Source organism: Chaetodon trifascialis, chromosome 8 (genome assembly GCF_039877785.1).
Source record: "Chaetodon trifascialis isolate fChaTrf1 chromosome 8, fChaTrf1.hap1, whole genome shotgun sequence".
Lineage (NCBI taxonomy): Eukaryota > Metazoa > Chordata > Actinopteri > Chaetodontiformes > Chaetodontidae > Chaetodon > Chaetodon trifascialis.
Genome location: NC_092063.1, coordinates 2,687,995 through 2,822,500, shown reverse-complemented (window position 1 = coordinate 2,822,500; position 134,506 = coordinate 2,687,995). Strand labels below are relative to the sequence as shown.

The following is a 134,506-nucleotide window of genomic DNA, read 5'->3' as shown; positions in this document are numbered from 1 at the left end:
TTTCTCTGTATGTTCTGCATAACTGCATATATATACTGTATAAAGTGGAAACAGAAAAATCTTGCTGTCTGACTGAAATGATGATGGACGCGTGTTTTCAGTCCTTTTCTGGTGTTTTGTTGTTTTGAAAGTCTCACATGTAGACGACACACACAGTGTGCTGACCCTTTACATGGATCATGGATTTATTTATGGATCATAGAGGGGAGCAATGGCCGCACACACACACACACACACACACACACACACACACGCACACGCACACGCACTCACCGTGATCATATACTCCTGCATCAGCAGCAGGGCGGGGTTACTGTCTCCTCCGTCGCTGACTGAAGCCAGACTGCGGTGGGAGTCCTGCAGTGAGACAGACGAGCTCTCACTATATGTCTCGCTGTAGTAGAGCTCAAAGGCATCCTGGGAACCATCACTGAGAGAGAGACAGAGGGACAGAGAGACAGAGTGTTAGTATCACCTAACATGGACAGACTAATGGATGGAGGGATGGATCAGCAGGTTTATAGTAGCAACTAGCCAACAGCTGCCGATCAAATGTCAATCACTCAATTAGTTGTCTCTGTAGCCACAGTAGCCTTAAAAGTATTAGTATTACTCTTTCTATGATTTTTCTCACTGTTTCTAAAAGTCATTGTCACTAAATGATCAATCATACAGGATTCCATCAGGGGCCAAAACAGTCCTCTGGGCTTTTATTTTGAAGTGGCACATACATTCTTCCAAGCTTTCACAATAAAATCAACCACAAAGTCTCTGCTTTACTTAAAATGCATTCTGTGTTTGGACATTATGACCAAACCCATATCGAGAGCAGCTGGTAATGAGATGATTTTATGCAGCAAAAGTCAGAAAAGAAATGTTTCTGAAGTTTTATGAACTGATCATTTATCTAGACATGTTAAGTGTTAAAGCCTCAGTCAGGGACAAATGTCACTCACTATGAGCTGCAGCAGCTAAACTCTGGATCATAACTGTAGGACATGTCAGATAGACAGCTGTCACCTGCAGACAGACAGACAGACAGACAGACAGACAGACAGACAGACAGACAGACAGACAGACAGACAGACAGACAGAGCATTAAATGTGTAATTTACTGTTCATATCATCACAGGTTAGTCTAAGTCTGAAGTCTTAGTGCAGGATTCATTCAAACTAATATAAATACAAAAGTGTTGGACAGAACAAACTTGCACAAAATTTTTTGCTGTTTTTGCTGTAAATACTGTTTATATACTTAGTTATATTGTATTTTTATTATATTATTATGATATTATATACTATGTATTATATATTATAATACATATTACAGTATATAACTATATTTAGTTTTATTTAATTATATGTTTATTTTTATTCCTGTTTATATTTTTTGTTACTTTTTCTAAATCATTGTGTATACATCCTGTGTTTTATTGTTACTGCAACAAAGTAATTTCCCAAATTGGGATCAATAAAGAAACCGTCTAAGTCTAAACAACACAGCTGATTTACTGTCTGTATTCTTATCAGTAGTGGAGCTAAAAATGTAAAGTTTTTCCTGAGGGTGGTGATAGAAGAAAGTTCACACGGTCATTCAAATCTATGGGATTCATGTGTGTCGTTTGCTGCCAGTATGAAATCTGTAAGCTAGCAGGACCAAAAGCAACAGGAAAACCACATAAAGTTCAATCAGACTGTCTGAAACATAATATTGTAGATGAAAATTTCAAAATAAGAGCTGATTTTTTGTTGTTAGACATACAGAAAGCCCGTGTGTCACTCACTCCTCTGCAGCCAAAAGCGGTCCGGCATGGAGTGGTGAAACCCCGCTCTGTCGACACACTCGATGGTCTGATGGCCGTAAATGATCTGGAACATCTGACAGATCAGAGAACAGTACTCCTCTGCAGCATCCTGCATGAACACACACATCATCACGCTGCATTAGTGATCGCATCAATAATATCTGTGACCTCCTCTGACATCACGGCTTGTTGACTTCCAGCAGGGAGAGGAAACACTATCTTATTACAAGTTCGACTGTGTGAGCAGCGTCACTGTTGGCGTCTTGCTCACGGGCACGTAGACAGTAATAAGTGTGAGGATTCGAACCGCTAACCACCTAAAGCCAAGCCAGCAGTCTGTTGTTGTGATGAAACACGACTGGAGTCTGCGAGCTTCATCTGAGCCAGTTAAACAATGACACACTAATGCTGCCAATCCAAACAAATTATTGCTCCAAGGACAAGAATAACAATGGCTGAGGATCACACACACACACACACACACACACACACACACACACACACACACACACACACACGAAATGACAAAGCTACTCTGCTGTAAATGTGATGTAATGCTTCTGGTTATGCAACAATGCAGAGTCTCAGTACGAGTGAGTGTGTGTGTGTGTGTGTGTGTGTGTGTGTGTGTGTGTGTGTGTGTGTGTGCGTGTGTGTGTGCGCGTAGATGAATGAGCATCATCAGTATTGCCCTACTTTCCGCAGCTCCAACACGAGAGCCAAATGATTAGTGAACCCCAATGAAAGCGCTTTTTCACTGGCTCATTGTGCGTCACTGTTGTTTTCTTTCTGGAGTCTGAACATCCGACTGGCCTGAATGTCCACAGTGATATTTGCAAGTTATCAACTCTGAGCACACACACACCATCAAGTTCTGTGTTTTCAGTCTCTAGCAGCACAGATCCAGGGATGGTGATTTTGTTTGGTCCAACATTTTAGTGCAGAATGAAAGACTGTATCTCAGCTGTAATGACTGTGGCGATCCTTGTCATGTAGCACCACCAAGAGGTCAAAATCTGTCTGACAGCAAAACAAAAACATCTGCAAATTGGTTAAAAGTAAAGGTTCAATAAGTTTATTTGCTTTCTTCTTAGAGTATCAGTCTCATGTCTGTCAGGCGGCAAAAGGCTCCAGGTTGTAAGGATACAGCCTCAGTTCATGTGGCGATCACTCTACCAGGTGAGCTAGCTGAGCGCCCTGCTAAGCTAGGCTAACTGCTCACTGGAACACATATTTCTGTGTAATGTTCACACAGATTCCAGAAAAGAGTGTTCCAAACACTTTGACAGTGAGTATTTTGTGTGACATTAAGAGTCTCATAAGACACGCCTGACCGTTACATTGTTACATTACGCTACATTGTGCTATGTTACACTGAAATAAAATGAAATGGATTTGATCCGAGTACCTTCCCCATTCCCCTGGAAATTAAAAACATAATATGACGTGCTTTAAATGACAAACTTAAAGAAAAGCATGATTGTGGTATTGGGGTCATGGACCAGAAAAGTTTCCAAAAGCCTGAACTGGAGCGGTGAAGTCGGGTGTAGGGTCAGTTTGTGGTGCAGATCATGTGACCCACCCTGTTCTCCACAGCCAGTATGACCAGGTTGCAGTAGGCGTCGGGGCAGGGCGTTGGCTCCAGCGGGTTGTGGTTCCTCCTCTCCCAGCTGCCGTAGCTCTTCCCCCGCTCCCAGCTTCCTGTGCAGGCCTGCCGCCGCTCCCAGCTCCCCCCGCCGCCTCCTCCTCCTGCGCTGCCTCCTCCCCTCCTCTCCCAGCTTCCGCCTCCTCCACCACCTCCTCCACCGTGCCTCCGCTCCCAGCTCCCTCCGCCTCCTCCTGCTCCCACCCCCCAGCTCCCGCTCATGGGCCTCGCTCTGCGGTTCTCCCAGCTCCCTCCTGTTTTGCGTGTTTGCTGCCTCCTCTCCCAGCTCCCTCCAACTCTCTTCCTCTCCAGACTCCCCCCTCCTCCTCTCTCTCCTCCTCCTCGCTCCACATTCTGGTTTTTGTCGTGGTTACTCCTGGACAGCGAGGGCCTCCAGTCGACCCCACAGATGGTGTGCCGTCGCTCCATTGTGCCCCCTGCAGGTCGAGGGTCAGCATTGCAGCTCATGGTTTGACGTCGGCCATCGATGCCCGTTGGCTTTTTCCTGTCCAGGCTGTCGTCCCCTGCAACCACCGTATCCACGTTCAGACCTGTGGGATGAGTTTTTAAGAAAATGTTGGACTGTTGAGAAGTACTGATGAGGCAGACTGTCCAGCTGTAGTTCTAGGGTGGAAAGCTTGAGAGACATAGCTACAATAACTATGGAGGGTGGGCCTTAGCTAACGGGTAATTTAAGTTGTTTAAGTTACTTGGGACAATTTTTTGGACATTTGTTGGACACTGATATATTACAGACATTTTCTCCATATTTTTGGACATTTTTTGGACATTTAGCTCACCTAATATTTTCCAGTCTACTGTGTCAGAGTCATGCGCCCTGCGAGGCTGAAATAGAAAAGTGCCAAAAAACTGCAGCTCCTCAAAAGGCCACTTGAGGCTGACTCCAAAGGGAAGTCAATTCCCATAGACCTCCATATTAAAATGCCCAACTTAACAGCAGAAATAAACACATTTTTATATCAGTCACTTGTTTAAATTACATTGAGGCTTTAAGTTCTGCATAATTATATGCATGGCCTCTTTGAGTGACAGCTAGCTGCTAAGTTCCAGCTTTATTCGTCCCACCTCAGCTCCACCCGAGCACCACCTCTGTCCATTTTCGGATTAACCAGGAGTTTGGTGGCGTCCGGCCTGTTCAACAGAGTCACTGAGCTCCATAATGGCTCTTCAGAAACCTGTGGGTGACGTCACAGAGACGATGTCCATGTTTTATACAGGCGAGCAGGTGAGCCCTCACCTGTTTTGAGGACCAGCAGGTGCAGTGCGTCGTCTCTCAGGTAGGAGGCAGCGGCGATCTCGTGTGTGGGAATCCTCATCAGCAGCTTCTCGTTGTCTCTCCAGGTCAGCAGCAGACAGCGAGCAGACAGACTCAGAATACAGTCCTGGTCCACGCTGGTCTTCAGTGGCAGCACCTTCAGCTGCTACTGACCAGCACAGACACATGTGATCAGAGGTTATTGATTAATGAGTCCAACAAATGAAAGACTATGAACACTGACTGTCTCATTGGAGATTTAATGGTTAATGATGAAAGCTAAATTATTAACATAGAGATAAGTGTTTGCTTAGAGAGTTTAATCAATAATATATTACTGTTTCCCAACTTTGGTGGTGATCAGATACTGAAAGATTTTTGATTATCAATCCTGCCTGTGAATAGTCATAGACTGGGTATTGATTACTGTGAGCAACAGTGAGTAATATAAAAACTATAGATGAATAAGCACCAAGATAATTAGTTGCTATACCTTAATAAGGTATTGATTATCAAGGCCAACAGTGAAGGTATACAAAGGTTTACTAATTATGGCAATGATTGATCAGGAATAGACTAGATATGTTATTGATTACTAGTTACATACCAACCCTGGATTAGATCATTTCTAGACAATTAAAGAGGCAGTAAATACATTATTGGTTATTGATTACTAACCCTGGCTGTGTCCAGTAGTTGCAGCAGCTCGTCTCTGCTGGAGGGGTTCAGTGACACCGACACCCAGGTCAGGTGACCAAGGAACTAAGATGAGAGGTCAAAGGTCAAGCAACTGGTCATGTTGTCATGAGGTCAGTGGTGAGCAGATGTTCTGTTGTTCTGTATCTCAGGTTCTACCTTGACCTCCTTCTCCACGTAGTCAAAAATGAGTCTCTCCGGGTGGATGAGGTAGTCCGGGGGGTAGAGAGGGACGGTGTGCAGCGGGCGGCGGTAAACGCTGCCTCGATCCACCATCCGGCGACCAGACTTTGACCAGACCAGTCGCTTAATGGGAGAGACAAAACCCTGGAGAGAAGAGAAAGAGGAGAATGCAGTTACTGTCTGATGGCCACAGCAACATATCTTATGTGTCATGACCGCCTACTCTGTATATTCATGGTCCTGAGAGGATGAAGTCTAATGATTCTGGTGATGCAGCGACCTTCCCTCTAGCGCCACCGTGAGGCCAAACTTTACACACAAGAAATCTCATCTCTCAACATTGTAAGTAAATATTCTCAGCACGCTCCTGCTCCCCAGAGGATGAATCCTGTTGATTTTAAACACCGCATGACCTTCTCTCCAGCACTACCCATTGGGCAAACTTTAAATTTTAACCTCCAGCTCTGGAAAGTCTCTGAGAATGACTAAATCATCAGCATGTTTGTTTATTTTGTGCCAGCTCCCACTGACCACCTCAGTATTCAGGCCGTCTCTGCTCTCTGGTCGGGTGTTTTGGGTCTGAATCTGAACCAGAATTTGACAGAAGACTGTTAATGTGTGTTTACATACATGCCTCAGTATGAGTGTGTATTAATGCAGTACATCCCCTTGGCTGTTCCAGGCGTGACTGACAGGTGAGGAGTGATCTCTGACAGCTCCCTGCTGAGACTCACTGACAGCCCAATACACACCGTCAGACACACACACCAGCACATTAATATACTGTGGCTTGAAGGCATAAAAGGAGTAGACACACACACACGCGCAGAAAATGAAATTAGCTTGTTTAAGAATCAGAAACCCGTCTTGTCTCTCTGAATAATAACAAGGACAGATCTCCGTATCAGAATGAGGCCGATTTCTGATGAACATCTCTGCAGTCAGCTGAATTTAATGCTAAGGACAAAGACAGGATGGTTATAATGGGTTTTGTTCTTCCTCTTGTTCCAGCGTTCCTTTGAGGGGACACAAAGAGCAAAATAATTGGATTTTTTTAATGAATGTACTTAATGTAACAACCTGCACAGGTCAAAGCAAGGTGCTACGGAGCTAATTAATACTTTTTTTGCTGTTTGTCTTTTTCTTCAAATTCTCCCGTCTTAAGAAATATTTCCTCTTTTCTCGAGCTGTCTTAGTTTTAGAGGTTAGAGGGCCAGCTGTCTGGAAGCTGCTTCTTGTTACTGAGATGTTAAATCAACAGGTGCTTGTGGTTGTTTTCCACAGGAGCCACAGTTTCAAGGCCCGATCATGCCACAGTGCTTTACAGACGAGTTTATCCCTGTGTCCGAAAATGCATCTTGTGAGTTAACAGCTAACAGGCTAGCATGCCAGGAGCATACTAGCCTAGCAGGTCACAATTGCTCTCAGAGCTTGTTTTTGTTTTCTCCGTACTGTGACGTTCACCGTCTCAAAGAACTAATGAGAAGGGGAAAACTCTCTCTGAGGTCTACGAGCTAGCTAGATCGCAAACTGATGGTTGTTTAGTTAGTTAGCTGATAAGAATCATCATTAACAGACAATAAATTAAGTTTATTCGAAAGTAGTATAAAACTACGGTACTCCCAGGACTGCCTACAAACCACTTGTGAAGCATTACTCTGCAGGAGGAGGATCAGTACAACTGGATGGTCAGAACTGTCAAGAGACAGTTTTCTATTGGTGAGCAGAGTCCACTTCATCAGCTCCAGTGAAGTGATTGGTCACATTGAAAAAACTGATTTTGCTTCATTATTTAACCAAGGAGCCACTGTATGACATTAACCACGTTCATTTGGTTTGTCTTTAGAAACTGAGACAAGATCTATGGCTCTCGAATCCAAAGTACTGAAGTCCCAGTTTCATGTTGGATGATGACATAAAGACAAAATCTGATTTTCTTGAACCAAATGAAACGTGGAAACAGAAGCCACTGTACCTTCTTGGATTTCTTGGGTTCGTAGTCCATTGTGGTTTAGTCTCCCTCCGTCCTGGTCCTGTTGTGGGTCAGCTGAGTCCTGGTCCTGGTCCTGGTCCCACTCGTCCTGAACGTTTCTGTGTTTCAGTTTGTCTCTTGTTGTCTTTGTGTCTGTCTCTCAGTTGTTCTTTCCATCGTTCCTTCGTCTGTCTCTGATCGAGTTATTTTAGCGTCTGTCTCGGCTGCTTCATTCTTGTTCTTTCTCTTTCTGCGCTAATTGTTCTTTTGAGACCCCTCCTGGACACACACACACACACACACACACACACACACACACACACACACACACACACACACACACACACACACACACACACACACACACACACAGAAGAGAGCAGGAAGCAGAGGAAGCCCACTTCCTGTCCGAGAGGAAACTCCACCAGAGGCTGATAAGGCCTATTCTCTCTGATTACACACAAACGCACACGCACAAAATCAACCTTTAATTAAACCAGTTTAAGTGATTTACACACACATACACACACGTAACATGACTTTTTACAACCTCAGGTTTGTGGTTTCTCAACAAAACTGAACTTCTGAAGCTCGTCAATAATCAGCACGCATCGTTCACATTGTTTATTCATATATTTTAACCCTCTTCAAACTCGTCGTTGGTGCTCTTGTTGCGTCACCCAAAAACACCTGAAGCATCTAGTTCACCTGCCTCTGCAAATCTTATTTAATTTAACCCCAGCTGGTCCACAGCACTGCAGTCAAGAAATAAATCTAGACCATGTACGAGTCCAGTTTTAACCTCTCTCGAGTGGATCCAGGTCACCTTAGGGGCTCTTTTAAGCATTTAATGAGCAGGCTGTAAAAGGAGCCACTGCCCACCAGGAGGTGCCTCAGGTCGTCAGGGCCTCCAGCTGCTCCAGGGTGAAGGTGGAAGGTGATGGAGCTTTGGCTGTTCTTCTTGGGTTTCTCTTGATTTCCGTGACTCCGTTTGTGAGGTCTGCTTGTTTTATATGGCCGTCTTTCTCCCTCTTCGCTCTCTCTTCTTTTTGTGATGCGCTTTTTTAGATAATTTGAAAAAGGTTACATGAATAAAGTCTGCTTGCCTGTTTAAGTTGCGATCACAGCTTCATTGTCTATGAAAGGGATGATTAATGCACTGTGGAGTGTTGGTTATCTCTCTCATTTACTCCTCAAAGATCAAACTGTAAGCATTGTTTACTCAGTGTGACAGCACAGAGGGTGAAGCCGCTTCATGAGAGTCTGGATTTCATAAGAACAATGAATTTGTGCCATTTACTGCTCCTCTGCTGCCTTTCGTGGTTCTGTTGCCAAGTGTGACTCAGCGTTAACTTTCACAGCACTTTTTAAATTTAGCTGCGAGTCTGTTAATGCAAGCCTTTAATTAACTACAGTGACTCCACACAATACACTCACGTTAAATGCTTTTTCTTTAGCGTCGATCACATTTGAGGTGATGAAGTCTCCAGCTTGGAGAAAAGATCCTCTAAAGGTCCTGCAGACATGTTTTCATTAAGCTTCTTAATATCATGAAGACACGTTTCAGTCAAAATCTGGTGACACTTGTGAGGTCGTTTGCTAATGTTTCCAGCACAGCCAATCAAATGTGACCAAACTACACCCACACAGTCAAAGCACAATGAGCACTGAAGTGTTTAAATGTATTTTTTAATCAAGCTTTAATATCGTTGCTTATTTAGTATGTAACATTAAATATTATTAAGAAACATTTAATATTTCCCTGTAGACATCATGCAGCTTCAGTGAAGAGCAGGAAGACGCAGGCTGCAGCGAGCATATCTGCTAACGTCAGTGCTGATTAAAAACATAAAGATGCTTGTGGGTAAAATTAAAGAGGAAAATTAAGGCAATAATTTACAACAATCTTATCCTGTCAGTTTTCAGGGAATTGAATTAAAAGGTGGAAAGCAGTTGTGCTGCTCTCTTGTCTGAAAATGTTATTCTTCAGTTACGTCAGTGCAGGTGAGTTTTCTAAAACAGAAATTAATTCACTCTTTGTGGGATTAAACAGTCACAGCGGGACGTGACGTCTTCAGCTGCAGTGAGACGGTTTGACCACAGAGAGGCAGCGCTGTGACGAAGACCAACTGGAGGAGGGAGGAGGAGGAGGAGAGGAAGGACGGAAAGACATTTTATTCTCAGCAGGACACCGATGGAGGCAGAGGAGACGACATCAAACCTGTGACCTTTCTGACACGCGCACACACATGCACGCTGCGTAAGCATGTTACTTGGTTACATGCAGACAGATATAGGACTTGGGTGCATGATGTGAACAGACAGACAGACAGACAGACAGACAGACAGACAGACACACACATCACACACACCTATCGTCAGGGTAACCACTCCATGGTGACCACAGGGCTAACGGCTTAACGATCACCCAGTTACCTAGGCAACGGGAGACAAAGATGGGGCATTTATCTAAGTGTTTTTTTTTTCTTGTCCCAATCTCTCTCTCTCTGTCTGTCTCTCTCTCTCTGTCGTCATGTCTCTTTCCTCCTCTCCCTCCTCTCCCTCCCTCCTCTCCCTCCCTCACTCTAAACCCTGAGAAACTTGGCCGGGGGCTTAACTGTGCCAAAATGAACAGAGGATAAATTCTTTCTGCACCAAACCAACATTTTCACCGACTGATGAACTCTCAGTGACAGATCAAACAAAATCAAAACGTCACTTTCTCAAGAAAATGACTCACTGGACTGAAGACAATTCAAATAATTGAAGATTAAGTGAAAAGCAGCTAAACATCTTTTTAGGGTTTTTTTTCTGGCTCTTTAGTTTTCTCTTACGTTTCAGGACTGTGGTCTTTGAGTCCAAAGCAAATGACACAGAGCATGAAGTTCATTTCTGTTGGATGGAGTTTAATCTGGTTACACACAAACACACATAAACATGTACTCACCTGGTCCTGATGTTCTCTTTCTCTTTGACACACGCACGCACGCACGCACGCACGCACGCACGCACGCACGCACGCACGCACGCACGCACACACGCATGCACGCACGCACGCACGCACGCTTCACAGTCACTCTGAATAAATGCACATATACTTTATTCACATGTACTCACCTGCTCTTGAAGTTCTCTTTCTCTTTGACACACACACACACACACACACACACACATACATACATCAATCATGCTTGTGTGAACTTCAAAGTATGTCAAACCTTGATATGTTTTGGTGCTGCATCAACTCTATATCTCTGAAAGTGAGTGTGTGTGTGTGTGTGTGTGTGTGTGTGTGTGTGTGTGTGTGTATGTGTGTGCATGAATGTGTGTTGGGTGAATTATGTGTGAATTTATGCATGTACATCTGTGTGTGTGTGTGTGTGTGTGTGTGTGTGTGTGTGTGTGTGTGTGTGTGTATCAACGATATCAAAGAAGCAGCATCCTTAAAAGACCCACGCTTCAAAATCGCACATGAGGAAGGAGGTCTGATGCAAGAGGAGAGGGGGAAAAAGGAGGAAAATAAGCATGAAGGAGAAAATCGGTGGAAGAGGATGGAGGGAAGGAAAAAGGAGGAAAGAGGCACGGACAAAAATGAGGATGAGGAGAAGAAGGAAGTCTAGCTCAAAGGAAAAGTTGAGGACTAGAAGAAAGAAGAGAAGGGTAGAAAGGAGGGAGCGAGGGAGGAAATCAGAAAGGTGGCATGGAGAAGAAGAGGAGAAAGGCAGAAGAAATGATGGAATGGATGAAGTGGAAGGAAATAAATCAGACAGGAAGTATGGACGAAAGTAAAGGAGAAGAGGGGGTGGAACAAGCAAAGAGTACAGAGAAAGACAAACGAGACAAATAAATCAACAATAACAAAGAAAAGAAGGAAGGAACAGGACAGAAAGACCGGTGAAGAAAAAGACAAAAACGGAGCAGTTTGGACCTGAGGACAACGAGAGGAGCAGCAGTGATCGTTGTTTGGTCGCTGGATCTCCAGAGACGCCGACCAAATAAACAACAAATCCTCAGGATGGAGGGATGCTGATGCGAGGGAGAGATGGAGAGATCAAAGGATGCTGGTTGGAGGGAGAGATTTTTGTTGTTGCCTCGAGAGGAAAGAGCGAGCAGAGCTGAGAGGAAACGAGAGAAACGGGCCGTGAAGATTCAGGGGATGGGGGTCGGTGGAGCTTCAGGTTCACACCTGGAGACGGTACAGTCCAAACATACAGAGCAACCACAGCCAATCAGAGGGCTCCAGATCCTGTTCCACTGGAGCCAATGATGGACAGACGCTGAGTCATTTAAATACACTAAAATTAATTTGCGATTCCGGAACAATATAAATTCAGTGTTTGAGTTAGTCTGCAGTGTTTTTTGTGGCTGTAACAAAGCAACTGAGGCTCATGGGTAATGTAGTATTTAGAGCCATTTGACATGAACTGACAGCTTGAATCATTAGGAAGGAATAGTGGTTCATTTTTGAAGAATACTCATCGCTACAGCTGAATGTGATTGGCTAAGATACCTGTCAATCAAGCCAACAGACCCCTTGAATACATTACACTTCAAGCCCGATAATATCCAAAATAATTACTCACTAATGAAGCAAAATCTTTTCAGAAATCAAACCAAGTAAATGTATTACATTTGAAAATGTTCCTTTGCTGTGAACACATTACTAAAAGTGGATATATTAAAATAATAACAACATAAATGCTGTATACACTTGTAATTTTACGGTCAATGTGGCCCAAATCATACAATCATATTTTTGATTTGATGGGAACATGCGATTAATTTGGCAAAATATTCGTACTTCCACCTTTTTCCTCAACACGTCATCAAACCGAAACGACTGAATAAATCGACTGCCAATGAATCCCAAAACAACATGTAAGACCACCGGAGGGAACCAGGTGTAAAGCACCTTTGTCCTCACATTGTTAGCGTTGTCTAGCTTAAGGCAACAAAGCTACGGAGATCACGGTTTGGGTTAAAAACGTTATTTGTATGTATGTTAAAATAAGTTGACTGACAGATCTCAGCCTGCAGAGTCAAAGTCCTGCACGTTGAACACCTGACCACCTCCCTCCCTCAATTAAACACAGCTGGGAAAACATATGTGGCACATTATTGACATTCTGTATATGACAAGAGTTTGTAGGAGAGAGGTTTGACCACTCAGTGGTTCAGGAAGTTTTCATGTTTGCGTGTAAGTAAAAGCTGTGTAAAAGCCCACAATAAGCTCAAATTTTACATTACTGAGTTTGTGTGTAAAAATGCAGTCAGTAAAGTAACTACAGCTGTCAAATATCCATGTAATGAAGCAAAAAGTACAATATTTCTTAAAGCTACATAGATTGGAAGTACAAGTACCTTCTGCACATGAGTACAACATGTGAGTACAAAGTACCTTTGCTGGGTAGAAGAAAACACAGGCGCAGCAGCTTATTTTCGACGGCTGTTCAGCCATGTTTACTACAGTATTGTTGCCATCTACAGTTATCAGCACAGCTTGTTGAGTTCTTTTTTAACAGCGTCATAGATATTTTCACCACTGGTTTATTTTTCTGCTCGTTCACTCAGAGGATGTTTAAGCAGCATTATCAAAAAAACTTAGAGCACATCCTTACATACGTACTGTACATACGATACATACATACAAACCAAAGCACACATACTCATACACACACGTCCTAGTATAGCGCCACGCTGGTATATACAGATATATAGAATGAGTAAAAAAAAATCTATTTTCACTTTTTACATCTTAATATAAGAGTCATACCAAAGACATGGCCACCGAGTGAGTAAACAATAGATAAATAGATATAAAACAAATACAAAAATAAACATAAATACTTGCATCAATTAATAAAAGATGATATGAGTTTTTAAACTCACCGTTTACTTTTTAACATGATTTGTTCAAGTCGATATATATTCAGCGCACCACTTTTTACTGTTATTTTACCTCAACGACAAAGGACTGGTTCATTACCCGATCAGAGAAAGCGAAGCCTCGCCCTCGGCCCGCGATTGGGTGGTCGATGCGTTATCTGTACATTAGCCTATCGTGTTTGACGTGACATAATCGTTTTTCAGCACCATTAACATCGCAGTGACTGTCACCACTGTACCAACATCCACACGCTCAGGTAGGACACAACACTGTCAGGATAAGAAAGCCACGTTTTTCTTTTTTTGCCAATATTAATTTGAAAATTCTCTTCCTGATTGATGATTTTTCTGTTTATAACCACCGGAGTTAAAATGACACGATAGCTTCCCTGCAGAGGAGACACACGTATGTCCAAAGTGAGCTTATATGGATATTTTTGCCCTTGGTGTCTTCATTAGAAATACGACCACAAACCTTGTGAGGTCAGAGTAATTATACACGAGCTTTTAACAGTACATGCGTGTACGTGATGGCCACCCCGTGTATCCGGTGATCCTCCAGAGATTGTTCATCAGAGAATAACGCAACCCATTTGCAAGATGTAATCGGACACGTGACAGTATGGGAAGTAAAGCATGACTATTCTGCGCTTAATCCAGCCTCGTTCTGACAGTCTACTTTTTAACCCCGGCAGACACAAAGTATCGCAACTGCTTATCTACGTCTTAAAGAGCAAGTACACACTAAAAACTGCTCTTTGTGTTATGCTTTTCTCGTCGTCCTAAAGTGCACAAGGCCGGAAATGCGTCTCCTGGAGTCCCTTCAGCTCCTCAGAGTATACACATGCATCATCAGCGTAAAGATGATTATCTGGATACTGCGACAACAAACACGTTTCTGTCGGCCGCGGGCGGCAGCGGGAGGGAAACGTTTGAATTCTGAAGACTTAACGACTCAAAAACAGTAAACAGCACAGCGCTCCAGTCGACGGGAAATGTTTTCCTCCTGTTGTCCATGAGGGTGGAGACGGTGAGCATGATCAACGGCTTCCTCTGGATGAAACACTGGCTGTTAAGTCGACACATATTCTCAGTTTTTACACTATAAACATTTTGATGGTGATTTTTGATGTGGATGGAACGGTCTGCGTCAGCTTTAAAAGAACTGGAAGGGAAGTGCTGAAAGATGGCGCTTATCCTGCTTTGCAAACAAATAGAGCAATTTATATGAGTTTTACTGTGCCATAGCCTTTAGTTTTTTGTGCTCGTGTAAGTCAACCATGAACTGGTGACCCCCTGAACATCGGCCTTTTCTAAATGCTTGCTGGGATGAAAGCTGCTAAGGTTAAAGAAGCAGTTTTAAGGGTGTCCTGGTAGCTGAGCTAGGCTAGCTAAGGCTGAGTCCTTTCAGCCGCAGACTGGGTTTGGTTCGATTCGGCCCACTCCATTTGCTGCATGCATCCCTCCTTTCCTGTCTCTCCTCAGCTGTTACTGTCCAATAAAGGCCAAAAAAAAAAAAAAAAAATCTAAAACAACAAAAAACAAACAGTTTAAGTATATCACGATCTTGGAGCCTTCATCACTGCACAGTATCTCAAATACATCTTCAAACGTGGCGATGAACATGCGTTTCGGGATGAGTCAGGATCACATGGGAATGTAATGTTTTTCTTAGAGTGCATCGCTAAAAACGCTAACACCTGCTGCCTTTATCTAAAACAATCACAACACTGGTCTAAATGTTCCTGGGATTGACTTTAAGAAGTCCTACTTCATAACGAATCAGATCACCTTAAATGCACAGACTAACCCTAAAGGCTTTGAAAGAAAAAAGGTGTCTTTGAAACGGACTTCAAAGACAGACTGCTGAAGAGAAATCTGTTGTGTAATATGAGAGAGGACAGAAGTTAGCTTTGATGCTAGTGTGTTTTTCATTTTTTTACTGTTCTTCTTTCAGGTACTGTTGCTGATCACGCCGGACTGTCTCAGCATTTATGCTAATTGATAGTAGCACTCATTCACACCTGGGAGCTGCTGCGTTTAAACTTCGACCTCTGAAGCTGCTCACTGATCAGCTCCGCTGAATTTGTTCCTGTTGTGGCTCCTCGTTTCGGGGCATCACAACAGTTTAAAGGAGCAAAGTGGATTTCTCACCAGCTCTGACCCTTTCATTTTTTCTACTGATGATGCCACTTATCTGTCCAAAGCTGAATCGGCACATATCTACTCGGAATCAAAGGCCTGTACATGGTTTCATTTTGTAAACAACGCCGCCTTTCAAAGAGTCCAAACCCTCCAACACCCGCCAACATCCTGTATGTAACACGAAACTGAAGCTATTGCTAAATAGCCAGTCTGCAAAAACATCATGGTCCTTTGCATCTTTGAGCATTTGTTACCAACTTGCTTTTGCTTTGCATGTATTGTTACATGTACGAACCACTTACTGGATGTTTTCTCGTGTTTTCAAACTCATTCTGGGACGCTTTGAGGTCTGCTGACATGATTAAAAGACATTTCCCATCAGCGAGCACCAAACACTGGAAAATGTTTTCATAGGATGATGAGGTTGCTCATGATGCCCTTCATACCCCTGCGTGGTATGCATTCCAAGAAAAGTGGACAACATTTAGACTCTTACGAGTAACTGAGGCTTCTTCACTCAAAAGTCATTCATCACCTAACTACAGCTTATTATAATAGCTTATATCTGACTTCTTGTATTTGATCGACTGTACATCACAGGCCTGTTTGTGGTGAGTTACAGCATGCCGCATGGTGGTAGCCATCGCAGAAGTCGTCCACCTTACATCCTTACATCCAGTCCTGATTGGTTTTTCCTTTCTCAGGTTGGCGGTGACAGTGCAGCTGGGATGTAAACAGCGGGACTTTTGTTATGGCTGCTTTTGTATCACACGTGGATGGGTGACTGCCATCACTTGTATCTCAGGCCTACGTTTCATAAACCATCTGGACTTCAACTGTGAGACTTGAGAGCCTACATTTCATGGGTTCTTGTGTTCTCATGAGACTGGAGCCCAAAATATGAGACTGCTTTCTCCTTAGACACGAGGGACAGAATGCTTAAAGGACAGTTACCAAAGTTTGTGAGGGACATGCGACCTTTTGGGGGTATGGCGATGTCAAATCATCTCTCTTTCCCAGCTAAAACAAAACCAGTTACTGTGGGTATACTCTGCAAAGTCACTTACAATATGAACCATACTCAGTTAGTTAATGAATTAGTGATTTGGAGGCAAAGGGAAATATAGACATTTTGGTTAAAACTGGACTAAATGTAGCTGAAAAGTGAGACAACTAAAATTATTGTTAAATTCACTTTTTTTTTTCATCCTGTAGTTTTATCCTGGCTCACTTACACATATGCTTTAAACAACATATCTAAGATTTCTAAACAGAGCGAGACATCACTTTTCAACCAAATTTAAGCTAATTTTAATCTAGATGTGCAGGTGTCTTTTGACCTGCAAATCACTAAAGCAATAGTTATTAGATGGTGAGTCCTTATCTTTTTTCAGCATCTAATTTGCTACCAAACCAAAATGATTGCATGTCCTGTGCAGACTCTGGCAACCAGTCTGTTAACGTTTCCGTGTAAGTCTCTGTTGCGTCTCCGGGGTCCGAGGCTCAAGCTCATGCAGCAGACTGTTTCTCAATTATCTCAAACTCTGCAACTTCATTGCTCTCAAATCCTTTTACTTCTTGTTCTAACCGTGCAGGATGAAACTAAATCTGAAACACTCCTTGGTCCCAGGATGAGAGATTAAATTTCTCATCTCAAAGCTTTTAGAAAAGATGAAGATTATCCCAGTTCAGTGGTACTCCATTTGCTTCCCATGGCTCATTCATGCTACTTACTCCCGGACAGCGGCCTAAGGGGAGAGCCTTGGTCCTAGATTGCGCTTTACATTTTACAATCAAGTTTTGACAACCTTGATTTCTTAAAGGAGGTGTCTGACACTCCGTGTCTCCTTTCCATGCTTCTCCTGGCGTAGGTAGTCCTGGGATGAGAACTGATCTCAGGCTGAGCCTTGGTCCCAGACTGCACTTTTAAGTTTAAGAGCCCCTGTTGGCTTAGACAGTCGTCTCATATTCTAATACCTCTTTGCTGCCCATCATGCTACTCCTGTACTGTATCCTGGGGCTGACGGCCGATGTGGTCTCCAGAAGCAGAATGGTCTTGCGGAGACGCCGATCGATAAAGTGTGCATCCCAGGCCGGGTATCGCTTCCTTGGGAGGTCAATCCGGATCACGGGGCCCTCTTGTGCACGGGACGAGGAGGAGGTCCTGTGAAGGAGTGCAGGAGAGGAAGAAGGGGAGGGACGCACCTGGAAGACAGGCAGGCAACTGTCCCTGTCCCTGTCTCTGTCTCGCTCCCCAGGAACTGGCTCTCCCGTGTCTTTAGTCCTGGGGAGAGTCCTTGGAGGGCTGGTAATGACCATGTCTGTTTGGGACCCTTGGGATGGGGTGAGACAAGCATCAATCACTCCTGCCACCCCTCCTGCACCCACCACGCCCTCGTCCACACACCCTCCCCACTGCGAGCCGAGAACGGGCCCGTCAGGGTGCAGCCAGCAGTAGTACACCAGCATGAAGAAGGTTCCCAGGGCAAAGCTGCAGGCTACCAGGCAGACCACCACCAGGGCGTAGGAATCGGAGGTGTGCGGGCCACGGTAGGTGTACCAGGCGGCGGTCAGCGCCACATTCTCAGCCAGCGTCACAGAGTAGTAGACAGTCATACGGAAGCGGCTGGGGCCCTCCTTGACATTGAACCAGCAGAAGATGTAGATGATGCCCACCACCATGTTGTAGATGATTTCCTCCCACTTGGACATGCAGAAGTCGGTCTCACCTTGGATGATCCAGAAGGTCATGACACACCTGAAAGACAGTAATAAATACTGTTTGTAAGAGTACAACACCTGAATTCTGTGATGACCAGTAACAACGTGGAATAAGGTGGACGACTTTAAAAGGACTTGACAATAATGACTGATGACTGACTGATTTCTTTGTAGTAACACCGACATGCATTTTATTATTTCTGCACCATTACTACCGCCATCATTACTACAGCTAAAACTTCTAGTACTGTAAATACAACATACAGTAAAACACCTCTGGACAATGACGCCACCACAATGACAAAGGTAAGAAAAGACACCTCCACAATTACAGTGAGATTACCATGAAACGATATTATGAGTAATGTCATTCAATGCATGTCTGGTGCTTTGAATCAATAATCTGGATATAAAAGGATACATTCATAACACTTTGCACAAGACATTGATATTGAGTCTCTGCTCAGAGAAGACAACACTCTTTCAGCAGCATTTTCATAAATCTATAAATAATCACAATGAATGGGGAGGAAATGTATAAATTAGCTACTACTAAGTGTTCCTCCTCGAGGGAAAGAACCTGCAAAATGCAGAGAGAGCTGTTTTGTTTTAACCCCAGTGTTGAGATTTAATGCAGTTAATGAGTGAGAATGAGCTGATTAAAAGGCTCATGGTTACAGAGGGTATATTTACAATGCTCATTTACCATTTACTACAGAAAGCCATTTACTGAGATACATTGCTGTTTATAGTATAATGCAGGAAAATACATTGTGTAACTTTCTTAAGGCTGTAATTTCAGAGACAACTGAATAATTTATCATCTGTTTCTGTGGGGAAACCTGCTGTTCAGCTACAAGATGACTGATTTGTTTTAATGTTAATGCAGCCAGGCGACGGTTGGATGATAAATCTACACTTGAACTACACATTCAAAGAATATTCTGATTACTAGAGCTGAAAGGACCTGGAGCTTTATCCTGATAACTATTGAAAAGCACATCCTAACTTTCTACACTGTCATTCTCTCTTTGAACCCGGACTCTTCAGGTCACATGTGGCGCACCAGTGGCTGACGATGAATATGCCGAAGTAGAGCTGGAAGACGGAGGCGAAGAGGGCAAAGGCCACGGTCCTCGCCCCGATGGTGAAGAAGTGCCACAGCATCTGGGTGATCACGGCCTTGTAGGACATGGGCAGCTTGTCGTCGCGGGAGTCCCGCAGAACCTTCTGGTAGGAGGCAATCATCCAGGCCAGAGAGACCAGGGAGGCAGAGGCCGAGAGACCTGGAGAGACAGATGGAGAGAGAGAGAGAAAATGAGTGGCTGGGAGGGAACTGACACAAACAGAAAGAGAATAATGAAGGCAGAAGGGAAGAAATGAAAGAAAGAAACTGAGATAACTGGCATAAGTCAGCTCAAGCTCATTTTATTTATACAGCACCAAAGTTATCTCATAACACTTTTCATATAGAGGAGGTCTCGACCGCACTCTTTAATTTACAGAGACCCGACGACTGCCCTGTGAGCAAGCACTTGGCGACGGCAGTGATGAAAAGCTTCCTTTTAACAGACAGAAGCCTTGAACAGAACCAGGCTCTGGGTGGGCGGCCATCTGCCTCGACCGGTTGGATTTAGAGAGAGAGGGAGATAAAGAAAGAGAGATGATGATGGTGATGATATTAATAGAAATGTGACTAATAAGAAAAATATTACAGGATAGTATATGTATATAATAATAATAAAAACAATAAGAATAATATGTTGATATATAATATATTCATATGTGACAGTATGTATATAATAACAATCTGCTGTTATAATAATAAAAACTGTAGAAATATCACTGATAATAATAACAGTAATAGTGAGCATCAAGCAGGACCATGACAGTCGGTGCAACCATGATCCAGCATCCATGTGCAGCCTCAAACCAGGAACCTGCAAGACGAAAGAACACAAGGACTCTGGGGATGAAGCCAAGTTAGTGTTAAAGGGATATGAACGAGCACCGATGGAGAAGGAGAGGAGGACAGAGGGGCTCGGTGCATCATGGGATGTCCCCCATCAGTCTAAGCCTAGAGCAGCATAACTAGGGGCTGGTCCAAATCAAGCCTGAGCCAGCCCGAACTGCAAGCTTTATCAAGAAGGAAAGCTTTAAGCCTAGTCTTAAACGTCGGGAAGGAGGTCTGGACCCCAGCCTCAAGTGGAAGGTGGTTCCACAGCAGAGGAGCTTCACAGCTGAGGGCTTCAGGAAGCACAAGTAAGCCTGCATTAGATCTAACAAGAGCTAACTTGTTTGAGACATGTGTGCATATAAACTTACTTTTTGAGAAGAGGCTTAATCACCGATACTTTAAAGACTCTGTTACATAGCCTGTTGATAAAGGCAGGTCAAGCATATCCAGTAAAGAAGTGCCAATTAAAAGTAAAGCTTCTTCACGCGGGGATGGGGTCTAAGAGACAGGCTGATGCTTTAGATGAAGAAATCCATGAAATCAGCTGGTGAAGGCTGATGGGAGGAAAGCACTCTAAATATATACCAGGTTTAACAGCTGTTTCTAAGGTTCCTGTGTTTGAAGACAAATTGGTACCAGCTGAAGGCAGGAGGTGATGAATTTTTTCTCTAATAATTAGAATTTTATCATTAAAGAAGCTTGTGAAGTCATTTCTACTGAGTGCTATAGGAATACATGGTTCAGTGGAGCTATGGCTCTCTGTCAGCCCGGCTGCAGAGCTGAAAACAAACCTTCTTATTTTCCTCTATTAACGATGAGTAATAGCATGCCGGGCATTGCACAGGGCCTTCCTATATGTTTTAATATCATGTACGATTTCATATCTCTATCAAAACAGAGTTCCTCCATGCTTGTGGAACACTTTCCTTTCACGGTGTTTTAATTTGCAGGTTTGGGGAAGTGAACTTCCTTTGTTTCATCATCTTCTTTTTCAGAGGGGCAATAGAGTCGAGTGTCATACGCAGTGAACCTGCAGCACCAGATGAGCCACCTGAAGTTAGCATAGGAGTCCTCTGTCAAACTGAGACGTGGCATTCAATTAAATGTAAATGGAATCACCTCCATAAATTTAGCTGCAGCACTATGAGACAGACTTGGTGTAGGAAGTTTTGCCTAATGGCAGGAAGTCTGCTAATTGAAACTGAAACATTATTAAATGATTGTCTGATAAAAGAGGATTCTGTGAAGAGACTATTAAATGTTCAATTTTGTTGGCATATGTCAGAACAAGGTCGAGGGTGTGTTTAAAACAGTGAGCGGAGGTTCATGTACACTCTGACAGAAGTCTAATAATGAGATAAATGCAGCACTAAGGCTGTCATTATCGACATTACAATCATTACTTTATCTGCTTTAAGGACTAAACTTGATAAAAACTCAGAGAATTCAGATAAGAATTCAGAACCTGGACCAGGACAGCGGTACTCTATAAGAAAAGCACCTGACCCGAGGTCGACTCACGAGCTCTTCATGGACCATGACAACTGACCGAACCGATAGAACTGAACTGACATGTGTGTGTATGCTCTCATACTTGTATCTGTGCGAGGACGTAAGGTTTTTAGGCCTTGACAGAGAGAAGAGGAGTAGGTTGACCTTGACTTATGATTTCCTTTTTGTCCTTCTGTTATGTTTCAGTGCAGCTAATAGATGCCGTAACGTCTCAGAATCCTTTAATGACTAATGAATGGAAGCTGAAATGCTAATTCAGCATGTTGAAGTGACCTACCAGTGTTAAATGCCGAGCATGACCGCTAGTTATTGAACATCACCAGCAAAACAAACCATGTCCTCTTCCAAGTTTTTTTTTCTCGTAGCTCATTCAAATAGACCAGAACCAGTTTTGACTGAAGTCAAACGACCATTAGCTCGCACTGTGAGGCCCGCCACGAGCTGCCCTGAGCGCAGTTTAACACATTAAACATTTGTGTGTGCTAATCATGCAGTCTTGTCTCAAATTAGCCATGAGTCACGCTGAGAAGGCATTAAAATTTGAGCAGAGAAAGAGCTGCGCCGACTTTTTAAGAGCTTAACATGACTTACAATGACGGCAGGAAGGGACTTTGGTGCATTACAGGAAATAACTTTTTCTTACTGGCAGCTGCAAATAGTTTGTAGCAGTCTCCCAAATGGAAATCAGTGGCTATGGTTAATTTCAAAAAAGCAAGTGATTCCAGTGGTCCTCCTGGGGGCAACCAGTGACCCTTCAGATGCTGACCTGCGCTCTATCCTAATACTGATTTAAGTGCAGCATTTGACATGATGGACCACTGCACTCCTATTGACAGCTGTGTCAGGCTGTCGACATCCTCGAAGCCCCAGACGTTAGCCCCTTAAGCAAAATAGTTACACTGCCACACTTTGCCAAAAGTATAATTTCCCCTCCAAAATCTTGCCTCCATTATGAGCATGTGGGCGAACAGCGATGGATTATCCTGGAGGAAAAGTTTGAGCAGCTTCTCTGAATGTTTTCATACCTACAACATCGTTTAAAGTCAGACCAGTGATATCAGAAGCTTCCTGGAAACCACAGCAGCAAGACGAGGAACGGACCCAAAACAAGGGGGATTATGGGTAGAAAGAGACAGATGCAGTTTGCTGTGTTTGGCAAGCCCAGCAAATCCCAGCATTTGGAGGAACTGGAACCAGCAAATGTTTGGGATTTGTACTTAACAGATGACTTGAGCGATTAATTGGCAGCACTGATAGTTGCTTGGTTTGATTGATTGGCTGACGGACTGATCAATGCGATGTGGGCTGTGTGGGAGAGTCTGTATTGTATAAGTGCCCAGATATAAAAACATGAATGCCTATGAACAGACGGTCGCTTGCCAGAACTGACAGACATGTGTGTGTATGCTCTCATACTTGTATCTGTGTGAGGACGTAAGGTTTTTAGGCCTTGACAGAGAGAAGAGGAGTAAGGACGTTTTATCTGGACGTTTTATCTGGTCTTCTGTTTGAGATTCACAACATGGTTGAAGGGTTAACGTTAGCATTATGTTTAGGTTAAGGCATTGCTAGGCCACGCCGAGCCGAGCCGATATGGTCTCCCTTCATAGAGTCTGATGGTGGACTGGCTGAAATGGTGCATGAATGTAACGTGATATCATATTTTATATTTCTGCAACAACATGCCCACAGCAGCAGAGTGTGGCCCTCCAACAGGTTAAAACTACATATAACTGCGTATGGAAGAGTACAATCTGATCTGAAAGATTACAATAGACACCTCATAGGCACTGCAGAGCAACATGTGGCCGTTTTCACATTTCACATTAAAATAAATCAATCAAATTAATGTGTATCCATGATCTTGCAGTTAAAACGATAGTCAGTGGTTGATTCAGTGGCAGTTAATATTCCCTCCACCTGCAAACCCTGCATAACCAACAAAGCAGCCCACTTTAAATCTCCTCAGAAAACATGGCTCGCAGGCACCTAAATCTGTTTACACAGTCACACGGTGGGGACTCGGCCTCCTTCTGGGAGAAAAAATGCAAGTCCCCAAAATGTAGATGATTCAATTTTAGTGTGAAGACTTGAAGACTAAGATTAGGAGGTCAAAGTTCAGGTCAGGAGGTCAAAGTTAGGGTCAGGCAAGTAGTGGTTATTGTTACAGTGAGTCTCCAGGAAGTGAATGTAATTTCAATGCAATGTCCTCTCAAGTGATGGAAATACAATTGTGGTCTGTGTGTGTGTGTGTGTGTGTGTGTGTGTGTGTGTGTGTGTGTGTGTGTGTGTGTGTGTGAGAGAGAGAGAGAGTGTGTGAAAGAGAGAGAGAGAGAGAGAGAGTGTGTGAAAGAGAGAGAGAGAGAGAGAGAGAGTGTGTTTTGTTTTATTCATCAAAGGCCAATCTGCTTCTTGTAAGAGGTGCATGAATAAAGCATAGAGTCTCCTACTGATATCTGCCCTACACACACACACACACACACACACACACACACACACACACACACACACACACACACACACACACACACACACACACACACACACACACACACACACACAATGACTGTCTGATAATGTTTATTAAGCCTGGGTGACTCTGAGGAAATAACATCGCTGCTCAGTCGTTCATTAAACCTTCTCGCTCTCTGTGTAGAAACCTTTGTAACAATCAGAATTTACGATGATAAAATCTCATAAAACAAAGTCCAATAAAAGAGACAAACAGCAGTTTTCTTTACGGATAATTCAGTCAATTTACTACTTTGGTCTTATTTTTTCTAATTTTCATTATTTATAACAACGCTGTCCTCAGAAAAGTTTACTGTTTAGTTGTGCAAACATGGCGACATCACTGAAGAGAAATCCCACAGCTTCACCTTTGACCTTCTGTGTCTGCTGCAGTTGTGTTCACACAGTTATCCAGGCCAGATGAGTAGTATTAGTATTAGTGATACTGTGTTATGAATTTCAACAATTACGCTGATGAGACCAGTTTTACTAAATCAATCAAAGGCCACGTGACCATCAAAGCGGCGTGTCACGCTCTGCACAGTGAAGCATCTCGCTCACCCTGCAGAGGGAGGACGGTGTTTCCGTGGATCATGATGCTCAGCTGGAGGACCAGCTGCGGGGCGGACTTCAGGAAGGCCTCCAGGAGGCGGAGCATGGTGATGTCAGCGCTCTCAAACATCAGCCGCCAGTGGAAGTGGCGGCGAGGCCCGTTGCTGTGCCAACGGCTCTGGGCGCCCAGGTAGAGGGCGTGGATGTACCTGAGGGCGAGAAACAGAGATGGGTTTAGAGGCGTGATGCTTAATCGTCTGCGTTTTCAGATGATCTTTTTCCAGGATATTTCCTGCACATTGTTCTTTGCTGCAAACAGTGTTTTTGTTTAACTTTCTGTTGCTGAGCATTGTTTTGATCGATCAGATCAAATTCAGGAACAAAATGTACAAATATTACATTATATGCACACATAAAGGCTGACAATCTGCAACAGGTGGCAACCATGTTCGGAAAACAAGTTGATTACAGGTGCAAACAACGAGGGTGACAGTTAATAAACGCTCAGACGTACTTCTTTGGCACCATCCAAATATAATGGAGGTGAACAGAATTTGTTTTGCACAGTAAGAATCTCAGATAAGCAGATAAATCAAACTGAAGCTGTCTGTCGTTTGGTTGAAGTGGCCCTTTAAAAGAACGACAAAGTCTAGAGCTGAACTGTAAAGAAAGACGTTTTTCATGTGAGAATGCAACAATTTTCCTGCAAAATATATCATTTTCTAGGATGTTAAAGAATGTATTTTTCTCTTTGGGCTCCTCATTTCCCAGAAACGTCGCATGTTAACACTTCCATAAAAAAAATAGTGTATTTTATTGCACATATTCAACAGTAAAACAAGCAGCAGCGCAGCAGGAGGCTTTTTGTTCACACTGAGGTGTTTGGATACGATGATGGCGGCGCAGGTGTACCAACAATGTTAAAAATGCTCAGTTTTACTTGTGTATTTTAAAGCAGCATTTTCATTTCAGGAATTCATCTGGCGTAAACACAAACAGGTACAAAAGTACAAAAACATAAGTGACATCTTCCAGGAGAAAACGCTGCTCTCCTGGGAGGAAAAGACTCCACAGACACCACGTTGAGTGTTCCTCCAGGGAAACGCCGTCACCCTGTCACTGTTCACCTCCGATGTGCTTTTATTTTGTTGTGATGTGCTTTTATTTTGCTGTTTTTTTTGTATGTGTCAGTGATGGTGTTGGTCGCCAGGCTGCAGCGGGTCAACTGCTACACGATGGAGAGTTTTTATGACAAATATTGATGTGAGGCGAGGAGGGGCAGGGCTGCTCTTTCACCTGCCGGTGCAGCGTGAGCTCTGCATTCAGACGACAGCGCTGTCAGAGAGCAACGAGCCCGGAGCTGGTCTGAAAACACAAGGTACGTTTCTGGAAAACAGCAGAGTCACATGGCAGGAGTTGTGTTACGCTGACGGTGAACAAGCGAACCGTCGCGTGAAGCAGATTTGTGATCAGTCGTTCCTCATGTTAGAAACGTTTCCACAAAGTAAGAGCAACATGCAGCATCATGAGTGAAAAAACCTTTACTATGTTCATGCATTCAGGTGGCTGGTCTGGTTAAATGGAAGTATATCTGCTTCCTTTGACTAGTGGTTCCCAACCTGGGTGTTTGGACCCCACAAGGAGTCCCCGAGGGGCCACAGGTTTCCTGCAAAAACACCACACTGGTGCTTGTAACTCAGTTCTTAAAACAAATAAAAAACAATCAGTGCAGTGAGAATATTTCTACTTTATTTCAGTGTAAATCAGGTTGCTTCAGGTGTTTTCCAGTTATCTGTATCATGTCCTTGAAACAAGCTCATTTCTCTGGAAAACGATGGAGCTGTTTAACAACAATGATTCAAGAGACCTGCAAGAAAACCACAGAATTTTTTCCATCTTTTTTCATATATATATTTCATATATATATATATTTTATTATTATTTTTTTTCTTGTCAAGTGCTGAAGTCAGGATTGTCAAAAATCCTTCAAATGAAACAATCTGAGAAGGAGAATGGCTCGTAACCACGGAGGTAATCTGTGATGAGTAGGCGTCGCCTCATTTCAGGGGGTCACACCTCAGACGGATGACTTAAAAATGTGGCTGAAATGCATCTGGTGTTAGCGTGTCTGGGAGGACAGATGCATCATGGGAGGAGAGGAAGGCAGACGGCTGCAGTCGTACGGCGGGACAGACAGGTTGTGAGGAGAAATGAAGCTTGCTAGAGGAAAAGTGAGATGACACTCACTTCCTGCGCTTCTGCATCCCCAAGCAGATTTTAAATAGAGGAATAAAAATAACCCACAACTCACACACACACGCACACACACACACACGCACACACACGCACACACATACACACACACACACGTCAGCATATATGACGATGTTCAAGCCTGCAAAATACACATGTGCATATAGTTGATGCACACACTCCACACACAACAATCCTGCACATTCTCTCCCTCTCTCTCTCTCTCTCTCTCACACACACACACACACACACACACACACACACACACACACACACACACACACACACACACACACACAGTGACAGACAGGCAGGAAGGCCAACGAGGCAGCCTGGAAATCTGTAGCTCTGCAAATAATTTGCTGTCCAAGCACTGCCGGCGCTCCTCCATTCAATCCCTACGTCTCTCTGTCTCTCTGTCTCTCTCTGTGTGTCTCCACCTCTCTGCTCGTCCCTCTCTGTTTTTTGTCTTTCACTCTTTTACATCTAATCTCTACATGTATACGTCCTTTCTCACAGTCTCTCCGCTTTCTGCGGTTGTTCTTTATTTTATTTTTTTTAAGGAAATGTTGGGTCAGTGTTTCCACCACATTGAAATAACGCTTTAAGGGATGACGGACAGACGTTCACGTTAACTTTAAGATAAATTTTACTCCCGTAATTTCACATGTGGCGCCATCATCTGGTCAAAGTTTGCTTTTGTTTAAGACCAAATACCTGCAGAACTAATGACATTCCCATCAGCCTCAGCTGTACCTTCTGTGCTAACATGCTAACAGGTGAAAGTAAGGTGGTGAGAACGTCCTCGTCTTAGCATTCACCGTGAGCATCGCAGTGTGCTAATGTTAGCATTTAGCTCAAAGCTTCACTTTGTACAGCCTCACAGAGCTGCTAGCATGGCTGACGCCTGGCTCCTGTTTCTTTGCCTCATCCTCATCCTCATCCTCATCCTCATCCTCATCCTCATCCTCATCCTCATCCTCATCCTCACCTCTTTTCTGTTTCTGGTCTTCCTGAAACTCTGGACCCTGGTTGACCTTTCTCCTTTTTAACAATCACATCTGTGTGTTACCCTTCACCCTTCTTTCTGTATCCTCGTTTCTTTCAGTTCTCACTATTTATCTGTTTTCTCTCACTTTTCATCTTTCTTACTTGTCCCGTATCTCTTTCATCCTCGACCTCTCTCTCAGTGTCTTTTCTCTCCATTTATCTTCATCGCTCTTTTTTGTCTCTTTTTCTGCCTCCCTCGCTTCGCTTGTTATCTCTCATTTTTGTTTCTCTCTCAATCCAATTTCATGCGGCTATTGTCTCTCTCTCTCTCATTTCTTTCTTTCTCTGTCTCTCTCCATCCAATTTATTTTGTTCTTCCCTCAGGCCTTCTCTCTGCCTCGAGCTTCCAATCTATCAAATCTATATGAATCCTCTCCTCCTCCTCCTCCTCCTACCTCCATCACTCCTCCCCTGTATTCTTTCTGCTCCTCTTCATCCTCTTCCCTCTCTCCTCCCACTGGTCCTCCTCTCCCTTCCTCTCCTCTCGGCCAAAAACTCGACTATCTACAAGGCCACACTTGGACCGCTGAGACCCTGAGCGTTTGTGAAAAGAGCTTGTGTGTGTGTGTGCGTGCATGCGTGCATGTGTGTGTGTGTGTGTGTGTAGTCTTAGAGAATTGCTGCCAAGTGTGATGGTGAGCCAACAATGAACCCAAGGAGAGAGACTCGCACACGGAGAAATTAAACTGTTACACACACTTCGTTTAAGCCTCCTTTAAATGAATATTACAGGTCAGCGGAGGAGACGCAGCGACCGGCAGCAAAGAGGAGGCCGAGGTTTTAATTTAAGAGTCACCAGAAGCAGCAGCAGCGCGTTTAACACGAGTGCAGGCCAATTAAGACGCCGCTGCGATTATCGTGGCCCCAAAATGAAACAGGGCTATTTCAGAGAAGCAGGGGAGGAACGTGACCGAGTTCAGTTACTCAAGTACTTCAGAGCAAATGCAGCTTCACACAGAGGGAGCGCTGTTCACTCCACTACAATTACCTGACAGCTTCAGTTACCTCACATGACGCGCAGCTGGTTTGTTTATTCGATTAATTGATTCACAGATAATTAATTTATCTGGAAAGGAAATCTGACTGCTCCACAGTACAAGGACATTTCAGACATCGTCCCAAACAGTCGTCTGTAGGCCAACCTTTCACATATAAATATAACCAAAGATGAAGTCGTCCTCCAGCTGTAAGTGTTCAAAAGTTACTCTGCTGTTGTGACTGCTCACAGACTGAGATCAGAATGATGTTTCTGTTTTTACACTTGTGATCATTATTCTAATAATTATCATCACTGCTATGGCATCAATTCACAGGCTGCAAATTTCACATCATTACGGCTCATTGGCTTGAAATAGATCATCAGACGCACATTCAGGACACAGCGAGAGGCAATAAACAAAGGTCAGCAAACAGATTTTAGAGTCAGCAGTAATGAATGGTTTGTTTACCTGAAGGAACAAATGAGACTAATAATAACGATGATGGGAATGGAAGTGGATGTTTTAACGTTAAATCACTCAATCATTTCCGAGTGATTGATTTTATATCTCCTGCTCTCAAGACTAATGACATCTCTGTGTGTTTTCTGATGTCATAACTCAACGTGTCATCCGCAGTGACATCACTGATGTGAAGTCAGACCATTATTGTAAATCCTCCATCAACGAGCGAGAGCGGGGGAGGGGGGAGAGAGGGCAAAACAAGTGTTTATTAATAACTCGACCCTGCAGTTGATCAAAGGCTCGACTGGAGTCCTGACCCGCCCCCTCGTCAGTCTCCACAGCGATAAATTGGTACCAGCATCAGGCCTTTAACGAGCCGCTGATCTATTAGCTTGACTCACACTGCAATATATCCTGCAAGTCTTTCAGTCTATAACAGAGAGAGGGAGAGAGAGAGAGAGAGAGACAGATAGAGAGGGAGGGAGAGAGAGAGCTCTTTAACCTTCATCACTCGTCTAAAGAGACTCTCAATCTGCCCATTATCACGCCAGCAATCAGTGGCATTTATTCCCTCTGTGTGTGTGTACATACGTACATGTACACACTCCGTGATCAAATGTCTCTTACGAAACACGCAGCGCCCGTCCTCACTTCTGATTGGCTGAGGCACATTGGGAGCTGTTCCGCAGTGTGCGTTTGGCCACGTTCCCCGCCGTTTGACTTCCTTCCTTCAGAGCGTGGCCTCACACCGGCGGCTCGCTCTGGTTTGCATCGTGCTACGTTCAGGCTCCTGCACCTGAAGTTACGCCGAAGTTTTGTGAGATTACTGTTTAAATATTACATGCACACAAATTACATTCTGTGCGGTACGAGGTGAAAACATTATAAAACGTTAGGATGAGGGTCGAGGGCTGAAGGGAAGGCAGAATGTAGGAAGGAGGGATGAAGGGTAGGTGGGTTGAGAATAGAGGGATGAAGGGAGGGAGGTGGGAGGGACTACCTGTACGCAATACAGGTAGACCCTCACACAACCTCAGTTCAAATAACTCAAACTATCCCTTTAACCCCCTACATTAAATGATCTCTGCTAATGTCCCAAATCATAGATCTTAAGTGGCCAATCAGGATGCAGCTCGGAGGTGGGGGGCTGAGAATTCAGGGGTGCATGCTGGGCGGTTTCTGCCAGTCAAAGCGATCATTGACGAGTGGTGGAAAGGAGCAGTTGGACCATGATGATGCACTATACTTCTGTCAGATGACAAGAAGGCCGAGCATTTAGCAGATGTCTTTTTCAGAAGCGCTAAATATAAGAAACAAAAAAGAGCAGTGGAGTCGCTAAATTTCCAACTTCACAAGCATCCAGTGCCAAAGACACAAAACAGGATACAAAACAGCAGAAGAGAAAGACTGATCCAAAGCCTGCCATGAGGTGAGCGCACGTCAGGTAAGTTCAGGCCTCTTCGTACAGTTTGAACCTGAGGATAAAAATGTGTCTTATTAACAATAAAATTACTTATTAAAGGATGTATTTTAAGTATTTCAAATACACAAATACAAGCTCTTAAAGCATTGTGTGACACGGTAAGTCTTATTTTTTACACCCAGCAAAATACAAATTAGAAAATACTCATAAGTAATTACATGTATGACCACGTTTAATTGAAATCCTGCCCATCTCTGCCTGTACTGTGTATACTGGTAAGTGTAAAGCGTGTAACGTAGTGTTGGGACGCACTCTTGTAGGGAGTACTCGTGCACGCTGAACAGCAGAGCTGATGATCTCCACGTATGCATGAAGTGTAAATGAAGAGCAAATCTGAGCTAGAGAAACAGTTTATGTTCATTTAAGTTGCACTTTGTGTCCCCTGTGCGTCTCCTGCGCTCTGAACACACCAACAGAGGTTGACAACAACAGAGGTTAATTTACGACGTGTTAATTAGTGTTTCTTGAACTTGCTCGCAGCATCACGTTGTTGTCGTTGTCGTTTATTTATTTTTACTGATGAACTGTCAGACAGCGCTGTGTGTAAACGGGGAATGTTTTAAAATGCAGTGGTGATACGGAGCGGCGCAGGCATACGTTACCGTGTCAGCATCGTGGCAGAGCACGAGCAGTTTCCCCCCAGCAGAGATGAAAAGCACCCCGCAGTGGGTGGATGGAGGTTAGAACAGTCAACCTCCTGCTAGTCTGTGAATAATGCAGCTGTCAAAAAGCTCAAAATTAAACACATTGAATACACACAGGACAGCCCTGGGCTCTGCAGCGCGCGCGCACACACACACACACACACACACACACTGGCAGATATCTCTGTACACTGCATACACACAGCAGAAAGCACACATTGTTTACATGCAGGCAGACACACACACGGCCAACTATAATCCGACACAGGCACATTTACACGTGGAGTAAACACACGCATACAGCATTAAAAAATGTGTTTTAATTAATTTCATATTCAAACTTTATTTTCCAAAATTAGGATCAGGATTTTATGCATCTCTAATTTTAATGTTCATTAATTTAATGGCCTTATCAACTGCTGCTCGTTACACTGTAGGAATATTAGAATATCTGTGTAATTTGAGTCCTACGGGGGAAAGATCAGCACTCACTTGACATAATTTAACGCATCAACGTTAGTTTACGGGTCTGCTACTGTGAACAAAAATTTTTTTAATGCGTTGAGCCTTTTTGTGTCTCAGAGATGTAGCTGTGTGACATAAGTGATGTAACTTGAGGCAACTCGAGGCTACATTAGCTCCTGCTAGCATACCACACCCGAATCTCTGACAGGGCTGTCGGCAGGTGATTTTGATTTTGTCATAGTGGGTAAGGAAGTAAGGTGACATCCCTGATTCTGCCGCATCATTTTTATTTGTTTGGAAAAATGCTTTTTGGAGTACTCAGCAATCCTGTAATTACCACTAGTGGCCACAGAGGTCACTGTTGTGCAACAGATGGCTACAGATGCAACATGAGGTCAGAAAGTGCTGCTGATGTGGACCTGAGGAACCTGAGGAAGAGCAGACAAAAAACATCACCTCCTCACAGGGTCTGACAGGTCCTGGAGGGTCTCAGCTACATTTTGCATCAATATCAAGAGTTCAGACTGATGTGGAGCCAGAGAGGACTACATAAACTGATAAATATCCAGATCAGAGGGTCCTCTGGTCTTTCAGGGATTTAGATCTGCACATAGATCTGTATACAGAGTCTGTGGAATGAGTGAGGCCGAGCCACTAACACCGAGTGAGTGTTTGTATGGAAGCCCACACAGAGCAGAAATAATGTCTCCTCTCTGTCTGCGTCGAGCTCAGCTGTCAACACCGACCTACTTAGACCGCCACACTGAGAAACCCAGCACCGAGAGAGGAGGATGGGAGATTACGGGAGAGCGTAAGGGAAGGAGGGAAAGAAAATGAGAGGAAAAGGAAGAGAATGCCGAGGGAAAGAAAAACAGAGACAGGAGGAGAATAAGAATCAAGCCGGGAAAGAAAAGGAAGAGGAAGATGATGTGTGAGTACGACGGGAGGAGAGAAAGAGGAAAGAGACGAAAGACGGAAAAATGGAGACGGAGAAGATGAGGAAGAGTGAAAGAGACAGCGAGGAAGGACATGATGTTTGTGTGTATTTGAATGTGTGTGTATTGTGCACGCGTGTGTGTATGTGTGTGTGCGCGCACGACAGAGGTGAACGACCATTGATCGTTGCTGCCAAAGCTGCCGAGCCGCTGATCAGATAAGATCACGGCAAGCGCCGGAGTGTTTAATTGGGAATTTTGTGTGTGTGTGTGTGTGTGCGTGCGTGTGCGTGTGCGTGTGCGTGTGTGAAGCGGATGATGTTATCACTTAACTCAAGGGCTCAAGTTTGATCTTTTATCTCTCTCTCTCTCTTTCACACATCCGTCATTCAGAAGCTGCAAAACTCCGAGGCATCGCTCTGCTGGGTAACGACCTCAAGGAGAAAACGAGGAGGAGACGGGAGCAGAGAGGAGGAGACAGACACATAAAGGTGACGGGTAGAGTAATCACAGGAGGTTAACGGGGAGGAAAGAAACAAGAGTGTGGGAAGAGGGAAATAACTAGGATTACCGCTAAACCAGTCAAGCTGCAGTTTACTTGCATGTGTGTGCAGACTGATATAAAATACATGTAGTGAAGTACTTATTAAGCATACTGAGTGTATTTTTCTCACTGTTTCGACATGTGTGATTCCCGTGAATACTGTCCTGTTAGAAACACGCCGTCTTCACTTAGAGACTGTTTTTCCAGAGGACTGATAGAGAGCTTCATCACATGGAGCAACGACAGTCACCTGAAGATCAAAATCAGCTCGACCAATCACAAAGCTTCAAATATGGACGCCGCTGCAGAGAAGCTACAAATAGTAGCGTGGTGTGGTAGTGTGGACGCTTCACACACAAGTTCAAGCCGACAGCACAGAAGATCTGAAGATTAGAGTCACAAATTCAGAATCTGAGCAGAGGTGAAATATGGTCTCAGTCTGTCCTTCAGGTCCTGAGGTTTGGTGCTGAATAATGGACAGAAAAGAGTTCCTGATGTGAGTGGAGCTGACCTTTGACCTTTTGGATATAAAATGTCATCACTTCAGCGTTTTAATCCTGAATCCTTTGTGCGATATCTTCTTAAAAACAGCACATGAAGCAGTGAGTTGTGGTGAAAAATGTGTTTTGTGAGGTGACCTTTGACCTCTGACTATCAAAATCAAATCAGTTCATCCTTGAGTCAAAATGAGCGTCTGAGCCAAATTTGAAGAAATTCCCTCAAAGAGTTCTTGAGATATCACAGCCAGCGTGGAGGCGTGAAAAGGAGAAGAGAAGAGGAGGAGAGAGGAGGTGAAATGAGAGAAGAGGAAGGGGGGGGGGAGGAGATACCGAGAAAGAATCATTAAAAAGGACAAAAAGAGAGAAAAGTTAAGGGAAAGAAAAGAAAAGATAAAAAGAAAAGGAGGTAGTGAAAGGTAGGAAGAAAGGAGAGGAAAGAAGGACGGAAATAAAAAGGGACAAAACGAAAAAGAATAGGAAAAGAAAGAAATGGGAAAGGAATGTTGAAAGTTTAAAGAAAAGGAAACAAAAAGGAAGAAATGATTCCTGGAATGAAAGGCAAAACTGAAGAGTTAAGAAAGGAAAAGCCTGGAAAGAGAGAGCAAGAAAGAAAAGATGAGGTCAGAAAGAAGGATGAAGAGGCAAAGTGAGGAGGTTAGGGCAAGAAAAAAGATAAAGAAAGAGGTGAGGAGGTGATAAAGAGGGGTGAAGATGAGCTGAAGGGAGAGAAGGAGAGGAAGGAGGGAGAGGAGATTTATGGCGTGAAGAAAAGGTAATGAAGGGAGAGAAGAAAAGGTAATGGAGGGAGAGAGAAAGGAGGAATGGAGGAGGAGATGATCGGTGAGCTGCTGCCTTCACTGATCAATCACTGTTTATGGAACAATCAGAGAGAGAGAGGGAGGGAAAAGAGAGAGAGAGAGAGGGAGAGAGAGAGAGAGAGAGAGAGAGAGAGGGAGAGGAGGAGGGAGGACGGATGAGAGGAGCAGATATTTATTTCACAGAGGGACGAATAAATGACAAAGGAGCAGCGAAAGAGAGAGAGACGGACGCTGGGAGGCAAATTCTTCATCTCTCCCTTTTTACAGTTTGCTTCTTTCCGTCTCTTTCCCTCCTCTTCGTCGTGTACTCTCTCTTCTGATTGGCTGTTCCGTCTTCCTGAGCGCGATTCAGGTCGGTCTGGTGTTGCGTTCAATGTCGGCTGTTTCCCCTGAAAAATGAGCGCCGATCACAGCTTTGCAGATTTAAATAAGTGACTGATGGAGCTCTGCAGGCTGATGGGGACCGATTTAAAGAGACATCGACATGTCCCTGGACGACAGTGGACTGTCCTCAGTGAACTTGACAAAGGTTATCTAAGCCACGAACTCCAGGAAAGGACAGTTTATGAAATGTTTATGGACTGGGACACATGGTGGTCCCTTGATTCCTGCGTACAGGCAGAAGTTAAAGCTCTCTAATCTGCAGCAGGATGAGCTCGCAGAGGCTGGGGGTCCCACATCAGCTTCTGTGAGGGCTGCCGTGCACCATCACACACCGGGTGAGTTACAACAACACCACCCGCACAGCTACAGCTGGAAGAGGACGAAGCGTTCAGGAGTGGGGACGGGGACGCGATTAAAGAGGCGAATTAGAGGGGTAACAAGGCTAAACGGCTTTCGCTGAGGAGCTTCAACACCCGTTCTGTCTGGAGGGGCTTCAGGTGGATCAGCTGTGAACCAAAAGCACTCGGTGAGATGAAGTCGCTGCCCGGTTCACGCCTGCCGTTAACAGGAGTTAATGAGCTGAGTGATCTCGGTGTGAGAGCACCGCCGCACACGCTGATGCAGGTGCAAGCAGGCTCAGTATCATCCCGGCTCACCTGACTTCCTGTCTGACCCTCAGCGCCCGCTCCCCTCCAGGCTGCACGCTTTCCCTTCTGCACCTGTACACCACCCGCTCCACCTCCAGCCATCAGTCCGTCAAGCTCCTGAAGCTGGCGGATGACACCACCCTCATCGGCCTCACCTCTGGATGAGGAGTCCCTCTACAGGTGGGCGACTGACCGCCTGGTGAGCCGACGCAGACGGAGGAGACGGTTGTGGATTTCAGAGAGAGCCGCCCACCTCCATCACCCTGATGTGCACCGTCATCATCCATCAGCTGCTGAGGAGCTGCTTCCTGCTGCAGCCAAAGTCAGTGATGGTTCACTTCTGCACCACCTCTGAGTCCGTCCTCGCCTCCTCCATCACCGCCTGCTGCTGAGGACTCCAGGACTCAGAGGCGAGCAGGAAAGACTGTGGCTGACTCCTCCAACCTGGACCAACTACACCCTGCAGTCCATAAAGACTGAAACACCACGGGACCAGAAGACCAGAGACCCCCACAGACCCCACGTTACTCTAACACTGAGTCTTGACGTGTTACATGAACATAAATCTGATTTTATTTATGCATGTTGCTTTTTCCATTTAAAAAACAGATTTTACACTTTTATTTTCTTTTATTTCTCAGATGATGACTTTGATGATTCGTGGCTTGTGCAGCACTTGTTCCAGTAATTTTGGGCACTTTAAGCAGACATTTGCGAACATGAACATGATGCCAGGCTGATTATTATTATAATTATAATTTTATTTTGGATCTTTTTTTATTGTTTATTTGTTCTTTTTCTACCTCTCCTTTTCATTCTTGCTGTTGTAAATTTCCCCCACGTGGGATCAATGACATCAGGAATTTTTCTTTTCTTTCTTTGTTTCTTTCTGTTCAACAAGGTGATTCTGAGATGGCCTCAGGGGAATAAGGCACTCCTCTCCTCCTCTCTCTCCTCCTCCTCCTCCTCTTCCTCGCTGCGTCTCCACAGATTTTGAAGGTCATTACTTTCAGAACATTTAATCACAGTAGGAAGTTGAGTTTCTGCTCGGCCTCCTGTGGCTGAGGGTCAGTCTGAGAAATTTCAGAAGTCGTTGTCGGTTTACAGGAGTTGGAATAACCGCTGCTCCCGTTCCGCTCGCCGGCCTTCCTCTGCAGCTCGCCGAGCGGAGCAAGGCACCGGCGCCGCTCAGGCTGACGCTTCGACTCCTGCTGCAGCTCCACAAGGTTGATTAAAAACACCTTTTTTCTTTTTAATTGCGTTTATCAAAATGCTGATTGTACAAACCGCCTCACATGAAACGAGCAGGAATGGAACAAAAGGAATTAAATTCATCTCACAAGGGCCCGAAAGAATTAAAAAGATAAAACATTAAGAGGGAGGGGAAAGAAAGCATGAAAGACAAATTACTGAAAAGGCCGTTTTGTTTTTTTAAAGTGTGTTTTATGAAAAGATTTTAAATCCTGATGCTTTCCAAACCGAAGCGTCAATGCTGAAACTGTTGTGTACGTTTATATAATCCGTACTTGCTCTAATCGTATTAATACTCTATTTTTTTTGGCTCTATCCCAATTTTTCCTGTGGCCCAATTTCCCCCAAACAAAACAAACACACACACACTGATAATCACTAAACTTCCATGAAGAAAATTCACCAGAAAGCACCTAAACTCAGAATCAGTCATTTGTGATGCATCTTGCTCGCCTGCGTCCGTTTTGTCGAATGCTGGCGGTATTGAGACGTTTCCAGCGGCTGCGGTGGAGATTAGTGACGGCAGAAAATGTTTCAGCGAACTAAAAAACAGGCTTTTGTCAGCCGCTAAATAAAAGAGTGAAAGCTGCTTATTTTTCCACAGGCAGAAAACTGAAAACACCAAATTCAAGCGTCCTCTCAGGACATGGTGGAGATGCATTCTGGGAGATGAAATGATTAAAAAGCTTTTCAGGTTGTTGAGTCTAATTTTCTGTTTGGCCACAAGTGATAAATGGACTCCTCTTACTGTCAGTCCTGCGCCGGCACAGTCGACAGCGCAGGCACTTATGAGTGAAGTTGTGTTTTTCTCTGCAGGACTTTCATTAAGCTGCAGCTTCTGAAGGTCAGCGGTTTTGGTCTGAGATCTTGTCCACTGCGAGCGATGCGTCTGTCTCAGCTTCATTTCAGTTAAGTTTACATTTTTCATGGCAGTCAGATCTTATTATTCCTGTAAGTCATCTAAGAGCAATCTGTGCAGCTGCATCGCTGTCACGCACGCTGTTGTCTACGGCAGTGTTTCCCAACCTTTTTGAGCCACGGCACATATTTTCCATGAGAAAAACCACAGGGCACACCACCAAACAATACTGTCACAAACAGGATATTTAGTGAAATATAATGAAACTCTATCTATTCTAACTCAATTTACTGACTGGGTGTGAGACCTGGGCTTGTTTAGTTAAACACAAAGCTGATATTCTTGCAGGAATTGCAGAAAGACACACAGGAAGATTTCACCTGATTGGTGCTCTAAGCCAGCGGCCCGCAACCTTTTTTGCGCCACAGACCGGTTTCACGTAAAACAATAATTTGCTGGAGTGACATAGAAACAAATAAAAACAAATGATCAAAAATACAACTCAGTATTACTCTGGATGTAGTTGTAATCAGTGGGAGCCCTGCGCTTGTTTCTCTTCAGCCAGCCTTCACTGCCTCTTGGCGAGCCTGTCGCCACATGTTGCGCAGAGCGGGCTCGGTGTGTGAGGATCACCTGAGGCGATGAACCCGTATTTTAAGCAGGGCTGCTGATATTGTCTCTTAAATGCAGCTTTCTTTTTCTTGGAAGTTGCAGGCTCTTCTTCTTCCGCCTCATCATTTGGCCTTTTCCCCTTCTGAACAAGTTCTCCAAAGACGTTTGTTTTTTACTCATTTTGCTTGTGGGCTTACTTTTTCACTACCGTATCATGTGACCGAGACGAGCGGTTTGACATGTACAGAGGCACAGGCGGACGCACCTGATTTTCAAAATAAAACTTCTGATAATCAATAAAATATTTTTTGTTCAGTCTCTGTGTGGCCCGGCACCAAATGGCCCACGGACTGGTTCTGGTCTGTGTCCTGGTGGTTGGGGGCTGCTGCTCTAAGCCTCAGAGCACCAATCAGGTGAAACTGGGTAATCTTCCACGGCACACCTGATGATTTCACATCATCACAGTGTTTGGGAAACACTGGTGTGCGGTACCAACAACTCAAGTGACACAGGAACAGCTGACCTTTAGCTGAAGCCAATAAGCAACAGCCTGAAAAACATGTCTGATTTGGACAAGTCCTCTTCTTTGAAACGTGCACAGTTTCTTTGAGGGGGGCCTCTTTATTCCAAAAGTTAACACTGTTTCCAACTGGTAGTCTCACTTAAACAACAATCACTGGTATCAGGCTGTGGAGGGCGACTAGTACGTCCAGCTGATTATGACACGTTCAGAATCTTTTTAAAAAACATTTTCGATGCCATAGCTTATTATTTCACAGCGACAGTTTGTATTTATTACGAGTGGCACACGCGGCTCATCTCATTATGTATATTTTCTCTATTGATCAAGTGGATCAATACATCAATTCATTACAAAAAAGCAATTTAAATGCCTGTTAATTCATTTGTTTGATCTGACTGGATCCTTACTCCTTAAATTGATTGCAGGGTGAGGGAGAGGCAGAGCGAGTACTGGGTGAGCTACACTGACTTTTAACAGGAGAGAGAGCGAGCTGTTCACTCATGACCTTTACTGTCTGTGAAGGTCATCTGAAGTCAGTCAGGCCAGGCAGCAGTATTTAGCTCTAGCTCCCGTATTGTCTACATTTCCTACACGTTTCGATGGGAAAAGCGTTTGCAGGTATATAAAAAAGCAATGATATGCTTTCCTAAACACGCTGCTTCGACAAAGCTGGAAAATGTTGTGTTACTGTATTCAACATGAGACAGAGGGCGAAATATCCTTTAACTACAGGTGAAGTTTAAAACTCTCACAGACACATTTACTGCTTGTTTTCTCTTTTCATACTCACGGTAAAGTATGCCATAGACAGCACGAGAGAAACGGGCTCAGAAACGGCAAAGCAACATTGGCCGGCTGTGACCGGACGAGACCTCAGCCAAATAAGAGCGGCGCCCACCCCTGACGCCGCGCCTGACTCACTGAATTTCACCGGCTTTAGTTTCCACGGAGCAGCACCTAGTGGCCATTAGCGGAACTGCAGCCAAAGACGCTTCAGCACTGGTGTCGACATTCATCTGTGGTGGTCACTGCACATCGTGAGGACCCCCTGACTTCACGTCCTGACATTCACGTCATGCAGTTTGTTGCTATCAGAGCAGTTACGCTAAACAAACAGCTGACGAGCTAAAAATGATTCAGGTTGAAGCAGTTTGTCTGCAGAGGTGACGCACACAAGCAGCTCAGACAGGAGGAATAAAAACAGTGGGTTGTTCACCGATCACAATCCGTCGTCTGTGTGTGTGTGTGTGTGTGTGTGTGCGTGTGTGCGTGTGTGTGCGTGTGTGCGAGTGTGTGTGGTGTCTAGGACTTGCAGTCCAATATAGCTTTTCCCAACATGCCGCTACCATGGTTACGCAGGGATATGAGGCGCCACGGAAACAAACTGTGAGACGTTTCAGCACGCTCGCTGCTGATCACCTGGCACACACACACACACACACACACACACACACACACACACACACACACACATGCACAAACACACATACTGTATATGTATATAATGTAAAGACAGACATACACAGATACAGAACACACTAACTATCCAGCTGCTACTAAGTCAGCACCCATCACCTGCTATCTGATACACACACACACACACACACACACACACACACACACACACACACACACACACACCAGCTATAAATATCCATGTGCCACTCAAAGTGAATCAGTTGTCTATCCCCAAGCTGCTGTCCCACATAGCCACTCAACTGAACTGTGTGTGTCAGATTGTGTGTGTGTGTGTGTGTGCGTGCGTGTGTGTGAGTGTGAGAGAGTGTGTGTGTGAGGAAGAGTGTTATTTTTAAGCCGTGTGTTTGAACGATAGAGCGAAGGATAGAAACCCAGGGAGAAGACAGAGAGAGTGTTTGTGTGCGTCAGAGGAAGTGTGTGTGTGCGCGTGTGTGTTTTGTGGTTGCGATGTTTTTTTGTGTGTCAGAATAAACATTTCATCCCCTGCAAGAGATGCGGGCAACCCTTCGGCCAATCAGTAATGAGTAAACAAACGCAGCGCCCCCCTCAGGCCAATCGCAGCAGCTTTAGGAAAGCCAGGAGGAAGTCAGACCCAGGCGGAAAAGCTCTGAAGTTTCAGATAAACCGCTCGACATAACGCCAATTAAGCCCACGACTGTGGCGCCCCCCTCAGGCCAATCCGTGCAAAACCTGCACTGTAAAAAGATCGTTTTTTCTTGATTAAGTCAGAACTGAAGAAAAAACACTGAAGAAATTCAAGAAAAAGAGAAAATGTTCCCCAGATCTCTTCCTGGGATCGGTCCTGCTCGGCTCACCGTCTGGAAGGCGTGAAAGAATGAACGTCCACTTTAACCACAATAACCTTTTAATGATAAGGCCTCCGTTATTCTACAGTATGCTTGTCTTGACGTCACCACAAAAACACCAGCGGTGTGTCTCTCTTAGCCTCCAGCTTTCTGTCTGTCTGTGGCACTCAGCCCAAAACACACTGCTTCCTACTCAGGACAGAAGTCCTTAAAAACAAGCAAACAGCAGCTTTATTTCCAGCAAACGTTCCTCAAAAGAAGGAAACAGCAGTTTGGGACTATTTCCAGCATTAACAGCAGCAGGAGTCAAAATAAACGACAGTGTTTTCATGCTAATGAAAGAACGTGTCATCCAGCGCACCAGTGGAGGAAGAGGATGTATGAAGCTTGCACACACACACACACACACACACACACACACACACACACACACACACACACACACACACACACACGGATCATTTCATTGTTCAGTATGCTCTTTTTTTAAAGGGATTCGTTCTCAATAAGACAAATATAGAATCAGCAGATTGATCCTCTCAAAGGTGCAAACCAGAGCTCCCACAGTTCATTAACATGACAAACAGCTGCTGCTAAACCTTTTTTTTTTTACACTGAACTTTCAGCCTCTCTGCACCGGTGACCTCTTTCTTTTTTCACTTGAAGGCACTTCAGGATCCAGATCGTATTTCAGAGACACTGTCCCCTGAACCAACCTGAGGACAAAGACAGGAATCTGCTTATTTAGGTGCAGAGAGGACAAACCCGCAGAAATGTAATGCAAAGCTCACGGCCGTTCATCGTCACTAAAGAAGGTTTTGTGGTTGTGTAGCGGCTCTCCAAACACTCAGGTTGGGTGAAAAACCTCATCCTGGACAAACACAGAAAAGCAGGAGACAGACTGTGTTTACTTTAATAACAGGAAGCTCTGGACTTCCAAAACTCGGCTGCCAGACACCATCAGTCACTGCTGTAACCCTCAGACATAAACACATGCGAGGCTGCTCCTTCAGAGAGGCATTAAATAAAATTTGGTGGTTCACAACAACAGGTGTCAGCCACCATCACACAACCAGCCTGAAGCTGGCTTTTAAATGACATGTAGTAAAAAAGACTCGCTTGACTGAGGTTATAAAAGATGAAGAAGAGGAAGCGGCGAATTCATCGCTGTGAAAGCAGGAGCTCAGCAGCACCGGAGGGAGGCGGCTTGAAAGCAGATGTGTTAAATATCTAAGTATACACTCAGGAAGGCTGTAGTATTCGAGCAGCAGTCGGTTTTCCTGCCTCTGAACATCCTTCTTGGCACATTTTCATTGTGTTCACCAACAGAAAAACAGAAGATACCCCGGAGATGCTTGAATAAAGCAGCGGCCACAGGAGGATGCAGCGTTTACAGAGAATATATGCACACCTGCAGCATCACAGCACACACAGAGCAAACTCACACCCACAGTTCAGCGTGGAATGCTACGGGCATCACCAAATGTCACCCCCCCCACCTCAAACAGTCGCCATGGATACTGACCCACATCGCAGCCGACTGGAGGATCTGCTTCTCATTTACATTCACCTCAAACAGATCTCCGTCACCCAGCCTGAACCTGCTGCGTCTGGGCTTTGGAGGACGAAACAAAGCAGGTGGGAAAAGTTCCTGGAAAAGCTTCATGAAGTCTGAGATGTTTTTTTTTCAGCTTTGTGTTAAAACGACCTCGTTTCAGAGCTGCCCATTTCTCTTTCTCTGCAGCTCCTGTCGTTTGCTGTTTCTGATGATTTTTCATTGTTTAATTAAAGGCAACGTAAAGCTCGTCAGTTATTAAAGGAGTCAGACGAGTCCAAAGTGTCACTTTGTGCTTCGAGCTACACGTGAACACCAGCACGCTAAGGCGCTACCGTCTTTTTTAGCGTGTTAGCATGCACGTTAGCACAGCTGAGGGAAATCTGTCATAAACCAACAAGCTTTGACCTCATGTTGATTAAGATTCATCGTCTGCGTTTTTGAGATGTTTCATTGACAAACCAATGAACATTATCGTCCAATGAGCCGCTAATGTGGCTCATGTGACTCATTCACTTCATTTCATGTAATTAGACCTACATCCAGACTCCATGAAAAACACATAAAATCTTAATTTAATCCTTTCTCTGTGCAGATTTTTTTTACATTAACTCATTATCTTGAACATTTTGGCTGCACCTCTGTCTGTAACAACAAACAGAAGCTGAAACGTTGTCACGACCAGACTCCAGTTTGCACACTTCCATCTGTTAGCGTTGCTTGAATGCGACCATCATTTAATAAAGCTTAAAGGATAATTAAACAATTGAAGTGCTTTGAGTAAATAATGAGGATATAATGTTGCCAGAGGTCCCTTTTGTATTCTGGTGCTGTGTTGTGGAACGGTCCATTAAATATGGAGACGGGCTCTGGGCTTCAGGTCAGGGCGTATTTACAGCGTCTATAAAAAGGATTCACCCTCAGAAGTTTTCAGCTTTTACTGCATTACAATATTAAATCAAAGTGGATTTATTAATGTTGCTTTTTTCACAGAAAAAGATCCTGCGATGTAAAATAATGTCATTTATTTACAAAAATGCTGCAAAGTGAGGGAATAAAAACATTTTACTCGAGGCATCAGTTTGTTTGTGTTGTTTTTAGCTGGTTTGATGTTGGCATTTACATTTTAAATGAGTTTGTACTGTTCAATTTAGTTTTTTATCCATTTCATTTCAATGTTTTGTGTCTTTTCACATGTCGGGACCACGTGTGAAGCATCAGCGCCGTCGTTTTAACATGTTACCTCTCGGATTCAGAGAGTTCTGCAGATCTATGAATAAATCTAGTTAAAAATGATCAGAGCTGTTGGACTGGAGCAGTTTACACCTTTACATGTGACTGTATGTGCCGCCACAATGAGCTGTTTCTGTAGTTTTTGTTTTTCAGCAGGTGTTGCTTCTTTCAAACTGTGGCGATTTCATTTTGGAAACAAACTCGTGAAATGTTCAGCCAGGATTAGTGGAGGCGTTCTGGTGGCTTCACACACTGATTTGGTTGTTAAGAAGAAGAAGCAGCAGCTACACCGACGGACGCGGCGAGATTAATTCTCATATTTCTAAGTGGAGGAGCTCTGAGACGAGATGAGACACTGCATTTATGTGAAGCATCTTTGGATCTAACAGCTTTATATCTTTATGACACCCACTGCTTTACAAACACGTATCTCAAAAGCTAAATCCTCCTCTCTCACTCACACACACACACACACACACACACACACACACACACACACACACACACACACACACACACACACACACACACACACACACACACCCGTCGGCTCCCTCAGCTCCAGCACTAAACACAGTCCGGTGGAATAAGATGCCATTAAACCATTAGCAGCCTGCTGATTATCTCTGCTCATCTCCTCTCTGTGCTTCTGCTTCAGCCTTGATGTTTGTTCATGTTTGGTGTCAGCTGTGTGTTTTTCCAGTGAACTGAACGTTGAGCATTCACAGCGGAGGCTAACAGTACCACCAAGGCTGAGATTACATGATATTTAAGTCTCTGACGACGGTCACCGTGTCAGATTTAACCATCACCATCAACCACCTCGTTAGGTCTTCGTCAGGTGACTGGCAAGACGACACGTATGACCCTGACCAATCACAGCATGTCTGATCTCACGCTGTGTGTGATGCTGGCGGTCTTGTTAACCAAAACAAAAGAAAGAGAAAACGTTAAAAGGCGAAGTGAACTTCAGCCCATTCGGCCATTATTTATACATCTACTGGGCAGCATCCGGATAGCAGTTCAGAGTTTGACATGTTGTCACTTTATTTCCACAGTTATTTATCCTAAAAGCAGCAGGCTCGGCTGTGATGGCCGCATCAAACAGGCTACTTTAACGTTTGATCTGGAATTAGTAATGATGAGCGTATTCCTGCAGTTAGCGGCGGGGACAATGTTATGACAGCACAGCAGCACGATTTCTCGCCAACATTCGTCTTTTTTTGACTCGTCTTCCTCCCTCGAGGGAACATCAAATAGCCACAGCTCAACGAACTCTTCCCCTCTTTCATCGTCCCACCTGACAGCAGCAACCTCAGCGTCCCTCCTCCTCCTCCTCTTCGCCGTGGTTACCTGACGGCGCTCTGGAGAGAGCACCTGATCGGTCAACAACACGTTGTCCAGCAGGTCAAGTCAGGTGAGTACAGACGATCGTGGTCCGTGATTGGCCACAACAAACTTTTCCTGTGGTCTGATCCCCGCTAACAGATCAGCTTATCAGGCATGTGGAGCTCTTTCTGCCTCTCACCTCCAACTCACCCATTAAAAATGTCAAGGTCGTCTGTAAAGGTAATGTTTCCAAACCGGCCGTCACCTTTCACCTGTTACTGGCTGCCTCATCTTCTCGAGGTGTTGTGAAAACTAGAAAACTAAGTTCAGACCTTGAGTTTCTTTCCTGGGGCTCCTTACGTTGGAACACACCTCAAGATTATTGACTCGCCAGCTTGTGCAGAACAACGATTTCCACCGACGTGCACAGATTTTCCGTCCTGACAGACCTCAAAGAGAAGCTGAAGGCGACGCTGGACTATGATTAAAGATGTGCTGCTAGGCAACCTTAAAAACTGTGATAGAACACATTTCTTTGCATGCACCTGCAGGAAAACACAAACAGACATCCATCAAAAGTTATTACCTTGCTATTTTTTTCTGAAACTGCACAGAAAAGGCAAAGAAATTTAGGGAAAACACCAAATCTGTACGACAGAGTGACGAGGAGGAGATGCATTTACTGAAGGACTGTGTTTAGGTTCAGTTTTGAGGTACTTTACTCGAGTAGTCCACTAGATCTGAGGGCCAAATATTTGACTTTTTACTCCACTTAATGACAGCTTTAGCTATAAGTTACTTTGCAGATTGGTCATATTAGCACGAAATATCATAAATAAATCAATCATGATGAAACGGCCCAGCAGCATTTAATGTATAAAATTAGCCGCAGCTTTACCATCTGCAGCATGTAAGTGAGGATTAACACTTAATGCATCACTGATCATAATCCAATAATACAGATAAATTATTATATAAATAAGAGAAAAGGAGGACTCTCCTTTAACTGGTATGAAGAGCCGAGAAGAGGAGCTCAGAGGAGAACATCGGTGGGAATGACTCGTGTGTTTTTCGGTCTCCTCTCTGATTAAAGTTTTCGTGCTGCAGCTTCTTCACCGCCACCCGGCTGTCTGCACCGCAGACGAAATCTGGCCAAATCACAGCTGGAGGTAAACGCTCTCTCCCCGAGAAAATACAGATTTTTACAAGGAGAGATAAAAGGATGGATGGAGGCAGCGCGGAGGAGAGGGAGGGAAGATGGGAAATGGGCCACGTGTCTGAAGGAAGGAGCTGAGCGAGGAGGAGGAGGAGGAGGAGGAGGAGGAGGAGGAGGAAGGGGGGGCTCTGATTTGAGAGGCGAATTGAACGCGAAGAATAGATCATGTGGAGAAACAGGTGAAGAAAGCGAATTGAGAAGATGACTCGGTGGGAAGAGAGGAGAGCCGACAGATGCGGAGGAATGTGAGAGGAGGAGTGATAACGAACCATATGCACCAACAGCGTCTGCATTGTTCTCCCCACAGACGCTCACACACACCCTGCAGCTAACTCTGCATGTTCACACACATTTTCCTCACCTTTCCCCGCTCTTCTTCTTCTCTCCCTACACCCACTCGCGCACAAAAAAATGCACCCAAACTCATCAGTGCACCCTCCATCGCACACAAACACGCACACACACACACAAAATTACACACATGCACAAAAATGCACACTCGCGGGTGAGTGAACGAGCCGAAGAGTCCTTATCGCTGCAGCAGCTGCCAGTCCATTCATATCATTATAATAACTCTGAATGACGCTAATGAGGAATACACACCATGAATAGACCAGGATGAGACCCTGTGTGTGTGTGTGTGTGTGTGTGTGTGTGTGTGTGTGTGTGTGTGTGTGTGTGTATAAAAAGTAGTGCAGTGAAAAATAGGCCAGGATGGAGCGCTGTAAATGTGTTCATATGTGCATGCAAGTGTGTCATGATGTGTAAGAGTGTGTTTGTGTGTGTGTGAGTGTGTGTGTGTGTGTGTGTGTGTGTGTGTGTGTGTGTGTGTGTGTGTGTGTGTGTGTGTGTGTGTGTGTGTGTGTGTGTGCTTTCCTGTACAAATACACATAATAAGTAATCAGAGGGGGGAGTGAGAGAGGCTGCATTTAACTTTACAGGAAACCCATTTTACATGTGAAGAAAAAGCCCAGAAGCACTTATTGATTGAAAAAGAATTCATTGACCTGTTATGTAAGAGACCAATTTAAAGCTCTGAATGCAAAGACGAGAGATCAAAACACAAACAAAAACAAAAGCAGAGCACAAGCGGGGCTGATTTCATTAAAGAGGATTCATTAAAGAGACTCTTTCTGTTGATGAAGTTAGCTCCTTCAACACGTTCACTATGGAAACTTTAATGAAATGTCATGAAGCAGGCGGTGAATGCACCTCTGATCTGACAGATTTCTCTTCAAAGAAGAACCCGGTGAGCGCAGTTCATGAACTCATTTACAGTCATTAAATAAGATCTGTTGGGGAAGTTGGGGTTCGTTCAGACTGACATCAGCACAAAGCAGATTCTGGACGGAGCATCAGACAGTGGTTGTAAAAAGGACTCGTTTACGTCCTCAATGACTAGTTTCAAGTCTTCTTCAACACAGCAAGACGTTCCTGTTGTAAATTATGGTCCCATTCAGACTAAAACACACGATATGCTGCAAGGTGTCGGCAGGTTCTCAGTCAGAGCCAATCAGCACACAGATGTAGCCATGCCTGTCCTCCCAAGCTCCACCCTCTCATCCAAATATGGTCACTTCTGACTCCAAAAAATATGGTGATGGTCATAATGCCAAACTCAAGAGCAACAGAGAGCTGAAGTCCTGACGTGAGCTGGTGTAAGTCGGCGCAACATTTGGTCTTTCTGGAAGAACAAAACCTCCTGAGCGTACTGAGATAAGCCACCATCCACTGTCACACTCTCGCTTCAATGCTTGATCTAATTTGTTTGCAGCTTTCATGAAGACGTTCCAGCATTGCAGAAGATCATCTGTGATGTCCAACCATTCTCGCTTAGTGTCATCTGTCAGCTGTAACTCCTGCAGTCACTCAGGTGGCTTCAGTCTGTCCAGCTGTGGATGTTTAGTCGAGGTCAGAGGTTGGCAAATAGCGGTCCAGTCTCAGTCTGGAAGCCAGTTTCTGCTCCCCATGACGGCCTTTCCTTTATGGCCTAGCATGCACACTGTTACCACCTGACCTGACCACACCTGCTCTGCACCTTCACACCTGAAAGATGCCTCTGAGCTGGCTCGAAGCTGACTGCAGATCAGCAGCTGTACGGCAACCCAAAGTCAGGGCAAAATGGCGTTAGAAGAAACTTCCTGCAGCGTAATCCAGATTTCCACTTGTCAACATGTTTTTAAAGGCTTGTTTCTTGTGCTTTCATGGACCTTTGAGGGTTTGATACTCAAAGATTTTAGGTTGAGTACTTCCTTAATTCGAGTTCTTTACATGCACAAGGATCTCTTTGTTCAGGGTTTCTCGCCTCTGAACGGCTTTGGCAGCACAGTACAAAGCAAATATGGCTGAAGGCTTGCAGAAATCACAGCTGATGACCACGAAGAGTTCTGCTGCGAACCTCCGAGCCTTCATCCCCTCATCGCAGCTCGTTCATCAGGCTGCCCTCAGTGTTAATGTGGGTTTGACTTTCACCTGGCTGACAACATCCCACAAGACCGCGGGGGGAAAGCTGACGCCTGAGCTACGATAGGATGATGCAAACAGAGAGAAAGAAGACAAAGAAAAGCTGATGATAGAAAGCAGAAGTTCACATACGATGACCTGGATGGATCGAGCGGGAAGAACTCTGCGATAAATCAGTGAATAAAAACAGCTTTCATCAGCTTAAATGAGAGGAAACGCACCGTCCAACACCATCAGAACATCCAACTGTAACTCCTCTACGAGCGTGTGTGTGTGTGTATGTGTGTGTGTGTGTGTGTGTGTGTGTGTGGGTGGGGAGGGTTTTTCTGGCTGTGTTCCTGGGAAACAAACTGTGGTCAAACGAAGGTAATTAAAAAGAAAAACTCGTTAAGAGCGGGACACGCCCACTGCATTTCAGCCTCCCTCTCTCTGTCACACACACACACACACACACACACACACACACACACACACACACACACACACACCCACACACACACACACACACACACACACACACACACACACACACACACACACACACACACACATACACACACACACACTTGGCAATTTTTCATCTGTCATACACACTTGCATGGATGCAACATGTCTCTCTTTTGTACATGCACGCACGCACACACACACACACTTCATTGATTTTCATTGTTTCATCCATCCATCTTTCTGACAGTCACTCCTCCCCTCCTATGAATCAACTCCCTGATGTGTGTGTGTGTGTGTGTGTGTGTGTGTGTGTGTGTGCGCGCGCGTGCGTGTGCATTTGTATATGTGAGGCGTCCTGTTTGTTCAGAGCTCTCTGCAGACGCCTCTAACACGGTGAAGTGGGTTGAATGTCTTTGTGATGACTGACAGTTTGATGGGCGGGTTGCTGTGTTGTGGTGAGGAGCCGCGTCTCTTCTCTGAAGCCGCAGCTGAATCTGAAGAAATGCGTTTATAATGTGGCCACATGGAATAACGTTGATCTCACAGACGAGAACGCAATGTTTCGTGGCTTCTTTTAGCAAAGAATCAGTCATAATTGAGAACCAGGTCTCTTGTAGCAAAGACTCACTGAGAATTATCATCAACTCTGCAGCTTTTTTAGCCTCTTTTGGCTCAATGTTTTGGTTTTATGGTGCGTTTACTGCACGGATCAGCATCATCACTACCTGAGCTGAAACAAACTGCAGACAGACGGTCAGTGGCGGTGCTAGGGTCTCTTGGGGCTCCAAGCAAGAAATCCCTGGAGCCCCCACCCCACCCGTGCACTCCACAAAAATTTTTTTGCGCACATAAATGCACAAATTTCGGGACATTTGAGATGAATACTGAAAAAATTGATGAGTGGTTCTCAGAGTGAGGTCCAGGGATCAACAGAGATCCCTGAAAGGCCAGGCTTATCAATAGTCGTGACCGGGGCCCCCCTGATGGCTGGGGGCTCCAAGCTTGTCTGCAAGCCCCGCCCCTGAACATTTAGTGTCGAAAGAGCCATTTGGAGCCAAAAACAGCCAAAGAAGAGCGAATGCTGGATTTACCCTCATACAATGTTTGCAAACACGACTCCAAATGTGAGGAAATGATGTCAAATCAATCGAGATTAGACGATTCCCACGACACCTCCCGCGCTCTGTAGCTGCTAAACGCTCCGCTTTCACAGGTGGAGTCCTGCAGATTTTGGAACTGTTTTGCTGCACGAAGCTGCAGCTGGAGCTGAAAACAGAAGCAATGATGAAAAAATTTAGATTGAAAGTCTGCGTGGAGCTGAGGTGAACTACAGAGGTGATTATTCTGTTTGTCATTACAGCTGATGCTTTTCACACGGCGCACAATCGTTTGATCAGTTGTTATAAATGACGTCATTCAGTATAAATCACCCGCCCTTTACGTCACATCATAACATCAGTTTTTAGATCCATTTCTCTTCTCTTAGTCTCCTCTGAGTTCATTTCTATGAGAATCAGCTCGCAGAGACGTCAAACCTCCTGCAGAGAGTTCATCCATCACAGTCAACGCTCGCTCACCTTCAGGTTTTCACCAAAAACGCCGCCTTGAAACGGGTTTTATGGGATTGTGTTTTCTCCTTGCATTCAGGTATCTGTGGTAAAATATTTTGCTCACTTTAAGTAAAATAGTGGAGACACACACACACACACAGAGTAATGCAGCCCAACACAACAGATGCAGATGCAGCACGCTGCTGTTTCTTTAGGGAGAATCCTGTTTGTGTGTCACAGAGTGTGATACTGCTGACAGCCAGTATCTGTAGCCAGGAGTCACATCCTCACTGAAAATGTCACGGTTTGACCCGTGCGCACACACACACACACACACACACACACACACACACACACACACACACACACACACACACACACACACACACACACACACACACACACACACACACACACTCCCTCAGTCAGTCTACCATATCTTTTATTTACCTTTCTTTTTTATACTCTCTTCCATCCATCCCTCACACACTTTTTACAGCCTGTCTTCCTGCTCTATTTCCTTTTCCTCACTCTCTCCTTTCTTTGTCTATCTCTTCGCTTCCTCTTTATGTCATTCTGTGAATCACACACACTCGTTTCCCGTCTCGCTCCTCGCCGCCTTTTTATTCATCTTCCTGTTTGATCTTCTGCTTTGTATTCTGGATGTATCGCTTTACATCGCTCTCTCTTTCTTCCCCTCCGTCTGTCACTCCTTCCCTATATTCTCTCAGCCTCTTCTTCTTCTTCTTCTTCTTCTTCTTCTTCTTCTTCTTCTTCTCTCTTTTTCATGGTTATTTTTCTTCATCTTTGTCATCTGGTCCTCTCCCACTCCCACTTCCTCTCATCAGCGAGCAGACGGCTGGGTTTGATGAGGGAGATGTAAATGTCAGGTCGAGTTTCTGCGGGCGAAGATGGGCTTCAGAGCGAACATGACAATACTGGCTTTAATAAAGCCTCAGGTCAGAATTAAAGGGGTTTCCCTGGGCTGCTCTCAGGGCTTCCACCCACAGAGAAAACCATCCTTTGAACCTTTTCTGACTAAATAATGACTTGAAAGTGTCAAGAAATAAATCAGGAAGTAAAAGCCTGTTTTTGGATTGCTGTTGGCAGCGGTGGAAAGTTGCTGCAGACGTTAACTCGAGCACTGATCGCAGCCCGTTTGCATTCACATTTACAGCTCAGCGAGAACAAAATTAAAAAATAAAAATGTTTCACAGAACCGTCGTCACGTTTCTCTTTGTAACTCACTGCTGCACGGCTGTGATGGTTAAATGCTGGAGTTTGAACGGTTCGCTTCGAGCAAACACGTTTCCCCTCATTCAGATGTAAAACATCACATCACCTGTAAAACCTGCAGCCAATCAGACGTCTCCTTCAGTTTCAGCCAATCACATGAGCTTACATTCAAACGCATGACTTAATGTGGCCGCATAGCGTTACCACAGCTATCGCTAGCTACAGCTTGCTAGCGAGTCAGCGTCTTTGTGTTCTGCTGAATGTTAGTGAAAATTAAAATAAAATGTTAAATAAAATGTTAGTTTGTTAGTACAACAAACTAAGGAATGAAACCAATAATTCTCATTGGTCAGTGGTCTGATAGGCGGGACAGGACGTCCCCTGGATGGTTCAATGGTTTAAAAATGGTTTTTAGTTTGTTGCCTGATAGTTTGACATTATTTAGATCATCCGAATCAAACTTGAATTTTCAAGGATAAAACGGTTAATTTCTGATTCGTGCCACGTTGTTTTGGAGTTGCTACGTTACACAGAAACTTGCGGCGCCTCAGCCAAAAACCACCCGGTCTGTGTTTTATTATTAATGGTTTCTGTGGAGAGTTTTAGTGGCACATTTTCTCTGTGGTGATTTCAAATTTAATGTTATGAGTTTCACTGGAGTTTCATAAATCTGCACCAAAGACTGAAAAGAATAAAGGAAGAATTTCCATAAAAGCCAACTTATAAAAGTGATTTAGGGCCTCACATTCACTCTCAGTGCCTCTCCAGGAAGGGCTGCACCAGCGAGGATTAATGGTAAACTGGGACTAACCTTTATTTTATGATTGTATTGGACCGTGTTTAAACCTGTTTGAAGCATCTAAACCACTCTGAAAATCTCAGTTTAGTCTCTTTACATCCAGATTAATGACAGACTCACATCTTGAAACTATTAAACTCTGATCATTGATCAGCTTTAAACTGACAGTCGAGGTGATTTAAATTAAAACAAATGGCTTCGTGTTTGAGGTGGATGGTGTGTGAGATCCCAGAGGGAAAGAACAGACTCAACACTCCATAAAAACTCAATGAGGCTTGACAAAATTAATTTTTATCATAATTCAGGTTTTTAAGGTCCTACAGGAAGCAGAGACACTTGAGGAGCTCTGCTCAGCGTCGTAGGCGGTAATGCTAAGGAGCTAACTTTTTAAATGTGAGCCTGGTTTCGCTATTTTAAGTGAAAAGCCAAATTCAATGCACGACCTCCAGCAGTGTTGGTGCATTGATCCGTTCACTGATTGATACTGAGGCACTGTGTGAGCTCAGGAGGGCAGTAATTACAGAGGAGGGAGAGAGGAAAAGAGGCAAACGCACAGAAACAGACTCACAAAGACAAAACAGAGAAGAAGAAAGAGGAGAGTGTGTGGAGGAAGCCTCGACGTCGTATAACTGAGTGATACAGACGCCTCCTGTGTGTGTGCGTGTGTGCGTGTGTGTGTGTGTACGTGTGGCGAGATACATGTGTTTACATGGTCTCATTGTGGGGAGCTCATAATGTAAATTAGGGTTAGGTTATGGTAACATGAATGTAAGTCTATGTAATGTCCCCAAAAGCTATGGAATTATGACCGAGTGTGTGTGTGTGTGTGTGTGTGTGTGTGTGTGTGCGTCAGAGATGTAAAAGTGCTTCAGCAGCAGACAGCCCACCGTGGAGAGAGCTCCAATGGGAATACTGCGATGCTGCTAACGGCAACCATCCCTCTGTGTGTCCAATGAGGACGTCGACACTGGCGCCCCCATGAGGCTGAAATGTTGCTTACATGGCAGGCAGCAGCATGTCTTCTCTTCTTCCTCATCAGTCGTGAGCTAAAGAGTGTAAAGCTCGTCCTGAAGGTGGCGCTGGAGGAAACCCCATCGAGAGGTTTTATCCTCCGCGGGCGGCCATTTTTATCTCAGACTACAGCACATGCATGATACAGGACACATGCTTGAAACAGCTGCAGTGTGGTTCGATTCAGGACAGGATCTCAGGGGGTGTGTCGCGTAGTCTGAGAGACTGCAGCTAATGAACACGTAGCTTAGCATGTAGCATGTTGTCATTGCCGTGAGACGCTGCACACGAGCGACCGATGAAGACAGCCGACAACATTTGGACTGATCTCACGTCCACAAAGCCGTACGACCCAAAGTTCAACATCACTTTAATTGTCTCTCTCCGGGGCCGTGACCCAGCGTTACTCATTCTCCTTCGCAGCGTCGCTGGGAGGGTCTGACCCTGTGACCTTGACCTTTGGGCCGCTGTCGCCCTGAGTTGCAGGCTGCAGGCTCAGACTGCCTGCTGCTCTGTTATCTCTGCTCTGAGCGAACACAGAAAGAGGAGAAATGGGAACATCGTGACCCGCAGCGCACAGACTTATTGGCTCGTATCATTCTGCGGGCACTTACTCACAACTGCAAGGGATTATGGGAAATTGGGACATTTTATTGTTTCTGCTCCAATCATCTCTTTATCTGTCCGCCTTTCTCACCCTCCTGTCCTCACTCCTCTCTTTGTCTCGCATCCCTCTCATCTGCCATCTCTCCTTCCTTTTAACTCTCTCATTCTCTCGTTGTTCTTCCCGGTCTCACGTCCATCCTTCACTCCCTATCTTAATTATTTTGCATTTCCTCTTCTCTCTGTGTTTCCCTCTCGTCCCTTCATCCGTCTCTCTCACCTCCCCATCCTCGCCGTCATCCCTCGCTTCCTATCTTAATTGCTCTGCCCACAGGAGGACACAGCGAGGCCGGACTAACCGCCGGCTGTATTGTCAGCACCAGTTTTATTGTAAGGAGCGTGTATAAGAGGAGAGAACAGAGCAGCAGGGAAAGTGAAGAAAATGTGGAGGCCTTTGTTTCCCTTTCAGCGCGCCCTCCCAGTGGGGTTCGGTTATACCAACAGCTACTGCAGAGAGGAAATAAAAGAAACTTTGCATAATGCCTCCCATTCTGGATGCTCCTGTTTAAAAGATCTGACACATTCAGCTCATGAAAGCAGCAGGTGTTACATGGTGGCGGACGTTTAGTCACACTTTCATTACGAGCAGAACGTATTCGGAAATTTTATGACAAAGGATGTCAGAAAATGTAAATGTTTTAAGAAAATGTCTTTCAGGAAAATGCAAATCTGCTCTCTCTGTCAAGATTTGGTGCAACAAAATGACTTTTTTTTCAAAATGGGGGATTGATCAGTGCAGCATTTGATGCATTTCTGCAGGCGATACATGCACCTTCCAACAGACGAATATGTTCCTGGGTCACAACTCGCCTCTCTCTTATTTTGAACCTGTTGGTGCAGCATTAGCATCAACGCTGGACATGAGGCTACAGCTTGACTTGTTCTCTTGTCAAATGATGGTGTGCTGTGCATCGTGTGTGCAGAGTGGAATCGCTTGTGTGTTTATGTGTGCACTAAGATGGTCTCAGACTGTGCATAAAGGGGCTGAAGTGCAGCTATGGATGCTGCACAAGCAGCTCATGTGGCTTCGCTGTAGCTGACACCCTGGAGCCTCATTTATTAAACAGCCTTAATGATCAAATTTTGATCTTCAGCTTGACTTAAGAAGTTATTCATAAACGGCCTCATCTGTAACCAAAGTCTCGACTCGCTGTAAGCGATCTTCCTGCTGGTCACGTAGCCGTCGGTGCGTCCAAACCTGCGGTGAACTGTGCTGTGAGAGGAACCAGCAGACCTGCCGTCATTATTTCTGCACACATCTCATCTTCCTTGTAGTTTAAGGTCAGATTATTTCTTTCCAGCATCAGCGACGCTTCTGTCTTCGTGCTCCACCTCCTTCACTGCAGCCTGCTGTCTGGCTTGAACCTCCTCTCCCATCGCCGTGACCTCGTCTTCCAAAACGTTTGCTTCCCTCTCTTCTAACCTAAAACCTCATTTGTGCTGCCGTCATAAAATCACAAGGCAATTTAAGATGATTTCAGATTTATGGATCACAGGTGTGAAAGTTACAAATGGGGTTCTTAAAACCAGGCTGAGCAGGATTTTTTATGCTCCACATCTGTTGTGAATAGTTGGCGACGAAGTTCAAATATAAATCAAAGAAGATTTTTAGAAACGAGGCCTCTGATGTCGGCGGCTTCTGGGATACTACGAGGAGACGCAGTTTTTAGACGTAATTGTTTGCAGAGGTGTTTCCAGAAGAAATGTGTCCATATAAAAATCTGTTTTCAGTCTAATTTAATCTTTCTCAGTTTTTTCTTCCGGATTGAACATTTATTTCATTGTTTTTCTTCGTATTCACTGTATTTCGTCTCATTTCTTGCCGTTGCACTCTGAGGTGTTTGTCTGACAGACTGTTTTGTTTGTTTGTTTGCAGTTTGAATGAAGAAGTGAGCCTTTAATTCATTAAGCACCTGTCTCTGTTTGGCTTATAATTGGATTCGGGGGATTACTGGATTGTGTGCTTGTGGTCTGTATTTATGAGACTCTCAATGTTACAGGTCAGCAGGTTTACATTAACCTGAGAGTGTGTGTGTGTGTGTGTGTGTGTGTGTGTGTGTGTGTGTGTGTGTGTGTGTCAGTCTGGATCCCTATTACTGCACGGATCAGTGGGCACATACGCATTCAGGTGTACTTTAATATAATTGGCTTTTTTGTGTGCGTGTGTGTAAATAATGGACTGACCACTGCATGTACCATCCAAACACACACACACACACACACACACACACACACACACACACACACACACACACACACACACACACTCAGGACAAGCCCCCCCCCACCCCGACTCCAACATGTCTCCTCGCTTCTGTGCGAGCGTCCCTGCAGACACAAGTTAAAAAAACAAGAGGAGACACGACAACAACAAGAGCAAAACAAATCAAGCACAAAAAAAAGAGCAGATATGAAATATTGATGTAACAGGAGGGAGGAGGAGAGGTGAGAAGAGCGAGGAAGCCCGAGCCTTTTTCTCATTGTTTCTTGTCCCCGAAGAGAGGAGGGGAAGGAGAGAGATGACAAAAAGAAAGAAATGAAGGGAAAAGGACAAGAAGAATCCAAACTGTCTGAAGGAGACGAGAGGAGAGGAGGCGAGAGGAGAGGAGGCAAGAGGAGAGGAGAGGAGAGGAGAGGAGAGGAGAGGAGAGGAGAGGAGGCGAGAGGAGAGAAGACGAGAGGAGAGGAGGCGAGAGGAGAGGAGGCGAGAGGAGAGGAGAGGAGGCGAGAGGAGAGGAGGGGAGAGGAGAGAAGACGAGAGGAGAGGAGGCAAGAGGAGACGAGAGGAGAGGAGACGAGAGGAGAGGAGAGGAGGCAAGAGGAGACGAGAGGAGAGGAGGCGAGAGGAGAGGAGGCAAGAGGAGACGAGAGGAGGAGGCGAGAGGAGAGGAGGCGAGAGCGAGGAAACCACGTCTTTACATCACAGAGAGGGCTGCCTGTTCATTACATCGTTCAGCATCATGTCTTCTTGTTTTAGTGACAAACAACAGGCAGAAATCTGGATCATCAGTTCAGCTTTGGCTCTGAAGACGTACGACCTTGATTCAAAAAGTGTTCCTGAGTTCATGTGTTCGTTTCCTTCATCCAATCATGTGTTCACAAAGTGGTGAACCTCGCTCCATCCTCGACGACTCAGTCTTTCCAGGACGCCCCTTTCATACCTAATCATGATCCTCTCGCCTGTTACCAATGAGCCTGTTTACCTGTGGAACGATCCAAACTGGTGTTTTTGGAGCGTTCCACATCTTTCCCAGTCCGTGAGACGTGTTGCTCCATCAGATTCAGAATAAAGAAAAACATGAAATATATCGACTTTGAGATGAGTAGATGTCAAAAAGGGTTAGCCAGTTATCACATCCTGTTTTATTTACGGTTTACACATCGTTCCAGCTTTTTTGGAATTGGACTTTTACTCTGAAATCTTGTTTTCGAGATGGCCATGAACGAGAAACCTGGTTCATAGAGGTGTGTGACACGCTGATGGACAGAGGACGGATCCTCAGCTTTACTGAAATGATGAGAGAGAAGCTGCTGAGCTGAGCGAGCTGGCAGCAGATGTACGTCAGTCGTTGAGAATCACTGATCTGACATCAAATCCACACACAGTAACTACACGAAGGCGCACAAACAAGCCGTGAAAGCAGCCCGAGAGCCACGATACACAAAACAACCTGCAACTGTTCTGGCTCTCTGGCGCCTGGTCATGGTTCAGGAAAGATCCTATTCTTGGTTTAATGCAGAAAAAGTGACCTGAAACACACGACACAACATATTTATTAACATCTAATGGAAAAAACAGTATTTCCTGACCTTAACTAACGTGCTTTTGCAGCCTAAAAAACCCAGACTGCTTTGTTTGGTTTGTGCGCCCACCAACGTCCCCTGTGATCATAATCCAGGCAGCAATTAAAAGCTTCCAACCACAACATAACTGGGAAAATATTTTGGTAATCCGGCATGTAAATGTCATTTCTAGCTGAGGTTTCGAGCTGAAGGCGGGGACGCTGATGGTCGCCGCTTCGTCCTGCCCTCATCAAATAACGTGGATAGGTCGTCTGTGCAAGTAGATTATGACCCATAGTTATGTCTGCTGGCGGCGGCGTCTTGTGGCAGGCACAAAGGTGGAAGTGAGGTGATGTAAGTTAAAGAGAAAGCATGTGGAGGAAGGTGGATGGACAGTCAGTGTTGAGCTTTTTTAAACTGACGTGATGTAAACCAGGATTTTACCTCAACCTGGCCGAGTGGTTTTTGCGCCTAAACTGAAGGAAACTGGGATTGTTTCATGTTAAAGTTAACAACCTGTCGAGGAACGTCCAACACGTCTCACACTGGCATTTTGGGAGGTGTGAGGACGTGTTGTCTCCACCGGGACGCCCTCCAGCTCCTGTAATCTGAGACTTTAATCACCAAGAAACGGGGCGCAGGGTCTGAGTGGGCCTGTTAAACCAGGATAAGAGCTCATCCAGATTCATGAAACCGGGAGAGTTGTGTCTCCTGACTGAGGACATGAAAGCTAAAGCAAAACAAAGCACTTGTAAATACTCACATCCAGCTGGAGGAGACCTGGACCCACATGAAAGCTGGAGATCTGAGGCTCGACTTCACGGGCGCTCAGCGAAGTGACTTCACTTCAGCGCCATTAACCCACTCGTCTGTATGTTCATCTCGTCTTCTCATCTCCTACCTGACACTCTCTCCTGTTTTCCAGCCTCCTCTCGTTCCTCCCTTAAAGCCCCAGAGGAGAAAGACACAGATGAATCTGCGCTGGGACGAGTCAGAAGGAGGTTAAGCTCTCACTTAAAGGAAATTCTCCTCTTTGTTGCCGTCTCATTGCTGCTTTGCCTTTTCTCTCAGCCCCTCTGTAGTCTCTCTTTCTTCACCTCCTCCGTCTCTCTCTCCGCTCTGGTAATGAAACATTGTTTTGTGGGATTTTCCTTTAAAAAAACATCAAACGTCCAAGTCGCTGCTCTCTCTCTTCCCTCTGCCTTTTCTGTCTTTGTTCATACCTTATTGTACCCTTCACTCTCCCACATCAACCCCATCGTCATTTCAACTGATGATTATGAGCATTTTCTCTATTGGCTCCCCATCATCCACGAAGCCTCAGCACAAAGCTTCATTAGCGACGCATTCACACACTCACTCTGTTACTTCTCTCTTTTAAATGAAGGGATGTCCAAAATCTCACACACACACACACACACACACTCATACGGACGCTCTCTCAAGAGGACATCTCGACACGAGCATTTTGTCTGTCAATTGAAGACACGTCTCCTCTCTCTCTTTCACCGGGCGAAGTACAAAACACCAGGGAACAAAGAGAGAAAGATGAGAGGGAGGAAGAGGTGAGGAGAGAGAGAGAGACAGATGGACGTGAAGACAGAGAGAGAACAAGAGGAAGGAAAATGTCAGATTTGATGTTATTGTCTGCATGTCAGGATTTCCAATCGACAGCCGCTTTGATTGACAGGAGGGGAAGGCAGAGCTCGTTGTTTTACGAGCAAAAACAAAAGAAACCGCAAAGATGAGAGCTGAACCTCCACCGAGGCTGCGCAATCCTCTAAACTTGTTATTATAGTGATAGAAATGCTGTTAATCTGCAATCACATTGAAACCCTGAGGTGGAATATCACAGAAACCCGGATTCAGGTCAGACACGGCGCACAGTGTGTCGCCAAAGTGTGTGGACGCCTGAACGTTACACCCAGATGAGCATCACAGTCCAAAGCCTCAAGCGTTAATCTGCTGCTGTGGACTAAACTCTTCTGGTTTCAGGCCTCCCATCATATTTCAGAACCTGGCTGCAGGGATTCGCTCCCCTTCAGCTCATTAACGAGGTTCAGCACTGATGTTGGGTAACAAGGTCCTGCTCGCAGTCCCTGTTCTGGTTCATCCCAAAGGATGGGGTCAGGTCGGGGCTCTGTGCAGCCCACTCAAGGTGCTCTGCTTGTGCACAGTGGCGCTGTCAGGATGAAACTGGGAAGGCTCCAACATGAACTGCTGCCACACACTAAAAGATCACTGTGTGTTATAGTGCTCAGATTTCACTTTTTTCAAATCATGAAAAACATAAAAAATCCAAAAAGTATTCATTATCTCCACAGACTTTTAGCCGTACTGTCCAGTTTCTCAAAGTCTGTATGCAAACACGTCACCAATGGTTGGTGCAATTACCAACACGTTTCAGAATTACAGCAATTTATGTCGGCTACATATCACCTGCAGCAACGTGCCAAGTCTTTTTAGGAAAACCAGGAGGAGACATGAAGGCTTCATCGCAGCCAGATTTGTAATCGCACCTTTTTCTCTCAGTCCCTTCGGTCAGCTTCATCTCGTATCTATAATATTCTCTAAACTATATACTATAAATACTCAATGCTGCACTATACTGTAGCCTATGTACTCCACAGAGTGGTGACTGCTTCATGATCAAAGCGACGAAGTGTAGTCGCAGAACAGTGAGAGGATCATAGAGACACACTGCTGCCTGTAGTATTCCTATAATATTTCTATGATCAAAATACACCCCCAGACCCATTGTGGTTGCAGTCCATCATCATCACCCATCACAGACTGAAGAAAAATGCTGTTTTTCTAAAATATTATTATAAATTTTTTTGCATCCTTTTGTGCAAACTCAGTCCACACAGTACATGCTTCTAACTTACAGACTCATCTGCAGGACAAGCAGTGTTTTATATATGGCCACATTGTAGCCTGATCTGCACCATAAATGATCCAGTTTGACTTGTTGCAAAGCTTTTCAAGTGACAGCAGCTGAGATTTCCTTCTAGTAGACAAACAGGACCAAAAAGAAGACCTTCTTGGTATAATAGTAATATATCGGCTATGAGCCTGACGCTCATCTCTGTTTATATCCAGTGTAACATTTGGAGGACCAAACTAATGCCCGTTCATACTCGTGAACTCAAGACAGTCTTGATTCTATTATTCATATCGTTAGAGTCAAGTGATCTGGAGAGAAAATAAATAATTCTTAATCTGTAAGACCATGAAGTCAGAAGTCTTTAAAAGTTCATGGTAAATATCCCCCAAACTTCTAAGAGCTCAAGAGTCGAACCTGAGGCAAGCATTTCCTCTGAAGAGGGTTTCAAAAGCTGGATTCCTCAATGAAAGCTCAAAGAAAAGCTTTCTTTTTAATTGACGAGTCAAACGAAGGTACGTCTTCAATTAAAACAAGAAAACTGGTGTTAGCTGTGAGCTGACAGACTTTACGCTCTGCATCACATTGACTTCACAGGCCGCGGATGATGAATGAGCGTCGGTGCATGTTTTCCCCCAGAATGGAAAGAAAGTGCTTAAAATTTAACTCGGGTGTCCTTTAAATGGACTTTTAAACGTTTTCATTAGTTTTCTATTTGATTGGCCGGGAAATGTGGACAGCTTCACTCTAATCCAAACACTCTGAGAGAAAACAGCAGGATGAATTCAAACACAACAAAGGTGTAATAAATAAAACCTGGCATATTGTTCTATGAGCTTCTTCATTATTCCCCCCCCTGAAGAAAAAGCCCAGACTTTCCTTTGCAGCTGTGCTTCAGGAGCACAGAGAGCAGGACGAGGCCCGGCGAGTGGAGTCCAGAGCAGAGCCCAGGCTTTGAACTGCGGGTAGGTTGGTGATTGATTTATCAGGCCTGTTCCTTCAGAGCCTCATTTCTCACTACAAACAGAAGAAGGCCGATCAGACGTGAGCGTAAATCACCAACACAAGCACGACGACGTGCAGTTCACATGACGGCAGGCTCAGATAGCTGCGCTTGACTTGTGAAAAGTCTGTTTACCTTCAGTGTGCTGCCGTTAGCGCCTTCTCCAACTATTGGTACAATACGTTAGATATTTTATGTTTCTGAGTCGCTGCCACCATTTCTGATTTGTTCATTGATTCAAACACGTCTGTGAAGAGACGCTTTGTGAGCACCATGTACTTCAGCGATGTAGGTGCTGGAAACAACAAGATAAACATGTGATCAGAAGAAACTAACCACAAGAGTTTGGCTCTGTGCAGACCAGTCCAGTCCAGTCCAGTCCAGTCCAGTCCAGTCCAGTCCAGTCCAGTCCAGTCCAGTCCAGCATGTGAAGGCTCTTCCCCAGACTCCTGTCACACACTAGTGAGTCATCATCCTGTTGCATGACATAAAATTTGTATGCAAAGTTCATCTCCAATAGTTGGTGAAATTACAAAAACGTGCCTCAGAATTAGGATCAAAGGTCGTTTTCACACCTGACCAGACGGACTCTGTTCGACTGGGGAGCTGAAAGTCGCAGCATTGTTGCATTTATCGCTTGTTTCAGTTCTGCTTTCACGCTGTGATTTCTAAAGCGCGCCGAACTTTCTGAGCAGCATCACATGGTTGAAAGGGGCGCTCGCTGATTGGACAGAGTAGGAAGGGAAAACCCTCCCTCCCGGCCCGGAAAAACAACAGTGAACGCAACTGTAGCTAACGCTATCGTAGCTCGTCAGGGATTGATTCTGTTATTTTTCTAACTTTGACGATCTAACGTGGGACAACAGATGAGCTCAGAGTTTAAGGACTGTGACGGTTGGTAGCTGTGATTTGATTTTGTTTAAATATGCCAAATTGTGAATTTATGGGCTATTGTTCTTCAGACAATTGAGCTAAGCTAGCTAGCAACTGCTAATGTCAGCGGTCACTTGTTGCCATAGCAACAGTAAACATTCACGTAAGGACTAATGAGCTGTAAATAGAGATGCAGAATCAAGCTATATTATAAATACAGATGAGATACGTTGTGTTTTAGCATGCGTATGCACTGCGTATAGCGTCACTTCGTACATTTGGCCCTGTGTTTGGTCCGGTGAGCTTTCACACTGCATACGAACCGAACCAGGGTTAACTTGCAAGCGAACCGAGACCCACATTTTCAGGCGGACCAGAGTTCGCATTGAGCTTTCACACCTGCCCAAACGAAGCGGACTATCCGAGGAAATGAACTCCGGTCCGTTTAAAGCAGACCAAACAGCTCTGGTGTGAAAGCGACCATAGAGACACGCTGGTACCTGTAATGTTCCTGGGAAACCTTTCTAAACCTATAATATATTCATACCGTCAGACCTCATCTATGTATTAGTATGATATGTTATATATATGTGTGTTTTCTCTGAATCACTGCCATCGTTCCTGATTTGCTCATTAATGGATGAAGAGTCAGAAGATCACCAAAGAGATTTCTATTTATTGGTAAGGTGAGCATGAACGTCTCAGAGGATCACCCAAGTCACAAGGATTCAAGCATTCAATGTCTGAACCAAATATCATGTCGATCCATCCAATAGTTTTAGTTTAGATATTTCAGTCTGCCCAAAAGTGGTGGCCGGACTGACCTTCACTGCCATGTTCAGAGCTTAATATGTAAGGTCATATAGAGACTCTCTCTGGCAAAGATTATCGTACTTTACTCTTTGCAGTTGAAGCGGTGATCCTAGAATCTGAATCTTTTCTTACTCGACAGTCGCAGTCAGATTCAAACATGTTACTTAAAATGAAAACTTAAGAGTCTCTGTGGACGCTCCATCTACAGCGAGACACAACAGATGGTTTTCTTCCTTCTAAACTCTTACACAGTCGTCATGCAAAATGAGATCACCATCTTATTCATCTGCGTGAGGTTGTTCTGGCTGTTAAGAATGCGCTCAAAGACTCGGGGGCCGAACACGAGTCAGGATCTCAGGCTGCGTGTAGAAAAACGCTGAATGTAGCTGGTGCTGTTACATCAGATCGCGCTCATGTTTCATTGAGAAATGTGAGCTTCTGCAGCCTAACAGATAGTTCAGGGTTCCACAGGTTAAGTTTAACAGGCTGCAGAATGCTCAGTTATTTCTCAGTCTACTACGCTGCTGAAAAGAAGGACACAGCAGGCCGAGAGCGATATGCAATTAGCCAGAAAATGCAACAGAATGGTTCAAACTGTGATTCGGAGCAGCTGCTGTGAGGCTCATTGTGATGTTCAGATGGTACCTGTCTGGGCGAGACGGTGGATTAGCAGCATTGAAATGAACTGCAACTGTTTGTGCTGTATATGAATCTATACGTACGCCTGCTCCAGGACATCTGGTCCAATTTTGTCTCTGCGCTGCCTGCTGGATGCACGATGCTGCGATGTTTCCTCGCTGGATTCCACAGACGGCGCCTATCAATCAAAGGCTGTGGGCGGGACAGTAATGTCCTCTTGATATTTCTGTTGATGTGTGTTGATGACTTCCTGCATGTGTTTTCCTTTTCTTTTCTCACACTTCTTCGGTGGCCACCTGTGCTCATGCTCATTTTAGACTTTAGTGAACTGGCAGCCGCCATGGCAGCGTTTCCTAAACCAGGGCTGAAACTTTTTAAACCACTAGAATAAAATTTTTGGTGTTGAATTTTACTTTTTCATATCTGTGTCTGCAAGAAAATATGAAATTAAAACTCCAGCAATGAAAATGTGTCTATATACAATGGATCAAATGGATGTGTGATGTGAAAGATGCTGCTTGTAGTGACGACTTCACAGAGAAATATCATCAACTCTGCACCGTGTCCTTCAGCTGTGGAGCTTTTTTAGCTCATTGTTTTGGTCGTATGACTGACAACCAGCAACCTGCGGTTTTAATCAGAACACGTCTAATAAACCTCGTCTGCACTACTTGCTCTGCACTAAACCTCAGATGGAAAAAGATGCGAATAGCTGGTGAAGAAAGTGGAACATTTAGCAACTAAAAGGTGGATGTTTTCTCCAGAAATAGTAGCGACCAAACCAGAGCTAAAACGTGAGTGACTACAAATGATGCTAATGCTGCTGACAGTCTAAAAAGGCCTGTTTTCAGCCTGCATATAACTAAGTCAGATTCCTGAGAGCCTCATGAAGTATCAGGAGTTGTGTGGTATTGAGCAGTATTTTGCAGGTCCAGAGTGGTTATGGTAACTGTGTTTGACATCAGTGCATCATCACTTCAGTGTGTGAGGGGCTGAGGGGCAAAGCTGTGCAGCTGGAGGAAGCAAATTTTCATTTAGAAAAACAGCAGGAGCATGAAAGCTACCTTCATCGGCTCTTATTCCTCAAAACAGGAATGAACTTTTGAAAAATGAACTCAGGGGAGTCTTACGACATGGTTTCAGCTGCATATCAACAGTGTTCCCACATGTTTATCTTGTATGTAGTGCACCATGTAGTCGACATCCCATGTCAAAAGCAGCCTGAAAACATCCATTTGAAAATAAAATGTAGCAATTGCTGGACGGAAATGTTTACCGTAAGTGTTCACATAATGAACAAAAGCTTTGATTAGAGCAATCAAATGAGAAGGAAAATGGAAATTATGATAAAATGTCAAAAAAACTGCGACCAAAATCTGGAAGTGGAACCCTGAATTTAAGTCTCAGGCCCTAAAACGTGCCTTCGCCTGGTCCTCACATGTGGAGGAATTTCCTCACTCTCACTCTCTCTCTCTCTCTCTTTCACACACACACACACACACACACACACACACACACACACACACACACACACACACACACACACACAAAGGAAAATCCAGAGAGACAGATCAGAGAGTGTGTGAGTTCAGAGAGCTCAGAGAGAGAAAACCAGAATCCACAGCGATACAACTGTTCCTCTGGGCTTGGAACATAAAGTTCACACACTCGAGGAGAACGTGTCTGAATGTATTTGTATGAACGAGAGACCAAAAGAGGAGGAAAAACCCGTGTGTCTGCGTGTGCGTGTTTGCACACCTGCAGGGTGCATGCTAATAACATGCATCACTGAAGCGCACACAGAGATAAACTAACAAACCGTGTGCAGGCCCGAGTCCATGTCGTGTCCCAGATTACACCATATCTTTAATGTATCTGTATCTATCATCTACGCACATCCATGCCTCCATCACCAGGCTTCTGCTCTTCATCTCACCACGAGGAGAACACGGAGGTTAAACATAAAACTGCTAAATCCCAAAACCGACTGCACAGACATGGAAAGAGAGGAAAAGGTCCTGCGGCCTGAACTTTACGCCTCAATAACACCGATAGCCCATATTTCACTGCCGTTTAGCTGATACTACTGGTGGAGTCTGGATGGACCAATAAGACTAAAAGGATATCACTGATTAACTGACTTACTCACTGACTTAACTCTGATGACAGTGCCATTGTTGGCTGTGCGTCAGAGGAGAATGAGCAGGAGTACAGGGGGGTCATCACGGACTTCGTGGACTGGTGTCAGCAGAACCACCTGATCCTAAACACCAGCAAGACCAGGGAGATGGTTATTGGTTTCCAAAGGAAACCTTCCCCTCACACACCGGTGGACATCCAGGGCTTGCTCATTGACATGTTGGATCATGTAAGTACCTGAGTGTTCACCTCAACAATAAACTGGACTGGACAGACGATATGAACGCCCTGTACAGGAAGGGCCAGAGTCGCCTACACCTGCTGAGGAGACTGAGGTCCTTTGGTGTGTGCAGGGCTCTACTCCAGACTTTCTATGACACTGTGGTGGCCTCTGCAGTGTTTTATGCCATAGTGTGCTGGGGAGGGGGCAGCACGGACAGAGACAGGAAGAGACTGAACAAAGTGGTTAAGAGCCAGCTCTGTCCTGGGCTGCCCACTGGACTCCATCGAGGAGGTGATGGACAGAAGGACGTTAGCCGAGCTGACATCCATCATGGACAACTCCTCCCACCCCCTGCACCACACTGAGGACCCTGAGCAGCTCCTTCAGCACCAGACTTTTACATCCCCAGTGCAGGAAGGAGCGCCACCAGGTCATTCCTGCCCACAGCCATCAGACTGTACAACAGTGCACAATAACATCCACTCAAATGCAAGTTGTACTGATAACCTGATCACATCTCACATTTTTCCTGTTTTTCATGTGCAGTCGTCATCTTTAAATGACCTACGTGTGTATATACTGTAAATTACCGAAGGGTATATAACACTTCTTTTGTCTCTGACTTCTTGCACTCTGTCTTGCTGCTGTAACGTGAATTTCCCCCATTGTGGAAAGTCTATCTTACCTTTTCTTATCTTACGTCAGTATGAGTTGTTACTGTGCTGCGGACAAATGAGCAGGATGCCAACGAGACAGCCATCACAGTTTAAACGCATTTAAGCATGTACAGCAGTAAGTGAACGCATCACCGCTCATACAGCCACACGTTCAGAGGCGACTCTTATGCTTATGCACTATACAACATTATTTAATTAGAGGACCTGTTGATTTAAAACTGCATAAACCTGCACATTGTTGCTGCTGCATGTTTTTCCTGGAAGAGGGATGTCTCCTCTGCGGCTCTCTGAGGTTTCTCACATTGTTTCTTCCTGTTAAACCCTTTTCTCAGGAGTTTTTCCTTATTGAGTTTGAGGATCTGATGATAAAGGGTGTCGTGTGCGGTGTAGAGTGTAAAACCCATGGAGACAAATCTGTGACATGGAGCTATATAAATGAATCAGACTTGACATGTTCTAAAATAGATGCTCAAATTGGAACCCACTGAGAAGGAGATAAAATGATATTAAGATATCTGACCACCAACTGAACAGACCGGCCGCCAATCATCAGCCAGGGTTCACAGTTATCTACAGTAATTGCTGAGGTTTGCAGCTGCACATGCACGAGCAAATAGATGTGTGGGGAAAAAAAGCACGTAGGAGCCCTCAGGAGGGAAGCAGCTACTTTCCCTCCGCCTGGCTGTTACTGACTCAAACCATAAAACCCTCCATTCACCAGCAAAAACGTTAAGATACAGGCTGCTTTTCCCAATCCATCAGCTGATAATGGTCTAATTCAAATGGCAGAGTGGAGATATTCTGACTGAGCAGTTAATTTGGAGCAAAGGGCTGTAAAACAAGATCAACTTTCCCGATCCCTGAGGAGAAACTAGGTCATTACTGCAGCTCTGAGACTGGGAGGAAGCCGCGAGGTGGTTCGCTGTTCAAGAGGCTGAAAACTCTGCCGAGGATGTTTATACGCTGAACGCTGTGGTCCAGCCAGTCCAGGCAGGATTACGTGGATTCTATGCATCTATCAAAAACAGCTAAGACATTTCACTGCATAAAGTTAGCGACGTCTGACTTCTCAGGAACGTTTTAAATGCTTTCATTTAGCTTTGCACAGTTCTGCAAACGACCAAACACTGAGACATGTTCGACTTTTCTAGATTAGAAAGTCGCTGCTTCTGCTCAGTCAAACCACACAAACAGGCTGTTCGGCCTCACCGACGGTTTCGGGGGATTCGCATGAATTATGCTGCACGTCACGGTCGCGAAACAAAAAGCTGCTGATATGTTATGAAATGACAATTAACAGTCAAAATGGGCTTTTATTTCACAATGAATTAATTAGCGCGTAGGCTTCTGTTTGGGATCGGATCTATATTTAATTCTGATCTAGAACATCACAGTCTGCCACTTTAACGGGTGCAGGTTCGGGTTTGGAACCGGCGTGATGTTCGCTGCTCGCAGGACCGAAATGATAGATAAAAGCTCTGGTGCATTAGAAAGACACCCCTCCTTTTATCACACTACATGCACATGCACACACGCCATGCTTGGTGAAATCCTTCCTCCACATTAACCCATCCTGGTCGTCCTTCCTCCGTGGCAGACCAGGAGCGGTGGGCTGCCGGCCGACTGGTGCCCGGGGACCCAGTTCCTTTTTCATCACCATGATCTTCATGCATGTTTTCTAGAGGGGGGTTTCATTTTTTATGGAGGGTGAACACGGGGAGAACGTGCAAACTCCACACAGAAAGGCCCCTTTCCTCGAGATAAGGGGCAGCAGGCACAGAAGGCATGGAGAGGAGACACCCGCAGCGCCCCAGGCGGGAATCGAACCCGGGACCTTCTATCTGTGAGGCGACAGTGTGACCACAGATATGCTGGTTATGTGTGCATGCTTTCATTTTATATCAGTGAATTAAGTATCTACACACAGCTGCACGTACTTTAATATGTGTGTGTATGAACAGTTGGTGAGTTGTTAAAATGGGAGGGGGGGGTGGGGGGGTGGCGGGTAGCCCAAACCCTAATGCAACTTAATATTAACCATAACCCGACAGTAAAAACTGCTATTTGGCTCTGGGGGAGTATTTTAGCAGCACAAATTCTACTGAATGTTCATAGAAATACCATAAGATTATTACAGGAATACTACGGGCACAGTGTGCCTCTATGATCCTCTCACTAAAGGGTGTCATGAAGCTCCTCGGCCTGCTCCTCCAGCACCACGGACAGCTCCGTGGATTCATCAATGGTCAGACTGCTGATAGGTCAGATCAGGGTCGCCGTCATGGAGTCTAACAAACACAACTGAACAAGCCCTCTGACCCTGTCTGCTACCAGAGGGCGGAGACGGCTGCTTAACAAGGGCGGGGTGCATTTTGCTGACATGTCACCTACTGTACGTGCCCACCTGCAGGGAGCATGCAGCTAACATGCATCACTGCAGACACACACACACACACACACACACACACACACACACACACTGACTGCCCTACATACAGCACACAGACACACAAACATGTTGCGAGGATGCTGCCGGCGGGATGAGAGGCATGTGTCAGACTTCTCAAACTTTTAAATGTAACATCCTCCACCCACCCCCACCCCCACCCCACCCCCATGCCTCTGCTGATTTTAGGTGAACAACTAAAGCAAAAGCAGAGAAAGAGAGAGAGTGAGCGTGTGACAGAGACAGATACAGGAAATGCTACGTGCCTTCAAACACACACACACACACACACACACACACACACACACACACACACACACACACACACACACACACACACACACACACTGGAAATGTGATTGACAGCTCCCTCAAGGGCTGCAGTGAATTATTCAGCGCAGTCTGATGGACCGACAGACAGGAGAGCATACAGAGAGACAGAACATCTGTCAGAGACACGGACTGAGGGGAAGACAGACAGACAGTGAGACAGGCAGACAGACAGGTGGGCAGAAGGCTGTGGATCATCAAACCTTCCCTCCAGGCATATTTTTATTCATAATCAATAACTCTATTGAATCTTACATAAACCTGCGTGTATTCACAGCGCTGGAATTTTAAATCCTTAAAGAGACACCTTTCCTTCACCTGCTGGAGGCCACCATGAGCCAGAGACAACCCAAACACACAGACACCAACAGCGGAGCCGCTCGCCAGCCAGGTACAAAGGCTGGCCAATCAGCCTTCAGCTCTCGGGGACAGATACAGCACACTGCCTGACAGACTCCACTCAGGGCTCACAGACCACCGTTACTACGGGAGCCCAGAAGGAGCTCACGTTGATCGCTCGGCGAAGGCTGAGTTCAGTTTGTTATTTCACATTTGCATTTTGAATTTCGTAGCACTGAAGTACAAAAAAAGCAAAGAAAAAGAAGTGAAGCTTATCAACACTGTTTATTTATGTTACGTGTGATGCAAAGATAACGATAGCTGATTTATTATCAGCTGATTTATTAAATTCATAAAATCATGCAGAACTAAAAATCATTCTCATCATCAGTCAACCTGCTGATTAACTTCTCCATTATTCGCTGAGCGCATGAAATGACGTCACACGGCTAAAACTGGTCTGTTTTTATGCATGTGAATCACTTGTTTAGTAGTTATTAAGCTTAAATTAAATTAAATTAAATGTTCAAATCAACGTCTTTCCTTCAAAAACGACTGAAGCCATCAGTCAGTTTTCCAAACAGATGTGGATTCAATTCTGTTGGCTTTCCTTTATTCCATTTATAAATGGTATAATTATTATTAAGTGGCCAGAATTTTGATTTTCTGCTGTAAAAAAAGAGGAAGTTCATACAAAGGAACCCTCAAACACTAAAATACTCACAGTTACTGATGTTGGTTCAATTCCAACATTTCACTTAAGACCAAAGATTACGTTAAATTATGTTTGGAATTAAGCTCCAATGTGAAGACTTTGACTGCAGGGACATAAAGTCTTCCATATGTCTCTCTATGTCTACCACACCGTCCGTCTGTGTTTCTGAATGACTCTCATGAATCTCTCATTCATTTCCCTGCAGGATGCTGCAGGATCACAGCTTGAGGGCAAAAGAAGGATGGAAACGTAAAGAAGCCTCCTCAGCTCTGTCAGAGCTCACGACCTTACCAAGACACCCAGTAATTAAAGACCTGAGGGATAAAAAAAAGGTGAAGGATCAGCCGCTATTTACTGTTAAACACCGAACTACATCCTCAACCAGGCGAAGAGGCAGCTTTCGCTTCCAGTCCATGATGGCACTGATGGCTCGTTGGCCTTTATTTGGACATGCAGCGAACGTCCCCGCTCAGATCTGAACGTCTGACGCTGCATTTACGTGATAACCCGACAGATTTGTCAAGGTTTTACTTCTATTAATATTCTGCAATATCAGCAGCGTGCCGTTGTGACTTGAATGTGATACAAGACTGCGTTTAAACCTAGAAACTAAAGCACACCTACCGTCCACTTCCTGCTCCCGCCTGCTGCAGCTGCTTTTACCTCCTGACGTTGGACCGACGCGCTCTTTACTTCATTACAGACACAAGATGAAAAACCAAAGAGTTCCAAGAGTCCAACACGAATTCCCCAAAAGCAGCTCTGCACTTTGACGTCATCGTTTCAGCACAGCACAAACTCCACATCGTCACGATCTCTGCTGTCCTCCTCAGGTGAGTCGCATCAGCAGCCAATTAGCAGTCAGGAAACTCCCCCTAATTATGATGTCATCTCTGACCTCCCAAAAATAAGCTGGACAAAGACAGTGTCCTATTTCCATTCAAAAGAATACAGACAGTTCATCATTTTTGCAGGTAAGAAATTGAGTACTTTCCATTGTGTCCGATAATAAATACTAATATAAAGTTTGTTTGTGTCTGTATGAGGAAAGACTCACATGCACCAAGTGGGTGCTTCACATAACAGAAGGTAGTAATGATGCCGTATGTGCACAGACGCACATCAGTCACACTGCAGGTGAAACGTTTTCAAAAGACTTCATATTTACTGTTCTCTTCTTTTTCTTACTTTAGCTGTCTCATCGCTGTTTGCTCCATTTTTTTTTTCTTTTTTTGCGGCTGCGAGCAGCGAAAAGCGTCTGTCACAAAGGAAAAATGAGGCGTTTCCTTTGTGGGATCGCAGCATCCATCAAAAATTAAGCAGATTATTTCTACCGTTTAGTAGACAAGAGTTTAGTCTATTATTATTAGTATATTTGTCCTCAGCGTTAGCGTGAAGGGATTAGGGACACGGTCCGAGAGGGGTCATGATCATGAATGTCTGCTGAGCGTCAGTCTGAGACTTCAGCTGTGCAGACGAGCTGGAGCATCAACAGAACATCATCAAACTGTTTGTCATGGCAGCCTTCGCAGCAGATCACGGCTCAGAGAAAGGTGCTGATGCTAAGACAGACAGGGACAGATAAGCAGAAGAAGAGACGATGAGGGGGACGCATGCCTGTGTCCAAAACCTCCTGATACAAAGGAGGGAAAGGAAGTTCAGGGGTGAAAACAGGCCAAAGTTCTGGTTTACTCGTCTATAGATGGCACCATATCATGAAGGCAAAAGATCTGAGATTAGGACCTGCAGACATTTTTGCTTTTATTGTCATTTTTTCAACATGGCTGCCAACGGCTCGTTTCCCCGGGGAGGCGCCACCTAAAGAGACACTGAGTGACAGCCCCCGAAATTAAAATGAAAAGTAAGAGCAATAATCACTGAGAGTCGCTTCATTTATGAATGAACAGTGAGGTGACGCCCTTCAAAACACACACACACACACACACACACACACACACACACACACACACACACACTTGAATGATTCAGCATATTGAGCCACGCTGAGGCTGCCAGTTAGCCACTCGGGCTGATTAATAGCCACGGCCGGATGGACACAACTAACAGTCAGACCACCTGAGCTGAGTGACCATTTGGAACCCATTCAATTACTTCTCTCTGGGATTGATTGATCTGGTCTGGCACGGACAGGAACCAATTGGATTGTCCTGAAAACTGCAACGCTGGCCGACCATTGAAGACCAGGCAGGACAGAAGATGACGCTTTACTGGTCTCTGCACCTGTCTGTCCATCTGTCCACGCTCTGTCTCCCTCACAGGCTTTCCGACTGTTTGAAGAGATTTCTTCAAAAGCCTTTTAAAGCAGGAAAAGAGGAACGTCTGACTTGCTTACTGGCCATAAAAAACACAAAGATCGTCAAATACAGAGACAAATAACAACAAAAGCACCAGAATTTATGATGTTAGCATGCTAACATTCGCTAATTAGCATTTAGCACAAAGAACAGATGAGGATGGTGCCGAAACATAACGTAAACATTGTTGTGCAAGTTACTGAAAATTAGCAATTAGTTAAATTACTTGAGCAATTACTGCATAGTAAGTAATTAGTTACTTTTAAATGTGTGCTTATGTCGTTATTAATGCACACATTGCTTTATTATTTAAGTGTTGCTGTGCCTCAGTGTGGGACAGCTGTCATAATTTATCGATCATCGTTTCATTACCGCTGTAGTGACAGAAGTTATTGATACTCCCGACCACCAGAGGGCAGCAATGACTCTTGTTCCTGCCTGCAAGCTAACTTGTCTTGGTTGGACAGCAGGATTTGGTAGAAAAGGACTTTAAAGTTGCTTCAGTTTATATTAGAAACATGACAGTCACTGTGATGAAAAGCAAACTCATGATGTCTGAACCGTCTCGCGCCACCATCAGGTCGGGGGACATTTAATCATAAACTGGAAAATCCAGGGAAGGGGTGCCATATGTCTGCTGTCCTCTGCTGCTGTCCACTGCTTTCACATAAGACAGGAGGAATGAGGAAGAGTGGTTAAACGCTGGTGAAACTGAGGAGTTAAAAATGAGTAATTAGCTAAAACATCCAACGCTTTTGTTTACATCAGCAGTTAAAACTGAGCTCATTTCAGCCAGATAGCTAGTCTACTCATTTGTATTGATTAACAATAGAGGTTAATAAAGGTCACTTTAAATCTACAGTCAATTAGCAGTTTATGAGCTGCACGTAGTGAATGCAGTCTGATGCATTACAATAAATCCTCCCCTCCTCTTCAGTTTGTGGTGCTCTTGAACTGCACTGTGTAATACTCACAGGTGTCTCTGATATTTTGTCCACCTCATTTATATCAATAAGCTGAATAAAAGAAAGAGCTCTCTGTATAATACATTGCAGTTCAGCAGCAGCACAGACTACAGCCTCCAAAATGATCATAAAGTTGAATCAGCTCCTCTCCGAACAACACGACCTTCATGAAGGGAGGATTTACTGCAGGCCTGTTGTGTTCGGCTGCATTAGCTTCAGCTCGGTGGATGTAATTTACTGACTGACAAGTTTATTTGTAATCAGTTGAAAACCTTTAAAATAAAACATCAATTAATCCTCTTACAGTTTATGACGGCTACTTTGCGATAATGAGCTAAAATCACATCTCGGGCGAACCATCATCCTCTCAAAGTGCTTCATCTGCTTCAGCCTCAGTTAGACATTTCCTACAATTCCCAGAATGCCTCTCAACAAGCCACAGATAAAGAGATGTGACCTTGCTGCTTTTCAGCTGTGGATTTTAAACGTAGATGGAGAAAGCGATATCAACGGCAGAGCGTGGAGAGGCTCCAGTCGAGAAAAGGTGAGTCGACCTTGATTCAAGCCTCGGCCTCTCTTCGCACTGCAGTGCATTATGGGCTTTGTCCTGCTCCTGAGGATGCTGTGATACTGTCTGTGCATCTTTTCTGAGGTGGATTTTTGCCCACAGTTGCTGAACATTGTGAGAAAATGAGACTGACGGCAAAAGTTGATGTTTCAGAGGACTGAAAAAACCCCACTGCTGAAAATAAGATGTAAAACTGACTGTAATCTCCACGAGATGCTGTTTCTCTATCAGTGTTTACACGGATTATCCTTTAATGGCTGACAGGGAGATGCAGGACAAAGAAAGAAAAAGATAAAAGTCAGCAAAAACAGGGATTTTTCCTTAATCCAGTGATTTGAATTCTAAAAAAAAAACAAGGGGCTGGTGGATGTTTGCAGAAGTCTTCTCATGAAGCTAATTTCATTTCAGTGCGGCTTTAATTTTCCAATCAGACTTTAAATCATAAAATGCACCAAAACCCTCAAAGATTTCTATGAAGAACTTAAAGTCAGTGAGGTCAGCGTTCACTCTAAACAGCTGAATATTAAAGCAGCAGGCTGTGCAGCAGAGACGGCGTTGCTCATCTTCTCTGAATGAATAAAGGTTAAACAGAGATTAAAGATGCATCTGCTTCTTCTGTTTATCAGCTTTCCTGAAACTAATTTACAGCGCCGAGGCTCAGGAAAAAACTCTGGCACCGAGACAACAAATAACTTTCAGAAGCCAGCTCCATGAAGAAATGCTTTTTCCCAGCTCGGTGTGGAAGGACTCGACTGGCCCGCTCAGACCCCCGAGCTCATCCCCATGCAGCCCCTCCGGGACGGACTGAGAGCCAGACCTGACCGGCCAACATCAGCGGTGGACCTCATCAGGCTGAACGGGAGCGAATCCCTGCAGCCAGGCGACAAAACCATGTGGAAGTCACACAAGGTTCTTTAAAGCATACAGGAAGTTGTCTGAAGTATCTGAACCAACGACTGAAGCTGCTGACGGACTGTCGTCAGTGACGGACCAGCAGGCAGCACGGAGGGCAAAATCATGAAATGAACTGAAGAAGGTACCCAAAACCCCTGAGATCTCCAGTAGTCTTTAATAAATAAAAGTAAGTCACAGCCTATCATTTAATACCAAGAACAAACTCTGACATTAAACAGCTATTTGCCTCTGCATTTTGCCTCAAAGTGAGTTTTCTCTCAGCTCTTCTTCTCCTCACGCTGCTCAGCTGCTTATTTGAGATATTGAGAATTAAAACGTATTCCACATGCAGGTTTCATACCGCGAGATTTGATTTGTCGAACAAATCATGTTTGTCCGGTCGTGAACGGAGAAAAAAAGGATTTTTTAGCTGCTCACGCCGTTTAGAAGATCCCATCTGAATCTCGTGGAAGTGGAAGGAAATCTGAAGCTGGAATAATCAGCTGCATGTGAAACTCCTGAGCAGCTCGTCAGATTTAAACCTGGAGTCCGACTCAAATCCGAGTCACGCTGAACGCTGTCCAACGCTCCCGGCAGCAGCTATCACATTAAAACCAGCTCGCTCTCATTCTCCAGCTCTCAGCATCTTATTGTTGTTCATTGATGCACCTCATTACTGAGTCTGCATGTAATTACACTGGTGTGGATGCTCTATCCCAGTTAGTGGAAGCAACATCGTTTAAAAATGGGGTTTTCTGTCTTCCTCTACCTCGGCTCAGAGGTCAGAGGTCAGCTGCAGCCCTGCAGCAGACGGTTCGGGGGCTGAAGGGTAGAAGTCACTGCAATCACCACCAGAGCAGTTTCAGCCTATCAGTCACAGAAACACAAGAACTCCCCCCAAAACTTTCCACGTTTACACGACGAGAACGAGCAGAAACAAGCTTCCTGCTGACGGGCTCCTGGAAACCAGCAGATCCAGTAAGAGAAAGTTTTTTCATTACTGGACAACTTCCCTGTCCGCTCTCTGCTACTGTTACACTGCTGACTCGTCTCAGTCTCATGTCTCATGTCTCACCCTGAAGTCCAGCTGACGTCTTTCCTTCTTTCTGCTCTAGCTTTCCTGCCGGCCATCAGGCTCCCTGCTGTCACTCACGTGTCAGCTCGCCAAAATTCTTCAACATTGCAAGTGCAGGTGATGCTTATAATCCAGCGCATCGTTGCCATGTGAACACGCCTATTTCAAATATGCAGAAAGACATCTACTACTACTACTACATACTGTCAGAGGTACTGGAGCGTGCCAAAGTGAAGAAAGGGACCAGCACCTTAATGCAAAAATACTCCTTTAAGTAAAAGTCCTACATTCAAAATCCTACTTAAGTAGGAGTACAGAGGTTTAACCGGCCTTGTATCATCGTAAAAGTACTTATTCTGCACAGAGAACCCCTGTGACTGGATTTTCTGACATTATTATTATGAACTGACTGTTCATCACTGTGTAAGCAACGTTTTTCTGCTGCACCTGGCTGAGGTGCACTTTGGTCCAGTGGTTCCCAACCTCGGGGTCGGGCCCCTCCAAAGTGTTACAAGACAAGTGGAAGGGGTCGTGACATCTGAGACGTTTAGAGGGGAAGTGTCCCTTTGGTGGAGCTCACAGACATCTTGACAAAACAGTTTTCTGTTGCAAAGCACTGGTTTAATCTTTAACAGTGACTGTATTTTCCGATGTGGAAACCGCTCACACTTGATTTTCGTGGACTTGACTCCAGCCGCGACGCTGCATTTAAGCTTCATTCTTGCACAGTGAACATTAGTGAATGTTTCTGTACAGCAAGCTGTAATCTGTCATTTTATTTCTCATTACAGACATTTTCTCGTGATTGTCAGCGACGAAACGACCGGTTTCTCATCGCACCTGCGATGAACTGACAGCTTAATGAGATGTGAACCTGAAGCTGTTAACTGTGCTTCACGATGTTTTCAAAAAATCTACATTTCTAGAGAGTTTGGGTGTTGTGAAACTTTCATATTCAACATGTAGTCTCACATCAAAGCAAACCACACATCTAACAGGAGAGGGGGAATGCGCGGGAATGCGCCTTTAAAGGTTCTGCCCATGCATCCTCTCATTTTACATTTTATCTGTCTCACTGATGCTCGCATCCAAAACTAGAGGAGTGTGGAGAAAAAAAAAGATTTCAAGATTCACTAACATGACAAGCAGCCAGAGGAGAAGAGCAGCGGGATCTGAGCCACGGAGCTTTGATTATATTCCTGTCAACATGTCAGGACCATGACAGACAGAGCAACCAGGGACAGAATGTTAGAGCTCAGGCGACCATATGCAACCATCCACATTCTGTCACAACCAGGACAAGAAGGGCAGCCGGACAAAACGGCTCATGGGAGAGTTGTTCCGCTTCCTCGCTGTGGCTGCTGTGAGTGTGGAAGCGAAGGCTGCAAATTCAGCTTTGTGCACATTGAATCTCACTCTGTCCTGGTCCCTACCTGCACATTTCTGTCACCGGCGGGTGAGAAGGAAAGGTAATATTTCGGGGGAGCAGCGCACGCACATGCAAATGAACGGGCATGGACGCGCGCGCACAAGTAGCGAGCACGCACACACATCTCCGGAGCAGGATGGTGATGGGAATGCAACGCTCACATGTGCCCCGCGCACATATTAAACACACCAGCACGTATGCACACACGCGCTCACGCACACCCCTCTTGTTCCCCACACCGCCCCAGCGGTCTTACCTCCAGACTTGCCCCAGCTGCAGGACGTGAAGCACGGTTTGAAAGACCCACATGCAGACGGTGCAGCACCTCGGGGGGCCCCCGACTCTCCCTGCCGTCGCAGGCGGGGCAGGGGATGTGTAAACCGGGGTAGCATTCGCGGCGTTCCCCGCCACCGCGCACCCACCGCGCTGGTCGCTGTCCTTCGTGCTTAAAGTGCTGTCGCCCGCCGTGGCCGCTCCGCTTGCCGCGCCTGCCGCCGCCGCCGCCGCGCCGGTCCCGCTGCCGCTCGCCGTTCCGTCCCCGCCGCTCAGATCCGAGTAGTCGTACACGAACCACCTGAAACTCAATACCTGGACGACAGCGGAGGGCACCACGACGAAGACGAGCGTCAAGCCGAACCACCAGTAGTCACCTCTCAGGTAGTAGTCGGCGGCCAGCCACAGGTCGGTCGCGGCGTCGGAGAAAAAGACGAGCAGGGCGCAGAGCACCCAGCAGCAGTCCAGCAGGGTGTAGGGCTTCCCGCCGGCGGCGCTGCAGCGGGGCCGGGCGGCGGGGTTCCCCGGCTCCGAGAGGCTCCTGGGCGTGTTGTCATCTTCCACAGACACCGCTGCTCCATCCGACTTAGCGGCCATGTTGGTTAGGATAGGAGAGAAAGACAGAGAAAGAGGTGGGGATACGGGAGAGAGAGCGAGAGAGCGAGGGGAGGGGGCTGGCGGTGTGCAGGAGAGAGAGAGTGAGAGAGATTACATCATAACTAGCCTCATCATCAGCCAATTAATGGTGAGGCATCATCACTAACGGCGCTTTTAACACCGTGACACCAGCGCGATGTTTTCACCACATCCAGCCTGCAGAGAGACAATTGTGCAAACAATCACGACCTGCGGGGTTTTTAGTTTTTATTCCAATCATTGAATCTGTCCCAGCCACATTACGCGTCCCTGCAGCAGCCGCCGCTCTCTGCTGCACATGACCAGACTGTGTGAAACTCCAATTCAGGCGGTTTTATGCGCCGCTCGTGCTGAGCATCAGTTCCTCAGTCACATTTTTCACCATGTACGTTATGAAGCGGCGGCTGCTTTGCGTCTCCTCGGCTGGTCTGTGCAGCTCTTGCACAATGAATCTCCCTCCAGACAGCGACGCTAAAATGTGCATTGACTCAAAATCGCGGCCCTCCTTTAATCGATGAGACACAAAGCGTTCAGCAGTCTTTGTAAAAGTAGCTCACAGTGACAGTTTTTGGTTTCATTTACTGTGAGAGCGGCTCTGCTGAGGCTGACAGATGTGTAAATTCATAGAAGCTCCCCAGTAAAACCAGTCTGCTGCCTCACTGGGACAGAGAGGTTAAAGGGAAACTGCATCCACTCTGCGTGGATATCAAGAGCTCATTCTCTTCTTTCAGAGGAGGAAGAGGTTGTCTGCATGTTGATGCTTGTTCAGTATGAAACACACACACACACACACACACACACACACACACACACACACACACACACACACACACACACACACACACACACACACACAGCTCATTCATTACAGTAGAAATAGGAAACTAATTAAAGCCGCTTACACCCGAGGAAGAACAGACTAAACCCTCAAAGCTCCATGCCACCGTGCAAACAACATTTCCCAGGAGTTTATGGGAAAGTAAGGTTGCAATACTTTCTTTTTAATACATAGATATATAAATATATCAGAGATACATATTCATGAAATCAGGATGTCTTTTGTCCTCGGTTGGGAGCAGGTACCACAGAGATGTCTCAGACCAGGTCAAAGTAAACGAAGCCAAACGTTCGTGTCCTTTCTTTGAGTTAAATGACAGATTTTGGTTTCTGCCTCCACTTCTCTGCCTCTGAAAGTGTCTTTGTACTAGCCTCAAATATGGCCGCGTTTCAAGGTTTTCTTCTTCAGGTTAACCAGGACTATTTCAAAATGAAGACAAATATTTTATGTGAATAACACATTTAAGATTTGTGATGGGTTATATAAAACTCAGGTACAAAAGTGCACTTCTAAGACTTCTGAAGCTGCTGAATTGTTATGAGAAACTAAACAGATTTCAGTCGGCTGAACGGCCGTGGACACACACGTTCGTTCCCACCGCAGACAATATTTTTGTGTCTTTATTGCAGACAGTGGAGACGTGACAGGCAGTGACGGAGAGGCCCAACAAAGGTCCCCAGATCGATTCAAGCTGTGACGTCATGGCGTTTAAGCCTTCAGCCTCTGGAGCACACTGGCGTTAATCAGGAATAGGCCACAAATGTATAGTTCGTACTCTAACAGGAGGAAATAGTGAAATTATCGGGGACTATTTTCAGCGGCGGATTAATCCACATTTGGTGCACTTGTAAGTATTTGTGGCAGCAGGACAGTGAATGTGAGATGAAGTCAAATACACTACAGAGTGTGTGTTGATGGTGCTGAGGGTACATGTCATCCAGTGCAACAGGGTCACTCATTGATGTGTTTTTAATAGTTTTTGGACACAGGGGTGTTCTGCGGCCCAGAGGAATCGGATAAATCAGGCCTCAGATGCTCACACAGGACTAACAGGGTCAGTTCATCGTTGTTCGGTCTTTTCATCGGATGTGTTGGCAATAAGAAAAGAATAGCTCCTCATCAGACTTATATCAGCAGCACCAGTTGTTAAAGGAAGGAGTTTATTTCTCAGTATGCTCTCCTCTTCCTCAGCTGGTCCTGGACCAGCAGCTCTCTGCCCTCACAGGCTGCCTCTGTTTAAGCATCAGGCTCTTTAAAGTGTATTTGTGTGATTGTAACGAGGCGGTGGTGCATAAAGCTGACAAGAAACAGACCAACCGGTCTGTTTACAGCAGCGACTGCACTAATTGAAAAGATTCCATAAACTCGGAGCAGAATAGGCAATAAAACTCTTCGGTGAATTACAGCCACGCGCCTCACTGCCCTCAATAAACTAATCAGCCGCCGTGTTTCCACATCGGGGCTGAGCGGGGCTTATCGGAGCAGGGGTCAATCCAAAATGTCTGTGGAACAAGATATAAAGCCCGGTTTGCTAATCTGAAGCTATCGCTGCTCTAACAAAGCACCTCGGCAGTGCTCACATCTGTAGTGTTTTTGGGTCCGGGCCCTGTTTGGCCCAGATGTGGAGACTAACATGATTTGGCACATGAGTGAGGCTGCATGAAGAGTCCTGATAGACCCTGAAATGAAAACAAGAGGCCGCATTATAGAGTTTCAGAGAGGCTTCAGTTTTATCTCATGAGTTCAGATCGTGTTCAGGAATCAGGAACCGACCTGATGTTTGAAAAACAGGTCAGCCTCAGTTTCTTTCTTTACTGGGAAGTTTGTCTTTGGACAGCAGCTGCTGATAAAATCTATACGGCCAGATATTTCAAACATTTAAACAACAGAGACTCAAATTACTCTCCCAGGTGGCTTTTAATGGCTCAGTGCTGTATAATTCAAAGCTGGAAGTGTTTTGGCTTTTGTTTCACAGCATATATTCAAAACACACAGATTTGTCTGAATATATTTTTATTTAAATGATGCCCATTACGACTTTGAGGCTAAGGGGAACTAATTAGAGATCCCACATCATCACGGCTCCGACTCTGACACGCTCTGGAAAAACGAAGCTGAGTTTCTGCATCGAACAGAAAGCTCTGTCACATTTTCACCACAGTTAGAGAATTAAAAGTTTTATCCTAAGTTTCCCACAAAACCCAAACAAGCCTGAGATAAAACACACCAGTCTGCAGCTGTTTAACAGGTTTGTCATCACTAATTGACAGAGGCGCTCAGGCTGAACATGTTCATATCTGGACTGTAAGAGTAAGTACTGCAAGTATCGGTGGTAACACTGTCGCCTCCCGGGTTTGATTCCTGCCTGAGGCGCTGTGGGACGTCGGGGGCGTGTCCTCCACCGTGCCTTCAGTGGGGCATTTCTGTTGCATGTTCTCCCCATGTTCACCTGAAGTATCCTCCTTAAAATACCCCCACTAAAAAAACATGCAAGATCACCACCTGACCAATGGTGACGACAAAGAAAACTGGGTCCCCGGGCGCCGGTCGGATGGCAGCCCAGCGCAGAGGAAGGACTGACCAGGATGGCTCAAAAGTGGAGGATGCATGGCGTGTGTTAGCATGTGTAGCAGTGTGTGACACTAATACCTTTGTATTATGAAGGGAGGCCACTATTTAAGTCTAATTAACTGAATAATAATTCATTTTCTGAGCACCAACACTAAACAAATTGTTCTAATAGAAATGAACTTTGGGAAAATCCCTGAAAACAATGAGTTGGTGACAAACTCTAAAGCAGCTGCAACAGATGAAGCCGCAGCACAAACTGCACATCTGAATTATTGATTTAAGCGTACAAAGCGTTGATGTCGTGTAACATAAAAACCTCACAGTGCTGTGCACAGATCATCAAAAGTAATTACACCATGCCTGCCCAGGCGTATGGGCAGAGGACAGAGGAGATGTGAGCACAAATCTGACCTCTGACCAGCAGCTTTCTGACAGGACTCCACCACAGATTGTACATTTTGAGCCCTGGTCTGAGCAGGAAGCAGGTCTTTGTTGCTCAAATCATACAATAACTATGAGCACATTCATCAGACAGCAGCGATGATGATTAAAGGTTCTCAGCAGGTGAGTTTCGTCCCACATTAACATGTCTGACAACACATTCTGCAAACATGCTTTCTGGGGTTTTTGGTCCATAGTCCAAGATCAACGAGTTTCTGCTCCTGAAGAACACAATTTAAACACCTCGCCACCTTAACAGACATGAAACAATGATTATTTTGCTAGCATTTTGATAGCAAATACTGAAGGGTAACAATATCTTTGAAACTTCATCACGTACCATAAATTTCTCTGAGGAATTGTAAGTTACATCACAGAAATTCTTTCTGATTTAAACACAAAACAGTGTCCACATCAAATATCAAAACTCTGCATCACCACTGCCCAGTCAGACCTGTTCAGGCCTGTTTGTTATAGCGCCCTCGTCAGGCCAGGAAGCGTGAATTCACTGTGTGGCAGACAAAATGTCCTCCCGGGAATCTCAGCTCTCTTCTTCTGCTTCACCTGAACTCACATTCTGTCGTCGTATCGCTCACAAGCTGCACATTCCCTGACAAATGAGGGTCATTACGAGCTGGAGAGCGCAGGGAGCTAATTAGAGGTCTCAGATCAGTGCCGCCGCTGCTGTGATACACTTTGGTGAATACACGCAGACTCCCGGCTTCAGAGGGACTTCAAACATCTGCGCCAGTCCACCACCGTTCGCAGAAGAATGACTTTGAATTGCTTGGTGGCTTTCAGCAGAGAGTGACGGAAAAGATGGCGACGTGCCGGATTCAAAGCAACAACTTTGTGCATCCATGATGCAGCTGCAGCCTGTGAAGCTCCCAGGATGCTGCAGCCCAGCGTCCTTGATGTGGAGCAGCCAAAAAAAATGTATTCTGATCATAAAAGATGCATTAATGTTGTCTCTGACTTGGTCATGCACATAAAGCAGGGATTCCTGAATGTCATGCTTAAAATAAATGGATTTACACTAAATTACAGTCACTCTGTGGAAACCTTTGGCCAAAGCAACTTAGAAAAAGTGAATTTAATTAGTTATTTCCAGGAACAAGACAGCTGACACCGTGTTCAGCACCAAGTCCTCTTTACAACACAGATACTGGCCTGTAAGTTACGGAAATGACACCTTGAACACTGAGAATGCTGGAAAGATGAGAATGAAGCTGACAGAAATATTGATGGAAAAGAAAGCATGAAGAAATCCTGCAACACGCACGGCTCGACAGAACGCTCGAAAGAAAGCGGAAAGTTCAGACAGAAAGTCGAAAGTTGACAAGAACGCTGAACTACACGAGGCTGGAAACGAAAGCGTGAATGAAAGACTGACAGAACGCTCGCAAGAAGATGAGCTTTAGAGACAGAAAGAGGGATGCAAGACCCCCGAGAGAGTAATCTCCAACGAAAGCTTGAATAAATCCTCGAGAGGCGAAAAGCTTAAAACAAAAAGCTCAAAATAAACGTTGAAAAAACTGAAGGAAAACGGATTAAAAGGCTGAAATCAAAGCGGAATGAAAGTAACTTGAAGAAAAATTTAAGACAATACGGGAAAAGCAGGAAAAAAAGAGCTTGAAAGGAAGAAGACTGAAAAAACCGAAAAGCCTGAAAGAAAGCAGACAAAAAAAAAAAAACGTGACTCTGCACATGTTAATTTAGCACACATGCTGATTTGCCAGCAGTGACGTTTCGGTGGTCAGATAAGCAGAATGAAGAGCCCGGAGCGTCCACTTTCAACATCAGTCAGAGGATTAGGAGGAAACAGAAACCCCTCAGAGTCATTAAGGAAAGCAAGTCCATAAAACGCCGTTCTTTAAAGTGATTTCTTACACGGAGAATTACACGGAGGCTGCTGCGCATTCACTGATCTGTGAGACCCTTCAGAATCCCAAAATGTCAGCTTTCTCACAAAATCGCTTCATTTCGTATTTCCAACCACGGATGGCTGAAATCCCATCATCAGTTTGGTGTGTTTAAACGCCTGCAGGCTCTGTGGGAACCATTTCAATCTGATCCAATCAGATCAAATCAGGTCTCAACACCCAGACAAAAAAACAATCTAACTCCAAAGTCTGCAGGCACATGCAGCTTTTTCCAGCTCGTCCACATGAACATACACACTAAAGTTATTCATGTGTCCATTGTGGCGCCGTGGCTCGCTAAATAAAACATGGTAAGCGACGGCGGGAGATTAGCAGTGACGGCCTTTCAGCACAGACAGACCAAATGATGCTGCTGGAGCCTGGCTCATTATCCCACCTTCACTCAAAGTGAAGGAACGCTGAATGAACGCACACACTCTCTGACTGACAATCCACTAAACAAACAAACAAAAACGTTTCTGATGGCGGATTCACACGTTATGTTGACACTGGATCATCAGGAGTGGAATCGACCAGCGTGGATGTTTTCCCAGTGGATGCTGGGATTGGCTTTCCTTTTTGGGCTGTGTGTGTTGGCTCCGTGATTGACAGGTGACCTGAACAGCCCCGCCTCCTGAAAACTGCTTTCATTAAGGCCCAATTTTCATTTACAACAGCAAATGTAGAGCTGCACGACTGCAAAGCTGCAAAACCTGACAACACAACATGACAACTAAAGCCTGATTAGCAGTTTCTAGTGAACACGAAGAGAAAGATGGTGGTCCTGACTGAATATCAGGTCAAAAAGTAGTGTACTTTAGTGTATTAGTATGTAATTAAAGTCCTTTCAAGTACTTTTTTGTGCTTAATTTAAAGTATTTTGACATGTACTTTTAAAAAGTGTACTTCTAAGTAGATTCATCATTAAGCTCTACTTTAATGTATTAAAATGAATACTTTGAGGTATTTCAAAGTATTTAGAAAAAGTGTACTTTATTGTGTCTAATGAATTGTGCTTCAATGTACTTTTAAAAAATGTACTAACTTACAAACCTTTTAGTAGTGACAAAGCTGTGATTGCGAAAAGTAGATTTTAAAGTAATTAACGTGTAATTTCACTTCATTTGAAGTATATTTAAGTATACTGCAACACATTGGTGACATAATACAATTGTACTGCGAGCGTGTTTTGGATGCTCATGAATCCTGATTGAATCACTTCAGTTCACTTAAAGTTTGTCAAAAGTTGTAAAAAGTACACTCAAGTATTACTCAAGAGGACTACTTGAGTACATTTATATACACTTGAAAGTGACAAAAACAGCACAAAGTGTATTTAATACGTTCTACAAGTTTAATTTTCCAGCTTTAACCAAACCGCAGCCTAATCTTAATGAAAAGAGTTAATTCTGAAGCCTGAACTCAAACACACGCAGGGCGCAAACCCTCCGGATCAGCTGACAAAACCCTTCATTCTGCACTGCAGAAGAAACAGTTCTTGCTTTTCATTGCTCAAACACCAGCAGCCAGCCACCAGTTTGGGCGTCCTGAGGTTTCCAGCTGACAGCTGCTGGTGATGGAGGACGAACTGCTGAGTGCAGAGCTGTCCATTAGCTCGGCCATCAGCTAGCTTAGCTCTTTACTGCCCCTCCACCCTTGTAAATCCGTCCAGCAGACGGTTGTGCCTCCTCATCAGAGAGCGTCCAGTCTGAGGCTTCTGGCTCCTCGTCTCGCTCCTCTTACAGCTTTTATATGATTAGCTCGGGTCGAACAAACACAAGCACTGAGGGTTTTTTTTTTTCTTCCTCCAAAACCAAAAAACTAAATTAAAAATCGGCTCTGGACCTGGTCTGGTCTCCTCTCTCTCTGCAAACTACCAGCAATTTAAGTCAAACTCTGTCACCTGTTTGCCAAACGTCTCTCTGAACTTGAGTTAATTAGAAAAGTGTTTCTGAGGTTTCTCATTGAGTCCAAAGCAGAGACGGCGGAGGATCGAAGAGAAGAAGAAACGTTTCCCTCCACAGCCTTCAGCTCTCCCTGACCACACCCCTCGCTTCTCATCCAATCACAGGCTACGACTGCAGCCGCCAACGCGTGAAGTCCACGTCAGCACACACCGAGGACGCAGAGGTGGAAAGTAACTAAGTACATTTACTCAAGCACAAATCTGAGGTTCCTGCTCTTCAGTATTTCCATGTTGTGTCACGTCGCCGTTCATTTTATTTTTTACCGTTGGTAAAAGAACGTTTCCAAGACTTTTCTAACGTTGACAGATGTCTATAAATCTCGTCCTTTGTTCCATTGTAGCAGAATAATTGTGTGGAGACTCAAATCCCTCAAACTAACAAAAAAATTCTGTTATTATGGGATGCAAAGTGTTAGCTGGAAAACTTCAATTTCGCAAAAAGAAAGCAAACATAAAAACACTTTTTGCTCTTGTAAGACAAGAAGGCACGCACGCACACATGCACACATGCACGCACGCACACATGCACGCACGCACGCTTACTAACACTGTATATATGTACATATACCTGCATATAAAAGACTCAGGACCGACCTGCATGTGCTTAGATTGGTGCTGGCCAACAGATCATTTTAAGTGGTTTCAGTAATAAACACCGCAGTGCTCGACTCCACTGTCATAGAGGCAATAATGTTTAATATTTAACACAGTTATAAATATGATTTCTCACAGCAGAGGGCCGTAGGTGGATCAAACAACACAGGAAAACACAGCAAACAGCAGAGTGTGAAGGCTGTCTGCATGGCTGAGAGGACAACAGCACTGAGCATGGATGGATGGATGGATGGATGGATGGATGGATGGATGGATGGATGGATGGATGGATGGATGGATCCTGATGTCTGAAAACTGGAGGTTTGATGGGAATAATTGCTCGCCTGCTGTCTCTGTAAATCTCTGATTGTTTTCTGGGAACACAGACGGGTTTCAGGAATCTGCTCACTCCACAGGAATTGATGTTCTCCTCCTGCTGTCACCGTTAAATAAACAAACAATAAATAGTTTGGAGAAATAAAACCTTATTCTCTCTCTAGTGAGCCGTTGGCATTGTCGCGATGCTAACGTGGCTTTCAGTGATTAGTCCCCCTGTCGTATCTGCTGAATTGAAATATTCGGTTTACTAAACGCAAATTATTTCTGATATGAGGATTCTGGATCATTTAAATTTCAGCTGGACGCTTCCATGAAAGTCACATAAACATGAATAAAAGTTTTTAAGTGAGAACGATAAAATAGTCCCAGTGATTAAACACCACAATATGTTGTGTTGAAGAAAACCAACATGCTAATAGTTCAACTGTTTTCAGATCTTGGGTGGAGGTACAGATGTAGCGGGTTCATCCTGTGGGGAGCATGAACAGCTCAGCCTGATGATGACACGGTGGACCAGCGGGATGAAGTCTGCATGTATTTGCCGTTTGACCAAACTCTCTGACCGTCAAAGCGGCCCTGCAGCAAGTGTTACTTACAAAACCTCAGATTCAGTCGTGGCATTTAGGTTTTTTGGACTCCTCCAACGATCATCCTACCAACATCTGGACTTCCTGACTTTGCCTGCTGCCACGGCCACCGACAATGGATGGAGGGATGGATTGATGGATGGGTGGTAGGTGATTTTGTTGCAGACAGCAGAGACTTACGCCTGTCTCAAACCAAAGCTAAGCCAAGCTAATGACAAACATGCAAACGCCCTGACTGAAAGTCAACTTAAGGTTTCAGTAACTGTGTTTTTATTTCACTTTGATGCACCCAGAAATGGCAAAAATCTCATTTTCCAGCAACACTTTTAAGATAAATCAGTAACTAATGATGACAAACAATCGCTGTTCTTTCTTTCTGTACGCATCAGATGAAATGAGAGAAAGCAGCAACTTGCATCACCGACGTTTCACTGGAAACTTATTTTCCATTAAAGTGGCTGAACGAGATTCAGCGCCATCACAGGGAAGATGTCTGCGGTGGCGACGGCTCTCTCCAGTTTCTGCTCTTTTTTCTCTTGAAGTGACAACTGCAGTCTTTCACTGCTCATTACGGTCTGCTGGAGATGACAGGAGAACAGAGAGCCCAGCAACGCAGTGTTAATGTTAATGTTTGGTTTTAGGCGAGCTGAACGTACAGCGCAGCGGTGTCCTCACAAGCCTCCGAATGCTTGTGTGAGTGCTCATGCTCTTCTATCTCTGTGAGGACAGTCAGGTTCTAGTTTTAGTCCCTCGGAGTGTTTCAGAGTTCAGTTCTGGACAGCGAGGGCAGTCTCATTTCCTCTTTGAAGATTCACACCTGGTTTAGGGTTAAAGTTCGAATAAGGACGACAAAGAATGACTATTTTCATTTTTGATTAATCTCCTGATCATTTTCTTTAAAGCAACTAATCAGCTGTCTACAAGAGGTCAGAAAACAGGAAAAATTTCCTTCATAATTTCCTAAGATCAAGGTGTCCAAGTCCAGTCCAGACCTCCAAAATGTTCAGTTTCACATAAGATGAAGAAAAGCATCAAATGGTCACATTAGAGAAGATGGAATCAAGTAATGTTTGACATTAAAAGCAGAAAAAACCAAAACCGTTGATGATTATAATGATGATAATGATTATAATGATGATAATATGGTGTGTTTTTTCAATTAGCTGAATAATTAGTTAATCAAATGTTACAAATTAACAAAGACAAAAGTAACTAATTTCAGTGGCTCGTCTTGACCAATGAGGAGCAGCAAATGGTCACATTTATAGATAATTATTGTTTTTGTTTCGCATTTTTAGGTGCAAAGATTCTTCAGCAGATGATCAGTTATCAAAATGTTGCCGATTGCTCTCAGGTTAATGTTAAGACTGAAGAGGCCGAGGCTGAATAACGCCAAAGAGAGTCCTCACAAGTATAGAAGTCCAAGTGTGTGTGTTTGTGTGTATGGTTCATCTAAGGAGTGGGAGTTTGTGCAGCATGGCAGCTGCCATGTTCACTTTCTGTTGTTTAGTCACATGCTGTTCTGAGTGTGTGTGCACGCACGCACGCACGCACGCACGCACGCACGCACGCACGCACGCACGCACGCACGCACGCACGCACGCACGCACAAAAGCAAGTCTCCACAACACAATCACAGCAAACGCAGTGAGAAAAGGAGGAACATTCAAATACAATCACCTACTGTACAAACCATACACACACTGTCTGCTACAGGGACACACACACACACACACACACACACACACACACACACACACACACACACACACACACACACACACACACAAACACTGTCCAGCTGACTGGCCCTCGAGAGTTCACTGTCTCAACAACTGATCCACAAAGACAGCCTGAAATAAACAATGCACTCAGAGAATACAGCAAGGTAGAGAGACATACGAGGACAACAGAGAGAGAGAGAGAGAGAGAGTCCAGAGGGGAAAGGATGGGGGAGGGCAGGGGGAGGATGTGGGATCATTTTAATCCCATTATAACGTTTATATTAAGAGGAGTAATTACTCAACCCTTCATTAGGATTTTGCTCTTCCTGAGACTCGCTGGAGGGCTGCGAAGACTAAAGAGCAGAGCCACAGAGACGCTGCAGCTGTCCACACAGACAACACAGCCGCTGTGTTTACACACGCCTGCAATTATTGATGTCTGAGTCTGGGGTTTTACACTTTGCAGCATGGAAGAACAATGGCATTAATGCCTATAACGTACCCTGAGAGGAGGAGGAGGAGGAGGATGAGGAGGAGAGAAGGCAAGCAGAGCAGTGGAAAAAGAAGAGCATCAACAGATCTGAAACTCAACTGATTAATGTTGAAAATACACTTACAGCGTCCACTCGAGCTGTCCTGTGACCTGCAGGCCAGGATGGAGGTTTTTCTTCTCCCAGAGAAAAAAAGGAGCTCAGCTGAGTTTGACATATTGTGGCTGACGGCTGCCACATGTGGCTGTGTTTTGCAGCACTTACGGACCAAACGTAAGCCAGATGTGCCCCGTATTTGATCAGGTTTCAGACCTGTGGACTTTCAGGACAATCAAAGCAAGTCCATTAAAAAATGAAACAGGCAGCATGTTGCTTCAGGTCGCGGTGAGATGATGAAATCCACAGAGGTGGTTGGAGACAGAGTTTGAAGCCCACGCGACGTCTTGCTCGATGACGTGGTCACAAAAGTGTTTTTGAAAGCAGAGAGCGCCAGCGAAGAAACGGCGGGTCAAAGGAGTGAAAACCTTACTGCAGCTCAGCGTCATCCGTCATGGCGCTGCAGTGGACAGTCACAGCTTCTCAGCTCCTCTTAACCTGCCGATCGCTGCAGCCTCCCTGTATTGTTTTTACACGGGCCTGTTTTATGTCTTCTGAGTCCTCTCCAGTCTGGACCAGATGGTGTTGACAGCGGGCTGATGGACTGTTTGAACTCAAAGTCAATAACTGAAAGATATTCTTAATATTTTTATTTTAAACATGCTTAAACTTTGCTGTAATGATGATGAAGATGTGCTCCTCTCTGACTGTCGAGGCGATGTTAGTGCTGACTGTGATGTGTGCACATTCACTCTGCTCGATGTGTCTCTGGCTATTTTCAGGTAGGTATACAGTTAATCTCCCTGCTGAGCGGTGTGCTGTGTACCTGCGTCCATGTACTGCTACATTAGACCTTTTTCCAGCCAGTGTCATGACTGCACTTTCAGTGGCGGCGTTGAATTGACAAGCCAACATGTTTTTATTCCTGCCGTTGGGCTGTGGTGATCTGGTGATCTGGGAACGCTTCCTTTATGTTTTGGACGTTGCTGTTGGAGGAGTTAAGATGATAATGTAACTCGATATCTCTTGAAATCAAGTCAAGCACTTTTATGAAACTGCATGGACTAATTGTCACTTTACATTTATCGATTAAGCAATTTTGGTGGCTATTTTGGGATAAATTTGACTTTTTTCAAGCGTGTTTTTATAGTTTGGAAACTCAGGTCTGCCTGAAGGATGATTTACTGATTCGACTGAGCCTCGTAAGACAATAACAGAAGCAAATGTGATTAATCACACAGCAATTTTAGTAAAATTTCAAGTAAAATACAGAAGTAAAGACCTTAGGGAAGCAGAATTTCCACTTGGCGTGAGAGAAAATGAGAGCGGGTAGAGGCAGTCGAGATGTAAAAGGCTTTAACTCAGCAGGGAGGAGGTAACACGAGGTACGTCGTACCGACAAGAGCGACTTCCTTTTCTCATGATGTTTTAATCTCAAAGAAAAGCTGATGGAGCGGAGAGACTTTTATTTCCAGCAACACCTTGCTTTATATTCCTACACTAACACATTCAGACCTGGAAGCCTCCCAGAGCAGCGCTGAATGATTGTTTGATACCGTGCCTGTCTTGCCAAAATATCTGTTGGGTACCTTTCTGTGAGTAGGAGTAGATATGCACCAATATTAGATAAAAGAGGAGGAACACATTGATTTTTGAGTGCACGAAAAGCCTTAAAAAAGGCGATCCGGGGCAAAAAGCAGAAGGATCACATACGTCAATGATGCCGTAAATATCTTCTGGAATTTCTCTTCAGTGACTTCAAACCATGTTTTAAAAAGAAATTGGTACTTTTTTAATGCCCTGCATCAGTGGATCCACGTGGAAGCTGAAAACTCTCCCACAAAGCTTCATCATCCGAGTCAGTATCACCAGCTCCATCGTTTAGCTCGTAGTTTTGGTTTTACAGCAGATTTAATGTCGGTGGTCTGATCAGCAGGCAGCTGTTTTTAGCATCAAAGCTCTGATTAACCCACAGCGCGCCACCAAACAGAGAGACAAAGTTAGCCACCAGCTAACGAGACAGATGTACTGGATGTGTTCGTTAGCAACTTTCTGCTAACTTGTTTACCATCTAAACTTTCTAAGGTTAGCACGTGTTTACAATTAGTTCTGCTGCCTCGAAGTGGCCAAAACCATAAACTAATGCAGATTTAATAAATATTTGTAGACAAGTTCACCTGAGTTGACTGCGTTCTGGTGCGTATAAATAAACAGTATGTAAAATGAACAGTTTGTACAATAAACAGTAAAATACAGGTTCAGGTAAAGAACAGCAGCAGTGATGTGCGTTAAGTAAAAAACACAGAAAAGCAAGTGAAAAACAATTAAGTGATATTAAAGTGCATATGAGAAGAATGACCTGAGGTGACAACTGTGGTGCAAAAGATGCTTATTTAGAGTTCAGCAGTCTGACGGCTTGAGGGGAAAAGCTGTTGCAGAACCTGGTGATTTTACAAACACTGAAGCAACATGTCCATAGAAGCTGGTCAGTAGTGTGTGTACGACTGATTTAACGAGACAGAAGTGCTAATAAACGGCTTTCACTTGTTGACGTGTGGAGCAGCCATCTTGGATTGTGAGCTTGGGGTCGGTGGACTTTCTGAGTTGGATGTCTAACTGAACTGAACTGAATTGTAATTGAAAACACTTGTCTCGCTCTAGAATTAATCTGACCAAAAAACCCACCAAACAGGGTTATTTATGTGACTTGTAAGGGATGAAAATGGGGACGAAGGGAGCGCTGTCACCCGTTTCGTTACAGACTCGTTTAGCTGTCGCCAGCCTTCTCGTGTTGATGTCTCACAAATTCAACTGAAGTCCGGGAAGATTGTGAAGTATATTCCCTCTCCCAAATTTTTGTCATAGGGCTCAATAAATCTGGGCTCGGCTTGTCTGTCTAAACAGTCGAAACTCTCCGTAAATCCATCACTCACTGTCCGAGGGCTGATTGATGTTTCCACCGGGGGACTCTGTGATTGAGAGCCACTGCTGGCTCACAGCACTGATCCCATATTAAACTCCGCCGACTTGTTGTACTGCACTATAAATAATTCAAGTCCTGCTCCTTTATCAGCGGCACTTCATGTACTCCTTAACATGAAATGAGATGTGAGAAGAGAGGGAACGATGAGACAAGTCTGAATGCAGCACTGTCACATCCAAACACAATAGAAGCTTCACAGTTGCATCAAATCAATCCGGCGGCATTGAAACCAGCAAAGTGGTCCTCTGGAAATATACACAAAACGGCTTTATGCGTTTTATAGCCATCAAAAACAGGCAGCAGGCCCATTGAGTCCACTTCACATAAGTGGGCTTTCAGGGCCGTAAACATGTTGTCATTCTGCTTTCTAAAACACTGTTTGGTAGCTGAGCAGCTCGAGGGCCAGTTCAAGTTTTTACAATCTTCTTACACTGCCTCAAAATTTAGTTAAAGTAGCACAAACCCTCAAAGACAGATTTGAGAGATGGGGAATGACGCGCCACAAAAATTCCCAGCCAGAGGCAAACCAGGTAATTAACCAGGTTACAGTTGACTTCCCCCCTCCAGCAGCTAATGTGACCCTGGTTTCATTAATTGGTGTAGCGGGTAGATTCCTCCTGGAGAATACTGATTTCTCCGCTGTGTATACGGGGAAGCCATCTGTATGCATGTGCATGGAAAGGGACTGCAGAGCTTCTGGATGATGAGATGTGATTACACGCAGTAATGTGTCCTTGTATGTGAAATAATTGCATCCAAAGTTTGACTGAAACTGAAACTAACATGAAGGGGCATCCAGAGGTCTGAATCATCAGCTTTCACTGGCTAAATTCAAACTTTTGTGATGTGAGGAAACTCAATAAGGTCTTGAGCGCACGTCAACACGATCTGCGATTCCTCTGATTCACCTGATTACTAAAAGTTTAACTTTGGCATCCTTCAGGTAATCTCACAGATGATGACATTGCAGCTTGTTTCACAGCTAACAGTGTCAAAGTTGTTGTCCCCATTAGTCAAAAACATGGAAAAATACCAAATTGCCCTTTAAGTGCATGTAAAATCACAGTGTGCTGCTCCAAAGACACCACCGCTCCAAAGGTTACGTGGTTTTAGCTGCAGGTGGATGTGGTTTTTGGTTCAGGTGTGTTAAGATACACAGCAGAAAGTCCCACAGATACTCAGAGATGAATTTCAGGTAAGAATTACAGAGATGATGTGACTTTGCTCAAGATGCAAAACATGATAAACCTTCCAAAATCTTGCTAAGATAGCAGCTGGTTACTATTTCTTAGCCAGAATATAATACACGTGTAGCTTCAGTGACTTAAAGCAGAAGCTGAAGGTGAACGTCTTCAGTGTCTGAATGACTTCGCCTTCGTTGGCGCTGCTTGTTTCACAGACTGATCGAGGCCTTGGTTATGCTGCACGATGCTGCTGTTGAAGCTACGGTCTTAAAGCAATGACGTTTCACATCAAATCTCCCCTCTGGTGAAGCTTTAGTGTCAGTGCAAGCACCTCCAGTCCAGAAAATTTACTTCACACTTGTGTTAAAAACTGCTGCTTTTCTCATATTTTCTCAAAATGTTCCTTCTGTTTCTTTGGGTCTCTTTGAAAAGCTGAAACTGTTCCTGAGGTTTTCTATTTGAAACCGAAACAAAATGAGGATAATCTTGGTGAAGTCTGTAATTGTGCTTTGAGCTGTTTCTCGTAGATGTCTGAAGTTTATGAGACACACACTCGAACAAATTGTGATTCAGTCTAAACGTGGTTGACTGAATGCACCATCTGAAGCCCCAGTGCCGACCCCAGCCTCCCTCCCTAAACTCCCTCTTCCTTTCAATTATTTAGCTCCAGCAATGAGGATGAATGGCTCCCAATCTCAGTCTCCAAAAACGGAAACAGTCTCATTAGGATTTTAATGGTCCCGCTACAAGAAGGATGAGAGAGAGGAGGAAGATGATGGAGAACTGGATGGGTGAAAGGCTATTTTTACTGTCACATATACTTTGCTATTTTCGGTGGTAGATATTTTTACTTCTTTGGAGAACTTCTCATGAGCAGTTTGGTTTCAGATCCACAGTTTGAAACCAGAGCACTTTTAAAAGGACACCAGTCTTTAGCATTTGTGCACAAAACGTGGCGTTTAACTCAGTCAGTAAATAAATGAAGAGGTCTGTTCACATAAATTACATTTCCCACTTAGCGGCAGCGTATCTGTAGCGATGCTGATGGCGTTGGCTTCACTTGAAGTCTTTGAGTTTCTGTTATCTTCTGCTGACCTAACAGAGGAACAGAAGAATGAGAAAAACAGGGAAAAGAACATTTTTCATTCATCTTTATCTGTGATTTCTTGATTTTTTTAAAAACAAGTTTGAAAACGCTAAATATGCTAATTTAACACGTTTGTTGCATTGTATTTAAGAAATTTGTGAGGTGTTTTCTGGCCTCTGTGCCTCAGTGACAAAGTACGCTGGTTATCAGTGTCTTCTAAAACGGCTGTGGCTGTTTTCTGATCTGTGTCCATGATGGTCGGAGCCGCAAAGGAAAGATGGCCGTCACTGTTGACTGTCTGCACGAGACTGGACGTCAGCGGCGGTCTCGTTTGTCAAAGTGGACATGTCAAATCGCTTTACTGATAGTTTTGTTCACTTAAAAGATTCATAGTCAGACTGAATGGACAAACATCACTCATTTGCTTTTTGTCTTTTTCTTTGTGAAGCACTTTGTGGCGTCTGTTCTTTAAAGTTTCCAAATAACTACTCGTACTGCAATATTTCCCTCTGAAATGTAGTGGAGTAGAAGTATACACTGTCATGAAATATTGTACTTTAGCTGTAGTTAGTAGCACCTTTGCAGATGACATTTAAAATACCAATAACAAGTAAATAAGATACAATGTATTTCTACACAGGAAGGAATGAATAACATTAGCTCTAAAGCAGCTAGCTACAATGTTAAAGTCTTACTTATTACTATATCAATAATAATAATAATAATAATAATAATAACAAAGTAATAACATAACGACAGCTCGTCTTGGTTGCACAGTAGGCACTTTTCTTTTAAACTATTTAAAAATCAGTACTTTAAAGTAAGATTTTGAATGCAGAAGTATTCTAAAACTGTGGTATTTCCACTTTTTCTTTAGTAAATTATCTGGATTCTTCTTCCATCACTGTTGACTGCTCAGTGACAAGCTAATGACTCACCCCCACCTCCCCTAACATCACAGTACTTCCACCTTAACCGCGACTAAGACGGGTTTTACTTTCATTGCGACGAGACGTTTTATATCTGGCTGTAAACGTCGATGCTGTCATTTCACTGATCGTAAAAAAAAGGTCCATTTAAAACTTTTTTCCCCTCCCACTGAAGTTGCCATATCTAAGGCATGCATGTTCATTTATTTCTTTCCTTTGTGAGGGTATTAAACATAAAACCAGTAAGCATATTTGTGATGTAAATGAACAAGCTGTGTATCATCTACAAGGCTTCATAATCCCCAACTAAATATGAAAAAGCTTCTCTAACTCAGTCATGTGCCTCAGAGACAATTTGTGAGAAGTCAGAAGTGTTGCCCAGCCGGAGTTCATTTAAAAACTCCTGACGAGGTGTTTCCCCCTGCCAGCGCTCTCCCTGATAGTTTAATATCACTTACAGTTGTTTATTTATGACCCGCATCCCCGTCTGTGTTCTTAGCTTAATTACTTCAGGGTTATGTGTAATCACTGATGGAGGGCCCGGAGACAGGAGGAGAGAGATGAAGTGAGAGCAAAGGAAGGTGAGAAAAGAAGATGTGAGAGAGAAAAATTGAGATGGAATGAAAGTGAGGGGTGAAATCTGGGTGAATGAGGAGGAAACGATGGGAATACAAGACATATAAGGGACGTGGGGGCGGAAAGATAATTAGATTTCTACTACAAGAAGAAATAAACAGAACGGGAGAGGAAAATGAAGAGGTATTATAAGGCTCCTTAAGTGTGGCGTGATCGCATGATGAGTGGATGATCATCATCATAATCATCATCAACTCAAAAACACTGTTGGGTTTGAGATGCTACAGCTGCTGGAAAAACGTGACGCTAAATGAAATGTCATGTCCTCGTGTGTGATTGTAATTTCTTTTTGCGATTTTTATATCGTGCCACATGTTCATCTCTTTCAGACGGCCCTCTTATGTGCAAGTAATGATTCATCATGATACACTCGAGATGCTGAGAGCTCGTTACAGCATGACCACTCTGCTGAGTTTACGCAAAAAATTTGATCTTTACATGTGTACAACTGCAAAGTGTCATCCAAAGCAACACTTTGGTTAAAGCAGCATGGCTTGCTTTTATTTCAGAGGGAGAAAATCAGGCTCTGGATGTTCCACTTTCTTCACAAGCTAGTCGCTAACTTTGTCAGCCTGCAGTTTTATCCCGGGCGGGAAGCTGAAAGCTGCTGCTGCTGCTGCTGCTGGAAATGAGGTTAATGAGAGCACCGAGAGTGAACCACACAGTAAATGTGCCGTACAACCGAAAAAAAAAAGGTGCTAAAATGCTCTTCGGAGCTGAGGGGAAGTGCAGAGTTGGGCCATAATTCGTTGTGGGTTTCGACTACAGCCCCCTGTGACAGTCTTTCCAACCATTGCTCGGATAAAAACACTGAGTGGTGCAGCTTTAAAGGACCAGTGTGCAGGATTTAGAGACATCTAGTGGTGAGGCTACAGACTGCAACCAAGTGAACACCCCTCGCCTCTTCCCACCCTTACAAAGACTGCAGGAGAAACTACGGTGGCCTTCAGGTAACAACGTGAAAGGTGCTCTTTGGAGCCAGTGTTTGATTTGTTCCTTCTGAGCTACTGTAGAAACATGGCAGTGCAACATGGCACAACAGTTCTTTTTGATTACACACTGATGAAAACATTATGAATATTATATTCCGCTTGGTTTCAGGGACCAGGCTTCACTCGGCCTGCCTCTGCTCCACCCAGGCTCCACCCAGAGTGTCTGTGCACGCTACTGCCTGACAACTTTCAGGGAAAGACAGACGGTGTTTTGAGTTTCCTGTGCGGCCAGTGCTTCCTGCTGTAATTCATACTGGTTTCAATGGTGTCTCCAACAGCTCTGATGTCGGTGTGCCTCCGCTGCTGAAACAGCTCGGACCTCCAGACTCCAGCAATAAGGCAGCGGCGCTTCATCCCGCCCAAGCAATAAGCTAAACACGTCTCTCCTCAGAGCCTCATGCCTTAAAAGCAATAAACTGAGAGCAAAGCATAATGAAATGGGCGATTCAGGGAAAGCATGAGCCCAGTCCACAATCAATAAAGAGGAGAGGCGCTTTTTCTCCTGACTTAAGTATTTACAGTCAGGGACTCGAAACTTTGGGCCCGGGGAGAAACGATTGGCAAGAAGTGCACCTGCTTTCATAACTCTGCACCATCTTTTATTTGCATTCAAAGTAGTAATATCTGCTTCTGTGCCTTATTTTTTATTTTGTCTCCGTCTTTGCTGCCATGGGTCATTGCTGTTTCTGCAGCGAACTCCCCGGGGACCATTTGTCAGTCAAACGCTGCGGCGACTCCTCGTGTGTCTGTTTTCTTTTAGAATTTACATTGATGCAGTTTCTGGTTTCACAGCTCTTTGCTGGAGCGTCTCAAAGCACTCAGAAGTTGCAGCTTCACAGGATGAAAATAATACATCAGAATCTGAAACTCAAGACATGAAATGTGAAGCAGAAAGTAAGATAGTTACTTCACTTGAGAATGCGAGTTAAAATAAGCTCAACCTCCATCAACAACTTCATTGAAATTATAATGCATATAAAATCACTTAATATTAACAAGAGGCATTCCTGCAAACTGATTTTTATGCTGATGATTACACTTTTATTAAGTTTACAGTAAAATTTTGTAGTACTTTTACATTGTGGTGTTGCTCCTTTTACCTAAGTTAAGGATATGCACACTTCCTCCACAGCAGACTGACAAATGATCTCACAAATTCAAACCAGATTAATAAAACAGCTTGGCGGGTTCAGGTTTTTGCTCAATATTTTTTTTTATAGCCCACACCAAATGAAACACGTCCATGACTCACAGCGCAGAAAAATCCGCTGTAATGCACAATGTAAGAGCCTGATAAAACATAATGAAGCAGAGAGACACAGCTCGCAGGTGGGACGACATTTGAATGCACCACCAGGTAAAACACTGTTTCCAGCTGTCTGAAAGAGAGTGATACACAGCTGAAGTGAGCGCGTCCCTCTCAGACAAAAAAGACATATTGAGCCACACAAACAGTGGCACAGACAGCAGACAGTGAGCGTGAGATGATGCTGAAAGACGCATCTGCAGCTCCCAGCGGCAGGTTTCTCTTTTCTGACTGATAAGACAGAAGAGAAAACATCAGTAAGAGCAGCAACGAGCTGATTGTGCCGCCTGTTTTAAGATGAAAATCCCTCTGATGGTCACCAGATGCTGCCTGAAACACTGCTGGAGTTTGAGTTCAAAGATGTCCCTGTGCGTCTTGTGTCAGCGTCCACAGGAAGACACAGTCTCATGTTGTGGTTCTGTGGCAGCTGCTGGAGTAGATCCATTGACTGCCATTGATTTCTTGTCAGCGTGGCAATTTCCAAAGGACGCACGAGTGGAGCGTCCCATTTCTCTGCTTGACTGTCTTTATCTGCCGGGTCTGTTTTAGCTAGACCACCTCTCAACTCTGAAAACTTTGCTTCAGATGTGAATATTTATTTATTTATATTTATTTTCAGCAGGAAATTAGCATTGAACAGCGCAATTTGCGGCGCTTGTTTAAATGCTACAGGAGTGCCACAAGGTTGTGTCCTATCACCCGTTCTTTTCTACATCTACACAAATAAGAAACCTGCAACATGGACAATATGACACTTTTCAAATACGTGGATGACATGGCATTGGTGGCTCACCTGACGGACTCTAACAGCATATCACCAACAGGTAGGCTCACTCATCACTCTCATTGAGGACAGCGTCTTAGAGCTCAACATGTCTAAGACCAAGGAGCTGCTGCAGGAGAGAGACACCTGGTGACTCCGCCCACCCACTACTGCAGCTACTGAAGATCAGGTGGAGCAGGTGGAGGCGCTCAGGTATCTGGGCATTGAGGTGGACAGAACACTGTCCTTCTCTGTCCACACCAAACACACCTACAAAAAGGCACAACAAAATCTCTTTTTGTTGAGGAAACTGAGGAGTTTCAATGTGAGCAAAGACATTTTAACAGTTGTTTACAGATCACTCATCGAGTCAGTCCTCACTTACAACATCTCACCCTGGTACACCTTTCTGTCTGTTAAAGACAAATCCACACCGTCACACATCATCAAACACAAGATAACAGGCACCACACAGTCCTTCCTCTCAGACCTCCACACACAGGCAGTCAGACGTAAAGCCACCTACATCATACATGACCCTTCACATCAACTCCACAACTCATTCCAACCACGCACCATAAAATCCTTTTTTAATTCTGTATTGTATGTACTGCACTGTATTTATTTATTATGTTGCTGTTTTTATGTTGAAATGTGTTTTTACTTATTCTATGCATGCGTGTGAGCACGTCAAAGATGAATTTCCACTACTTTTGTGGGGGTCAATAAAGTTTTTCTGGATCTGTATAAAGATAAGACCATGCTACTGCAGTAACCACTGAAGCAGAACTGCAAACATGTATTTTTTGTACACAAAATAATGTCAAAACAGCTCAAGCAATACTGGAAATGCAGCTACTGAAGCACAAACCCATCCAGTGGACTTTGCCACAGAGACGCGATGAAGCCATGGTGCAACCACAAAATGACATATCCTGTCTACTGCTGGAGAGCAAAATGTGAAAAATAGCTAAATAAGGAGAGATGTAATGAAGCCATGGTGCAGCTGCACAACCCAGTGTCAGGCCACAGAGTGTAATAGACCTGCCGACCCACCGTGTCAGTGTCATGTTCTGCCTCACTGAGGTGTGAATGAATCAATCAATTTAGCAAAAAATAAGCATTCAATGTCAAGTTAGGCTTTCAAAATAAAGCTCGCTGAGTTCAGTTAAGTTTAGGCACCAGAACTGCTTGGTTAGGTGTCGGAAAAGGTCATTGTTTAGTTTAAAATAATGTTTTCTTTATAACAATCTACTGTGACCATCGGCTTCACATGAGGATCAAGCCCTGGTCTCCTGGATGAAGGTCCTGTGTGCGACCTACAATCTGTTATCAGTGGCAGATGTTTTACCAAACATACTGTATGCCGATCAGAGTCACAGCTCAGCACGTCATGTTAAGTTTACAGGGTTTACATACTGCATGAGCAGCATACTTTGTACCATAATTGTATTCCATTAAGAACACTTCACATTCGTTGGAGAAGACTGTTCGAGTATCTTCAGCTCCCAGGAGATGTCTCTGAAAATTGGAATGAAAATGATGTCTTTGCCGTTTGAGTCACTTTACATTTTAATGACTTGGTACACCTGCCTCACACTCACGTCACACTCACTCTGAATGCACAGCTAAGGAAGCTGCTCTGTCAGTAACACTCTCTGACTCTATGTGCATATTTCCCATGTGCTCTTGCATGTTTGTGCATGTGCATTTCAATGTGAATTTCCACCTGCATGCATACATGTATGAATACACTGTATACAGGCTGGCAAACACGCATCTTAAAACGTGTGTGTGCTGTAACCGTCGGGGGAGAGAGACAGACATAAAGACGACAGAGGAAAGGAGAGAGGTGAGACAAGAGACCGAGCCGAATAGAGAGGGAGGAAGACGACAGTCGGATGGACTGAGGGAGGGGAAAGGCGTTGGGGAGGGAGAGAGATGGGCTGACATCACTGCAGATCGGTGAGGTAACGTCTGTGACACAGAAGTTGACCAGCTAGAACTGTCACATTCCAGATCGATTAGAGCTGCAGCTACTGCGGCTCAGAGCAGCTCCAAATACAATTATACCACAGGAAAATACAAACTGTGGGCACAGACTGCAGCTTTAAAAGTCACTGCTGCTCACTGCGATGAGTCAGCCAGCGAGCCCACTGTACATGTCATCATCACCTGTCACAGGTAAAGGACCAGAAGCAGTTCAGAAGCTCTTGCCCAGGCTAGATAGCAAACAGAGGCTGGTGACGCTAATCAAACGCTGCAGGTAATGGAGTCCCCTACTGCTAGCGTGCATTTGTGTAACTGTGTCAGCAAAGGTAGAAGAGACATGCAGGTCAATAAGACCACCAACAGGGCTGGCAAGGGCCAAAAACTGGTTTGTGGTCAGTAAAGGTGGGCCACACAGCGGGTTTCTCCCCATGTCACTAACAGGGATAAACTCTGCATCGTCTGCCAACAAAGCTATGCTAGTGCTATCGCTAACAGGCTTTCTAGCTTGTGGCTGATCTGGAGTGCCTGTGACCACACACGCAGCCTATCACTGAAATGTTCAGGGACATTTCCTGCAAGAGGACGTGTGTGAATGGGAGCAGGGATCGATATTCAGGGAAATGTTTCCTTCCTTAAAACCTCGTAACATTTCAGGGAAAATGCCGGTATGGCACACCCAAACTGTGCTTCATCAGTGTGCATTAAACTGTGCAATATCATGTTTCCTATGTGCAATAATGTCAAAATGTGCAAAAACTCAACTTTACTCATTACATTGTTTACTTATTTATCATATCTTGCTTTTTTAACTGATGCTTCTCACCCAATCAAATTTGCTGCTGTAATACTGCAAATTTCCCCGCTTCAGGATTAATAAAGGATTATCTTATCTTATCTACCTCTCAGAGCTGAACCTCCAGCTCCAGCAGCTTCTCGGCTCCGTGCTTTCAAATGCGAAATCATCTGAAGCAAAATCAGAGGTGTGGCAGCTGGAGAGAGGAAACACTGAGCATGTTCCTGCTCTGCAAGAACAAAGGCTGCTCTGACATGGGAGTCTGCTGCTGAGCGTGAAACTCCTCCAGACAAACAAAAGGAACTGAACATACGACTGCATGCACGTCCTGAGGACGCAGCTCCTTTCAAAACCGACTCTCGCAAAGACCTTTTCCACTTTTTCAACACCGACTGACCCAAACCTGGAAAACCAGCTGTAAGCATCATCATCAAAACACACAAAAATCAACACCCAAAACCAAACTTAAACATACACACATGCTCTTGCTCACACACACACATATACACGCCCAGGGGAGGGATACAAGTAGAGGAGTTCGCCTTAAAGCTCACAGCAATATGTTATCCACATGTGTTGAATACAATCCATCAATAATCACAAGAAACAAGAACAAAGCAGTGACTGTTGACACTTTAATTGATCGCAGTTTCTCCATGTGAACAACCAGAAAATGTTCATGCAAGCAGTTTCTGAAGCACGCTGGAGTTGGTGTTATGGAAAAACTAATACTCTTTATAAATCAGTTTTAGAGCTCTGTAGAAATGAGACTCAATATCAATCTTTCTTTGTTCTCGGGACTGTTCAAATATTTTTTGATTAAGAGACGAAACAGAATTACTGGACAGAGACGACTGAGACGAGCTGCTCCTGAAAAGACCAAGATGTCAATTTGTAAGTGAAAAGATGAAGATGATGAAAAGAAATTACATTTGTATCTACAGAGGACATAAACGCAGCGCTCTGATTTCTCATTTGAACACTTAGCTCTCATGCAGTGTCAGACTGCGCCCCCTCCAGGGGAAACTTGGCCATGGCACAATTTAGTTTGACGTGACGTACAGTAAACTCCTACAACACAGTGTGGCTGGATTGTCTCAAAGCTTTTAGTCACATATTTCATCCTCAGTATTGTGCAGCGAACTGCTACGTGACCTGCAGCCACGCTCCACCTCCACCTCTCGTCCGCATGCTGCTGTGGGTCTGATCATGGATGAGCTCATGGCGTAAATGTTCTGGTGTTGCTGTTTTGACTGGCATGTCGTCTCCAGAGCGTTTGGCCTCCCACATTCCACAGTGAATTATATAATTCAAAGGACTGCGCACAAAGTAATCAGGCTCAAACAAAGGCTCACCTGCCTTCCACCACCTGATGAGCTTCAAAGAACTGCTGCTGGCTTTGGATGTCTAGCTGGATCTGCATCATCCGTCAGCGCTGTGGGCAGCGTTGATGGCTGTCAGGTATGAATCAAAGCCCCTGAGTGCAGATGCTCAACAGGAAATTGTTTTATTCTGTTCAGGGGCTCGCAGAGTGACCACCAGTTTCTGGACATATTTGTCTCCGTCCACGAGTTCTGAAAAACAGCCTTTTGTTTGTTCAAAAACTATTCCCACCTGAAGGGGGATGGTGGATATCTCTGTCTGTCATGAGCCATCACACTCATGACACCTTACAGGAAGCCAGTGAGGAGTGCAGCTGCAGCAACGATCAACAGGCACCAAATAAAGACCGGTCCAACGATCGAGAGGGCGTTTGGCATCATGAAGACCAGGCAGCGACAAACACCTTTCAAGACCAGGGAGACCTGCTTGAGCCTGTGGACGAGGCACTGGGGCCAGATAAGCCGGCAGATGATGGAGGTTGTCAGCTGCAGTCAGACTTACAGTGTGAGGAACAGCTGTGTGTGCATCACTGCAGCTCCTTCAGCATCAAACAGCACTTCACGACCTGACTGATCTTCAGGAAACTCTGCAGGCTCACTTCCTATTGCTAGAAGTGTTAATAGTGATTAATAATAATTAGTTTGATCTGTAACTTCTCCACTACACACCAGGAGTTAGTTAGTATTTGCTTTGTATATGTTTCTACTCTTACAGCCTCAGCCGGCCTTCTCCTCTGCCTTTCCAGGATGGCGTCACGCCTTTACCTTTTTGGCTGTGGCTCCTCTGACCCTGACACACTCCTGCCTCTGGAGTCCGACCGTCCGGCTCAGATGGCTCTGAATCAGGGGATTCTGATTCAAAAATGGAAGGGCTCTCTCCCCAGGCTGAGGCAATGAGGTGTGGAGGCTGAATAGATTGCCTGCCACCCAGTGCTTCACCCGTGAGAGAAAGCCACCTCCATGCTCCAGCAGTGGGCTCCCCTGGTTCAGTGCCGCTCCCTGTCGGCGGCCTCCTGAGCTCCTGCAACATTAAAATCTATAGAAAGTTTTTGTAGCAGACAATTCATGTAATGTTCATTTCAAAGAAAAAATACTCAAAAAGAAGAGTAACTGCAAAAAACAAACACATCTGTCAGTATCATTAACGATGATAATAAGAGACACGCCAGCCAAAAGATAAAATGATATTTTTCTTTTACTATGAACACACATTAAAAAAAGATCCTCTTTCAGCAGAATCTGACATAACTCAGATAAAACACTTCCCAGAGAAGAACTGGTCCCGCTCTCTCCTGTCCATTAGACACAGCCAGATTCAGTCTTTACTGCCCCACAGTGGTCACACTGACTCACTGCAACACTACAGTCCACCAATGTGTATTTAACTGGATTCACACTTATCATTAGGATCAATATGTACTGATCGGTAGTGATGAATCATGATGAAAGATGCCAACAGTAAGATGAATTGGAGGTGTATGTATATCAGTGTGAGAGTCAGTATTAATGTGTTTATTCCTGAAAGTTTCTCTGTGAGTCACTTTAAGAGCCCAGTTTCATCCATATTAAACAGAAACATGAATGTTTGTACTGGAGACGTCACTGTGGGTGTGCAGTGCAGTTTATCTTTTCACCAGCAGAGGACGCCACATCATCATCAATAAGGAGAAATGCTCCTTATTTGAAAGGAGATCATCTTCAGAAGAGCACCCTGGGGACACGAGATGCTTTACGGAAACAGATGAAGGGTGATTTGTGTTTTATGCCCTGCGTACGGCCTCTCAGGCTGCAGAGAGTCTGTCTGACCGCTGAGAGGAGCAGAGGAACACTGTAGACATGATCAGCTGACAGCTCTGAATTACTCCACAGAGAATTTTAGTGATAATGATGCAAACACAATATTATTTAGCTTAAAATGTCAAAAAAATGAACAGCATTTTAAGAGGTCTGCAAAAACAAAAAAGTAAACAAAGCAGGATTTGTTATATACATTTATATACATATACATTTTCTGCTCACGCTGACGTCTCTGTAGAGTTTTGATGTTTGATTTAATTCCCTTTGGAAGATAAACTTTGGTCTCAGAGATGGAATATAAGATTTGCGGCTGTCAAACCATGAGTCTGTCTGAAGGAAAGTTTTTTTAATAATCAGTGGAAAATGTTTTAATGTATTTTTAGAGCAGAATAGAGGCTTTGAGTTAAGTCTATCTATCTATCTATCTATCTATCTATCTATCTATCTATCTATCTATCTATCTATCTATCTATGTTCTCATTTGGAAAGTCTGTGTAGCCACAAGTCGCACAGCAAATGTAAACAGTTGACAAATCATTTCCTGTTTCCTGCCAATAAGTCAAAGCAACGCAGTGTATTAATGCTGAACACTTCTCTCACTCAATTTTAATAATATAGTCCTATTGTAAGAATATTCAATGAAACACACACACACACACACACACACACACACACACACACACACACACACACAGACACACACACACACACACACACACACACACACACACACACACACACACACACACACACACACACACACACACACACTCATATTACGCGCAGTTAGAAAGCTAAGATTCATCATGAATCGATTGATGGAAACCATTTCAAGTAACAATCCCAACAAGAGGCACAATAAACAGCAACTGTATATCAACAACTGAAATTCACTCACCAATGATCCACCGATCAATGAGCTCTGTCTGGAAACATCCACAAAGGTCCAGAAGATCCTCTGCTAGGTCCAAAAAATGCTAATAATCCACAGAAAGATGTTTTCTTCTTTTAAATTAGCAGTCTTTCACTTCTCTTCTGTGTTTTCTCTGTTACAACTTCCAGAAATGTTTGCAGACTGGCACCATCTTGTCTCCAGTTTCAAATTCTACCTGGACCAATCACAAATGAAGCCTAGCTGCCAGAGAAGCCAATAACAGTCAGAGTTGAACAGAAGGACCGCCTTCTCTTTTATAGGTGAGATACGACCAATCACAGCAGAGTTTGCAGATGACTGATGCTTTGAATAGCCAATGAAATCCTGCATGAATTCTGCAATCAAGGATTTCGAGGCTAAAAGGGGCTTGAAGTGGTAAATATGGTAAATGTCCTCAACAGACATATATATAGCCAAAACATAATAATATATACCTTAAACATGAATATGTATATGTCCAGAATGTAGATTTCATAAATATCTAAGTATTTATATCCATAAATATATGGTAATTGCCTTTTGTTTTAAAGGAAGCCTTGATGTACCATCAGTATTCGGTTTTTCTTGATCTTGGAGCAGGAAAAGACTTCATGCTGTGCTTTTTCACCTGCAAGCTCTTAATACTCCAGCTGACTAAATCAAAGCTGGGTTTGTGTGTACTTCTACTGTTGACTTTTTTTTAATGAATAACACTGATTTTACTATTATTATTATTATTATTATTATTATTACAGCCTAGGAGATTTAGGTCTATTTACAATCTGGGTTAAACACAGAGAACCAGCACTCAGGTAATATCATCCACAGTCACACAGTGCTAAGTTGCCTGTGTAAAACTAGACTATCATAATAATAACAAATAAAAAACCTTCAGTTTAACTTTCTACAGTAGAAACATCCTGTGAAATATCGTCCTGTGAAGATACGCTCCTGTTCCAGCCCGTCCTACATGGCCGCCCTCCATCGCAGGTGGAGCCTCGACTCATTCCAGGAAACAGATCACCTGTACCGAAGACTCTCTCTGCAGGCACTGAGCGAGAGTCTTCAACACTTTGGACTGTCTGAGGAAACTGTAAGTTGCCTTTTTTTGACAGTTCAGCAACAGATTTCTCTTTATTCACATTAGGGTTTGTTTCTTGCTGTATAATGTTTGTAGTAGTTGTTTAGTTCTTGTTTCAGGAGACATAAATAAAGTTGTGGATGTTGCTGCTTCTGTTACTGTCATACTGTTGTAACCCTTACAGTCAGAGGGGGCTGACCCAGAGAGTAGCAGCCAATCACTGGAGGAATAACTGATATTTTTACAGGCCAAATGATGTGAAGGATGGTGTCAGCTGATGTGCTGATGACTGACCTGTGTTTCCTCTGCAGATTAAAATGTGGATGAGCTGATGTGGATGTGAGTTCAGCAGGATGAACCAGTGTGAGGACAAAGATCAGGGAGTCCCTCCCTCTAAAAGCGCTCAGTGTGGGGAACACGAGGGTCAGACCAAAGCTCGGAGGTGAGATGAGGATCTCTAACGGTCCACGTCAGAGCTCAGCACTAAAATCATTCCACCATCATTATTCACACTTTAAGCTCTGTGTGTGATGTGTTGAAGCTCAGAACAGCAACAGCACAAAGCAGACTCACCTGGACCTGGACCTGGACCTGGACCTGGACCTGGACCTGGACCTGGACCTGGACCTGGACCTGGACCTGGACCTGGACCTGGACCTGGACCTGTACCCAGCTGTTTGTCCTTAAAGAGTGACAGCTCAAAGGATTTTATCATTCATTTTAAAGAACATACATCTGACAGAAAGTAAGTTGTTCTCAGTCTTAAAATAGTTGGACTGTATAATCAGTGATTCCAGGCTGATGCATCTTTTTCATTTCTTTTCTCATCGTTTCTTTATGGGCTGCTGATTCACTATCTTACCTAGTCTTGCTGCATATTTCATGTACTGAGAGTTGTGTTGTGCCTGCATTGGCCGACAACCGATCTTGCTTACAGTCAACAAGCTCCAGGCACTCGTGGTATGCTAAGTGACAGATCTGGGCACTAACAACTTCTCTGTTAATTCATCTCGTACTTCTAACATCTGATGCAGTCGTCCATTCTTCACAGCCAAATGAGGGTAAATTAAACCACTTCTCTGTTCTTGGTCGCCATCCTCTACTGCTCTGACATCTTGTATGTGGGATCATTGAGTTGAGCAGCACCATACTGGCGTGATAGTGGGAGTAGAAAATGTCTGTTTGTTGCCTGACTAGCATCCTCACTTGATGATGGCTGTTGGCTTTATCTCTGTTCTGTTCCCTTTATTAAAGATTTGTGAAATAGTGTGTAGTCACTCTTCGAGTCACATCTCTGCTTTTTAGCCTCGCAGGGCGTGTGAAAACTTGATCATCTGTCTCCATCAAGGAGGCATAGATGTGTGCGGGCTGGCAGCCAGAAGATTCTGCTGCGGGCATCCGTTCATCTCACATTGCCGTGAAATATGACCCAGTTCGTTCCATCTGTTGCAACTCCTGGTGTTCCTGTCCAGAATATGTTTTCATTGTTTGGGCTCAGCCTATTACGGTCTCTGTATATTATGTAGGCCATATTATGTTCATTCAGGTTCCTTCTTTTAGTTTAGGTGTAGGTTTACATACTCAAATGTTACTGCCCATACTGTTCATTGGTGCAGTATGGCTGTTCTCTCTCTGCTCTGTTTTAGCTCCAGTCCTCTGATTGGTCAGCTCACACAGGCCTGAGCAGATACTGCTGTTTCCTGTCAGCTCTGCTGGCGTTCATCTAGCTGCACTTGTACTGCCTGTAGAATAAAAACTTCACCACCGCACATCTGAGCAAGTATCTGATCTGCATTAGCCTCGGCTTCAAAACAGTTAAGGGGCGTCAGTGATGGCTGCATCACGGTCCATCACATCAGGCTCCTGACATCTGCCTGAGGAACATCTGCCTGGATAACCGTAGGCTGCAGAAACTGAAAGAGGAGACAATGCACATCTCTACCAAAGCCCTTCAATGTGCTGTGTGTAAACACAGTAAACTTCAAGCTGCACAAGTGTGCAAACTGGACTATTGACCCACAGTGGGATCAACAGTATGAACGTCTAAAGTCAGGGGAAACCATCTGATTCAATGTCGTAATCGACAATTTAACTCAAAGGACCTTGTGTTTGTCTCTGTGTGGACGGACAAATCGTGAGCTAATTCTTCATGATTCCTCCATAGAGTCGACCAGGAGAGCTCAGAAGTCCCCAGTGGTCCGTCTGCCCAGCAGCCACAAACACACCTGGACTCCATATTCATGGTCTGTACATGAACAACAGTGACTTTCACATCTATTCTGTTCACAATTATCTCCACGCTGCACTTTTTCGACCAGTGGATTGTCAGTCGGTTCAACATGGATCTCATGTTTGGTTCCAGTATTTTAGCTTGATTGTGTCACTCGTGTAATGTTCTGTTCCAGCTGCTGGAGGAGAACATTGTCACTTTTGTGAAGTGTGAGCTGAAGAATATCCAGAGGGTTCTGAGTCCAGTTGACCTCCAAGACAGTCAGAGGGAGGATGAGGAGGTGTTGGATGGTGAGGATGAGGAGCAGAGGAGGAGTAGCAGAGAGGCATTTCTGAATATCACACTGCACTTCCTGAGGCGAATGAAGCAGGAGGAGCTGGCTGACTGTCTGCAAAGCAGTAAGAGGACTTCTCTAAAGGTTTAACATGCTGGATAAATGGGGCATTAATAATGTCTCAAGAGATGGAGGAGAATAAGAAATAGGAGTTCTAGGTGGAGAGCTGAGGAAAGGGCATCACTTGTGGCAGCTAAACAAACCAAGACAGACACTGAAGCAGGACACCGTTGCTTGATGTTGAAGATGTCTGTTTGCCAGCTGGTCTGCACACTCCCTGAACACACTTCCAGGCACATTATCAGATCCAACAGCCTTGCATGGGTTCACTCTAGCTAAGGTTTGCTTGATAGCAGCTGATGACAAAAAGGATACCTGGTCATCTGGGGCAGGTGCAGGATTCCTGGTGGCTGTGTCATTCACAGCTTCAAACCATGCACAAAAACCACTCAGCGCTTCTGGGAGTGAGGCATTGGCATCACAGACGTGTGCCATGGTCTTGTAGTCAGTGATGCCCTGAAGTCCTGCCAGATAAGAAGACTAAGAATAGCGTGTGGAAACTGATTCTTAATTTCAAACAATGTCAGATGGTCGTAGATGTAGTGGACAGCTGTAGACTCACAACAACTAACATTTTACACTTTTCAAATATGTCTATATACCCATTCTAAGAAACTGTCATATTTGCATTATAAATGACTTGATGATCTTCAATTTTGTGTATTCTTTCAGGAAGTCCTGACAGGGTTTGTCAGCGTAAACATAAATCTAACCTGAAGACCAAATTCCAGTGTCTGTTTGAGGGGATCGCTAAAGCCGGAAACCCAACCCTTCTGAATCAGATCTACACAGAGCTCTACGTCACAGAGGGGGACACTGGAAAGATCAATGGTGAACATGAGGTCAGACAGATTGAAACAGCATCCAGGAAAAGTGCAGAAACCACAATCAGACCAGAAGACATCTTTAAACTGTCACCTGGAAGAGATGAACCGATCAGAACGGTGATGTCAAAGGGAGTGGCTGGCATCGGGAAAACAGTCTTAACACAGAAGTTCACTCTGGACTGGGCTGAAGACAAAACCAACCAGGACGTACAGTTCACATTTCCATTCGCTTTCAGAGAGCTGAATGTGTTGAAAGAGAAAAAGTACAGCCTGGTGGAACTTGTTCATCACTTCTTTAATGCAACCAAAGAAGCAGGAATTTGCTGTTTTGAAGAGTTGCAGGTCGTGTTCATCTTTGATGGTCTGGATGAGTGTCGACTTCCTCTGGACTTCCACAACAATGAGATCCTGACTGATGCTACAAAGTCCACATCAGTGGATGTGCTGCTGACAAACCTCATCAGGGGGAAACTGCTTCCCTCTGCTCGTCTCTGGATAACCACAAGACCTGCAGCAGCCAATCAGATCCCTCCAGAGTTTGTTGACTTAGTGACAGAGATCAGAGGTTTCACTGACCTACGGAAGGAGGATTACTTCAGGAAGAGATTCAGAGATGAAGAGCAGGCCAGAAGAATCATTTCCCACATCAAGACATCACGAAGCCTCCACATCATGTGCCACATCCCGGTCTTCTGCTGGATCACTGCCACAGTTCTCGAAGATGTGTTAAAGACCAGAGCGGGAAGACAGCTGCCCAAGACCCTGACTGAGATGTACATCCACTTCCTGGTGGTTCAGGTGAAACTTAAGAACATCAAGTATGATGGAGGAGCTGAGACAGATCCACACTGGACTGCAGAGAGCAGGAAGATGATTGAGTCTCTGGGAAAACTGGCTTTTGAGCAGCTGCAGAAAGGAAACCTGATCTTCTACGAATCAGACCTGACGGAGTGCGGCATTGATGTCAGAGCAGCCTCAGTGTACTCTGGCGTGTTCACACAGATCTTTAAGGAGGAGAGAGGACTGTACCAGGACAGGGTGTTCTGCTTCGTCCATCTGAGTGTTCAGGAGTTTCTGGCTGCTCTTCACGTCCATCTGACCTTCATCAACTCTGGTGTCAATCTGCTGTCAGAAGAACAGTCAAAGTCCCAGACGTCTGAAACCAGAAAAGATCAGTCTGCAGAGATGCACTTCTACCAGGGCGCTGTGGACAAAGCTTTACTAAGTCCAAATGGACACCTGGACTTGTTCCTTCGATTCCTCCTGGGTCTTTCACTGCAGACCAATCAGACTCTCCTACAAGGTCTGCTGACGCAGACAGGAAGTGTCACGAAAACCAGAGAGGAAACGGTCGAGTACATCAAGAAGAAGATTGAAGAGACTCCCTCTGCAGAGGAAAGCATCAATCTGTTCCACTCTCTGAATGAACTGAACGATCGTTCTCTAGTGGAACAGATTCAACAGTCCCTGAGTTCAAAAAGACTCTCCACAGATACACTGTCTCCTGCTCAGTGGTCAGCGCTGGTCTTCATCTTACTGTCCTCAGAAAAAGACCTGGATGTGTTTGACCTGAAGAAATACTCTGCTTCAGAGGATGCTCTTCTGAGGCTGCTGCCAGTGGTCAAAGCCTCCAAAAAAGCTCTGTGTGTGGAATTTATTCATTAATAAACACACTGCTGTTTTTAGAGTGAGGAAAAACACACATTACTTGTTTCCTTGCTGTTGTCTCTCCAGGCTGAGTGGCTGTAACCTCTCACAGAGGAGCTGTGAAGCTCTGTCTTCTGTTTTCAGCTCCCCGTCCTCTAGTCTGAGAATGATGGACCTGAGTAACAACAACCTGCAGGATTCAGGAGTCAAGCTGCTGTCTGCTGGACTGGGGAGCCCACACTGTACGCTGGAGACTCTCAGGTCAGGATTCATAAATCTATTCAACTGCTGGCTATTTAAAATAAAGAAAAGAGGTGAACTCCATCCTCGCTTGTGAATGACTGAGCCTTTCCAGGACACCCCTTTCACACCCGTCATGATACTCTCACTTGTCACCAATGAACCTGTTTACCTGTGGAATGATCCAAACAGGTGTTTTTCAGCATTCACCATTTTCTCATTCTTTTGTCCCAACTTGTCTGAAACATGTTGCTGCATCACATTCAGAATAATCATATATTTACAAAAAACCAATGAAGCTGATGGTTTTTTGTGTGCTTGCAGGCTGTCAGGCTGTCTGATCACAGAGGACGGCTGTGCTTCTCTGGCCTCCGCTCTGAGCTCCAACCCCTCCCACCTGAGAAAACTGGACCTGAGCTACAATCATCCAGGAGACGCAGGAGTGAAGCTGCTGTCTGTTGGACTGGAGGCTCCACACTGCAGACTGGACACTCTCTGGTATGAAGAGACCTGCTGCAGGCACAAACAATCGGTCTGATAGAGGAGGAAGAGTTGGAGACATGTCCTCTGTCTTTTTGGATAATGGTGGATGAGTTTTTGCAGGCTGGACGCTCATATTGTCTATTATGTGTATGAGAGTAATGTACTGTTTATGTTTGCACGCTGAAAGAGGATGTGCTGGTCTGACCCCCCCATGCTTCTTTCAGGGTGGAGCCTTCTGGAGTCCGATGGTTGAGATCAGGTCTGAGGAAGTGTGAGTGTGTTATTAATTTGATTCATGAAAACAAAGCAGCACACACTCGATCATCTTCAAACTGTGACATCACTCATTCAAATCTGTCAATGCATGAACAGATGATCAATAACTGCAGCTGCATCCTGTCCTCCTCTCCATCAGATTCCTGTGAACTCACAGTCGACTCGAACACGGTGAACAGAAACCTCAGACTGTCTGATGACGACAGGAAGGTGACGTTTGTGGAGGAGGATCAGTCTTATCCTGATCATCCAGACAGGTTTGACTACAAGCCTCAGCTGCTGTGTAGAAATGGTCTGACTGGTCGCTGTTACTGGGAGGTCGAGTGGAGAGGAGGAGTCGATGTGTCGGTGGCTTACAGAGGAATCAGAAGGAGAGGAAACAGTGAGGACTGTGACTTTGGACTGAATGATCAGTCGTGGAGTATGATCTGCTCGGGTGGTGGTTACTTTGTGTGGCACAATAACAGAAGGACATCCGTCTCCTCCTCGTCTGTCTCTAACAGAGTGGCGGTCTATGTGGACTGGCCTTCTGGCACTCTGTCCTTCTACAGAGTCTCCTCTGACACGCTGATCCACCTCCACACCTTCAACACCACATTCACTGAACCTCTTTATGCTGGCTTTGGGTTTGGAGGCTTTTCCAGTTCATACGGCTCTGCAGTGTCTCTGTGTTCTGTGTAGGACCATAGTTACAGGAATCCTTCAGATTATTGCCAGAAATTCATCAATTCACTTGTGCAAAATGATTCGAAGTGATTGAGAAGATTCCTCAAGAACACTGTGACCTTCTTCCACTTCCAGTCCTCTGAAGATGGAAACTATAATCATTAAATCCTGGAAACGAAGTTTACTTCTACTGTCTGTCGTGTTTTCTTGAATTCTGCTATTGCAAAGTGAGTGTTTGTCTTCTTTCTCAGCTCAGGAGGACAGACATCAGTCAGCTGAAAGACTTGGTATCCAGCTGAATGTTTGTGGGCAATGTTACTCGTAAATAAATAGTTTATTTCATCCAGTTTTCCCCATTAAATTACGAAAATTCCATTAAATATGAAGGGGAAAAAGGTCAATCATTATTTCGATATGGTAAACACTGAATGGGGTCAATCTGACCCCAAAGATAAAAGGGTTAAAGAGTACTGCTATAACACTGTCAGACTCACAGGACAGTTGAAATCAATGCAGCAGAACAGTTTTTGTCTTTTTCTTTATTCCTTCTTTCAAATCAAATCCACAGATGATCCACAAAAACTCCAAGCAGTCCACAACCAGCCTGAGACTGAACATCTGCATGTAAGCAGAACCACACAAACATTTCCTCCATGACATTTTTTATTTTTACTATAGAGACAGAAGAAGAATTTATGATTTATGACTAACCCTTTTTTCTCATCATAAGAAACACTTGAAACAAGCTGGAAAATGCTTGTTTTAGGTCCAGTGTTGAGGACGCTGCAGATGTCTTACTTCACATCACAAATATTTCATAGTAAGTTCTAATATTTACTAAAATTTTGAAATGGATTCATATCATAAATCAAAAGAAGACCACAAATGAATGGAGACGTATGTTTAAAGCAGTGAGAACATTATGACCAGCTTCCAGTAAAAATGAACTTGTTTCATATATCTGCTCAAAATGAATGAACCGGGACAGAAGCAGGCAGGTCGCTGTGCTAAAATCAAGAAAAACAACACTTGATTTGACTCAAAACCTTCACTTCATATCAAAATCTGGACTGAAAATGCTTCGACATTCAATAGCTAACAAAAAAATCTCAGTGCCAGTGAGTCAGTGAGCATGCAGCATGCTTGTACCAAGATGCTGGTGATTGGCTGTCTATGTTACGCGTCGTAGAGGCATGTCGGAAAAAACTGCTACACCCAGAGGTTTTTTTTTAACCACCAGCTGCTTACCTGCACGGATAACTAAGTCATCTTTGCGCTGCTTGTTAGCTAGCCAGTGAGTCTGTTCACCACATCGCCGTCCTCTCCTCGCCACCGCCGTGATGGATAACCTGGAGCCGTTTCTGAAGGCAAACGTGGTGTTGCTCACTGACTGACAGGTAAAAGGAGAGAAATACACCTGAAGCTGACACAGTGGGTGATTGTCAGGCCCGGGCTAGCTGCTCTTTAGCACAGAGGAAGTAAGAGGTCTCACTCTGCTTCTATTTCCTCTACTGTTTGTTACTAATGCTCCTTTTGACTGTTAGTTTAGTGATCCAGGTTGATTAAAGCACGCAGAGTAAAACTTCCTCCTCTGAAGGGAGTAACTGCAGAGCTATGTGCAATGTCATTTTGTTAAAATGGATTTTAAGAAACCAGTATTATAGTCAACAAATAAAGGCAGAGTTAAAACGGTCATGCAGCTTCATCTCAGCAGAGGCGATAGGACGATGCACATTCTGGCGTCTGTGTCGCAGAAGAAGAAACGGACTCGAGAAGCTTCTCTGCAGCTTCATTTGCTCACGCTGCTCTGACCCACACACTTGTGTTTTTTCACAAGAGCGTGCCGAGTGAAATTCTTCCCGCAAACGCTGCAGTTAAACGGTTTCTCCCCCGTGTGGACGACCAGGTGTTGTGTCAGAGTTCCGTGTCGCGCAAATTTTCTACCACAAACTAAACAACTGTACGATTTCTCCCCTGTGTGGATCCTCCTGTGTCTGGCCAAAGAGCTTCTGTCGCCGAAACTTGTCTTACAAACTAAGCAGGTGAAAGGTTTCTCTCCGGTGTGAACTCGCAGGTGTGAGGTGAACGCAGAGCTGTGAGAGAATCGACTGTCACACACGGGACAAATGAAGGGTTTCTCCCCCGTGTGAATTCTCATGTGCCTCACCAAGTTTCCCTTACTTTGGAAAGTTTTTTCACAAATCGAGCAGCTAAAACGCTTCCCCTCAATGTGAAGTCTAATGTGAGTCCTTAGGGCGCTCTTCCTGGGGTATCTTTTACCACAAACTGAGCAACCGAATGGTTTCACTCCTGTTTGGATTCCAGCGTGTTTCTGCAGATGCCCCTTGTGGCCAGAGCTCGTAGTACATTCAGAGGAGCTGACTGATGTCTCTCTAGCATTATACTCGCCGCTCTCCTCCCAGTCACAGCTGTCATCGGTGTCAGGTTCACAGTGTGACGTCTTGTCATGAGTAGCTGGCTGTAAATGACCATGTGGGTTAAAGTTCCTGGCTCTTTCTGATCCGCCACAGTCCTCTCCACCAGCTTCTCTCTTCAGATTCTCTGCATCTCTGCTCTCTTCAGCTTGGCTTCGATGAAGCTGTGAGGACTGAGGAGCCTCCTCATCGTCTTCTTCACTCTTCACAGGGACAGCAGTGAACGTGAACTTGCCGATGTCAGCCTCCTCCAGTCCTTGATGCTGCTGTCCCTCCTGACTGGTCCAGAGTTCCTCCTGTTCCTCTTTAATGTGTGGCAGCTCTGGTGGGTCCTCCTGGTCCAAACTGGGGCTCCACTCCTGCTGCTCAGTGGGAACCTCTTTGTCACTCGCCAACAGCAGCAGCTCGATGTCTGTGGAAAATAATCAAATGCATAAACATTTTTTAAATTTCCTGTTATCATGTAAACCACTGAGACCACTGCTTTGTTAAATGTGTGGAGAAACGCTGCACATCATTGTGTATAATACCCAGAAGACATGAACATTTTCATGTTTTTAATCGACCTGAAATTTGAGACACATGTTCAGGAGATTTCACTCATCTTAAATATTGTGCTCCACCTCTAGGGTGCGCGCACAACAAAATGCAAAAAGTTTCATTCTCGTAATCGGATGCATGGATTTCTACAAAATTACACTATCAAGAGTCATGACTCAGTCGATGGATAACATTTAGCAATAATTAACTGATCATTGACAAATCAACATGAAGTATCTGCATCAACATGATTGACAGCTAACCCTATATCGTGATTATGTTGGGCGGGGCATCAATAATGTGACTCCACCCCCGACCACTACTGCGCAGACTCACGTGACGTCACCAGCACACGATGACAGCGCCTGTGTTTTGACTTCATTTCTGTTCGGGGGGAGGAAGTGGTTCACCTTTATTTACAGTCACTGGTTTTGAGAGGGTGGCCGCTGGTTTCCCAGCAGTCTGAAGAAAACGTGACAGTGAAAGTGCACAAACCTGCTCTGTGTAGCCGGACGTCCGGGTTCAGATTGGCCTCCAGTAGTTTGCGTTGTCGACAGAGTTGCTCCTCGTATTCTGCGATCGTCCTTTCAAACCGCTCAAATATCTCTTCAGCTGCCGCAGTCAGTCTCTGGTTCACAAAAGCTCTCAGCGTTTGGATTTTGGACATTTTGACAAATTCACGGCAGCCTTTTCCCACAAACACACTGTGTTAAACTGGATTATTTCTGCATTTGTCTGTTTCAAACTAGCACGCCGGTAACTTCATTAGCGTTTAAGACATATCGACTCCCCGAAAAACACAGTTCGGTCTCTATCAAAGCTGCTCCGAGGCCGACCTCTTACAGTGACCAGAGGTCCCGGACATTAAGGGTCCCGGTTTGGGAGTTTAGTAAAACCGTCACCTGCGAGCTCCGTCTCGGTGTATTTCCGGCTAGCAGGCTACGCTCACTCCCATTAGCTTCCTCGGCTAACAGGTGATGAGTCTGCGGTGAAACGTCTGCAGTATTTACACAAGCCCAGCTTAGACACGTCTGTCCTCACACACAGGCTCTGCCGGTGCACTCTGACTGTATCTTATAGCACCGCACATGAAACATAGCGGAAAAACTTTGCATGTTAGCCACCGTGAGAAGACTCGCTTCCGGTTTTACTTCTTCTTCTCCTCCCGTCCGCTGCGGTTCTTCTTCTTCTTCGCTGAGGGTTGTACGGCAGTTTGCGTCCACGATGCTTCATTACTGTCACCTCCAGGTTTTCTATTCTTAGTGTCTTTTCTTTTTTAATCCACATTTCCAGTCCAGTCGTCCTTAAACAACAATTTCCTCCATTTTTAATCCACTTTCAAAGTTGACCTCTAACCACCCCATTCTCCGCAACTTTGGCATCATTCCTTCATGATAAAGGCTGAAGATATGCTCAGCTCTCCCATTGGATGTTTTCCTCTGATGACACATGTACTGCTTCTTCTCAGCCAGCTTATTATTATTTTCTTTATTTCTTCTTTTTCCCAAACCTACTCTGTTTTGGATTGAGTATGAACGCCTCCCTTTTAGTGCGACATCCCAGTCCTGTTGGTTTTACCTTTCTCTATGCCTTTCCCCTCTGACTTTGATCATTTAACTGGCCACCGTCCAGATCTGTTAATTAGCCCCACTTTCCAAAACAAATGACTGAATTGCATGTACTGATTCCTGCCGCCCTGCCCTCTTGTAGTGCCATGTAATCACAGCACTCCCTGCCCTTGTTACAAGTGAGTGTAGAAAGACAAACAGAGGGGGTTTCGTGTAAAAGGAGACATATTTGGACATATGCCAGTTAGGACACAGTGTCATACTACTGCTGCCCTGCAGGTTATGTCTTGTCTTGTTGATCCTTTAGAATAGATTCTCATCTGCTGCCACCCACTGGTTAGAGCCTATAATTATACTCCAGCCAAGCTATCAGCAGGAGACACACAGATAAAAATCTCAGTAAATTGTCATTTTGGGGTTCAGAACATTCAGTCTTTCAGTTCATGACCTTTTTATACTGTACTCACACACCAAGTGTATGTGAACCACATGCTTCAGCTGTGCTGTGTGTGACTCGTGGTGCGTTCACTGTCACTGAGCTGTCCCATGAGGCCAAGCTCAACGAAGGTTGAGCTTGTTGTCACAAGCATCGCTGTTAATCATTACACAAATATCAAGTCCAGCGTTCACTGTTTGATTGTGTTTCAGCTTGTTTTGTTTGTTTTGAGACTCCAGCTGCGTTGGATCAGGGAGTAATGGAGGCCAGAGCCTTGTAAAAAGCGTGTCATATATTATGATTAATATAAAACAAATGATGTGTTTGTGTGTCTTATGTTTGATTAATGGAAATCAAGGGAGGTTTTCAGTCGAGTTTAGCATCTTCTTCCTTTCTTCTGTCTTTAAGCTTCTTTCAGTTGAAGGCAGCTCTCATATCCGTCCATTTGATGATAAAATATATGTTTTGGGCCGGTTTACAAAGACCTTGTAAACACCACATAAATAAAGTTTGATCCGAATGTTTCAAATTACTGATTGAGAAGACTTGGGATTTGTCCATACGTCCACAGGGGGACTTCTTTCCCCTTTCTGTGTCTTTTAACTTGGCACAGTCTGCTTCAAGTGCGACACGCTCGCTGTGTTGGCCAGCGTTGCGTCATTTGGCATCTACTGACTCCACAAACAGGAAGCAGAAGTCAAAATACAGCAATCAGAATCCAATCAGAGTGTGTTCATATTGCGTTGATGTGCATGAGCCTTGAGAAGCAGGACGGTGGCGTATCGTGACGCATCATGAAGACACTGCAGGTGTTTTGCATGCAGAAAGTGAGAATTCGTCCCTTGACCTTTCGTCTTGTTTCAGACTGTCTGTCAGTGACCGTTCACTGAAGGAAGATGTGATGCAGTAAAAGAGGAAACTGTGCTGGACATTAACATGTGTTCACTTCATATTATATTTCTTTGTGTGTGAAGCGAAGTAAACACCTGCTCCGGAGGTCAGGGGTTTTCCCTCCAGCAGGATGTTTAGAGCTGAGAACAGGAGGTCTGAAATCTCTCTCTCCATCTTTCCTCTTGCCACCATTTTCTCCATTTCCTCTCCTTCTCTCTCTTTATTGTGCTCACCCTCTCGCACCCCCATCACATCCACCCCGTCAACAACATCTGACCTCTGCCAGAACAATCCCAGCATTGTTTTCACATGCAGGACGTCAGCGTGTGTCTTCACCTGAGCTCCGCTTCAGTTTTGTCTCTTGATGGGATTTAAGCTTTTTTTAGCCTGTTTGAAGCCTTTTGAGTTCGTAACTGTGGCTGAAGGCTTGATGCATAAATAAAGTTCAGCCTCGGTGTTGTGAGAGTCCATTCTGTCCGTCCAGCTGCAGACGACTCAAACACAGTCATCACGCTCTGTTTGGTTTGGATGAAAACTAAAGAACTGCTCACTGTCATTATTGGGTTGTCACACTGGAATATGTGTGTGTGTGTGTGTGTGTGTGTGTGTGTGTGTGTGTGTGTGTGTGTGTGTGTGTGTGTGTGAGAGAGACTTCTTTCTCAGTTGTTTAGGGACTATTTTACACTTAAAAAATGGTCAAAAGTAATCTTTACTCTCATGAAGATGCAGCAACTAACTCGTCCATTCAGCTACGAGCAGCGAAAGCTCTGCCCTCTGTTGTATTTCCTCTGCATCACACGAGCAAGTCTGGCCAGAAACAACAACTGATAATCTGTGATATATAGGATAGAAATGATCTGATTCCCATAATTGATGAAATATGCCTCCCATGCTTGCCAGCTCTTCTGATTTTCCTGCCTCTCTCCATGCTGTCGCCCCCGACCCCCCCCCCCCATATGATGAAATCAGCATCTGTCCATCCACCATATTTATTAGAAACAGTATCACTGCTGTTTGTGATTTTCCACATATCTGTCAGGAAGGACAAGAAAATCAAGGCAAATTTGGACGATTCCTTGAATATGACTGTCCGTTTTAGAGGCGGTGGGTGGATTGTGAAAACACCGGCGACAGAGCTCTAAAAAAGTCTGATCAGTTGTATTTTCTAACTGTCCAAGCAGAAGTGACCTGAATGGGTCCGAGTACAGACTCCCAAACTGTACACTTCTTAAAGAAACCGCTGCCAAGTCTGTAGGTCACACTCTGCGGTCTGGTGGATCTCTTGGCTTTAGCTAAGTAGCAATAAAAACCTGGATCTTTCTAGAAGCTCTTATGGCCTCTAACCCAGGCCTGCTGATGGGACCAAACCTGAGCAAAATACTAGTTGAACTAACTTTAAATACTTAGACTTTATTTCTTACTGCCTGCCGTCCAAACCAAAGTGTTTAAGTCATCTGGTCTGGAGGAGTGAAATGTGCTGAAGCTGGGACTGAAGACATGTGACCCATGGAGACGATCACCCAACCAAACACAGACTGCTTCTTCACGCTGCTGCTTTTCTTTCTGTGCTGCTGTTTTTTCTCCTTTAGCTTTAAATAAAGTTCAATCAGTGTTTCACCTGCTTTTACTCTTTGGCCCCAGATTTACTTTATTCTGTTTTATTGTTTGTTTTTATAAACTGGATGATGCACATTTAATCTTTTTGGGGTTTTTAATAAAACATGTATATTTGGCAGCTTGCTCATTGCCACTGATACAAAAAACAAATATCAAAAAAATGAACTTGATGAGTTTAGACTCAAAACAATGTAAAAAACCTGCAGCTCGACTTTTACACCGATAATTCACGACTGCACTCGTGGATGGCTGGATGCTGTCCTCAGGCCCAAACATAAGGAGATACAGTAGAAAACAGAGTGCTGTGTCTGCTCAGAGTCGCTCCAGCAGTAGCCAGTCTGCCGGCCTGCGCTCTGTTTGGCAGCAGACAGACACCAGATGAAATCTCGGGCTTTCGCTTTCGGATGTGACGACAAATAACAGACAGCAACATGCAGAACACGAGGCTCGGATGTCAAACTGTGTCACAGGAATAACACACCAAGGCACCTTCTCGCCATGTTTTTGCTTTCTGAAGCTGTGGTTTAAAAGCTAACTTTAAAAAATTTGGAAATGATGGCGGTAAGAACCTTGTAATGAAAGAAAACCCATCATTTTATCCCACCGGCAGCAAAATAAACGGACTGTCCAGGTCTGACTAGTGAAGCCTTAAACCTGCAGTCTCTCTAGTGGCCAGCAGGGGGCGACTGCACTGCAAAAAGAGGTCTGATTGTAAGCTTGTGAGAAAATGATTCTACTTCATCAGATTTCTAATGCTTTATGGTTTCATTCGCTAGTTTCAAGTCTTCTTCAGTGAAGCATGATGTTCGTGATCCCATTTAGACTGAAACAGAGGATAAAGCAAGGTATGCTGGGTAATCAGCATAGAGGTGTAGGGATGCATATCCTCCTCAGCTTCACCATCTCATCGCCTCTGGCTCCAAAAACTCAAGATGGCGACGACCATGATGCCAAACTCAAGGCTTCAAAACGGGAGCCCACAAACCGGCATGCGACGCCTCCGTTCACTGTTTGTTATGCAGCTTGTTTCATCACATCTGAGGGAAGAAACGTCCAAAAAATCCAAACTCCAAAGACAAACTGACGAACTGGATTGACAGACCCCTCCAGTGATTCTTCATTAATTCGAAAATTCACTTCCCAGAATAAATCTCATGTCCATCAGCAGCTGGATGGAATCAAACTGGACACACTTAGTTATGATCTGCAGACGTAAAGTCAGCTGACGTAAAACCCAGAACGCACGATTCAAGACAACTGCTGCTGTTCAGACGCGGGCAGAGCTTCAGTGCGAAGCACCTGACGAATATTTGTGTGCAGCTGCTGTTTGGTTCTGTTTTGGTCTCCGTTGAATCACTGTTAGCCATAACAGCTTCTAGAAAGATCCAAGTTTTTATTGCTGCTCGTTGAAGCCAAAAGAAGCTGCAGACCACACATTCGGAACCACGAGCCGTCCCGGCAATCACAACAATCAGAGCAGCTCCAAGAGGCTCTCAGAGGCTTCCAGGTTTGTCGGTTTCAGGTTTGTTAAAACCAAGAACCAAAACTAACTGTACGCACTGTTTCCAATACACACCCAAACAAAACATACACGATGAAAGCAAAAAAACATTCGTCCAGACACCAAAATAATATTGCCAGCAAGCATTCCTTCCCGTCAACTCATATTTTTCCTCTGGGTCTTTCACGTCTGCTCTGGTTGTCGGTTACGTGCCGTCTTTCTCTGTTTAGCCGACACAACGGCATCAAAGCAGATAACAGAAGTCAAACAGTTATGACAGCAGAGGTCAAGCTGTCATAACCGTCTGCAATTTAAGAATAAAAAGCAGCTTATCTGAGTTATTCCTCACCGATGTAGACAATGATCACTGAAAAGGGTGAAGAACGTGTCCTATAATCACTTATTCTGATACAGATTTTGTAAACTGTGCTGTTACTTCAGTAGTTTTGCCCTTTCTCCCAGGCTTTCCCTGTCACTCGTCTGGGGGGAAAGTTGCAGCATGGGTGTCCATCCATTGGGTGTGCGTATGTGTACTAGTAGTAGTGGGATGGGGTAAAAAGTGCAATATTTCCTCTGAAATGTAGAAATGTAGTAGTGTAGAAGCAGAAAGTAGCATGAAAAAATACTCAGGTAAGGTGCAAGTATGCTATAATTAAGTCCTGGAATTACTTTATCAGGCTTTTCAAAGACAGTTCAGCATCGTCAGAGGTGTCCCGTGGTGATATTTCCCCGCCTCGTTTTTGTCTTGTGATGAACAAACGTATTAATATGGATGAATATTATTTCTGAACACTCAAAACAGACAAAGTGAGGCAGTTTGTAAGTAAGCATAGACGGTAAAAACACAGAGACTCAAACCTGAAGATGTCTTTGTGACAGACTCTGAGCAGCTGCAGTAACACCTGTGCAGGTGTGCAGAACTTTACATTCACTAACCTCAAACTGTAAAACCAAACATTTAACCGCATCACGACGAGCATGAGAAGATACTGTCAGGCTGCCGCAGAGCTCACATACTTATGATGTACTTCACTACTACAGTAAAACTACACAGATGTATTAGTTTCAGTGATGTCATTTTTTCTGTGAGGGTGGAGAGATGCTCCTCCCTCTGCTTCTGCAGCAGGGGGCCTTCGTCCTGGTGGAGGAACTCCTTCCATGTCCTTCAGTCCTTTTGTGGAGCGTCACTGGCCTCCGGTTCGTGGTCCTCCGCCTCTCAGCTGAGCAGGGAAACGCTGTGGAAACAACAGATTTGTAATGCAAAGACAAACACGAGGATCTCAGCTGAGGCCTCCAATCCTGAACGTGACGATGACGATGGTCCAACCTTCACTGCCTGGAGACACAAATGGCTGAAGACTGAGCAGCGATGTTATTTCCTCAGAGTCACCCAGGCTTAATAAACATTATCAGACAGTCAGTGTGTGTGTGTGTGTGTGTGTGTGTGTGTGTGTGTGTGTGTGTGCATGTGTGTGTGGTTGTTCACTACTTCAAAGGACTGTTTGAAGGTAAAAACTTGGTTTTAAGATTAAGGTCAGGCTTAGGAAGAGCCAATGCATGACAATCCTCACCAGTGCACTCGTAGAAAGACGTGTGTGTGTGGGACACCTTGACCTTATCCATGACTCGTCTCCTCATCCGGCTGTTGACCAGCCTGACGTCACTGCTGCTTACTACTGCTTCCTCCTGCTGCAGCCTGTGTGTGTGTGTGTGTGTGTGTGTGTGTTTGTAACATCATAGCTCAGAGGAAAACAGGAAATACATCATGTACAGTTCACACACGCACACACAGCCATATCTTGGTTTCTTGCCGTCTTGTCGAGCCTCTCCTGACTGCGTCTGCTGCCATGAGTGTGACTGACAGATCTGAACAGCTCACAGATGTGCAACAAACCAAATCAGTGTATTTGTAGATAATTTGACGTGTTCTGGCAAAAACATGAGTTTGGAACACGCTGAGCTTAATGTCAGAGGGGGAATGTGCTGCAGAAGCGCTTTAAGCTCTTTTTTTACATTTCGATTCTCCTCTTTTTTCATGACTCTGGTTCACCAGTGGAATTCATTGTAACTCTCAGCACTGCGAGCCTCCGCAAAGTAAAATTATATTTATACAGCACCTCTTAAAAGGTAGAAAATGCTGCACAGGATACAAATACACAAAAATAAAAAGCACACATAAATAAATTATTAGTGAGTAAAGATGAGTTTTGAGAAGATGGTCTTTTCAATATTAATTCAAGACCCTAACAATTAGAATATGGGACTAATTTTTCCTCTTTTCAGTGATTATACAGTAATTTATCATTAATTTCTTCCATGCAATATGTTAAAGATGTTAAAGGTTTAAACCTTTTATTGACTCAAGTCAGTTTTATTTATGTGACAGCAGGTAAAGAGACAGAAAGGAAAGCATAGAAAAAGAAATATGCACCCAAAGCTGTGAGGATCTGGGCGACACGGACCTCCTCTCCACCGTTTTCTGTCCTTTCCGGTTTGACCTGGAGATCTGGTTTCTCCTGTGTACCGGTTTTGGCTGCCGCACCAGAAATCCGACCTGCGGTGAAATCCTCACTGTCCAGAAACCTGGAAGCTCCTCGGAGCTGCTGAGAGTTGGAGGCCTCATGGGAGTCTAATCAGTTCCAGCAGTTTGGGCTGGTGGTTCTCCTGGCTGCAGACATGACCATTAGGAGGTTCAGTCGAGGTTTGAGGGTTTGGAAGCTCGGGGAGGGATGCTTGCACTTGGATGGTTGCTGGTTTGAATCCCTACAGCAGCTGGGAACATCTGGAAAAGTGTGCGCAGGAGCTGCCGATGACTCAGCAGGTGTTCCAATAACGTGATCATCTCTGGTGAGTCGATGCTGATTTTAGCAAACGAACGAGTTCCCGCTTCCCAAGTGAATTACAAACTTTACAGCGCGATGGATTTTTCAGATGCTGAATTCTGTGAAAGGACGCCATCTGTCCAGGACGGACAAACACAGAGAGCGCAGCACACTGCAGCTTAAGGAGGCTCGAACAAACGGACAAAACACAAGCAAATTCAGAAAACATCACCACAACACACACGCTGCGATCACACACAACACAGACACACAGACACACGTGCTGCAGGTAGGACAGAGGACAACACTTCTGTTTCCAGGAGACACAAGAAAGTGAAGAACCCGGCTGAGACGCTGGTTGTTGTGATAGTTTGTGACCTTTGAAGTTACTGAAGTCGGAAAATGAGCTAAAATGTTTCCAAAAAATGCTAAAATGCTAAATTTTGCTTCGGTGCTGAAGTTTATGTGCAGTATGTTTGTTTATTTGCTTGTGTTGTGCTGTGTGTGTGTGTGTGTGTGTTATTGATGTTTTCTTGATGTCTTGGTCTGTCATTTCTGTGTGTTCATTTTGAAAACCAAACATGACGTCATCTCCTCAGTTTGTGCTCATTTCTGCTTTGTGTCACGAGAAAGTGTCTGAAACAGCAGTTTGCACTGTTAGTCTGTCAGCCAGAAAACTACCGATGCTCTTCTTCTTCTCTGGTGTTTCACGCATTGCTGATGTAGACTTTATCGCCACCTGCTGGCCTGGCTTTACAGCTGAAGGCTTAGCCACAAAAATAATTTTTATCTACTTTTGAGAAACTGAAAAATATGCAAATTGTAATTTTATTCTCGTATACAAAAGATGAAAAGTCAAGTTTCAGTTCAATCTCGACTGAAAGAGACATTAAACAAAAGATGAATTAAATGCAACTAAACCGAAAGAGTGAAAGCAGTGAGTCATAGAAAGTTTACTGGGCATCCCACAGGTGAACTGGACCTCTCCAGGCTCTCCAGAGTCTCTCTTTAATGGCTGCAGAACTTTGCGTTAAGTCTTAACAAATTCATCATCAAATGTATTGTGGGTCTTTAAACCAGCTTCCTCTGTCCTCTTCAAAATAAAAGAAAGCAACATCTCCTGGCAGCCCCTCATCACCAGACTGAGACCAGTTCAACTCCAGGAGAAGCTTTCATTTATGTTTAGAGGCCTGAGGAGGTAAAAGTATCCAGTAATTCTCTGGAAAGCATAAATTAAGATAAGACGAATGACGTGTGCGCAGCAGAAATCTTTCCTCCTGATTCAAATCCTGTTAATCATCTGACGAGACCTCAGATTTCTCATTACAAAAACAGATGCAGAAGGTAACTGGTCAAAAACGCCAGGTCAGTTTTTGGTGGAAATTTCCCCGTGCAGAGTTTGGACTCGGCAGAGAATGGCAGAGCGAGAGAGCCATAGGCAGACAGAGAGAGAGAGAGCGGTGCCCCTGTGTCCCTGGTCACACCAGTGGGTAACCACACTCTTCATCCCATGGCTCCAGACTCGCACACACACTCACACACACTCCGAGGCCAATGATATGTTGGGAAACACAGTGAGGGGGAAACCTGAGAAGGGGAAAACTGAAGGAAGAAGAAAAACAATAACAAGAAAGACCAAAAAATATGGACGCCCTGTCTCTGTGTCACTGTCTCTCTGTCTCGTTCACAGAACGTCACAGTATACTGGACCAGAGTCAGTGCTGGAGGTACTCATACTGGAGTATATGGTTTAAGTAGTACTGATACAGCATGGAGTATATGTATGGAAGTATAATAATGAAAGTATACTTAAAGTATCTGATTCAAAGTAAAAGTATGCAGAGACATGTAGTACTTCAGACATGAGATCATTATTACTCATGCATTAATGCTGTTGGTTGAGCTCATTTTGACTGATGTTGTCTTTCCGTAACTTTAATCATGTGATTATTATTGTAACCACGACAACGAGGGCCCCTTAGGCTTAACGAAGCTTAACGTGTCCTTTAATTTGGAGGACTTGTTGAAGTGGACAGCTGCTGTCCTCTTTTTGTCTGATCAGTTTTGTATTTGCGTTTTGGATCGGGTCTAAAATCCTCGGATCTATTGAATGATTTATTTTTCCTTTAATGAATTCGTGCATGCTGGTTTCAGGCAGGTTTTCACCCGTTTGCTTCAGATCAGGTGTATTTTGTCAGCAACTGCAGCCGCAGTTCTGAATATTGTATGATTTCATTTTTTGGACGCAGACAGAATAATGAGAGGAGAAAATAAAATATTTACGGCCACAGCATCTTCCTGCGGTATAATTCAATAATCCATGGGACTCCTGTGCTTCACTGTGGAGAAACAATCAAATCATCCTTTAAAAGAAACTGTTTTAACACTCAGGTTTACTCTCTCACTTATTCTCATTCTTTTCATCTTTTCATGTTTTTTACTCTTTCACTCACCTTCTTCTCTTCCCTTCTTCTCACGTCTCCCCCTCTTCTCCACATCGTCGTCTCTATCACTTTCCCTCCCTCCCTCCCTCCTCTTGTCTTTTTCTTTCGATTTCCCACACTCCTCTTCTCGCTGTCTGCTGGCAGCCATGTGCGATGCTTACTACGGCGTCATGCTGGGTCACCACGCCACACACACACTCCCACGCGGCGTCAGTGCCTGTTATAGTGACAACGCCGCGGACAAAACCAACAACAGACAAATATATAAAAATGGGCTGAAATTCCATTTAATTTTAGGAGATTTCCACATCAGTGCTGCTCTCATAAACCCGGTGTTTAGACATGCATGTAGGTTTAGGAAAACCAGGGGAGCCAGAAAGATAAATAGACTGAATTATAACAGAAAGCTTTGGAGCCACTCATCTCCAAATAGCACGGGTACTTTTGTCACGGGTTTAAAAATAGACGTTTGAGACCACAGAGAGCCTGAAGTCCCTAAAAATGTCCTCATCTCTTCTCACACAGGCTGTCGTCTCTCATTTGGGTCTCACTTTTCTCTTGTTTGTTCTGCTTTTCCCACGTTTTTTTTTTGTTCATATTTTAAACTGTTTCTCATCTTAAATGATTTGAGCTGTTTGGAAATGTATGGGACATGACATTTAGACGTATGATTAGAGGGAGAGAGGAGAGACAGGCAAGACGTTCATTACAGTGAAAAAGCTGAAGGGTATCTGAAAAGAGGCCGTGAGCGGAGGAGGAAGAAACACTGAAAAAGAAAAGTGAGAAAAGATGCAAAGATGAGAAAGTGGGATTGTCTTTTCATCCCCCATCGAGGCTGATCCTGACTGAAATTCATCATTACACAATAAATTTACGTCATCGACAGGAGACTGTTTGAGCCGCTGTGTGTTTCAGTAGAACAAATAAAACAAAACCTCAAGCTAACGTGAAACAAAATGTTTAAACCCTGCTGTCAGCCCACGTTTAGGACTTTTAATCTTTAAACGTTTTGTCCCTTTCACATTTTCTCACCTCCATCTTTCCTGTTTATTTTTCGCTTTTCTTCACTTTTCACTTTTTGTTTTCGTGCCACATTTAATGTTTTCCTACTGTTTTCTCATCTGTTTCAGCTTTCCATCTGTTTGCTATTTTCATGGTTTTAGAATTCATCGCATTCTGCCACCTTTCAAAGCACCAAGACTGATTTCAGATGAAGAGATTAAACAATGAGAGAGAGGACTGACAGAGACAAATGACTGGAATCAAGAAAGCTGAACTCTTTCTCTGGATTCCTGCTGACTCAGATTCTGCCTCACTGATTGGCTGGTTTGACTGTTTCCACGGTGATAGATGGGTTCCACAAGTCAAGGTTAGCGGTCGGGCCTGCCCGGGATCTGAACCCGCAACCCACAAGCCCTTCAAAGCCAAGGCCACCAAACCAGCAGACCTCAGAGGTTTAACACCCACACCTTGGCTCCCACTGACGAGAGAGGGAGGAGAAGGGAGGGAGGGAGGGAGGCGAAGCGAGGGAGGTGAGAGGATAGAGAGAGGAGAGAAATGAGACAGGAAAGCGGGAGGGTGGAGGGGGAGGGGGAGGAGGAGAGAGGAGAGGAGAGGAGAGGAGAGGAGAGGAGAGGAGAGGAGAGGAGAGGAGAGGAGAGGAGAAAAACTTCCCAAAACTGTCAATTGAATGGCCACGCCCACTAAACACAGTGATTGGTCAGGTGTGAGGAGGCGTGGCTACTTCTGTCCCACTTCTGCATGAGCCAACCAAAAGCAACTCTACGAATGTCCTCGAGAAGAGACTGTCCCAAAGTTAGGGTGTCTTCAGTGTCATGGTTACAGCAATCACGTCGACCGTCGGTAGAAAGCGGGAAACGAACGTTTCTGTCATTTGTTGACTGATCCATCCACCTGACCTCCTCCTCAGGCAGATTTCATCGCTTTACGACACCGTGGTTACCAGAGGACGTAGTCTCATTCTGACGCTCTTCCTGGAGGACATACGGGGCATCGCAGTTTTCTCTTGAAACATTATGTCTGGATGCAGAAAAGTCAATAATCGTAAATTTAAAGCCCAGTGCTCGACTGTGCGTTCATACCTGGAACGTAGCGAATGTAAAGCATCTTGTTTACGATCTGAGCTACGACAGCGCTCGAGGTTTGGTGAGGGTGGCAGAGCGCGGCAAAGATAATGGAAGTAAATTCATCTATTTTTCTCAACTGAGTTTTAAATCAAATTGTGAGGTGTCCATAGGTGTCCAAAGAGGGAGACAGAAGCTACAGTGACGATCATCTCCTCCACAAGACTTTCATCTAGTCACTGAGTGGCACGGTGGCTTGGTGGTAACGCTGTCGCTTCACAGCTAGAAGGTCCCGTGTTTGAATCTCGTCGGGGGGGCGTGTCCTCCACCATGCCTTCAGGGCCTGCTGCTTGAGAAAAAAGGCCTCTGTGTGGAGTTTGCATGTTCACCTCCTTAAATAACCCCACTAAAAACATGCAAGAAGACCACCTGACCACTGGTGACGAAAGAGATTGAGTCCCCGGGCTAGGGTTAGGGCTTACTGCCTATTCTCCGTCAGTCCTTCAGCAAATCCAAATTTTGCCGTTATTTGAATAGAGTCTGGCATCACCTGCTATCCCACAGTTCTTTGAGAGGTGATTCGTGCTGCGTTTATGGGTCTTGAACATAAGAGTCTCTTCTGATATGATCAGATGTCGCTTCGCACAAACAAGTTCGTTTAAAAAGCCTTAAGACAGAGAGGAGAGGGAGGTACAGTAAAGAATGGAAGAAAGAAGGAGAAGATGGGGAGACAAGGGGAGTAAAAAGAGTGAGTTTTAAGTGGAATGACAGAGGAGGGACAGAAGAGGAAGCTGGGAGCAAACAGGGAGGAGAAGAAAGATGGAGTGAGGGAGAAGAGGAGGAGGAGGAGTGAGGAGGAAGGGCAAAGACAGAAAGGATAAGTGACAGAGAGAGGAAAGACAGAGGAATTAAAGGAAAGGAGGAAATGAGGAGGTGGAGAGAAAGAAAGAGGGCAGTGGGAGGAGAGAAGGGAGAAAGAGGGAGGAGAGGGGAAAAGACAAAGACATGTTCGCTCTGCGGTCAGGTCTGTGTCTCAGGACATGGCGTCTATTAAAAGTAAAGACAGCTTTACTCAGGGTCAGGGGTCATTCTGCCCTTCCTGATGTCACTTCCTGATGTCGCTGTCACCAGGTTACAGTGGACAAAAACACAATTCAGCTTCCTCCCAAATGGGAAAATTTGGATCCCACGGTCTGAATCCAACACGGAGGCAGGAGCGATCTTCAGGTTTTTGTCCTTGACCTCATTTTTGATGGTTCCCTTTCATGTTCTCCGTTTCTCCTCTCGTGTTTTAAGTGTTTTTTGTTTTTTTTTCAGATCTTAGTCACCTCATACGGCCACATCATAACAAGCAGCAGCTACAGTAAACCTCTACATTCCTGCCTCCAGCAGCCCCTCTGACAGGAAGTGAACGCAGAGCTACTTCCTGCAGAGACAGGAAACAGGAAGCAGTGGGGGTATGGAGGAGAGCCCGACATCCTGCGGCGGAGAGGGAAAGCTGAGAAGCTGTTGCCATGACATCATCTGGTCCAACCAGAGCAGACCACCGGGCCGGTCCCCCTTCAGCTACTGCAGCTGCCGAGATTCACCCTCTTGAACCGCACATACGCAGGTTACAGTGGCACAGTGGTACAGTTTAACCCCCAGAATTCATTCCAGACACAAAGGGTCCTTGATTTCACACAAAAATAGAGAAAAGCAGCTTAAATTATTTAACTTGGCTGCAGGTGATTCTGCTGAAATGACATCTTGCTGCTTTTCAAAGTTGAAACTAATTAAAAACTATTTGCGTGCCTCCATGTCACAGGACAGACTGTGTGGACTTGCCCTGCTATCAGTTGAAAAGGACATTGCATCCAAACTGGATTATAAAAATCTGAGTTATAAAAAGCTGAGTTTGCGGCCAAGAAGGCAAAGAAAG

At 44.6% G+C, this 134,506-nt stretch overlaps 3 protein-coding genes and 1 pseudogene across 4 annotated transcripts in view; 1 reads left to right on the top strand and 3 right to left on the bottom strand.

Annotated features, from left to right (window-relative positions):
• ccm2l (CCM2 like scaffold protein) overlaps positions 1-7,835 on the bottom strand; it is a 12,102-nt gene extending 4,267 nt beyond the window's left edge. For both annotated transcript variants that reach the window (XM_070968821.1, XM_070968822.1), the window contains exons 1-8: positions 7,581-7,835; positions 5,582-5,749; positions 5,405-5,488; positions 4,709-4,892; positions 3,388-4,001; positions 1,785-1,914; positions 957-1,020; positions 274-430 (exon numbers count right to left, since the gene is read on the bottom strand). In XM_070968821.1, the coding sequence (XP_070824922.1) occupies positions 274-430; positions 957-1,020; positions 1,785-1,914; positions 3,388-4,001; positions 4,709-4,892; positions 5,405-5,488; positions 5,582-5,749; positions 7,581-7,610 (1,431 nt within the window). In that variant the 5' untranslated portion in view covers positions 7,611-7,835. The remainder of the gene's footprint in view (positions 1-273; positions 431-956; positions 1,021-1,784; positions 1,915-3,387; positions 4,002-4,708; positions 4,893-5,404; positions 5,489-5,581; positions 5,750-7,580) is intronic.
• Positions 7,836-13,010: 5,175 nt separating this feature from the next.
• Positions 13,011-80,038, bottom strand: LOC139334807 (XK-related protein 7-like). Its single transcript, XM_070967992.1, has 4 exons — positions 79,425-80,038; positions 24,871-25,070; positions 19,396-19,615; positions 13,011-18,366 (listed from the first exon to the last, which is right to left on the bottom strand). Exons 1-4 carry the CDS (start codon positions 80,036-80,038, stop codon positions 17,559-17,561), a joined length of 1,842 nt encoding a protein of 613 aa, XP_070824093.1. The 3' UTR covers positions 13,011-17,558.
• A 29,397-nt stretch (positions 80,039-109,435) lies between these two features.
• Positions 109,436-116,279, top strand: LOC139334796 (NACHT, LRR and PYD domains-containing protein 3-like; annotated as a pseudogene).
• A 512-nt stretch (positions 116,280-116,791) lies between these two features.
• Positions 116,792-120,393, bottom strand: LOC139334797 (gastrula zinc finger protein XlCGF57.1-like). Its single transcript, XM_070967965.1, has 2 exons — positions 119,718-120,393; positions 116,792-119,094 (listed from the first exon to the last, which is right to left on the bottom strand). Exons 1-2 carry the CDS (start codon positions 119,887-119,889, stop codon positions 118,037-118,039), a joined length of 1,230 nt encoding a protein of 409 aa, XP_070824066.1. The 5' UTR covers positions 119,890-120,393; the 3' UTR covers positions 116,792-118,036.
• Positions 120,394-134,506: the final 14,113 nt, after the last annotated feature.

Excerpts from the sequence above, each read along its gene's own strand:
- LOC139334807 (XM_070967992.1), bottom strand. The coding sequence starts at position 80,038 with ATGGCCGCTAAGTCGGATGGAGCAGCGGTGTCTGTGGAAGATGACAAC. Across the intron at positions 25,071-79,424 it reads CAGCTGGGGCAAGTCTGGAG|GTACATCCACGCCCTCTACC; the intron begins GTAAGACCGCTG and ends TCTCGCCCTCAG. Across the intron at positions 18,367-19,395 it reads ATATTCATCGTCAGCCACTG|GTGTGTCATGACCTTCTGGA; the intron begins GTGCGCCACATG and ends ACTGTCTTTCAG.
- LOC139334797 (XM_070967965.1), bottom strand. The coding sequence starts at position 119,889 with ATGTCCAAAATCCAAACGCTGAGAGCTTTTGTGAACCAGAGACTGACT. Across the intron at positions 119,095-119,717 it reads CGTCCGGCTACACAGAGCAG|ACATCGAGCTGCTGCTGTTG; the intron begins GTTTGTGCACTT and ends TATTTTCCACAG.